The sequence below is a fragment of the Phacochoerus africanus genome, chromosome 11 (genome assembly GCF_016906955.1).
Source record: "Phacochoerus africanus isolate WHEZ1 chromosome 11, ROS_Pafr_v1, whole genome shotgun sequence".
Lineage (NCBI taxonomy): Eukaryota > Metazoa > Chordata > Mammalia > Artiodactyla > Suidae > Phacochoerus > Phacochoerus africanus.
Genome location: NC_062554.1, coordinates 19,510,176 through 19,654,354, shown reverse-complemented (window position 1 = coordinate 19,654,354; position 144,179 = coordinate 19,510,176). Strand labels below are relative to the sequence as shown.

The window sequence follows — 144,179 nt, the reverse complement described above, 5'->3', positions numbered from 1 at the left end:
TCATCTCTGAGTCATTCTTACTGAAAACAGTTTCAAAGAGCCTGCAGAATTGCTGTATATTTAGCATAGAACAACTTGGAGAATTGCCCATTCAGTATTTACTTTTATATAAAGTTTCAAGCAAAGCTCTCTGCTCCATGGGGACTGTTAAGATAGTTCATGGAGCTTCTTAAAGACATCTTCTGTCTCAAGGAGTTTGGTGCTTAGCTGGTTAGACTGACTTGCCTGCATTTCAATAAATCTGTTGATCAGCTGCCAGGGCATCTCTCTGTCTATAACATATTACAGAATTTCTTTACCCCTTTAAAGTAGAGAGAGTGTGCATGAAGAATCATAGAAACTTAAGGGCTGAAATTATAACATCCAAAATGTAGAAAGTTAGAGTAGAAGGATCCACAGTTTGTTGGGAGGGGCTTCAGTGGCTGCCTGAGTAGGGTATAACAGGGGGCGGGGGGGGGGGAGTCTATTAGACAGGATCCTGAGTTCTCCTCATTCCAGCTTCAACCATTCCAACTAAGAGCAAACCTGTCCATTTCACATGCTAATCTTCTGAATATTTTTATCTAACAACTTTTTCTGCTGCTAATTTTGACCTATCAATCTAGTCTAACTCATTATTTATAATAAAGAGGCTCAAGAGGGTAAGGGGTTTGCTTTTGAGAGAGGTCATTGAAAGATCTATACTGGCTCTTAGTTTTGGAAAATAAATGTCACAAGTAGATCTGAAGCTATAGGTAGAAAAGACTTTAATCTTTATAGAGTACAAAGCATTCATATACTCACATCATTGGATCTTCACAACAGATTTGTGAACAAGCAGTGCACTTATTACCAACCTCTTTTACGAATGAGAACTGATACTGGGCAAGGTCAAGTGGCATTCCCAAGGCCAGTAAGTGTAGGAGCCTGGCCTGGGGCTCAAGTCTTTTGACCTTGAACCCAGTGCTCTTTGCATTACACCATGTAGCAGACTGGAGAAAGACACATGACAAATAAGTGTGTCAACATATCTTAGAGACATGAGTCGGTAGTGGATAGAGGACTCACATACAATCTGGTGCCTGGGGATATTATGATTTAGCAATTGTGTGCATTTCCACAAAGTCCTCGTAAGCTGCCATTGCTCATTCTGAATCATACACATTGTTACCATGGGAGGGAACATCTGAACATACTTTTCCATGTGCTATTTTAACAAAATACATTCGCTAATTATAAAGACAAAATTATCTTATTAGAGCATAAAGAAGCTTACCTTTTGGTTTTGTCAGACTTTTGCTCCTGCTGGTTAAAAAATCTTTTGGTATCCCTTATTAGAATTTTCTTAGCCAAAATGTTTAATGTGCACTTCAGTAGGTTTTCTTCTGTGTTAAAAACCTACTTTTTAATTTCATATTCTTTTCTGCTCCCATCCTCTACTCTTTTCTACTCCCTAATAATTATTCGCTATTGAAAATGTAAAATATCTTTTCAAAGATAAAAAGCAAACTTAAAAGAAATGATTTTATAACCTTATGACATAGGGCTCAATATATAATAATAGCTTCAAAGACTTTAGAGATTAGATTATAAAAATGAGAGAACATTTGAAAAGAAAAACTAGGCTTTTGGCAGAAATGGCTCTGTGGTTCTTTTCAGTGTTATGTATAAATGAAATTAAAGTTTGAGGTCAAAAGTCACATTGGCTGGCTTACCTATCTCAGTATTCTAGGAAAAGTTCCAAAGCCTTTAAAGGTGTAAACTTAATGACCTGTGTAAAGAGCAGGGAAATCATTTAAGCTAATTTCATAGAACAAAACCCAGAATATTTAATTAGGTCATCTTGGGAGACTATAAACACATTATTTGAGAAATTGCTACTATATTCATAAGTTAGGGTTTATCTTCCCGAAATTTCATCTTCTTGAAGTTGTTTGGGTGTCTTTCGCTTCTATGGGCCAAATGGAAATAAGAAGATCATTTGGGGTGGGGAGTAGAAACAGCAGATGATCATGGAGAAAAGGTCAAACCCTTCTCTTTGCTTTGCCCAAGAGGGAAAAATACATGAGGACTTCAGTAATAGATCCTTCTGTGTCATATATCCTTCTGAATTTTAGGACTAGGTACAAGTGAGAAAGATGGAAAGCAGCAACTAATAGTATCTTGCATGGGATATAAATTCATTTCTTTCTTACACAAATGAAGTCTGGGAGTAAACAGCCCAAGGTTGGTAAGGCAGATCTGTGATCAGCCAAGACACAGATTCTTTTTACTCTCTTGCTCTGCCACCCTCAGCATGTGGCTTCTACCTGAAGTTCCAGAATTGGTGCCATCAAAATTTATTTTCAGTCCAAATGAGGGAGATAGAGATGAAGAAGGCGGCATGATTTTCCTTTAAGGAGATTCCCCGGAAATTCTAAAGGACAATTTTCCTAGCATCTCACTGATTAGAATTTAGTTAAATGGACACACTGCAACGGGAGCTTTTTTTTTTTTTTTTTTTTTTCTCCCTTTGAGTGGCTAAAAACCTAGCTTAAATAAAGTTTCCTTCACCAGGGAAGGATAAAAGAGCAGATATTTGGGATTATGTCTGACACAAGTCTTCTTTTTCCACCCCCATTTTGGTTAGCCAATCACTTGGGCTTACACTTTATGAATTTATGTGAAATCCCCTTATTTTCCTAGTCTAGGCTAACGTGTAAATAAATAGTGCTGGTCCAGTAGAAGAGAGGCAAACTTGAAAGTTTCATTTTTTTCCTCCTACAACTTGCTAGGAAATGCATCTTAAGATGTTGTTTAGTACTAGATGCAAATTGCTCCTTGTAGAACTCCGGACGAACTGAAACTCAGAATCGAACGCTGTGGAATCATCACTGTGTCCCTAAATATACAAACCTAAATTTAAATGTTATTTAAAATGGCAGATGGGCAAATAACCACAGTCCAAGCTGGCGTGACCCTGTGTGTACCATGAGATTTTTCTGAGAAAAATAGAGCCATATGCAGTTAGAATCTAAATAAGGAAAACATCTCCAAACATCCTGCAGTTTGTTTTCTAGCAAGGATCATGGGAATAATAGTGGAAGCCAGAAAGAATTTGGATTTTCCCAGTTTTCATTTCAAAAAGATTCATGGCAGAGTCAAGGCCTATACACCCTGGGTTAAAAATGTCAAAATAAAAACTAAGAGTGTAGAGATGACTGAACTTAAAAAATCATTATTCAATCATATACAATTTTGTTACCTGAAGCAGAAATAGCATTGCAGTTATCTTAGTGAATCTATTTTAGACTATCAATTCACAAAATATTACATTTGTCAATTTTCCTAACCTGTTTTTGTCTCCAGAATAATCATCATTTGTTTGTCAAATATATATATATATATATACACAATATGTTAGTTTCTGGTATACAGCAAAGTGATTCAGGTATATATATTCCACACACACACACATATATACACACACATATATATTCTTTTCCATTATAGGTTATTACAAGATATTGAATATAGTTCCTTGTGCTATGTCATAGGACATTGTTGTTTATTTTACATATAGTAGTTTGTATCTGCTAATCCCAAACTTCTAATTTATCCCTCCCCTACTCTTTCCCTTTTGGTAACCATAAGTTTGTTTTCTAAGTCTGTGAGTCTGTTTTTGAGTTTTTTAAGTAAGTTTATTTGCATCATCTTCTAGATCCACATACAAGTGCTATCATATGATACTTGTCTTTCTCTAGTTTGACAAGCATATGTGTTCCAGGCATTGTGCTAAGAGCTGAATAAAACAATCTGTGCCCTCAGGGAGCTCAAAGTTTGGTAATGACAAATTACTCATCATTTTCATCCTTAGAAATAATAGTACCATTGTAGTCTGTGAACTTGGAACTCAGGAATAAGAGACATGGTTGATGCATCAGGAACAAAGTGAAAAGAGCACAGACTTAGGAGTCAGAAAACGCCTATCTGAAGCTCATCCCAGTAACTAGTTACCTGTCCCTTGAGCAGATTAGTTAACTATTCTTAATTTCAGTTTCTCCCACTGGAAATTGAGAATAATGCTTACATCTCAAGATTATCTAAGGATTAAATGATATAATGTAAATTCTGTGATTGGCATATAGATGGCACTAAAAAATTGGTTATTATTATATTAATTATTGTGTTATTTCCAAGAGTGAAATGATTCTACACAATATATAGAATAATTATATATATTGAATAATAAATGATGTCATATATTTACTAATATGTCAATCATTGTATACTATTATATTAATATATATGTAGAACTTGCTATAATCCTACACTGTTCTCAACACTTTACTCAGTGAGACGAGTGTTTTTAAGTATTGCAACCATCCTTCAACGTAGTTATTGTTATCATCATCCCCATTTTACATGTGAGGATACTGAGGCGTAAAAAGTTTAAGTAACTTACTCAGGGTTACACGACTAGTAGCAAAGCTGAAATGTGAACCTGTCCTATGTCTCCAGAGTGTGTGCTCTCACTATCATACTATATCACTACAAATAACTTAATTCTTTAACCCATGAATCATATATGGAACTAGAATGAACTTTCTTTCCGTGATCGACTTTGGTGCAATGGTGCTACCAACCCTGCTCCCTGGGCAAGGTGGCCCGGTCTTAAGCTTTGTATTTTAGGAGGCCCCACTTATCATAAACACACACATACAGTATTTATTAAATAGCACATGAGGACCTCTGGCACTTGAGCCCTGTGCTCAGTGTTGGCACAGTGTGTCCTTAAACATCCACTTTTATGTTGACAGTATTCAGACTCCAGGGAAATGCTTCTTTATGTCCCTTGGCCTCTGTCCTTGAATGAAAAGCCAACTTAATCTAAATACCATGAAGTCCTGTGGATTGTATTGCCTCCAAACTTGGAGATGAACACCCACAATTTGGGCATTTCAGTAGCAGGACATCTAGGGAGGAGAAAAGACTAACTTTTCAGATACTTCTCAGCGTAAACAAAAGAAATTCTTGCATAGCGCAGCATGACTTTCTAGTGCACCAAGTGTTCGTTTTCTTGCTTTTCCTCACATTTTAATTTGTTTCCAGACACTCTTTTGAATTAGTATATTATTTGCAATAATCAAACATGATGGTGGAGGGACATTTTGCAACATAAAACAACTCATAGTACTCTTAACATGGGTATACATGTAGGCAGACATAAATGCAATGACGCATGGTATCAGTTCCTCAGGTTGCCACTGGATGGTCAATATGAGAATCAAGAATACTTTTATTTATTTTTTAGTTATGTATTTTTAGGGCTGCACCCATGGCATATGGAAGTTCCCAGGCGAGGGGTTGAATTGGAGCTGCAACTGCTGGCCTACATCACAGCCACAGCATGGCCAGATTCTAGCTGTGTCTGCAAGCTACGCCACAGCTCGTGGTGACACAGGATCCATAACCCACTGAGCAAGGCCAGGGATCAAACCCACATCCTCATGGATACTAGTCAGGTTCATTACCACTGTGCTACCAGGGGAGCTCCGAGAATACTTTTATTTTTACTAAAATATTTATATAATGCAAACAATTTCAATTTTTTTCTATAATTTTGATTTAAAATTTTGTTATTTAATAATTAAGCTTTAACTTTTTCCTTTTCAATTTTAAGAGAGATAATTTTGAATTCTCTAGAAAAATCATTTTTAAACGTATAAAATATTGTAGGGCATTCCCTTTATGGCTTAGTGGGTTATGAACCCAACCAGTATCCATGAAGATGTGGGTTCAATTCCTGGCCTTGCTCAGTGGGTTAAGCTGTGGTGTAGGTCACAGACAAGGCTAGGATCCTGTATTGCTGTGGCTGTGATTTGACCCCTAGCCTAGGAAATTCCATATGCTGCAGGTGTGGCCTAAAAAGCAAAAATATACATACATACATATATGTATATATATAATATTGTAATTATTTCCAGTTTTCTTGAGATGTAATTTGCATATAACATTGTATAAGTTTAAGTGTACAACACAGGGATTTGATACACAACCACTCCTGAACTGGTTCCCAGACTCCCTTGGATACCAAAATCCAGGGATACTCAAGTCCCTTACATAAAATGGCATAGTATTTGCAAATAACCTACAAACCTTCTCCATATATTTTAAATCATCTGTAGATTACATATAGTACCTAATACAATGTAAATGCTTTGTAAATAGTTGCTGGTGTAGAGCAAATTCAAGTTTTTCTGTTTGAAATGTTCTGGAATTTTTTCCCTGTGAAATTTTTTTTTTTTTTTTTTTGGTCTTATGTTTTTTTAGGCCTGCACCTGTGGCATATGGAGGTTCCCAGAGATGTAGCTGCCAGCTACAGCCACAGCCACAGTCACGAGGGATCCAAGCCATGTCTGCGACCTACACTACAGATCGCTGCAATGCCTGATCCTTAACGCACTGAGCAAGGCCAGAGATCGAACCTGCATCCTCATGGATACTAGTTGGGTTCGTTAACCACTGAGCAATGATGGGAACTCCTTCCCTGCGAGTATTTTTGATCAATGATACAGAGGGCCAACTGTATGTATATATTGCAAAATGATCACTGCAATAAGTTCAGTTAACATCCATTATCTCACAGTTACAGATTTTTTCCCACTTGTGATCAAAACTTTTAAGATCTACTTTCTTAGCAACTTTCAAATATGTAAGACAGTATTTTTGACTATCGTTGTTAGTCAGTACATTATATCCCCAGAATTTATTTATCTTATGACTAGAATTTTGGAGTTCCCGTCATGGCTCAGTGGTTAACGAACCTGACTAGTATCCATGGAGACATGGGTTCGATCTCTGGCCCTGCTCAGTGGGTTAAGGATCCAGCACTGCCATGAGCTGTGGTGTAGGTTGCAGACACAGCTCAGATCCAGTGTTGCTGTGGCTGTGGTGTAGGCTGGTAGCTACAGCTCCGATTCGACTCCCACCCTGGGAACTTTCATATGCCGAGGGTGTGGCCCTAAAAAGACAAAAAAATAATAATAATAATAATAATTTTGCACCTTCATCCAAAAGTAATTGTAATTTTTCAGTTGTTTATATTTATGTTTTTGATGGAAAGTATATTCAAAATTTGGACAGTTTAAATAAATACAATTATATTTTTGTTTTTTAAACTTTTAAAGTATTAAGAACAAGTACAAATTAAGGCCAGAATAGACATAGAAAATATAAAAGTGAAATTTAGAAAAGAAAAAAGAAAAGTTGTCAAGGTAGAAATATAGGATGTTCTTCTCTAAAAATTTGAGAACTTGATGTGCAACTTTTAAATATGTAGCTATGTGGGCTCTATGTACTGTCTTATGCCCCCTCCACTTAGGTTACAGGTGCACCTTTCAGGCAGAGCCCTTACTCAGCAAACTCTTTTTGGCCTAACTGGGATTTTGGCCTTTCTAAAATAATATAATTAAATCGGTAGCCTCACAAATAGACAAGAGTCACAAATTAAGAAACTGGGAAAGCAAATTAACAACCCCAAAAATGTAGCACATTTCTGAAATGCAAAGAACTTGAAGAGGATTGCAGAAGGGATTTAGGCATTTTAAGTACTATACAGTTTTCTTGAGGAAAATAGTCCATGTGAAAAATCTCCGTACTATGTTCTGAAATCAGGAATGATTTCTGAGACAAAATAATCTTCAAGGAGGAAAAAGCACAATAAGTGGGTTTTTCTTGAAGAAGTGTTCAAGAGTAATTAATTTTGACCAATCAGTAAATGTGTAATGATGCTCATGTAATGTGCCCCAACATGGTTGGCCAACACTGAGGATTTACAATGTAATTGAAGAGGTAAATAATGCATACTTTAAAAATGTATGCTTAGAGAACAGACACTAAGAATTTTGAACTGTGAGGTCCAAACAAGTGTTAAGGTGGATCAAAGTAAGGAAAAATTGGTGTGATCTTGAATCATCCAGCAGGGAGGGCTTCATAGAGGGGCGCTAGAATGAAATCGATAATATAATCCCTGGAATGGACTTAGAGTCTTGTAGGTCCAGGAGAATTACATGAGCTGTAAACAGTATTTTAAAACAAAATGCTGTCCCTTTGTCTCCTTCCTCTCCCATAATAGTGCTGTAAAAATTCCTAGAGTTACCTAGTTTTATTTTATTTTTTAATTTTTAATTTATATATTTTATTTTTTATCAATGAGGGAACTGTGGGGGGTGTGTGTGTGTGCGTGACTGTGTGTGTGTGTGTGTGAATGCCATTAATAGCACCCTTTTCCCCTACCTGACTTTGGAATCAGCTGAGAGGCAGATATAGGAGTCAGATAACTGAAGATTAAAATAGCAGCTTTATTAATGGTAAAAAGCTAAACTGGAAGATATGGCATTGATATGTGGCTGCATTTCATCCCCAAACTGGGTAGATTTACTCATCTAAACATGGGTCCACTGAGACCCCAGGCCTCTCTAAGCAGGTCCAGTCCCCTTACCATTTAGCAGAGAACAGACCAGAAACAGGGTGTCTGCAGGCAGGCAGATCTAACCAGGCAAAGGCTACGCACAGGGCTAGAGATAGAGTGGGGTGAACAGGCACCTGGAGTGCAAAATTCAAAAAGGCCCTCACTCATAGGCTCATGAACATGTCTGTCTCCTGGCTCTCAGAGTGAGGGTCTTCTTTAATTTTGTGCCCCAGATGCCTCCCCGGCCTTACACTGTCCTGGCTCTGGCCAGCATGTCCATTTCTTTTTTCTTCAACTCACCAATCAAATACATCCTTCCTCTTGCTCTAGGGAGAATGAGTATGGAGGAAAAGAGAGGCCAGGGGTGTTACTCTAGTGAATATCTCAGCACATGGGGAAAGCAGTTTCCCCTAAAAGAGGTCATAGAAGTAAAGCATTTTGCAAGGCCGTATCATTAGTGGCAGCTGGAACCCAGGATTCCTGATTCCTGTTCATTAAAAAAAAAAAAAAAAAAAAAGAAGATATGATGCAATTAAAACCATTCACTCAAGCACTCACTTAACCAGGTCTTCTATTATTACTATTGTTATTATTTTATTATTATTATTTTGCCTTCATGACTCTCTTAGGTGACTTAAGAAAGTTATATATTAAATTATATCTAAACTCACATAGCATGTGGTAGTTTGAATGGTGCACCCCCCCCAAAGATATGTCCACGTTCTCTGACATGTGAATGTGAGCTTATTTGAAAAAAAGGTATTTGCAGATGTAATTATATTAAGGATCCAGACATGAGATCATCCTTGATTGTCTGGACAGGCTCTAAATCCAGGTGTCCTTGTAAGAGACACACAGAGGGAAGACACATGAAGACGAGGAGAAGGCCATGTGAAAATGGAGGCAGAGAACGAAGTTCTCCCACTTCAAGCCAAGGAACACATGGAGGCAGGCAAGGATTCTCCCCTAGAGGCTTAGGAGGGAGGGCAGCCCTGCCAACGCCTTGGTTTTGGACTTCTGGGCTCCAGAACTGTGAGAGAATAAAATTCCATTGTTTTAAGCCACCCAATTGTGGTAATTGATTACAGCAACCTTAGGAAACTAATACATAAGATATATATGTACAAATTTTAAAAGGTCCAAATTAAGTATCATTATCCCCAAACATAGCAGCTTAAAACGACGTCTCCCAGTTTCTGTGGATCAGGGATTTAGGAACAGCTTGGCTGGGTCGTTTTGGCTCAGGGTCTCCCCTGGGGTTGCAATCAAGATGTCGGTCAGGGCTTCTGAAGACTTGGCCATGGTGCCAGAGGATCTGCTTCCAAGATGGCCCACTCATGAGGCTGGCAAGTTAATGCAGGCTGGTGGCAGAAGGCCTGAATTCTTCGCCACATGGACCTCTCCATTGGGCTGAGTGTTCGCATCTCATGGTGGCTGACTTCTGCCAGAGTGAGTGAGCCAAAAGACAGCAGAGTGGGGGCTGCACTAGTTTTCACGATCAAGCCTGAGAAGGCACACACCATCATTTCCTCGATGTTCTGTTGGTTACGCAGACCATTCCTGTTCATTGTAAGCGGGGACCATACAAGGGGACGAACACCAGAGGTGAGGATCACTGAAGTCCATCCTGGAGGCAGGCTGACAAAATCCCAGATTTCTCCAGGAGTTTAGGGAACCAGAGTAGTTCCTTCACAGTCACTCAAACCACCTATACTTGAAAACATAATGCAAAGCTATATAAAATACTCTTTGGAGTGATGAACTTGAGTTACTACGCGTTACTCAAATATTCAGTTCAGTTTACTTTCATATATTGAATATTTCATATTTAATCACCATATGAAATGTGTAATTTTTGTGGGTAAAATAATTATGCAATATCAGCAATTTCATGTGTTCAAACCTATAAAGGTGAGATTATGAGCTCAGACACCTTAGGTCCATTTCTAAGCAGTTGTAAATATAAACACACTTTTCTTTCCAACCATTATTTAACCATAAGTTTGAATGCACTAGAATAAACTATTTTTCAAGCACTCTGGTTATATGAAATGTTACCATGGTCTCCATCAAGTTTTTGCTACATGAGCCAATGGGTCTGTGAGGGCTGTCAGTGTGACTTTGCGAAAAGTAATTTAAAATCCTGGGACCAATTTTCCTCGTCCATAAATGAAGGAATTTGACTAGATGACATCTAGACAGACTTTCTAAGCAGACATTTTCTTTTTTTTTGTCTTTTTTTTGTGTGTGTTATTTCTTGGGCCGCTCCTGCAGCATATGGAGATTCCCAGGCTAGGGGTCTAATCAGAGCCGTAGCCACCAGCCTTCACCAGAGCCACAGCAACGCGGGATCCGAGCCGCATCTGCAACCTACACCACAGCTCACGGCAACGCCGGATCCTTAACCCACTGAGCAAGGGCAGGGACCGAACCCACAACCTCATGGTTCCTAGTCGGATTCGTTAACCACTGCGCCACGACGGGAACTCCTAAGCAGACATTTTTAACAAGTCTTTATATGTTGGGTATGAGATACTACTAGTTCCTTTCTTAAACTCATGGCAAGAAAAACTGCATGTTTAATAGCGTTGTAGGAAAGTCTTTAACTAAATGTGTTTATTCATTAACATATAGCATTTTGGGGGGTCACACCCATGGCACATAAAAATTCCTGTGTCAGGGATGAAACCTGAGCTATGGTAGTAAGAACGCAGAGTCCTTATCCTCTAGGCCACCAGAGAACTCCAATATATAGAATTAATAGTTAAACTCAAGGTACTGGTAATTTTTAATAGCCCAGAGAGTCTTCCTTCCTCTTTTGTTCTCTAGAAAGCATAGACTGACCTTCAGTAAATCAATTTTCTTAATTTGACTTGCTATATTTGACAACATTTTTTGGGTTCACATATTTTTTTCTTGTGCCAAGTACTGCATTTTTCATTTCCCACAAAATCAGGACAAACTGTACATCCCCTGCTGTGTCCAGGGCAGATCTGGCTAAATGTCAACTATGTTAATTGGTATAGAGAAAACAGCAGCCCTATTTTTATCTGATTAAAAATCCCCACAAACATTCTCCTCTAAAGTAAAGCTATGTCAGTACAAAGTGATTTAATTACAATATAAAGTTTGGCAGCTGTATCCCTCCTGTCTTCATTTTAGTGTAGCATGCAAAAATGCTGCTGCTATTTCCTGGAATCTTTCAGTATCTAAAATTTTAATCCAGCTTTTGGAGGTTTAGAACTTGGTATGCAAAACTTTCTGTGGACTACCATTTGGAATAAAATATCTTTGCTTTAGAGTGATATTTTTAAACCAAAGATTTGCAGACCAATCCATAGATCCCAATTTAAAAGTAGTTTAAAATATTTTATTATACTTAAAAAAAACTCCATGTTAAAAATTGCCCCAGGATGAGAAGATTATGTAATATAATTGCTTTAGTTAATTGGGGTGTGGGAGGTGTGGGTGTAAAAGAATAAAAGGTAATGAACTTTGATAAATTTATATGAGCAATAACAAGGTACCAGAGAAAACTTAATATTATCAGAGAGTGGCTGTATCTTTAGTGCTCCTTCAAAATTGTATGTGGCCTCTTTAATGTTGGAATTCCCCAGGACTCTGTCTCAGTCCTGGGAGTTCACTTCCAGATTAGCTACATGTACGCCATGATTTCACCAACTACTTGTACACCTATATTGTTTGGGTCTGTATCTCCAGCTTACTGAAAGCTACATTAATATCCTTAGTGTTTTTTGGGTGTCTCATGAGCACCTCAAAATACACTCTTCTGGTCTCAAATATAAGGAGCTTAGAAGTCACCATTCTGTCATAACAAGCAAAAAGCTGAACAAATTGAAAAGTCAACTTTTCGTATATCTGTCAGAGAAGTGAGGGGGTTCCCTGAAGTCCTAGCAATTAAGGACTCAGTGTTGTCATTCCTGTGGCTCAGGTTTGATCCCTGACCCGGGAACTTCCAAATGCTGTGGGCTCATTAAACAAACAAACAAACAAACAAACAAACAAACAAATAAATAAATAAGTGGTGAGGTCACAGAGAAAACTGTCCTCAGAGTTGGAGAGGTGCACACATGAATCACAATTTGCTAGAGCGGAAACCACAAGGAGAAACTTCCGCAGGAACCAGTACCAGGGTTGGGAAACCTAAACTATAATGGACAGACTACTGGAGGTTCAGTGTGACCAAGTCTGAGAGCTAAAAACTCCAGGGGAACTTGGGCATAGGGTGCCCCCCACCTTTGTGCGTTTTACTTCTAGGAGCTTCTCCAGGCCCACAAAGTGAATAACATGGAAAATTCTCCTGCTGTTTCCAGCAAGGGAAGAGGAAAGGACCATTTTGAAATACTCTAGTGCATTCTGTTTTTAATAAAATCTACCTTCAGGAGAAACTATTTAACCAGAGTCTAACCTGCTGGAGTTTTATCAGAGCACAACCTTCCTGGGGGAGGGAAATGCGCAACTCCAACCCCCTTGGTCCATCAAGTGCCACCCAAGGTGGGGGTAAAACTGAGAAGCACTGGTAGGTAAAGTTCACAATCCATGGGCACCGGCTTTCTAAGAAATGGAGACCTAAACATAGGATTATAGAATGCCTTTCCTCCTCCAGTACTTTACCAGCATACCACAAATGGTCTAGTCACTGCAGTTTCTTTCATCCAGTACCTCATATTTGAATTTCAACCAAATATTACAAAGGAATATGAAAAGATATAAACAGAGTTCGAAAAGACTAGAACAAACATTGGACTAGAGTCAGATATGGCAGGGATTTTGGAATTATCAGACCAGACTATTTAAACAACTGTGATTAAAATGTTGAGGGAAAAAGTAGACGACATGCAAGAACAGATGGATAATATAAGCAGAGAGATGGAAATTTTAAGAAAGAATTAAAAAGAAATGCTAGAGATTGAAAACAATGTGATAGAACTGAAGAATGCCTTTGATGGGCTCATCATTAAACTGGAAATGGCTGAGGAAATTCCATGACTGGACTCTGAGCTTGAGGATATATAATAGAAACTTCCAAAACTAAAAAGCAAAGAAAAAAAGACTGAAAGAACAAAACAAAATATCCAACAATTATGAGACAACTACAAAAGGTGTAATGTACATGTAATGGGAATTCAGAAGGAAAAGAAAGAGAGGAAGGAACAGAAACATTATCTGAAGCAATAATGACTGAGAATTTCTCCAAATGAATGTTAGACACCAAGCTACAGATCCAGGAAGCTCAGAAAACACCAAGCAGGATATATGCCAAATAAAAAAACAACAGAACAAAGCAAAAAAAAAATGACATCATGGCATATCATATTCAAACTTCAGAAAAATCAAGGATAGAAAAAAAATTGTGAAGGAAGCCAGAGGGAAAAAACCTTACATAGAGAGAAGCAAAGAAAATAATACTTTGGTAAGAGTTTTTATCATAAATGGATGTTGGATTTTGTCAAATGCTTTTTCTGCATCTATTGAGATGATCGTGTGGTCTTGACTTTTTTTTTGTTAATGTGGTGTATGACATTGATTGATTTGCATATGTTGAACCATCTTGTGAACTTAGGATGATTCCCACTTGGTTGTGATGTATAATCTTTTTTACACATTGTTGTATTTGGTCAGCTTAACTTTGGTTGAGAATTTTTGCATCTATATTCATCAAAAATATTGGCTTATAATTTTCTTCTTTGGTAGTATCTTTGTCTGGTTTTGGTATTAGGGGTGATGGTGACTTCATAGAATGTCTTTGGGATTATTCCTTCTCCTTCAACCTTTTGTAAAAGTTTAAGAAGGATGGGTATAATTTCTTTATATGTTTGGTAGAATTCACCTGCAAAGCCATCTGGTCCTGGACTTTTGTTTTTAGGGAATATTTTTATTACATATTCAATTTCATTTCTAGTGATCAGTCTGTACAATTGATCTATTTCTTCTTGCTTCAGTTTTGGTGGGCTGTAAGTGTCTAGAAAGTTGTCCATTTCATATAGGCTGTCAAATTTGTTGGCATATAATTGTCCATAGTATTCTCTTATGGTTTTTGTATTTCTGCAGAATCCACTGAGACTTCTCCTTTGTCATTTCTTATTTTATCTGGGTTCTTTCTTTCCTCTTCTTGGTGAGTCTGGCCAGAGGTTCATCAACTGTATTTACCCTTTCAAAGAACCAGCTCTTGGTTTTATTGATTTTTTTTTCCCATCGTTTTTTGAATCTCTATTTTATTGACTTCCTCTCTGATCTTTATGATTTCCTTCCTTCTGCTGAGTCTAGGTTTTGTTTGTTCTTCTTTTTCTAATTCTTTTAAGTGGTAGGTTAACTTGTTGACTTGAGATTTTTCTTCTTTTTCTGAGGAAATCTTGTATTGCTATGAACTTCCCTCTAAGAACTGCTTTTGCAGCATCCTATAGATTTTGAATGGTTGTGTTTTCATTATCATTTGCCTCAAGGTATTTTTTAAATTTCTGTTTTGATTTCCTCATTGACCCATTGGTTTTTTAGTAGCATGTTGTTTAGTCTCCATGTAGTCAATTTTTTCTCATTTCTTTTCCTGTGGTTGATTACTAGTTTCATGCCATTGTGGTCAGAGAAGACACTTGAAATAATTTTTTTACTCTTAAATTTGTTGAGGTTAGTTTTGTGCCCTAGTATGTATGTAGTCAATCCTTGAGAATGTTCCATGTGCACTTGAAAAGAATATTCTGCTTTTTGAATGGGAGAAAATCATTTCAAATGATGCAACTGACAAGGACTTACTCTCTAAAATACGCAAACAACTTATACAACTCAACAGCAAAAAAACCAACAACCCAATGGAACAATGGGCAAAAGACCTGAATAGACATTTCTCCAAAGAAGATATTCAGATGGCCAACAAGCACATGAAAAAATGCTCAGCACCACTGATTGTTAGAGAAATGCAAATCAAAACTACCATGAGGTACGACCTCACACCTGTCAGAATGGCCATCATTAACAAGTCCACAAATAACAATGCTGGAGAAGGTGTGGAGAAAAGGGTACCCTCCTTCACTGTTGGTGGGAATGTAAATTGGTACAACCACTATGGAAAACAGTATGGAGGTACCTCAGAAATCTATACATATGATCCAGCTATCCCACTCTTGGGCGTATATCCAGACAAAACTTTCCTGAAAAAAGACACATACACCTGCATGCTCATTGCAGCACTATTCACAATAGCCAAGACATGGAAACAACCCAAATGTTCATTGACAGATGACTGGATTAAGAAGATGTGGTATACATACACAATGGAATACCACTCAGCCATAAAAAAGAACAAAATAACGCCATTTGCAGCAACATGGATGGAACTGGAGACTCTCATACTGAGTGAAGTTAAGTCAGAAAGAGAAAGACAAATGCCATATGCTATCTCTTATATCTGGAATCTAATATACGGCACAAATGAGCCTATCTACAGAAAAGAAACAAACTCATAGACTTGTGGTTTCCAAGGGGGAGGGGGAGGGAGTGGGATGGACTGGGAGTTTGGGGTTAGTAAATAATAAACTATTGCATTTGAAGTGGATAAGCAATGAGATCCTGTTGTATAGCACAGGGAGCTATATCTAGTCACTTATGGAGCATGATAAAGTGAAAAAAGGAATGTATACATGTATCTGTGGCTGTGTCACCTTGCTATACAATAGAAACTTGACAGAACACTGTAAACCAGCTATAATGGAAAAAATAAAAATCATTATTAAAAAAACAAATTAAAGGAAAAAAGAAACAATTATATAAGGAAGATCCAAATAAATTGCATCACATGCTTTCATTGTTCAGTTTTCAAAATCTAAGAATATGGCTTTGAAATGCCTTGCAAACACTAATAATTTTTGTCTTAGTGTCTGTCTGCATTGTAGTTAGCAGATATATGATCTTCAGAGTCTTAAATGCTTCTGCACAGCCACTGCTACACTAGATGATTTACAAAGGATTGTTCAACAAAAAGAACAAGACAGTCTGATACTTATAGAGGTTGATATGACTGCCATGAAAAACTCGTTCCGTAATTGCAACTTGTTAAATAACAACGCAGATCTGGATTCATCATGTCCCCAGAAAAAGAAGTGTCTTTCTTCCACCTTAGGCTAATGAGTGACCAAAAGAAGAGGGGCTCAGAAATGAAGCAAAAACTGTAGTGATTTGCAAAATGAACTGAAGCAAAAATTGAAATGTCTACTATACCATTCCATGATACATAACAAAAACTATTTAAACTCTTATTGTTTTAACAATAGCTTGTTTAGGCCCATTGTTATAAGACCACAAATAAACAGATTTAATTGTAACTGCACAGATTCATAGGTTCTAGTAATTCACTTAGTATATAGATTCTAGCCAATCCCTGCCCATGCTGCTAATATCCACCACAAGGGCACTCTATGATTAATACCAATCCCCTTCCAGATCCTACAGATATCTTTCCCTTACTACCCCCTTTTGAGGCATTTTTGAGACTCTTACTGTGAGGTTTCCCCTTATCAACAACTTTAACAAATCCAGATTTTTATGAAGACCAGTTTTTCTCATGATTTTTGCATGCAATGTGTTAGACTAAAACATACCACCTCCCACTGCAAAGATGTCCATGTCCTAATTTCCAGAAGCTGTGAATTTATTATCTTACAGGGTAAAAAGGATGTAGCAGATGTGATTAAGTTAAGAAGGGGGATGGAGTTCCCATCGTGGTGCAGTGGAAATGAATCCAACTAGGAACCATAAGGTTGTGGGTTTGATCCCTGGCCTTGCTCAATGGGTTAAGGATCCGGCATTGCCATGAGCTATGGTGTTATGTTGCAGCCATGGCTTGGATCTGGTGTTGCTATGGCTCTGGCATAGGCCGGCAGCTATAGCTCCGATTCGACCCCCTAGCTGGGGGGGTCGAATATGCCACAGGTGCAGCCCTAAAAAGACAAAAAAATAAAGGGGGGGGGAGATTATTCTGGATTATCTGCATGGGCACAAGGTAATCACAGAGTCCTTATAAGAGAAAACAGGAGGTCAGTGGGAAAAGAAGACTGTGACAGTAGAAACATTTTGGAGTGATGTGACACAAGCCAAGGAATGCCAGCCACTTCTAGAAGCTGGAAGAAACAAGGAATGGGTTCTCTCTGGAACATCTATAAGAACCAGTCCTATTGACACACTGAAGTAAATTCTGGAGGTTACAGGTCTAAATAAGACAGAAGAATAAATAAGGTCTAAAATAAGACAACAGAATAAATTTCTTTTGTGTAAGTCACTGAGTTTGTGGTAATTTTGTTAAAGGAACCATAGGAAACTAATACAGAGCTGTGGCAGGAATTTGGATTTTATTCTAAGTGAGATGAAAAGTCATCAGATGTTTTAAACAAAGGAAATAACATGATTAGATAGACAGATAGACAGACAGAGATAATGTACATTCTCGCTTTGTAGAGAACAGTATTTAGAGCAAGATCGGAAACAGCAATGCAAGATCCGAGCCGCATCTGAGAACACCACCACAGTTCAACAGCAATGCCAGATCCTTAACCCACTGAGCAAGGCCAGGAATTGAACCCACATTGTCATGGATACAAGTCAAATTCGTTTCTGTTGCACCACAAAGGGAACTCCTGTTTGTTTGTTTCTTTGTTTGTTTGTTTTAAAATCTTTTACTAGATGGGAGTTTCCACTGTGGCTCAGTGGGTTAAGAATCCAACTAGAACCCATGAGGGTGCGGGTTCAATCAGTGAGTTAAGGCTGCAGCTCTGATTCGACCCCTAGTCTGGGAACTTCCATATGCCATGGGTGCAGCCCTAAAAAGACAAAACAAAAAAAAGTCCTTCAACAGAGTTTGTGGTTTTCCTCATTAGACATTATAAATATTTTGTTAGATTTTCTTTGTTAAAAATCTAGCACTTTTCTGAGTGCTAATATAAATGACAATGTGCTTTTAATTTCAAATTCTACTTGTTCATTGCTGGAATATAGGAAAGTAGCTGACTTTTGTTTATTGATCTTGTATTTTCAGGTGTACTATAATCACTTCTTAGGTCCAGGAGGTTTTTGTCTTTTGTTGATTCTTTCAGATTTTTTCTACACAGACAATTGTGTGATCCAAACAAATACAGTTTTATTTCTTCCTTCCCAATCTGTATATCTTTTATTTCCTTTTCTTATCTTCTTCACTACCTAAGCTTTTTTTTCTCTCTCTGCATTTTAACTGTCTTGCTCCACTTTCTTCTTGCTCACATGGTTTCTGAGAAGTCAGATGTAATTATCTTTTTTTCCCATTTTATTTTTTTAAGATTTTTATTTCTTCTATTATAGTTGATTTACAATGTTCTGTCAATTTCTGCTATACAGCAAAGGGACCCAGTCATATCTATACACACACACACACACATTCTTTTTCTCACATTATCCTCCATCATGTTCCATCACAAGTGACTAGATATAGCTCCCTGTGCTATACAACAGGATCTCATTGCTTATCCACTTCAAATGCAATAGTTTATTATTTACTAACCCCAAACTCCCAGTCCATCCCACTCCCTCCCCCTCCCCCTTGGAAACCACAAGTCTATGAGTTTGTTTCTTTTCTGTAGATAGGCTCATTTGTGCCGTATATTAGATTCCAGATATAAGAGATAGCATATGGCATTTGTCTTTCTCTTTCTGACTTAACTTCACTCAGTATGAGAGTCTCCAGTTCCATCCATGTTGCTGCAAATGGCGTTATTTTGTTCTTTTTTATGGCTGAGTGGTATTCCATTGTGTATGTATACCACATCTTCTTAATCCAGTCATCTGTCAATGAACATTTGGGTTGTTTCCATGTCTTGGCTATTGTGAATAGTGCTGCAATGAGCATGCAGGTGTATGTGTCTTTTTTCAGGAAAGTTTTGTCTGGATATACGCCCAAGAGTGGGATAGCTGGATCATATGGTAGTTCTATGTATAGATTTCTGAGGTACCTCCATACTGTTTTCCATAGTGGTTGTACCAATTTACATTCCCACCAACAGTGAAGGAGGGTACCCTTTTCTCCACACCTTCTCCAGCATTGTTATTTGTGGACTTGTTAATGATGGCCATTCTGACAGGTGTGAGGTCGTACCTCATGGTAGTTTTGATTTGCATTTCTCTAACAATCAGTGGTGCTGAGCATTTTTTCATGTGCTTGTTGGCCATCTGAATATCTTCTTTGGAGAAATGTCTATTCAGGTCTTTTGCCCATTGTTCCATTGGGTTGTTGGTTTTTTTGCTGTTGAGTTGTATAAGTTGCGTATTTTAGAGAGTAAGTCCTTGTCAGTTGCATCATTTGAAACGATTTTCTCCCATTCTGTAAATTGTCTTTTTTTTTTTTTTTTTTATGGTTTCCTTTAATGTGCAAAAGCTTGTCAGTTTGATTAGGTCCCATTGGTTTATTTTTGCTTTTATTTCTGTTGCCTTGGGAGACTGACCTGAGAAAACATTTGTAAGGTTGCTATCGGAGAATGTTTTGCCTATGCTCTCTTCCAGGAGTTTGATGGTGTCTTGTCTTATGTTTAAGTCTTTAAGCCATTTTGAGTTTATTTTCATGCATAGTGTGAGAGTGTGTTCCAGTTTCATTGATTTACATGCAGCTGTCCAGTTTTCCCAACACCACTTGCTGAAAAGACTGTCTTTTTCCCATTTTATGTTCTTGTCTCCTTTGTCAAAGATTAATTGACCATAGGTGTCTGGGTTTATTTCTGGGTCCTCCATTCTGTTCCATTGGTCTCTATGTCTGTTTTGGTACCAGTATCACACTGTCTTGATTACTGTGTTTCTGTAATATTTCCTGAAGTCTGGGAGAGTTATTATGCCTCCTGCTTGGCTTTTTCCCCCCTCAGGATTGCTTTGGCAATTCTGGGTCTTCTGTAGTTTCATATAAGTTTCTGGATTGTTTATTCTAGTTCTGTGAAAGATGTCGTGGGTAATTTGATAGGGATTGCATTGAATCTGTAGATTACTTTGTACCCAAGTATGGCCATTTTTACAATATTAATTTTGCCAACCCAGAAACATGGAATATCTTTCCATTACTTTGAATCCTCTTTAATTTCCTTGATTAATGTTTCGTAGTTCTCATCATATGTCTTTCACCTCCTTGATCAGGTTTATTCCCAGGTACTTGATATTTTTGGGGTATAATTTTAAAAGGTATTCTATTTTTGTATTCCTTTTCTTTCATTGTTAGTATACAGAAATGTGACTGATTTCTGAATGTTAATCTTACATCCTGCTACTTTGCTGTATTTTTTTTTATCCATTCAAGTAGTTTTTGGGTCGAGTCCTTAGGGTTTTCTATATATAGTATCATGTCATCTGCATACAGTGACAGTTTTACCTCTTCTCTTCCAATTTGGATACCTTTTATTTCTTTTGTTTGTTTGATTGCTGTGGCTAGGACTTCCAATACTATATTAAATAATAGTGGTGAGAGTAGGCATCCTTGCCTTGTTCCAGATTTTAGTGGGAAGGCTTTCAGCTTTTCTCCATTGAGTATTATATTTGCTGTGGGTTTGTCATAAATGGTTTTTATTATGTTAAGGTATGTTCCCTATACCCACTTTGGTAAGAGTTTTTATCATGAATGGATGTTAGACGTTGTCAAATGCTTTTTCTGCATCAATTGAGATTATCATGTGCTTTTTGACTTTTCTTTTGTGAATGTGGTGTATGATGTTGATTGATTTGTGTATGTTGAACCATCCTTGTGAACCTGGGATGAATCCCACTTGGTTGTGGTGTATGATCTTTTTTTATATGTTGTTGGATTTGGTTGGCTAAAATTCTGTTGAGAATTTTTGTGTTTTCCTTTAATTTGTGTAGAGTTTATTCAACCTTACCACTGTATGAAAAATACAGGTCTTGGGAATACCATGAGTAAAAGACATGGGTGCTTATTAACTGTCTAGGACTTTAATCCAGAAGAGGGGGAAGAAAAGAGCTGAGGAGATAAAGATACAAAGGGGATAAGGGCACATAGAAGAACATGGTACCCAATGAGGTATTGTTCCAGTTGTTTTGGTTAGAAACCGCCTACTTCATGCACTCATCAGGTTGTTCCAAGGATCTAGGGTAAGCTTTCTCTTTTCATGGGACATTTTCCTCTAGATATTATCTAGACTCCTGTACATGCCTTATAAAGTCCTTCATAATGTGGTCATATCTCTGAGGTCATTTCCTAAGTCTTTTCCTCTCTTCAGTCTTTCTTTGGCAGCCACACTGTCTTACTGTTCCACAAACAAGTTACTCTTGTTCCTGTCTGAGAGCTGTTGTACTCATTTTTCCCTTTATGCAAAATGATCTCCTCAGTATTTGCACTGCTGACTCCCACAATTCACTTTAGTCATCTGTCACCATCTTAGAAAGGCTCCCCTTATTATCTAATTTAAAGTCCTCCCGCCTTGTCATTCTCAATTCTTTCACCCTGTTTACTTTTTTCTTCATTGCACTCTTCACTCTCTGTGTCTGTTTCATATTTATTGGTGTGTTATATGCTCTGCTTGTATATACACACCATTCAAGAATGCGGAAAACGTTTTTATTTTGTTCACTGATGGATTTACAGGACCTCGAACACTCTTCAGCCTATATAGGTGCTCATACATAACAGTGTATATAAAAATCTCACATACACTATGTTTCAGCCACATATAACTGCAGTCCCCCAATGGCTTCTCCTTTTGCATACGTGGATTTCCTCTACCTGCAATAACTTCTCCTGGATTCCTTCAAGAGTCCTAATCATCTTTTAAGACTCAGTTTATGTGTCCCTGGCCCTGATAAACCTTCACTGATCCCTTCAGGAAGAACTAGGTGTCATCTTCCTTTTTCTTACAGTACTCTAGGCACACCTCTATCATATTACTTAATACAGTTGACCCTTGAGCAGGGAAGGAGCTCCCCCTACACCCATTGCCAGGTCAAAAATCCATGTATACCTTTACAGTCAGACCTTAGCATCTTTGGATTGAAGCAACCAGGAATCATGTAGCACTGTAGGACATATTCATTGAAAAAAATCCATGTATAAGTGGACCCGTGCAGTGGAAACTCTATCATTCAAGGGTCAGTTGTACATTGCGTTACTATTTTGTCTAATCTATGTCTGTATGCTGAGACTCCAGCAGAGTGCTTTGCCCATAGTAAATTCTAAGTAAATGTTTGCTGAATGATTTTATTCACTGAGTGACTACTGTGTGTCAAGCATTGTACTAGCTGTTTATGTACATTATTTTAATCCTGGCAAGAAATCTGTAAGATATGTGCTATTATCCCTGTTTTATATATGAGGGAACTGAATAACTTGGCCAGAGTTTTGAACCTAAGTATGTCTGAATACTGATCTGGTATTTCTTCCATTACCTCAAATGAATTAATAAATCTCCTTCATTTGTCTGATACTTACTGGTCAAAATGTGATATCCCAATTTATCATTAACATTAAAACTCTTTTAGTTTAGTGCATTTTTACTTGATTCAGCCTCTTTTTTTTGTTTGTTTATTTGTCTGTTTGCCTTTTTAGGGCCATACCTGTGGCATATGGAGGTTCCCAGGCTAGGGGTTGAATAGGAGCTATAGCCGCCAACTTACAACACAGCCACAGCAATGCCAGATCCAAGATGTATCTTTGACCTACACCACAGCTCATGTCAATGCTGGATTCCCAACCTACTTGGTGAGGCCAGGGATCAAACCCAGATCCTCATGGATACTAGTTGGGTTCATTACCACTGAGCCACAACAGGAACTCCAATTCAGCCTCTGTCAATTCCAGAGAAGAATGGACCCCAGGTATCTTAACAGCTCAGGTATCCTATTTTTATTCTGCTTCATAATTAGAGTTTTTGATGACAATTCAGGGTCAAGGTTTGTTTACTCTTTCAAGAGAAGGACTGTATTTAACAGCTGGTCTACATGTCATCTTTCAACAGGTGTAAAAGGCCCAAAAACACTGTATGTCATAATGAAATTGTAAAATTAATATACTTGAAAGAAAGGAAGATGTGGCAAGAATGAGTTAAAGAGAGTAAGAGAGCCTCATGTATGTGAGAGAACATGATGGTTGCCCTAATTACTGCTTTTTTCCACATGCTGCGTGAAGTAGTGTCTATTAAAGGCCACATGGAATTTTATGACGTTTTTAGAGGTGTATGAAATAGTATCATAAGAAACTTAAGCAGTGAGTGCCCACGCTCTGAAGTCAGACAGACCTGAGATCTAACCCTGGCTTCCCCCACAACAGCAGAGCAAATTTAAGCAAGTTACTCAACCTTCTCTAAGCCTCAATTTCTTCATCAGTAAAACAGAGAGAAGAGTATTAGAAAGGGTAGCTAATTACTACCATAAGACATGGCATCAAAATTTTAGAGGAATGATTTAAAAAAAAACAAGAACCATCCAACACAGGTGTTCCTGGTCATGCAGTTCTCCGGAGCAGGATTCCTCCAAGGATTAACTTTGGGCTCTAGGCTTCTTCCACTTTGTGGTTTTGACTTGTAGATACTTTGAAATCTTCATTCATCTGGTAGGTAGAGGAAAAAAAGAGAGTGTGGATCATGTGTAGGTGGTTTCAGAGGTTTGTGGGCCAAAGCTTGAATGGCTTTCATCATTTCTGTCTACATTCTGTAGGGTAGAGATCAACCACATGACCCCAACTTATTACAGAGGAGGCTGGGAAACACAGCGTGTGCTCAGGAGAAAAGGAGACAGACTTTGGGGAATGCAAAACTGTCTCTGCCCCTTTAGGTCATCAGGTTGTTTTAAGGTTTAACTGAGATAATTCATGTTATGTGCTTAGCACAGGATAAGTAATCAATAATCAATAGTAATTACATGTGATTGTGTTGAGAGCCTGAATAAAGGTCCCACAGTTGGAAGTGGAGTCCTTGTCTGGAGGATCTAGCAAAAGAAATCAGCTACATTTGAAAAAGTTCCTTACCTTTTTGTAAGGTGATAGAAGATTATGATCTTTAATTGATTTGGCAGCATCAGGAAGCATAAACATAGAAAAGTCAGGGATGAAGGGGTGGCCAAAATGTTCATGTCATCTCAGCTGAACGAATGTCAAAAGATTATAACCTAGATAACCCTAATGTCCAAGAAGAGTGGGAACAGGGAACTAACAGTCCCTTTGGACTTGGGAATGGGCTTAAGTCAAACAATAAAAGGTAAAAATTCTGGTCAATCCTCTCCGCCATATTCGTTTCCTCCCTCACTTTCTTACTTGAAAGTTACAGACACCATAAAGATTCTTTAGGTGCACCCTATTTTTTCCTCCCCATTTATTCTTCTCCTCTGTTGCCATTTAAAATAGCATTAAGAGCTGTGAGAAGAGACCATGTGAGTCTCACACATTGTTAAATCTTAGCTTCAAGCAATGTCTAGCATAGAGTATGCAGGAAAGAAGTATTTGTTGAATGAATTTAATCTGTATGGTAGTTGCCTCAGATCTTGGCTAAAGGGTCCAGATAAAGTAATGGAAAAATAATGAGTTTTTAAATCTTGCTTCTACCACTTGAGTATCTGTGGGATTCTGGGACTTCTAAGATTTAATTTTTTTAAGCAATAGAAAACAGTATATGAGCATTTAACCTCTAAGACCTTTTCCCCTTGTATTAAGTCACGTCATATTTTTTTAGAGTAATGAGAATTAAATGAAAAAATTTATGTAGTGATCCTAGCACACAAAAGGCATTCAAAAACTGTTGCTCCCTCTCCTGTACCTCACACCTCTCTACAATATACTTTTTATTTTGCAAAGCCTAGGAAATATCATGTACTATTCAAGTTTTTCCTTCTCTTTTTGCTTCTGTTCATTTGTAACTAAAGCACATAGGCTTTCAAGTTGGTGATCAAAGTTGAGCTGATTAGTTCTCAAAGGACTCACGGATTCATTGTTAGAACAGTATTTAGCACTTAGAACAATGCCTGACACACACTAGGCATTCGATATCTATTTTTTGAAAGGGTGAATGAATTAATGAAGTACTGAAATAAGGATGATGCTCCATATGGCTAATGATGGGATGGACATAATTATGTTTATCTGCAGACCATTATCCATAACCATGGCCCATAATCTGCCCATGCTCTAAGTGTGAAAAAAATGGGCAGGTTTTGTTAAATGAGAGGTTTGGAGTGGTGTTTCCAAATGGGTGACTTTGGAGTGTTTTCATTCATTCATTCAACTAGCATTTGTGTGTCTACTATGCATCAGCCACAATACTAGCAAGAAGATATTTCCATCAGCACCCATCCCTGCTAGTGCAATTAAATAATTAAAATAATTAGATAGAAGAAGGATGTATAAGATACTACATGAGTAACAAACGGAAACTGCTAACTGCATGACACATTTAAGTATGGCCAGTAGTGTGATACTGGCTGTAGTGCATGTGGGGGACTGGGTAGAGATGAGGCTCAATGAGCAGCAGTTAAGTGAGGGCTACTGATCATAAAGGGCCTGTATGCCAGGCTAGAGTCCTGAATTTCATCCTCTAGACTAGAGATAAGGGTGCTACAAAAGGGTTTTAATGAGAAGAAAAGATGATCATATTTTAGGTTCAGAAAGATCTGCAGTGGAGGATTGAGGTATGAGAGACAGAGATATCAGGTAAGTAGTTATTAGAATAGTCTACACTGGAAAGAGAGTGTAAAGGCTGGACTAAGGCAAGAAAGGTTGATGTTAGAGAGAAGACGGGTTGGAGGGATATTAGGCTGGATGAGAAATAAGAAGGAGAGCTAAGAATGAGTCACAGTTTTCTGACTTGGACTTCTAGGCAGGTAATGAAGACATTATGGAACAAGGAATAAAGAAGTTCAGTATGGATTCAGGATGTAAAACAGGCAAGGAGAAGAGAAGTTTAGTTTTGGCCATAGTTTAAGGCATCTGTGGGATTTCAGGGGAAGATATTTCTTGAATACACCAAGTAAAGTAGAACACAAAGAAAACTTAAGCATATAAAATAGGGTAAGTCAGTAATTTCTATCCTTAGAACACTTCCCCATCATCTAAATTTCTTCATGCCTTTTAGTTCACAATTATACATAAACCTCTATAATGATCACTAATTGTTGACATATTTAGATACTTCTAAAATATACCCTTGAAAAAAGTAGTGATATTTCCAATAGAAGCTAGTTTATTAATAAGGTGAACATGTCCACAGTTATTTGAATAAAGGTGGTTTGTAAGAACCCCTTTGGCAAAAGTAACAGTGAAATACTTTCCTAGAAATTCATTCGCAGTAGTGCAAAAAATACAAGTTGCGTGGTGCGTGTTTAGGAATAACTTTTACATTTTCCCTAAGGATGAAATATGTAGCTAGTGATGATAGCTAGATGCCATGGTCCTGGGGACCTTAGAGAGGTTTAGCAGTGAAGCTCAGGCCAACCTGTAACTTACTAAGTGGAACTCATAGAAGCACAGCAAGTATGGCTGACAAGATGTCTTGAGAATTGGATAATTCCACTGCCCAATAGACAAAGGGCAGCAAACTGGGCACCAAACCACAGATGGATTGCAGATGCACTGAAGGAAGTCATTACAGTTTTCAGAAATTTGGGGCTGGCTTGACAAAGATGAAGCCTGCTGGTTTAAGCACTTTATGTCCTTGGCAAAAACATGTTGCTGCAGAATTTCATCAGCCATAAGTGAAAAAAAAAAGGGGGGTAAAGGGAATGGGAGGAGACCACAAAATTCACGATGCTACATAAAATGTTAACTATCTATTAGCTTTGCATCTTTTGAGAGTCACCAGATTGAAGCACAATGTTTTGGACTGGCTGGCAGATGGTGTACACAGACTTTCTGAGTATGTTAGCATTTCATTCAAAACTAGCAAGATTACATAGGACTATTACGGTAATTTAATATTCATGGAGACTTAAAAATTTATCCTTAAACTTGTGTTGAAAGTGGGGCCCTAATAACATTTAAAAAGACTTTGTTAATAGATCTGGATCTTCTTGAACAGAGCCACAGGATATAATGATTCCTCTAAAATGCCCACAGGACAGGGTCAGTGTCTTCTTTCACTGGATATCTGGTTTACACAGAGAAAAGAGGCCAAAGAGAACAAAGACCAAACCAGGGGAGATGGCAGGTAGTGATGTCTGGGTTCTCTGAAAGGGACTTCTCCATTTACCACCCTCTCGCTTCCTTCTATGGTCTGAACCTTTAATCACCACAGCAGTCAGCCTTGTAGGGTCAAGCTAATCTTTGTTGACATCATCCTACTACTTCCCTTTTCAAATTCCAGTGAAGCTATGTGTTTCCTGTCCTATTTGACACCCTAGAGGAACAATACTGGCTCACTGGTATCCAAATTTAGACTGGCAGTTTTCAGAGAAGGGATAAACAAATACAGGTGACAGTGTCAAACCTCTCAAGAAAAGGGAAAAAGCCCAACCCTTCTGGGGGTAAATAAGCAGGGACAGCTTCGATATCCACAGCAGGGAGAGGCCTGGTGGCAGGTTCTGAGAGTGGGCCAGCGGAGACCTTCTCCTTCAAGCCTGGAGGCTGGCTTTGGGGGCATCCCTAAACACATTCTGGATCCCGCTAGGAACGCCCGGGGAGCTCTGACACCCCCTTCCTCAGCGGGAGCTGCGAAGTCAGCTGCATCTCCTCTTTGTCAAGACGTTGGTTCCAACCGCAGAGACTAGGATACCCTTGGGATGGGAGAGGGAAGAAGCCATACGTGCCTCCCCAGCGCGCCGGACTCGCCGCCCCTCCCCCGCGTCGCCCCGCCCCCCTCTGTGACCCCCGCGAGACCGGCCTCGGGCGACCTGTTGGCAGGGAACGTCACGTGACGCGGCGGGCCGCCGCACTCCGCCCGGGAGGGCCTCCTGTTGCGCCCGCCGGGCGGGTTCCATCACGTAACGCGCGGGCGCCGCCCCGCTCTTCCCTCGCCGAGCGAGGGAGGGCGGGCGTCGAAGAGGAAAGAGAAGGGAAAAGGGGCGGGAGAAGGAGAAGGCGGGGCGGCGCCCGAGTCACGTGACCCGGGCAGCCCGGAAAGCTCCGAGGAGGAGCCTGGCGCCGCCATTTTCCTGCAGCTGCCTGTCCCTCTTGCCCTGCCCGGCTCCAGCTGACCAGGGAAGGGGTGGGCTGAGCTGAGGCGGGGGCAGGGGAGTGCCCGAAACCGTGCCTGACCCCGCGGGTGACAAGAGCCGGTTCTTGCCTGGCTGGGTGGCAGCAAGCGGCCCTGAGCCCCGCCCCAGGCCGGCAGGCGGAGAAGGAGCCGGTGGGGGTAGGGGGTGCGGTGGGGGGGGTGGGGGTCCTCCGGCGCTTGGGGGTCCCAGTCCCCGCCGGCTGCCGAGCGGGAGGGGTGGCGGAGGAGCCGCAGAGATGTCCGGCCAGAGCTTGACGGACCGAATCACCGCTGCCCAGCACAGTGTCACCGGCTCTGCCGTATCCAAGACAGTATGCAAGGCCACGACCCACGAGATCATGGGGCCCAAGAAAAAGCACCTGGACTGTGAGTGAAGCCGACCACGGCCCCTCGCGACCCGCGTCTGTCTTTCTTCTCATCTTTTTTCTTCTTCAGCTGCCTCTCACCTCCCTGCGTCTCATCCGGCTCGGCGGGTCCTGTGCGCGTCCGAGCTGTGTTCTTTTTGCTTCCATCACACCTGCCTTCACGGCTTCCGTTCCCTGTCTAAGAATCCCTGACAAGCCCCTCCCCTCCGGGTTCCTCGGGGACCCTCGCTTCCCTGCCCGGTGCGCCGCGATACCCTCTCACAACCGACCAACTTGCCTCTCTCCCTCTGGCTCCCCACCTCCCGGCCTCTATCTCTCTCCTGCAGCCTTCTGCTCTTTCATCCCACCCGTCCGGTGCTGCCTAGCCGCCCTCTCCCGTGCGTCTCCCCGCTTGCTCTCCGTCTCACCGCCCTATTGTTTCCCTACGAGCCGCCTTCGGGTTTCCGTGAACGCCGGGTTCGGTGGACCCGGATCCCAGTTTCTCTGCCACTCTGAGGGCTGCCTCCTTTGAAGCGATTCCCACTATCCGCCTCTGTCCCTGTCCCTCCCGGGTTTCTCATCCACCTTTCCTCCCCCCCCCCCCTTGGGTTACCTTTCTTTGCCTCTGTAGCTTCCGTTAGGTTCCGTCGTCCCATTTGAAATATCATGGTCAATGCCCGACTTTTATCCCAGAGCACTTTTCTTCAAGGGGGGGTGTATGTAAAGGGATTCCTTTGGGGTAGGAAAAGCTTTGTGGAACGTTGGCATTTTTAAGTCACCTCTAGTGGAATTTAATCTTTGTGTTTTCCATGCTTTTGACTAGGATAAGTTGTGTCAGGCAACTCCCTCGCCCCCTTTCTTTCTAATGGGTATATGGAAAAGGGTTTGCTGATTTTTGCTGTCATCTCCTAGAGCTGTTAAACCTGACGGTTTGAATGTAGAAACTTGAGCGGAAGAGTAGGCTATTGGAATTTATAATAGTCTACTATTTTAATAATCTGACCTACAGATAACGTACATCTTTTTAAAAACTGGTAAAAAGATACTTGGTGAGGCTTGAGTTTGGACTCCGTTTTAATTTATGCTGGTTATCTTTTGGAGGACTAGCTTTTCTTACACGGCATGGTATTACACCATTCACTAACTTGTATATATCATTACTAGAGCTAACTCCTCCCAACTTTTTCCAAACCTGGAAGCCACCTGTAATATCCTCCTTTTTAATAACACTCCTTTACCTCAAGGTACAAAGATCAGTGATTACTCAGGCTTTGACTTAGTGGAGTTTTGATCTGAAACTTTTCAAGGAAACATAGAGAAAAAGGCATAATAATAAGTTCTTTTTTAAAAAATGGCTGTTGGACACGTCCTTTCATTCTACATGAACGTTACTTTGCTTTACTATTTGAAGCAAGAGTGAGCATGTTCTGAAAGGGAATTCACTGATGAGAGAGTCCTGTTTTGATTTCTTGTTTGGACTTTGGCAGTAAGGTTTGCGCTTAAAAAAAAAATGTACAAAATGTGAATTCTTCCAAGATACTTTGCTCGTGAAGTACTGTTAGAACAAGTTATTGGTACAGACAAACCCATTATTCATTGTGACTTGTTCCTTCCTTGTGGAAAAGTTTAAAAAAAATCATTACTATTTGGTTCTTCTCTCTGATATGTGGATGAGGCAGGCTGCTTGTTAACCATCAATCCTTGATTGTTTTAGATAATTCAGTGACACTTTTATAAATAGAAAATTCTTTAAAATGCATTGTAAAGCCTGAAGTGCTTTTTGGATTATCTGATATTTGGAGTAAACATTTCTGTTTACTTCTCTTCAAATGACTGCTTGGCTTTCTCTACCCAATCTGTGGTTTGCCCTAACACTGTTAATTCTTTTGTTAGTTGGGTTTTTGTTTGTTTGTTTATTCCTGGTGCTGAGGGGTGGGTGACAAAACCTACTTATGACTGTTATCCTCTTCTCTCACTTCAGAATGATAAATTATAACGATAGATTTTGCTTTTAAAAGTCCTTTACGAAGTTTTTGTTTTATTTCAAATGTTGCAGTTCTTTTAACACGTTGTGGAAAAAAGGCTGGGTAAATTTAGCAAAGTGGTACTTCCTCGTGGTTCTATAAATGTTAGTCTTTTCTCTTGTGGAAGCTACTGCAGATAACAACTGGGATTAGGTTTGGTATGGATAATCTCACATTTGTGGTGCTTTTTCTCTGCCACTCTTGTGTTTATAAATTTCCACTTCTTTAGAACTTGAATGTTCCTGGTAACATTTGATTTTTTTTTTTTAATCCGTATAAATAAGGAGCAACTACTCTATTTCTTTTAAATGAGGTTTTTTAAATACAGTAATACTATTTTCCCTATATTGTTGTTTAAAACACCTTTGGCACCAGTTCCAGTGATGAAATAAATTTAAGTAGGGTCTTATCAGTGCGTTGTTTTCCTAAACACCTTCTTCCCCTGTACACTTTAGCATTATTTGAGAAAATTGAAAAGGCTTTCATAAACAGTTCTGACTCCTAAAACTATGAAGTTTTAGGCCTTCAATGTAGAGATAACTTTTCCTCTGCTGGGAGAGTTTTTCCTTCTAGTGAAGGATTAGTTCTGTTTCACCATTTAATGTCCTGAAAAACTTTCCTAATTGGTTGAGACTAATGAAAATGATTTCATTTTTTAAATGTTAGTAGTTAAAGAAAATATGCTTAGGACTGTGTTTTCCTATAAGCCTTTACAGTGTAGAGGTGGTTTCTGTGTACTTTGCCAAGGTCTTTCCATTTTAGGAAATGATTATTGTAATCCATGAATTATGATTTAATTCATTGTATATTTGTTTAATAATGAGCTTTTGCTTTGCTTATGGGGTCAGTAGGTAATAATGTTAACTAGTGTCCCTAGAGTGAAATGAGTTGTCAAACCTGAAATTTATTTTTAAAAATAAACATGATTTACATAGAATTCCAGGACTATGATGGCCTCAAGATAGAAGAATAGTCAAGATACAAGATAGAAGAATTGTATTTGACAGACTTTAGTTTGCTCTGCACTTATTAACCATTATCTAACTTAGTCCTTTATAGCTATGGGAAAGATGAGTAATATGCATGGAAAGTAGTCTTTAACTCTTTGTATTAAATAGGGTGTAGAATGGTGCTTAAAACATTAATGATTGAAGTATAGATAGAGCAGAGTTTTAAAATTTATAAATACTTTTTTTTTTTAATGGCCCCAGCCACCGCTATGGCAGTTCCCCAGGCCAGTGATAGAATCCTAGGCAATGCCAGATCCACACCAGATCCTTTGCAGGGTTGGGAATCCAACCCACCCCTCTCCAGCAACCCAAGCTGCTGCAGTCTGGATTCTTAACCTGCTATGCCCAGCAGGAACTCCCTAAAGTTTATAAACTCTTAATTTAAGAATGTTTTGATCTGATTTTGCAATTTTTACTATTTTTCTTTTTTTCTATATTAGCTTAATATGCTGTCCTTGGGCATTTATATTTTGAACTGTTTCACTGACAGTATGTTGTGGGAACCTGCTGAGCCACAATGGAAACTCCAGCTTCACTGTAATGTAATACTATTTTAATGGCTCTAATACTTTCACTTTTTTATCTGTATTTTTCCTGGTTAATTTCTAGGGACACTTTTTCCAGCTACCATCTGCCTCACGTTCTTTACAACAAAATCAAGATCATGTTCTTTTTTTAATTTTATTTTTATTTTACTTACTTTTTCTAAAATTTTTAAATGATTTTTATTTTTTCCATTATGGTTGGTTTACAGTGTTCTTTCAATTTCTACTGTACAGCAAAGCGACCCAATCAGTCACTCACACACACACGTTTTTTTTCTCACATTACCCTCCATCATGTTCCATCATAAATGACTAGATATAGTTCCATGTGCAGGATCTCGTTGCTTATCCATTCCAAATGCAGTAGTTTGCATCTATTAACCCCAGACTCCCAATCCATCCCACTCCCTCCCTCTCAGCAACCACAAGTCTGTTCTCCAGGTCCAAAGAGTCCATGAGTGTTTCCACAGGTTCACTTGTGCCATATATTAGATTCCAAGATTGTGTTCTTATTAAGCATCCCTTATATCTCCAAGGTAGATACAGTGTGGGTATTTGTATGTTATGTACCAGATCTAGACACTACCTTATTTTAATTGTGGAAACCTAAGTTTCTTGTAAGAATTTGCGAATGTTTTGAATAGGTAGAAGGTGGAATTTGTATGGGCTAGTGGCATATATAATCATTGAAAGTACATATAAAATATTGAAATATACCTGAAGTAATTATCTTTTTAAGCACATTACTGATTTTTAATGTCTTAGTTAATGATATCCAGTGAGTGTTTGGTTTACATATTGTCAGGGAAGTGTCTGGAATCTGATTTGCAAGAAGGTGCATGTGAGGATGATAGTAAGTGGAAAATCTGCCCCTTGTTTAGAAGCAAGGTAACTGGGGCTTTCCAAATGAATCTTGTTTTTAAAGAGACAGTTATTTCGTAGTTATGTATGGGCTTACTGTTCTTTCCCATTAGAATTAACTGTATGATTTGTATTTTTATTTTCATTATTTGACCGTTCTGTTCCATACTACTTTAATAGTTCTGAAATTTAAAAAGTGGTAATAGTGAGATTTGACTGCTTTTGTCAAATGCTGGAGGTATATAGTAGAACTCCACAAATGCAAGTTTTTTCCTCTTTTATATGTTTAGTTATATTTCTGAATAGTATGTATTTAAAAGAGAAACTCTAAAGAGGATTTGACATATAGCCATTTTGGTAGCTGCCTTATTCGTAATTAGCAAATTAATTCTGAAATATTTTTGTAAAGTAATTAGGTGTCACTGGTGGACTTGTTATGTTAAGAAATACCATTTAGACTTCAGTCATCTATTTTTGTAGCAATGCTTATGTTTATATATTTTATATATCTGAATAATTTTTAGAGATGTTTTAGAATTTCAACTGAAAAGTAAGAAGTGAAACTTCATTGTGAAGTGACTTGCTTTTTTTTCTCATTTGATTTGCAAGGCATGTGCATGAAATTCTTGATTAGATGTTTTAAAATACAGTGTATAAAATAATTCATTTTAATTAATCATCAGGATTACTTTAATTTAAATAAAATTGTTTACTTTGATTTCATTTAGAATATTTAATGTGAAGGTTCACCGTAATGACTCGAAAGTCTCTTCTGTTCTATTTTCTTCAGTTTCAAAGTGCTTGGTTCCATGATTTCGCCCTTAAAGTCAAAGAAGAAAAATAAACTGAAAAGCTTCTTGGCGAGAGGTTAGAGCCCTACCAAGAAGAAGTGGGGTTAGATTTTCAAAGTAAAGGCTTAATATTTGCTCTTCCTGTTCTTTTGGTGGCTGAAGTGGCATTTCCGTTACTTTGTGTTCTGTCTCAGTGTGTTCCCAGTTAAATAGCTTTATATATTTCTCTAGAGAATAGAAATTGTTGGATTTGACCTTTGGAATTTTGTGTATTTATTGTGTATATATGGTTCTTTTCATGGAGAATGGTTCGTAGGCAGTTAAAATTTACTAATGATATTCCTTTAAAAGGGAATTTTGATGAACCTAACTAAACCTTTGTATTAAAAATTATATTCAGAATTGTAATTTGCCAGGTTATCAGAATATTAAGGATTTCTCAAGTTATGTTACAATAGTGGCAATACTCACAGCTAGGCTTGTTCTTATGCCTAGATTGTGTTTGTATTTATTTAACAAATATTTGTTTGTGCTTGCTTTGTGCTGGACACTCATATTACTAAACCCTTTACATCTATTAACTTGCTTATTCCTTTCAACAACTTTGTGAGAGAGATTTTGCTCTTATCACCATTTTACTAAAGAAGACAGTAAGACACTGAGAAATTTCGTAATTTTCCCAAAATTACCTAGCCAGGAAGAGGAGAAACTGGCATTTGAACCCAGGCAGTCTAACATTAGGTCTGTGCTTTCATCTCAGTGTGACTTTTTATATAATACTTTATATTCCAGGGAATGAATAAACCATATTTATTTATTCATGGCAGTGTTTCTTAAAGTGTGGTCCTAAGACTCCTAGAAGTCTCCAAGACACTTTTGGCATATTTGTGAGGTCAAAACTAATGTTAACGCATTACTTACCTTTTCCATTTTCATTCTTCCACAATTGTATAGTGGAGTTTTTCAGAGGCTATGTGAAAATGTAACACATTGAATGTAGTAGCAGATAAGAGAATCCACCTGTTTTCTATTAAGCCAGATAGTAAAGAGCAATCTTTACTCCTTTAGAATAGTATCTCTGTTCTAAATTCTGGTTTTGGAAAATACAGGTTTTTTTTTTTTAATGAAAAATGCTAACATACAGTTTTATTACTTTAAAATGAATTAATGTTTAAAAATGTCTCAGTTTTAATTTCAAACGCAGTAAATATCAATAGTGGAAAAACCACATAAACAAAAGCTCTTTGGGTGCCCTCAGTTTTTCAGATTGTAAAAGTTCTGAGAATTAAGAAATACAGTTCTAAGGAGGAGTGTATATTAAGAGGGGGGAAAAGGATACTCAGAAGTTAAACTTAAGTAGTCCCTTAAATTCTCGAGAGTAATTTTGCATTTGATATAATGGGTAATAGTGACCCAATCATTGTAGGAGTTTGAGCAAGAGATGTGACATAATCCTTTGATTATATCATACTGTTGAGTAGGTTGGAAAGAATGCTCTGTGAGTTGGAAAGGAGACCACTGAGGGGCAAAAGGGTCTCTAACAGTAATAATCTAAATTTTCCTGAAAGGCCTTGATGAAGTCCATCATTGATAGACTCTTGATCTTGATCTATTTTTTTTTTCACTATTTCTCCTCACTTAAAAAAAAATGTGTGTATATATATATATATATATGTATGTATACATATATGTATAAATTTCTTTTGAGCCAGGCAGACTAGCAGTTGTGCCAAAATAAGTTCTTGACCCCAAACTCTTAGCTAGTCTTTGCAAATACTAGTCCTTGGACAGAAAATATCTTCATTTCTTTGCCAGTACAGATCCATACTTCCTTTAAACCTTCTGTAAACTTCTTTCATAAAGATGTTACAGAATAACCCTCCTCCCCCGTTCTGTCATTCCAACATTATTACAACCATTTAAAGTTTATGGGGTTTTTTCGGTTAAACTGTAGTGAGTATCATGCTTTTATATGTATTTTGGGTTCATGTGTGTTTTCTCTGTAGAATAGGAGCTGTTTTTTTTCTGTTCTGTATCTCTAGTCAGTGATCCTTTGGTTCGCAGTTAAATTTTGAACAATTGCACGTTATCTCTCCTCACAGCTCAAACTATTCCGTGATTGAGCAAGGTATGAATGTAGCGTAGAGATTTATTCCAGTAGGCATTTTGCTAATGTTTTTATGGCCATTATCTTAGTTGTAGTGAATGGTAATCTCCTGGTTACAAAATTATATGTAAAGTCAGTCAGTAGTATTGATTTTAAAAAAACCATTGTAGGAGTTCCCGTCGTGGCGCAGTGGTTAACGAATCCGACTAGGAACCATGAGGTTGCGGGTTCGGTCCCTGGCCTTGCTCAGTGGGTTAAGGATCCGGCGTTGCCGTGAGCTGTGGTGTAGGTTGCAGACGCGGCTCGGATCCCGCGTTGCTGCTGTGGCTCTGGCGTAGTCCGGTGGCTACAGCTCCAATTCAACCTCTAGCCTGGGAACCTCCATATGCCGCGGGAGCGGCCCAAGAAATAGCAACAACAACAACAACAAAAAAGACAAAAAGACAAAAAATAAATAAATAAAATAAAAATAAAAAAACCATTGTAGCAAATTGTTAATGTGTTTCATGGAGCCTGTGAGGCATTGAAGTTTAGTTTTGTTTAAATACTATATGGTTTTTCCAGTTATTGTCATAGCAAAGAAGAGTTTTTTGGCTACAGCTACTCAGTTTGAAAACTGTAATAAAACTCATGTTTTTGAGGATATATTCTTGAAGGTAGGGATTAATTTTAAGAATTAAACAGGGGACCAGAATTAGACTTGAAATGATTATCAGAGCTGCTTCCTTGTACAACTCCAGGAAGTGCTGATCACATTATAATCTATATGTAGAGTGCTTCCAGTATATAACTGTATGGGAGCCACACTTTAGATATAAGGAAGGCTAAAAAGTACACTTAAAATGCAAAACAAACGACTGTTAGAATGAAGCCTTATGAGGTATGAGGCAGGGGTTGGAGTGATGATAGTGATGGCCATGATGATAAGACCACTAAATCTAGATCATCAGTTGATTCCAGGGGCTGGTGCGAATTGCTGAGAGTTTTCTCTGAATGCTTGGAATTCCAGCAGTGATTTCTGAAGTGAAATAAAAAAACTTAGTTGAAAAGTTGTATAACTACTAAGTCAGAAACTTAGTAGTTGAAAGCTTGCTATGGGCGCCTGATTTTACTCAAGGGACACTTTTTCCAAGTAGTGGTTGAGAAAGCTAGATAGGCTCTCCAAACTTCTTCCCTCACTAAAGGTTGCAGGTGTACTTTACAAGCGACTTCATAGGATATGTATACTCAATTGCTGTATTTTAATGTACTTGTTTCTGCCTCATGATTGTAAGATCTGAGAACAAGGGTCATAGTGTGTGTGTGTATATGTGTATGTTAAAACTTTTATGTGCTGGTAATAGTGTTAGTTATCTTGTGGACGCTTGAGAAATACAAATGTAAACATTTTAAATACATCTAATATGCAAAAGTCTTATTTTAATTCATATATGTACCAAAAAGTAAATAGGGTAGTATTCACATTGGAAAGGAGTTGTGGACCTTTTTGGTGTATTTGAAACAGTTGTGTGCAGAAATTTGATTTCTACATGGTATTGACTGATTTGAAATGTTGTCATCTAACCAATCCAAAGCTAATGTGAAAAGAGCATTGTGAAGTAAATGGATTTTTTTTTGTATGTGTATAATCTTTAAATTGAGATGTAGTTCGCATAACAAATATATTCACAATGTTGTGTGTCTCTGTCGTCATCATTTTACATGCCCAGTGGCAATGTATAAAGGTTTTAGTTTCTCTACATTCTTGCCAACACTTGTTTTATTTTTTCAAGGTTTTAAAAATTTTACTTAAAAGAAACTTTTCTTTAAATTGTAGCCATCCTAGTTAAAGTGGTATATCATGATTTTGGTTTGCATATTTCCCTGATGACTCATGGTGTTGAGCATCTTTTTAACAATGTTGAGCTTATTGACCATTTGTATATCTTTGAAAAAAAATGCCTGTACAGATCCTTTGCCCATTTTATACACACACACACACACACACACACACACACGATACATATATTTCTTATACATATATTTTTGTTATTTTTCACGGTTTTAAAAATTTATATATAAAAATTTATCGTGTGTGTGTGTGTGTGTAAAGGCTGCCCTGAGGCACGTGGAAGTTCCTGCGCTGGGGATCCAGCTGTAGTCACAATCTATGCAGTAGCTGTGGCAAAGCTCATCCTTAACCCACTGTGCTGGGCCGGAATCAAATCTGCGTTCCAGCGCTCCATATAGGCTGGTGATCCCGTTGTGCCACAGTGGGGACTCTGCCTTTGCCCATTTAGATCCTTATATGATTTGCAGATATTTTTTCCCATCCTTTGTCTTATCTTTCCACTTTTTTGATAGTGCCCCCTCCTCTTTTTTAAAACAACTTGTAGTTGATTTACAGTGTTAGTTTCAGGTATACAACATAGTGATTCATAGTTTTTTAATAGATGATAGTGTCCTTTGATGCAGTTTTTAATTTTGAAGTTCAGTATTTCTGCGTTTTCTTTGATCATTCATGCTTTTGGTATATCTTAAGAAATCATTGGCTAATCCAAGGTTACACAGATTTACAACCTCAGCTACTCCTAAAAGTTTTAAAGTTTTTACCTCTTTTAGGTTTGACCAGTTTTGAGTTAATTTTTATATATAGTGTGTGGAGGCCAGGTGATATTAAGGAAAATTAAGGATATTTGAGTTTTCCCCCTTCTTTTGAGGTTGATATGGTCTGACTCTACTACCTCTGTGTACTAGGGAAACAGAAATTAGTGAGGGAGAAGCAATTTTCTTTGATGGCGTTCTCCAGTGCTGGTGTAGTTCATTGACTATAGAAAATATGAGTCAAACATTCTTTCAGCTGGAAGAACCACTTAATCTAATCTAACACAAATTTTTATTTTAGGTTCCCAGGATAGAGTAAATATGTGAAGAGGTAATACATAGTTGCATGGGTATCAATACACAGTTATTTTGTTGACACGGAATGGTGTGTATGTTTCCATAGTATCTTTTACTTCCCCATAATGACACTTCATGTGGTGTAATTCTTTGTAGCTTTATAATTGTGTGTTTATAGAACTTTACTGTGTCTCCTTTACTGTGCTGAGTAGATCATATAGCAAGGATGTAATAAACAGATGCTGAAAGAATGAAGGAGGTATGAAGTTTTCGTGGGGGTTTCTAATGTGTTATTAAACAGTATTTTAGGATTTTTTCCATAAAGGAAGAGGAAGATTACTCTAAGGGTAGTAGTCTTTGCTATAAGTTGTAGCTGTTTATTTAAACTTTTTTTCTGTTTCCATATAGTAAATTTTTAATCTTTACTTGTTGAAAATGTAATTATGGACATTGAGAAATTTTTTTTTTTTTTGTCTTTTCTAGGGCCGCTCCCACGGCATGTGGAGATTCCCAGGCTAGGGGTCTAATCGGAGCTGTAGCCACTGGCCTATGCCACAGCCACAGCAACGCGGGATCTGAGCCGCATCTGCAACCTACGCCACAGCTCATGGCAGCGCCAGATCCTTAACCCACTGAGCAAGGCCAGGGATCGAACCTGCAACCTCATGGTTCCTAGTCAGATTCGTTAACCACTGCACCATGAGGGGAACTCCGAGAAATAAATTTTTAAAGTTAGATTATGTAAACTAGAGAAGCTTGACACACTAGAATATTATTTATTCCAGGGTCTACCTAATACTGATATATTTCACTTCAGACAAATATTTCTTCTGCTTTCCTTCTTTTTTTCCCCCTAGTATTATTGTAAATATTATTTGCTGATGTATGATTGTTGTAAGTGAATTCCAGGAAGTCCTTGGAGGCTTTGTGTTATTTGTGATAACAGAAGACCTGACAGCAGAATGATAGCTTATTTGCTAAATGTTTGTATATTTTGTTATAAGGTGTTAACAAAACATGTAAAGTGCAAAGAAAGTTAGAAATGAAGTATACACGGAGTTCCCGTCGTGGCGCAGTGGTTAACGAATCCGACTAGGAACCATGAGGTTGCGGGTTCGGTCCCTGCCCTTGCTCAGTGGGTTGAGGATCCGGTGTTGCCATGAGCTGTGGTGTAGGCTGCAGACACGGCTCGGATCCAGCGTTGCTGTGGCTCTGGCATAGGCCAGTGGCTACAGCTCCGATTCAACCCCTAGCCTGGGAACCTCCATATGCCGCGGGAGTGGCCCAAAGAAATAGCAAAAGGACAAAAAAAAAAAAAAGAAATGAAGTATACGACTTTAATAGGCTATAAGGAATGAACTGGATGTTGGCCGTGGTTGGCTTCTTCCTACTGCCTACTTCAGCTGTGCCCTTTCTTTCCTCATTTTAGGACTCTGGTGAATTGCCTATGGAAATCCAAGTTAATTTTCTCTTGAAAGTGAAATGTAGAAAAATCTTAATTTATTTGTGTACCTAAAGACCCAAGAGCTTATTATTTTGTGTGACTTTATTTTTCTTGGGTAGGCCTGAGTGGAAAAAAGATAATTATAAGATCAAATCTTTTAAAAATTTTCTTTTATTTTAGTAAAATTATCTAGGAGGCTGTTCGCTCTGTGAGCGAGAGTATGGGGTGAAAGTTCTGAGATTGAGTTCTCTTAACATTTGAGCAGTGCTGGCAAAAACTCTGGTTAGAAGCAGTAAGTGGGTGCTAAGGAAAAGTGACTGAGGTCTAGAAAAGAATGTAAAATGAATGACACTTGATCCTTACCCAAGAAAGGAACATGAGATCCAATGTTTAAAATGTGTAAACAGGGGTTGCCCTTGTGGTACAGTGGAAATGATTCCAGCTGGTGTCCATGAGGATGCATGTTAGATCCCTGGCTTCAATCAGTGGGTTGGGGATCTGGTGTTGCTGTTAGCTGTTCGTGTAGGTTGCAGATGCGGCTCGGATCCTGTGTGGTTGTAGCTGTGGCGTAGGCCAGCACCTGCAGCTCTGATTTGACCTCTAGCCTGGGAACTTCCATATGCCATGAGTGTGGCCCTAAAAAAACCCAATAAAATAAAAATGTGTAAACAAATAATTATTATTTAATACATTGAGATAAATGCATAATTTTTTTGTATAAAGTATCAAAGTAGGGGCTGGAGTGATTAATTTTGAAGGAGTTAGTGACAGCTTCATAGAGGAGGTGACAGGAATTTTAAGGATGATTAGTGATTTGCCAGATGGACAAAGGGATTCCTCCTAAAAAGATTAGCACATGCAGTAACATAGAGGCAAGAAAGAACATTCCAGTGTGTTTGGGGAAAACTGGTCTCTTCAGCCCTCTTTCCTAAATATTCATTTTAGAATCCCCTTTCCTCCTGTTTGTTAGCTGCTTTTCCTAGCTTTAGATGCCAGTGCTATGTAACTGGAGAAGTACTCTTTGCTTTTTCCTGGTAATTTGTGGTAGGGCTATTGGAAGGGATAGGAAGGAAGGAATGTACAGTCCTGTTGCCATTTGTGTAGGTGGCTAAATGAGCATTGCACCTGAGGTCAGACCTCTAAATAATGTAATACGTGGTGGTTTGGGTCTTTAAATAAATTAAATCATGTACACTGATCTCATGGCTTTTGTGGGCTTGTTTGCAAGTGGAGTTTTTTGTTTGTTTTTGTTGTTTTATTTTTAGTTTCAAAGTTAGGAATGTTCTTCAACTGTCTTTATCATCCAATGATGGTCATTATACATAGGAAAAATTTGTTAGGGACATGTTTGATTATATGGTTTAATAATTGTTATCAGTTGATCTTCAAAGGGTATGTTAATTTCTTGTATCCTTGTTTCTTGTTTTTAAAGCCTGATTTAGTCTAGTGGAAATTAGTATGCTCGTTAGCAAATGCATATTGAATATCTGCTATATATCCAACTTACTGTGTTGTGATTACTGAGAAATCTAAAAGTAAAATTGCTGATCATGTCCTCAGTCTAGTAAGGAAGATGAAGTACAAATACTTGTATTATCAGGCAATGTATGATAAGCTTAGATCAAATGTCATTGAAAATTAAAGGGAGAGATAACTGCTTTTGATAAGGGGGAGAAATGGACCTTAAATTAGCAGCAGTAAGCATTTCAGATGGAGGAAAGAGCGTGAACAAACATTTGTCAGTAGGAAAACTGCAACTGTGTTTGGGGAACAAAAGGAATCTGTTCCTTTTGGATGGAACAGTAGATGGTAAATGGGACAGTTTGAGGCCAGAAGAAAAACAGGTTAGATGAAAGGAGAAAAATAGTTGGATCAGTTGTCTGAGGCAAGATCGTGGAGGGATTATGGATTTTAATCATATGATCTTTAGATAGATGTCATCTCCTAGTAGCTGTCGGTAAAGTTGGACCATAGTTAGAGCTGATTTTCAAAGTTGTGCTATATTTTCTGTTGCCAGTGATAGGGAAGGCAAGAAATTTTGTTGATCTGGAAGTGGAGAATGAGATTTTTACCCCTCTAGCTTTTTATATTTACTTGATTATTATAGACTGCATCAATAGTAGCAATATTTAAGGTTTTGGGGATTTGAAAGTCTGTAGCTTCCACAGGAATAAATTATTTTAAAAGTCTTCTAAACAATATATTCCTAATTTTGATCTGAAGATAGAGATTTTATAAAAGTTTAGGGGAACTTTTCAGTCTTCAGTGTTAGACAAAATCTGATCAAATCAATTTAGTTTAAGACATAACCTGCATAATGGGGATAATAGCTAAGATTTAAAGAATCCTTTCTGGAAGCTCCCTGGTGGCTCAGCAGGTTAAGGATCTGGCATTCCCTCTGCTGTAGCTTTGGTTACAGCTGTAGCCTTGGTTTGACCCCTGGCCTGGAAACTTTCACATGCTGTGGGCATGGCCAAAAAATAAAAATAAAAAGAATCCTTTCTGTCTTAAGCACTTGACATGCATTAACACAGTTAATCTTTATAAAAAAACCTACTGAGGAGTTCCCAGTTGTGGCTCAGTGGTTTATGAACTCAGCTAGTATCCATGAGGATGTGGGTTCAATCCCTGGCCTCACTCAGTGGGTTAAGGATTTGGCATTGTCATGAGCTGTGGTGTAGGTTGCAGACTTGGCTCGGATGTGGTGTTGCTGTGGCTGTGGCATAAGCTAGCCCTTAGCCAGGGAACGTCCATATGCCATAGGTGTAGCCCAAAAAAGCAAAATAAATGAAAATTTTAAAAAACCTATTGAATAGATAGAAGAAAATTCGCATTTTTGGCCATTTTCTCCGAAAACAAAATCACAGGAAACAATGCTGCCCCTCCTTCCCCATGACAGATATGCAAATTAGAATTGTTTTTCAAATAAAGATGAAGCATTGGTAGGTGAGCTCTATTGTACAGATACATAAACTGAAACATTACTAATAAAAGGAAACAGTAAATTTGATACTAAAATGACAAAAACCTGAGTGGAAGTCAGGCAATCTGGGGAATCTCTTAGCTCACAGAGAACTTTTGGGGAATGGGCTATAGTTAGGAGAAAGCCTTTCTTTGAGAAATATAATTTCTATAAATATGTATGATTACATTTAGAAATGGCATCTTTTACTACTACTTATACTTTCAAGAGGAATTAGCCCTGAACTGAAATGTGGTGTGCTGGCCCCAGCTCCATATTACCTTAGGAAAATCTCTTACTTAGATTGCTTATTTTCTAAAGTACCTCCCTGTCCTGCTATTCTGTGATGCTATATCTGTGCTCCTGTAGCTTTTTTTGTTCTTGTCTTGATGTTTTGGAAACTAAGATTAAGGACAATTTCTCTATGAGCTTTTGCTTTATTCTCCTTTTTTTTTTTTGGGGGGGGGGTCTTTTTAAGGCCGCACCTGCAACACATGGAAGTGGGCTAGGGGTCTGATCTAAGCTGCAGCTGTGGGTCTATGCCCCAGCAACACCAGATCCAAGCCACATCCATGACCTATTCTGCACCTTGCGGCAGTGCTGCATCCTTAACCCCACTGAGGAGGCCAGGGATCAAGCCTGCATCCTCATGGATACTGGTTGGATTCTTAACCCATTGAGTCACAATGGGAACTCCTGCTTTATTCTCCATTAATTAATTAATTCTCCACTGTCATCTTTATGTGAAAAACAGTTTTAATTTGCATATCTGTCATTGGGAAGGAGGGGCAGCATTGTTTCCTGTGATTTTGTTTTCGGAGAAAATGGCCAAAAATGTGAGTTTTCTTCTATCTTTATTAAGAATATGTAAATTATGTACAATATTAAAATACTTGATAATGAAAGACTTCCTGTTAGCCTTTCCAACAATGTTTCAGATGCTTGCTTTTTTGAATTTTTCCCTTCAGTCAGCGAGATTGACCACAGGATATTTATCTTCCTTTCAAGTTTGTCCCCTTTGGGCATATATGTTTGGGTTGGGTACCCTTTTTGGTGAAGGAGCGTAGGACCCTTCTGCCCCCTTTCCCTTACCCATTTGGTCAGATGAGCCATACCTGGCAAGCCATTGGTAGCACTTGTAATCAGATTGCTCTTCTATTCCTCTGCAGAGGCCTTTTCTTTTTTCTGTTTTCTTTTTTTAAATTCTTGTAGCATCTTGAACATGTTTATTTTTCCTGAAAACAGAGATTCTGCTTTATTCATCTCTCTTGATATCCCCAATACTCAGAATATAATGCCTGGTGCGTAATAGTATCTTAGTAAATACTTGATAAATCTTTGATGAAGATAATGGACTTAATATACTGGGGTAGTGAATGAATATTTAGTCAGTGCCTTTTTGTTTTATTTTTAAATGTGAAATTCTTGGACAGAATTAATATTTATTGCAAATATTCAGATATAATCTTGGTCTTTAGCTAGTTGGTTCAGCTGATAAGTTCAGTGTTCATCCTAGGATTATGAATTTGATACCTGATAAAGGGTGATGGTGGTTAACTCTTGCCGCAAACTTAATTATACACTAGCTAATGGTGTTGCTTCTCTTGGCTGTTGGTTATAATGGGAGATCAGTTGGGTGTATATAATGGAGCATTACTAATCCATCACCATGTGTTAATTTGCACAGTAATTTAAAATTATTTGGTTAAATGATGAGTTTGTGAATTAATGCCTGAAACCTTATTTTTATCCCTTATTTTAATTTCACAGGACCATAGAAATATAAGCATTATCATTCATTATTTTTGTTACAAATATTCTTAATTTTTTTGTTGGTGGCTTATAGTTCTTGAAATGTTTGTATACTGTGGATAAATATTGTGGATAGGAGTTGCATATATTTACTTATTAGTGCCAGAACATGTAATAGGCATCAGTTTTTCTGACTATAATTGCTTTTAATGTTTGGCCTGTAACCTTTTGTGTACTTAGCACACCAATTAAGGGAAGCGGGGCAAAAAAGTTTGCTTTTCCATGCAGGTATGTGTACTTGTAGGTAGTTTTGAGTTAAGTAACTTGTCTAATACATTGTGAGCTATCTTTCTCTTTGGTCACCTTGTATATGATACACAATTATACCTAGGAAACTTGTTTTTTATATTTGTTGGTACCTTTTTTAACTACTAAGTTTGTCTGTTTTCAGAGAGCATTTTAGGAAAGAGATGGGCAAGATTTTAGAAATGTGTACACTTATTAGGTGAATAGAGAGAAAGCATTTCACTAACTGCACTTCCTAGCTGTATTTTTCAGGTGAGATGTTCAGGGGATATTGGTCTAGTTTTGATTTATCAGGCCGTTGTGAAGATTGATTGGTAAATACAAAATTGGATAGATTGCTCTACAGTGAATTTGTTTTTAGAACCACATATACAAGAGGGTTATAAGATCACTGCATTTGATCTTCTGGTATGAAAAAATCAAGGAAAGATTTGTTTGTTTTTTACATTATCACCTTCTGTTTTCAGATCTTGAAGAAATAACCACATCCATATTCCCATTTGTACATTTCTTTTTAGAGGTAAAACCAGCTGTTTAATGATGGAAGAATTAAGGTTTAGCAGGTAGTATTTCCTCTTTGATTTTTCTTTTCTCAGTATTAACTTTTGTAACTTTTCTTCACAGAGTTATGTAATTATATATTGTCAGGTTTGGAATTCGTGTTTGGTATCAATTCAGTGTGAGATTTTAGATTGGGTACAGTTTAAACACTTTTATTTTTGTTCTTCATATTCTTGCAAAATATTACTTTGATTTGGTGACCTAGAGTGGACCAAGATGTTATTTTCCAGGTGATTTCTGTAGCACATCCTAGAAACACTGCATAAACACAGCTCAGTGGCAATAAACTATATAACCATAGGTACTGAATTAAAAATTAGTTTTAGAAAAAAAAGATTACAGAGTTGCAACTGTCAGTTAAGTTAGAAATCTATTTATAAAGTAGCTCAGGAGACTGAGACACTCCTTGACTAACTACAAGGAAAAAACTGTTTCTTCCTCTTAGGAGATGGAAACCTTTTTTGCTTTTTAGGGCAGCACCCACCCACAGCATAGGGAAGTTCCCATGCTAGGGGTCAAATCTAATCTACAGCTGCTGGCCTACACCACAGCCACAGCAACACTAGATCTGAGCTGTATCTGCAACCTATACCACAACTAGCGGCAACACCAGGCCCTTGACGTGCTGAATGAGGCCAGGGATTGAACCTGAGTTTGATACTAGTCAGGTTTGTTTTCGCTGAGCCACAGCCAGAACTCCAGAAACGTTTTTTTTTTAAGAGAGAAGCTTAAGCTGTTTCCTAATCTTTGGTTTGTAGACTTAATCTAGAAGTGCTTTTTCTTTGACTTTTTTTTTCATCAGAGTTAGGTTTTCCTAACTTAGCCAGAGACCAACCAAGAAGATATTGTAGCTTTTAAGCTTCCCCTTTCCCCTTTTTTAAACATAGTTTACTTCTCCTATTATTTAGAATTGGGAATGATCACATCTCCAGGGCAGATGACTATAAAACTGCTTTATGTGTTCTTCTCATGTAAAATCATGTAGGCCCTACTTCACTTGAAATCTGATGAATTGACTTAGTGTGTTTTGTAACATTCTTGACTTTTTAAACCTTTGCTTATAAGTTAAGGCTTGCAGTTTCGGAGGTGCTTGGAGATGGGGATGCCAGAACTCTTGAAACATGTTCCTTGTGAACTTGGGTTGAATAATATGATGCCTTCTTTATATCCTGTCAACTTGAGTTCCTTGTGGTCAGGATGAAAATGAGGATGCCATTAAGTAGAATATGCCATACCAGACAAGAGGTGGTTACTGTCTGAACTAGAAATTAGACTTGTAAGGGTAAAAGAAATGCGTGAATTTTAGAATAATTAGAAAAGGTGATGCTAATGAAATGAGAGAATGAAAAGAGTGGAATGAAAAGAGAGAATTAAGAGAAAACATGTGAATGTCTTCATCCATCCATTCCTCTAGTGGAAAGATTATTGTTGTAAAGAATCTTAATTCCAGCTCAGCTACGAGTTTGCTTTACTTCAGGTAGGCATGTATTTAAATCTTTATAGTGGAACAAACAGATCATCGCTTGCCTTGTCACAAGGCTGTTGTAATAACTAAAGACTAAGGAAATAAAAGAAATTTGTTAAAAAATAGGAAGAAATCACGCATGTAAGAATTTTGCCACTCTTAAGATCAGGTGCAAGCAACTGTGGTTAACACTTCCCAGTGGAAGAAGTTGGGCTTTATAAACATTCTGATGAAGAGTTTGCAAACATCATTGAGTTTGAGGTGGCTTCATAGTAAAAAGTGATGGAGTAGTAGTCTACTAAAATGAGGGAAAACTCACCAATAAAATATGATAAAATAAAATATACATTTTAGTAGTAGTCTACTAAAATGAGGGAAAACTCACCAATAAAATATAAAAAACTCACCAATAAAAAACTAACAATATCTAATATTTAATGGTGCTTTAAAGCTTATAAAGTACTCTATATTGTCTTATGATGTATTGGGAAAATTAATTTCTACTGTTCCTATTTTTAAAATGAAGAAATTAAAATCATAATTGTAAATAGTGAATCTGGAATTTGATTCTAGAGCCTTTGCTCATTCTTATATCACTTCATCCTGTGTACAGTCCTAGCACATGGCAATGATTGTGGCCATGAATGGGAAGTATTGGAAGGAGAGCCTAGAGCAGAATTTTAGTGATGGTGGAGTTAGCATCCTTACCATTACTGTTGGAAGCAGATTGGAAATGAGTGGCACTTAGGATGAACTATCAAATACGTGTGAGTCAGAGAGAACTCTAATAGTGAGTAGTCAACTTTAAAGGAATAGAAATAACTAAAAACATACCACTTCTTCCTATCTGCCAATCCCAGTCATTCTCAAAGTTATCCAGTATAGTAGTGAAAAGGAAAGCTACTTAATGTTCTCCAGTATTTGTCAAGTTTAGGCAAAGATCATACCCTAAAAGGAGTAGTATTCAAAGTAGTAGTGTTTTAGTTGGTTACCTTTGTCACAGTAGCAAAAGGGAAATTGGCAAAAAGATTGGTACTGTAAAATGAAGAAAGGTGTTTAATATTATTGAAGCGTGATTTACATGGAATCTTTAAGTTAAAAAAAGTTAACATCTTCACTTCAATTTTGGCAGCTTTTATAAGCAGATTTTTATCTCAGAAGATATTATACCTTTTAAGAAAATCATTTGTCAAAGAGGTGAAATTTTAAGGATTTTTTAATGCTGAGAAATAGGCAAACATGGGTTATAGTGAATTTTATAATAACAGTTATATCGTTATGAAATGTGTGACTAGAGATTTTTTTTCTATTGCTAAAATACTTCTAGTGATTTTTTTTTTTTTTGTAGAAACCTAAAGGCTTAGGTTTAAACTTACTAGGAAAAATATTTTAGCTTTATTTTAAGTTGATTTGTTAATGTATTGCTCACATTTTCCACTTAAAAAGTATTATTTTAAAACTTAAAGCTATGTAAGTGGGTTATTATTTGCTGCTTCCTATTTTTCACTATTTATAGCAGTTTGAAAAAACAGATTTTTTCAGAAATGGCTTTCACTTGTTACCCATGGGCTTAGAGGGGTCTGCTTGCCAAAGATGTGGCACCTCATGAACTGTAGTAGATGGCTGGTGCCATTTTGACTCACTGAAGGTGAACATGTTGCTTTGATTTAATTGTGAAGTATGTGAATGAGTTAACTATGTACATAAAACTAGAGGCTTTGCAGAAACACCAAGAGAAGATTGCTCTTCAGCATGACTGGTTTGGTGAGGGTGATGAAGCAGACATTTGATATAGGATGAATGGTATTCCTCCAGTCTTACTGACTTTGTGGAAAATGGTAATTGATTATGGTGGTCAGTTCCATAGGCCTCCAGGCCCCTGGTGACATACTACCTAATTGTTACTGTAATTTTCAAGTCTCTTTATCCCAGACTCCTGATTATCATGTATAATTAGCAACCTCCCTCAGGCATATGCCCCATCCTTCATAAGCTCTAAGAAGTCCTTAGCACTTCGCACTGTCTGACGTGTATTTGTTCATTTGTTTATTGATTGTCTCTTCTACTAGTATATAAGCTTCATGATAGCAGGAAGTTTATCCAGTATTGTATATTTCTAGCTCTTAAGACTATTTGGCATGGTACATATGCAATGTGTATTGTAGAATAAATGAGATTTCTGTTTGTCCGTACTTAGGTTTGTAAAGTTGTGAGAAGATGAAATCTAAAGATTCTATTGTTCTGATTGCACTGGGGACATGAAACTTGTGTTTTCTGGGTGAGGTAGATTCTGGCACAGAGGTTCTGCAGTTCATTATTATCTCTGTCTAGGCAGATTTAAATTTTTAAAAGAAGCCATGAAAATTCTTTTGGATTTCTACTTTTTAGATGTGGGCTTGGCTGTTACTGAATAACATTAACCTCGCTTTGGGGAGGACTTTTTACCTTCTTTTCTCTTCTCCCCTCTCATCTTAGAGTGGAGAAATGGACTTTTGTTTCACCTATAAAATCTACACATGCTTATACCATCATATCAACACATGTACGAGGAAGGCGCCCTGCCACACATTCTGGAAGATAAAAGGAAACAAAAGATTCCTGAATTTATTTTAGCAAGTAAAGAATGAGTCTTGATCACTTAAAAAATGGTGGGCCAGTCAAGTTACAATTAAGATTATATTCTCATTTTTTTAAAGCATGGGATATTTTGGACATAGAGGTGAAAATTTCTAGTATTTCCAACTTCCCAGAGAAGAAATTTGAGAATCACTTGCTGGGGTGAGAGCACAAAATAGAAAGGAAGCATATCTGTATAGGAGGGCTCGGAAAGAACCAGAATATAGTTCTCATAGAAAGAAGAATGCAACTACACCAGGAATAGATGGTGGTAGTGTATTAATTCCTTAGCCACATGTAGACTTTTATTAGGTCACTTATAACTAGGGTGAGATAATTTATATTCCAAACTGGGTCACTTTTGAGAGTGAAAGTGTGTGCTACCTAAATGAGACACTGGGACAACAGGTGTAAACGAGAACTGTTCCACTAAAAACCGGGACACTTCATTACCCCCCTGCTAATAATATACTTTTCTCCAGACTTAGTCCCAGTTCTTGAACCTCTCCACAGGACTTTTTCTCCTTTAAAGAACTCTGATGTACATTTGCAGTCTTTCAAGCTTTGGTTCCTTTTTCCGGGTCTTGGTGAATGAAAGAATTCTTTTCCATATTTTCTGCAACCTGGACTGTTCTGGTTACAGCATTGGTGGAGGTGAGTGAACTCTTAATATATTGTTTGATGACCTTTATTTTGCTTAGGAAATCAGGTGTGTTTCTGATCTGATGTTATATTGTTTTTGATACTCTCGGTTATATCTCCTTAACTGGGCTGACGAACTGTTATTAAGTTCTTAGATTGTATTACCAAAAAAAAAAAAAAAGAATTTGTAATTTTGGCATTTACTCTTAAATTGCTTAATACATACTTCATGTCTTTTCTTTCCTACAGGTGAGATTGTAATTCTGAAACTGCTCAAAATGGAAGAACACCTTGTGCTCATGTGGAGTTTTTCTTTTAATGTTGGAACACTGTAATGCTTTTATTTTGTTTTCCTGTTCAGTTTAAATAAATGTTAAAATTCTTATATTAAGTGATGTGTCTTTGTTCTACTAAGTAACTTTTTATTATCATCTTCCATTACCTGGTAAATTAAACATTAACACAAATAATAATTACCTTTGAGGTAGTGTTTACCAAAATATGATTCTCCTCACCCCTAAGATCCTTACTCGGAATCTTGGTTGGGCCTAAAGTGTCTAGGTTTGGAAATCACTGGGAATCCTAAACAATCTCAAAATTAAGGAGTTTGTTTTATAGCTAAGCTTGAACCCATGTGTTCTTTCCAGAGCCCTGTTGTTTTTCTGTACAGTCTGCCATCTAGTGGTAGGAATGCAGACTACACCACGACATTAAGGAGAGAGCTCTGGGTTTTCCTGGCTAAAACATTTTGATAATGGGAGGGGAAAATGACCCTTTCACTTGAAGAAAGGTGGTGGCGGTGAATTCTGAGAGTATTCCAGGAGTATATGTTTTTCTAAGGAGTGCTTTCATGACTTAAATTTTCCTTGCTCTTGTAAGATTTTTATGTTTATGACAGATTTGTTGGTAAAGAGGCAAATGCATAAATAATAACAGATTATAAGAGACAATAGGTTGAGCTGATTTGAAAAAGATACTTTGCGTGATTAAAATTTTAGAGCAACGATATGTTGGTTCCATTAACTAAAACAGTTTATTTTTGCACTTTTTATTTATTGTTTTATCAGTTTAAATTAAATTTAATCTTTCTTCCCCCCAATACAATTTTTTTTCTTCTGTACAGCATGGTGACCCAGTTATACATTGTATTTTTGCACATTATCATGCTCCATCATAAATGACTAGACATAGTTCCCAGTGCTACACAGCAGGATCTCATTGCTAATTCATTCCAAAGGCAATAGTTTGTATCTATTAACCCCAAGCTCCCCAACCACCCCACTCCCTCCCCCTTCCCCCTGGCAACCACAAGTTTATTCTGCAAGTCCATGATTTTCTTTTCTGTGGAAAGGTTCACTTGTGCCGTATATTAGATTCCAGATATAAGTGATATCATATGGTATTTGTCTTTCTCTTTCTGACTTACTTCACTCAGGATGAGAGTCTCTAGTTCCATCCATGTTACTGCAAATGGCATTATTTTGTTCTTTTTTATGGCTGAGTGGTATTCCATTGTGTATATATACCACATCTTCCTAATCCAGTCATCTGTCGATGGACATTTGGGTTGTTTCCATGTCTTGGCTATTGTGAATAGAGCTGCAATGAACATGTGGGTGCATGTGTGTTTTTCAAGGAAAGTTTTTCTGGACATATGCCCAAGAGTGGGATAGCTGGGTCGTATGGTAGTTCTATGTATAGATTTCTAAGGTATCTCCATACTGATCTCCATAGCGGTTGTACCAATTTACATTCCCACCAACAGTGCAGGAGAGTTCCCTTTTCTCCACAACCCCTCCAGCATTTGTTATTTGTGGACTTATTGATGATGGCTATTCTGACTGGCATGAGTTGGTACCTCATGGTAGTTTTGATTTGCATTTCTCTAACAATCAGTGGTGCTGAGCATTTTTTCTTGTGCTTGTTGACCATCTGTATATCTTCCTTGGAAAAATGTCTATTCAGGTCTTCTGCCCATTTTTCAATTGGGTTGTTGGCTTTTTTGTTGTAGAGTTGTATAAGTTGCTTGTATATTCTAGAGATTAAGCCCTTGTCAGTTGTGTCATTTGAAACTATTTTCTCCCATTCCGTAAGTTGTCTTTTTGTTTTCTTTTTGGTTTCCTGTGCTGTGCAAAAGCTTGTCAGTTTGATTAGGTCCCATTGGTTTATTTTTGCTCTTATTTCTGTTGCTTTGGGAGACTGACCTGAGAAAATATTCATAAGCTTATGTCAGAGAATGTTTTGCTTATGTTCTCTTCCAGGATTTTGATGGTGTCTTGTCTTATATTTAAGTCTTTAAGCCATTTTGAGTTTATTTTCGTGAATGGTGTGACATTTTGCACTTCTTAAAATTAAAGTATGGACAACTCAGCAAACTTGGCTGGTGTTCCTCAGTGACATAAGAACTAAATTTCAGCCAAATATTAATGTAGAGTACTTTAGAGATGACTTTGTTTACCTAGCTCCATCCAAATTCTTTCTTAGATATTCCCTTTTAGGTTCTGCTGCTTTCCTTTGTCACAGATATGGAGGTCAGTCCTTTCTCTTCTGTTGGTTTTTAAAATGTTCTGAAGACACCCAACAGCTCCTAAATATCTTTTATTTGTTTTATTACTTTTCCTTAAGAAATTAACCCTAACCCTTGGAGTTCCAGTCATGGCACAGTGGTTAATGAATCCGACTAGGAACCATGAGGTTGTGGGTTCGGTCCCTGCCCTTGCTCAGTGGGTTAAGGATCCGGCGTTGCCGTGAGCTGTGGTGTAGGTTGCAGACGCGGCTCGGATCCCGTGTTGCTATGGCTCTGGTGTAGGCCGGTGACTATAGCTCCAATTCAACCTCTAGCCTGGGAACCTCCATATGCCACAGGAGCGGCCCTAGAAAAGGCAAAAAGACCAAAAAAAAAAAAAAAGAAATTAACCCTAACCCTAAACCCTAATCCTAATCAGTGTAATTAGCACTGATGGAGGTGTTTTCAGGTTAATATATCTTCTTAAAAAAAAACTTTGTTTAAAATAAACAGAGCCAGATAATGAGGGAATTTGTAAAGGTTTATAAGCAGCTTTTCTGTCGAATAGTTTTTATGAGGGGGAAAAAAACTCTCCTTTTACATGGTGATTTAAAAAATAGTTAAAATGGAAGAAGAACTTACTACTCAATAACCCAATGTAACTGTACTGTACTATTCTACTGTTAATATAACTATACTCAAATGTTATCAGATTTTAGCGCTCTCTACGTTTTTTAGTTTTCGCATGTGTGAATCCTTATTAGTTCATTGATTTTGCAGAAAAGTAGTGACAGAAATAGCATATCTAGTTGTGCTAACAGGTTGATTTTTACTGCAGTTGCAAATTTTTTTTTTCTTAATGAGAGCTTGCCTTGCTTCTTTTGTGGATTCTGGAGATTGCTCAAGACTCACCTTGCATGGTGAGAGATTAAACTTGTGTTCAGGAGTTCCCGTCGTGGCGCAGTGGTTAACGAATCCGACTAGGAATGATGAGGTTGTGGGTTCTATCCCTGGCCTTGTTCAGTGGGTTAAGGATCCGGCGTTGCCGTGAGCTGTGGTGTAGGTCGCAGACGCAGCTCGGATCCTGCGTTGCTGTGGCTCTGGTGGCTACAGCTCCGATTGGACCCCTAGCCTGGGAACTTCCATATGCCGCGAGAGCGGCCCACGAAATAGCAAAAAGACAAAAAAAAAAAAAAAAACTTGTGTTCAAAATATTGTCTTGGCTCTGTAACAGTGGCTGCCAAATGTTACACCATGCAAATCTTATGCTTTTTTACCTCTTCCTCACATCCTTGAGGAAGTAAAGGGGCTTGTCTTTGCTGTCCTTTCTGCCACTGATTGCTCCGGAGGGTCTGGAGTGAATTATAGTAAAGGATTGGTGTTTGCTATGTAACATGAGAAGTCCTTACTGAAATTCGTAAAATTATGGACATAACAGTGATATAGTTCCCTTACGTATTGGTTTAAGTATGTATTTGTATATAACTTAGTTGCTGAGTAGTTTTGTAAGTGTTGAATTCTTTTTATGTCACTGTATATTTGGACAAATACAGTATACATCTGTGACTTTATCAAAATGAAATCTTATTCTGTTGTGTTCCTTTTTTTTTTTTTTTTTTGTCTTATTGCCTTTTCTTGAGCCTCTCCTGCAGCATATGGAGGGTCCCAGGCTAGGGGTCAAATTGGAGCTGTAGCCACCGGCTTACGCCACAGCCACAGCAACTTGGGATCTGAGCTGCATCTGCAACCCACACCACAGCTCATGGCAACGCCAGATCTTTAACCCACTGAGCAAGGGCAGGGATCGAACCCGCAACCTCATAGTTCCTAGTTGGATTCCTTAACTACTGCGCCACGACGAGAACTCCTTCTGTTGTGTTCTTTAATGTGGTTTTGATATGATATACCATGAGCGTTTTCCCCTCTCAACTTTTTTGCCGTGTATTTATTGGCCTTATGGTGTTTTATTGTCAGACTAATTAATGAACTATTCCTCCATTATTGGATGCATCCACTTACATTGTGACTTATATACCTTATAGCTTCATAGTTCATCTATCAAAGCCATTTGGATATCTTTGTCATTTCAGTATTTTGAATGCCCCTTTCTCTCATCTTAAATTAATTCAATATTTGTTACTGAGCATTCTGTATTATATGAGTCTTCCCCTAGTTTTAATTTTAACATCCAGTTAGAATGTTGGTTAGGAGTTCCCATTGTGGATTAGTGGGTTTAGAATCTGACTAGGGAGTTCCTGTTGTGGCTCAGTGGTTAACGAATCTGACTAGCATCCATGAGGACGTGGGTTCAATCCCTGGTTTCCCTCAGTGACTTAAGGATCTGGCATTGTTGTGACCTGTGATGTAGGTCACAGATGCGGCTCAGATCCCGAATTGCTACGGCTGTGGTGTAGGCCAGCAGCTACAGTCCAATTGGACCCCTTGCCTGGGAACCTCCATATGCTGCAGGTGCGGTCCTACAAAGACAACAGCAACAACAAAAAGAACCTGACTAGTATACTAGTATCCATGAGGATGATCTCTGGCCTTGCTCACTGGGTTAAGGATCCAGTGTTGCCGCAAGCTGTGGAGTAGGTCATAGATGCGGCTGGGATCCAAGGTTGCTGTGGTTATGGTGTAGGCAGGCAGCTGCAGCTCCAGTTTGACCCTGGACCCAGGAATTTCCATATGCCACAGGTGCTGTCCTCAAAAAAAAAAAAAATGTTAGTTAGATTTATTTCTTAAGATATTAATCAGTCTGTAAAAATTATATTTTTGAGTTAATTTTAGTGGAAATTAGGTGAAAGTATAACATATTTCTCACAGAGGACCCCACACACTTTAAAGATAAAATTGTGACAGTTACATCTTAATTTGGACCATACTTTGTGACACTTTACACAAAAAACTGAATGGACTAAAATAAAAAACAGTTAATTCTTCTTTCTTGGACATCTTTCAGCTAAAGTCTGATATCAACTTGCCTTTTTCTAAGTACTTTCAGTTTTTTGCTAAGTGAAAAAAATTATGCTGATAATTCATAGCAAAAGTTCAGAAACTATTTTCTTATCCTCTAGTTACTATTTCTTGGTGAATACTTATACTTTTTATTTGTACTCCTACCCAGGAAAAATTTCAAAGATCTGGTCGGTGAAGCAACATTTGATGAACCACTTAATTTGCCTTCCAAATTGAGTGCATCTTCAGTTTTCTAGATGATTGAAGAAATCAGTCTTATGTTACTAAAATTGTTTCTTAAGGCATTGGGAATATCTTTCAAAGTGATTCTTTTGAAAGAGGTGTGACTACATGATTATTATATGTGTGTGTGTGTATATTTTTTTTAAAGACTATTTTTAGGCAAGCTCATTTTTTAGAAAATTTTCTTGGGAGTCAGCATACTTTTGATATAGCAAAGTAGGTGCCTGTTTGGATGGGAATTTGAGGGCTCTACATTGTGCTAGAGGTGCCTGCCACTGGCAGAGTTGCCTGACTTAACTCTGCAAGCACACACCAAGGCACGCAAATTTCTGAAATGGGTGAACTCTCTGGGGAGAGCTATACAGGTTTGTGGCCTGCTTTAGGAATATGACTGTAAGATTAATGAAACCATTTGATAGTGTTATTTCTAAATTTTTTTGTACTTTGCTGAACAGTCTCCCCTGAGTACAAAAATACTTTTTTGCATTTCACTCCTTTTCTGGTTTTTTTAAAGTTAGAAATGTAGGACTTAACTTGGCTAGTTGGATATTTCGAAGCACCCTTATCTTTCACGAAAATTTAATTCTCTTAGCAAATTTGTTACTTGGTAGTGAACTCCTCTGACCTTACCTGTGAGCAAGCACTTTATATGTATTAATAAAATTAAAATTTACTTTATCTGCCCTAGATCTTGTTTGTTGGAGAGGCATATTAAATATCGAATAATAAAAGAGCATTTTGTTTGTATAGTAGGAATTGGTTCCTTCTATCTCTGTATGGAAAAATGCTCTTCATTTCCATAGTAGGCCTTGTTCTTCCTGCCCTTAAATACTTGAAATCCTCATGAATTCTCACCTATATCTAAAGCAGAGAATCTGTATGCCATATAGTAGTTATTTTTTTGAATGTCAGATTTAGGATTTATTTTTTCTTTTTTTTTTGTCTTTTTGTCTTTTTGCCTTTTCTAGGGCCGCTCCCACGGCATATGGAGGTTCCCAGGCTAGGGGTCTAATCAGAGCTGTAGCCACCGGCTTACGCCACAGCCACAGCGACGCTGTATCTGAGCTGAGTCTGCAACCTACACCACAGCTCACGGCAACGCTGGGTCCTTAACCCACTGAGTGAGGCCAGGGATCAAACCCACAACCTCACGGTTCCTAGTCGGATTTGTTAACCACTGCGCCATGACAGGAACTCCTAGGATTTCTTAATAATATCATATTACAAGTTTTTTTGGTTTTTATATTCTTAAAGTAAATAATAACAAAGTCAAATATAAAATGTGTTTCTACTTCGGAAGCCTTTTGATTGGTAAAGGAAGTTTAATGCCAAGCACCAAGTTTGTGCTTTTTGAGAAATGAGATCTGGATTGAGAATGAGAAAAGCAGTAGCTATCAAGATTCCCATATTATGCTCAACTTGTTTGAAATGATTCTCTTTTGGTTAGAGGTGGGGAAAATATTTTCCTTCCTGAGTTTTTGGAGCTCAGACTTAGAAGCACTTTCAAGTTATTGCTGTTAAGTAGAAACATTGTTCAGAGAAGAATCACAGGTGGAGAAAATGACTGGTTGAGTTCAAATACTAGGGGGAAGAGTGTTCTGCAGAGTTTGTTACTGTGCAGTATTTTTTTTCTCCCAATAATGTTTGCATATCTTTGGTTTTTGCATTTGATCCACTCTGAACTCATGCATGTACTCTGTCTCATTTTTCCTGTTATATGTGAAGTGTTATATTTTGGCTTCTGGAGTTTTCCTTTAGTTTTTATGTGGTCATTTCTAAAGCATACTGTATAGTTTTCATACCATTATTTGTTAGATCCTCTTTAACTTGAAATTTGAAAGTATTCACATTTGTAATAGGCTCAGCTTTGTTTTTTCAGCCTTTTGGGAATAGCAGGTTGAGCAAAGAGTTGTAGATTTTTGGTTTAGTCTTTGTATTAAATAATGCCATTTTGAATGTTTTTTAAAAGTCCGGCTAGGACTATCCATATACATACTAAAATGAACATATTTATTGAAAAACTACGAGTGACCATTATATGTGTTAAACTATTCTAGGCCTTTGGGGATATAGCAGAGAACTTAGTAGAGCCCTGCCTACATTACTTTAATTAAGAGACAAAGACATTAATTAAAGTAAGTTAGGTGATGATAAGTGCTTGAGAGAGAAATAAAGCAGAATAAGGGGGTATAGTGAGGGTTTGGAGGTAAAAGAGTGCAAGCCCTTATTATTTTTAATATTGAGAGCTGTTCATCTGATAGGGTGTCATTTGAGCAAAGATCTATAGGAGTAAAGTTGGGGAGTAAGAGAAACGTGGGTTTCTGGGAGAAGACTGTTCTGGGCGGAAGGAACAGACACCCTGAGCACCTGAGGTGAGGGTACTTGATTGATGGGAGGCATTGCAAAGGAGACATCAGTGTAACTGAAGCAAAGTGTCCAGAGAAGAGAACTGATCACAAAGAGAATATAGTGTAGGTAGAATGAATATATACACACACACACACACACACACACAGAATATAAAATACTGTAGTTGTTGGCTTCATTTGAAATCAGGTTCTGTCTGACTGATCTAGCAGTTTACTTACCTCCCTGTGAAATTACTCACAAAAATGTTTGTGGTTCCTTTTAAGATCTCTCAATCTAGTAGAAGAGAATGATGTGGAAGTCAATAGTGAAAGTATGGGATCATGTGACAGCTTTAGTGACTGTGTGGCAGGTACTTTAGTCTGTGGAGGAAATGATTTCACAAAGGAGAAGACGTCATTCATTTTGAAGAAAAAGCAAGAATGGAAGGTTGTGGGTGTGAGGCAACAAGGTACCTTACAGAAAACTGGAAAATGGTTCCATATTGGAAGCCAAAATTCAAGGAGGATATTGACAAAGAGGAAATGTATGCCAGTCCTGTAAGCAGTGGGGACATCATTGATGTTAGTCAGTGACAGTCAGTGTTGTGTTATAGGTCATTCTTTGTCCAGTTTAGAGAATGTTTGGGAGTGTGGGGTGGGTGAAACCCCAAAGTAGATATCCTTAGAAGTGAAGAGGACAGTCAGTCCAGCATTTTCTCAGTGGGGTCAGTTTTAGGTGGGGCAGGTTTTTTGGGGGGCAGGGGGCATACCTGAAGCATATGGAAGTTCCCAGGCTAGGGACTAAATTGGAGCTGTAGCTGCTGGCCTATACCACATCCACAGCAATGTAGGATCTGAGCCATATCTGTGACCTACACCACAGCTCACAGCAACGCCAGATCCTTAACCCACTGAGCAAGGCCAGGGATTGAACCCGCATCCTCATGGATACTAGTTGGGTTCATTATCACCAAGCCACAGTGGAAACTTGGAGCAGTTTTTAATTGTGCAGTATTAATTGTGCATTGCCTGACAATCTCCCTTGTCCATGATGTTAGATGCCAAAAAACCCTGCAGAGAGCATGATAATCTTTCTCCCCAATTTCTGCATGCTCCCCGAAATGGTAACTTCTAGTTATGGAAAAACAGGATTTGAACTCTGGCTTTGGGTAGTGATAGTGGGATGGAGAGGGAAAGGATGGATTGCTAGAACTTTAAGAGACTTGGTTACTGATTGGCTCTAGGGAGTGTTTATGGACAAAGGCATTCAGATAGGAACACCCTTGGGCGGTACTGTGACAATTTTTTGATAGGTTCAATTTTGAAGACTAAAAAAAATAAAATGACTGTCAGTGTCATTGTGAGAAAGTAACTAAGTATTGAATAGCTTAAGATAGGATAGTTTCTGGAAGGATTTAGAAAATATAGATAAATTGATAGAAAAAAAAAGCTAGAGATATAACTTATAATTAAATTCAGAACTTGACCAGTATGCTTGAAGTTTGAAAGGATTCAGAATGAGCAAGACATAGGCAGGCCTTGAACCCAGTACATTATGTTTTGAGAGAGACAGCAAACTTTAGCTTTGGGAATACGGCAAGCACAGTATATTCATTGCCGTAAGACAGGTATAGAGTGCTATTTAAGAAGGCAGAAATGAAATTCTAAAATAACCTCAAGTAAAATATCAGAGGCTGAATGGTACAAACCGAGTTGAATGTACTATTTAATTTTTGTTGTAAGTAGTCTGAATTGTGAAAGCCTTTCATTCTGTGGGCACTCTGACTGTTTGGTGCTTTGTTCCTCAAGCCTTGTTTGCTAGGGTGACTGCTTATCTGAAATGCATTTGCTTATCAAATATTACTTTGTATAATAATTGGACCTGTTAGAACAAACATTTTTGAAGGCTTATAGGCATGGTCATAGTTACATTTATGTTTCTTGCTAGCAGTCACAGCCAAGTTAGGTCACTTGAATTCATATTTCATCATTAGGTATTGAGGATTAAAAGTGGAGAAACTGCTAATGAGGCAGAAATAATTTTTTCCTTTTATGGTAGTTATAACTGAGGGATTTATATATTTTTGTTTCATGCATATTTTAAAACAACTCATTTCTTGGTCTTCCTCTTCATTCTCTAAATTGAACCATATTTTGTATTTTCTTCATTGAATTTGCCGCTTATATCTCTGAAGCAGATTGGAGGTGAGCCTGAGTCATATTAAGAATTCATTTTCGGAGTTCCTGTCGTGGCTCAGTGGTTGACGAATCCAACTAGGAACCATGAGGTTGCAAGTTCGATCCCTGGCCTTGCTCAGTGGGTTAAGGCTCCGATGTTGCCATGAGCTGTGGTGTAGGTCACAGACGTGGCTTGGATCCCCTGTTGCTATGTCTGTGGAGTAGGCCAGCGACTTCAGCTCCAGTTAGACCCCTAGCCTGGGAACCTCCATATGCCATGGATGCGGCCCCAGAAAAGACGAAAAAAAAAAGAAAAAGGAATTCGTTTTCAGTTTTGGTGCTGAAACAATTGTATATTAGACTCTTTATGGTAATGCTTTACACTTATTTGTATTTTGAAATATAAAATTAGAACCTTGTCTGCCCCAGAAAAGACAAAAAAAAAAGAAAAAGGAATTCGTTTTCAGTTTTGGTGCTGAAACAATTGTATATTAGACTCTTTATGGTAATGCTTTACACTTATTTGTATTTTGAAATATAAAATTAGAACCTTGTCTGCCCCAGAAAAGACAAAAAAAAAAGAAAAAGGAATTCGTTTTCAGTTTTGGTGCTGAAACAATTGTATATTAGACTCTTTATGGTAATGCTTTACACTTATTTGTATTTTGAAATATAAAATTAGAACCTACAGTGTTTTAACTGTTTTCCGAATAATAATTGAGTATGGTTCTTGGGTCATTTTTTATTTGGAAATTTATTGCACTGTGAAACTTTTAGTTTATTTTCAGCTTTATTTGTCAATGTAAGGTAGTTGATATTAAGTGAAAAATGAGCTAAGTCAACAGAACTGAAGGGAGAAAAGAATGGGAATTTTATATAAACAGAATCTTCCCACTCACAGATCACATACCTGCTGTATCTTTCTATTAATGCAAACACAGCTTTCTGGGGAGGATATTAGTAAGGGTGTTTGATACTCAGCTCGTTCATGCTTCCATTTATAGGAATTTTTAAGGTTTTTTTTTTAATGTGGTGCAAATTATTAGTGTTGTAACTCTGAAGGTTTATGAGTAGTGAGAGAACTGAAAATTCCTCAAGGCTTTGAAACAGTTCCTTTTGAAATAAGTAAAAATACTCAGAAGGTGAAGGGAGTTTGATTTACTTTGGTATTATTGATCAATTATGTGATATTAATCAATGCCCTCTTTACTTCTCAGGTAGAAGTACTATTTCAGTTGTTCTCCTGAGAGATTTTTTTAACAACTTCTCCAAACTATCTATTGTTGTTCCACTCTGTTAGATCTTTACCCCAATAGGATGTAGATCTTACATTAACAGTAAATGAAAGCCAGAGTAAATTAATCTTCTTTTTTTTTTAATATATTGCAGACTTAATTCAGTGCACAAATGAGATGAATGTGAATATCCCGCAGTTGGCAGACAGTTTATTTGAAAGGACTACTAACAGTAGTTGGGTGGTGGTCTTCAAATCTCTCATTACAACTCATCATTTGATGGTGTATGGAAATGAGGTAAGCAGTATATTTGGTTAACAGGTGTGCTTGTATGTTGACTGATTATTCAGCTTCTCCCTCTGACACTTCAGGAATGGCTATAGCAACTGAAAAATACAGGTAAAAAGGAAAGGTACTTATGCAGAAATATAATTGTGGACCCACTACACCTTGAGGAGAGATGGCCTCTAAGTCAGAAAGCAGAAAGTGAGTGAGAGCGTAGAGGACTTCAGTAATGGGATTAAGAAGCAAAGAGTAATGCCTAGAGATGGATTCTTTAAGTAGCACTTGTTTTTGCAGGCCTTTGTGTACAGATTGTCTGTATTCATTTTTTTAAATAGCCCAGTAAGATTTCATTCTGATCTCATATAGTTGTCCGTAGAAGCTTTGCCTAGTTCAGGGCTGTGATATTAACACTAAGATGGCATTTTGCTGAGAGTGACTGTTAGAAGAATGCCTTCTTCAGCAGAGAGTTGTGTTGAGAGTCTTTGTTGCCCTAAAGGGTAGCAAATAAGATGTATAAGCTTGTACAATTTAATGTTTGGCAAGTATCATCTTATTTTCTGTAATAGCCTAACAACTAATTTTTGAGTTCTGTTTTTGCCTTTTTGCCTTTTCTAGGGCCGATCCCGAGACATGGAAGTTCCCAGGCTAGGGGTCCAATTGGAGCTGTAGCCGCTGGCCTACGCCAGAGCCACAGCAATGTGGGATCCGAGCTGCCTCTGCGACCTACACCACAGATCATGGCAACACTTGATCCTTAACCCACTGAGCAAGGCCAGGGATCGAACCCGAAACCTCATGGTTCCTAGTTGGATTCGTTAACCACTGAGCCACGACAGGAACTCCTAATTTTTTATTTATTTATTTATTTTTTTGTCTTTTATCTTTTTTGTTGTTGTTGTTGCTATTTCTTGGGCCGCTCCGCGGCATATGGAGGTTCCCAGGCTAGGGGTTGAATCAGAGCTGTAGCCACCGGCCTACGCCAGAGCCACAGCAACGCGGGATCCGAGCCGCGTCTGCAACCTACACCACAGCTCACGGCAACGCCGGATCCTTAACCCACTGAGCAAGGGCAGGGACCGAACCCGCAACCTCATGGTTCCTAGTCGGATTCGTTAGCCACTGAGCCACGACGGGAACTCCTAATTTTTTAGTTTTTAAGTGATTTTCCCAGCCAAGTATACTGACTTGTAAAATTGTATCAAAAGGAAAATTTTAAATTGGCTTAAAAGAAAATTTGAGTGGAATTAGGTAAATCTAATACCTTGGAATGTGCCTTAGAAAAACGTAAACCACTGGTTGCTGGGAGATAGCTCCCATGGAGATGGGGAGGAACTTTATTCATTGGTGTCGAACTGGGGAGCATAATGACTTTTTGACATCCATTATTTTACACATTACTTTGGATTTTTCAGTCATGAGACTGCTGTCAGCTTCGACAGATACCAAATAGAGCATCATTCAAGCTCAGAATTGGAGCAGAAATTTGCCCACAACTCTTACATTGCAACAATTTGTTGCATGTTTTGGTATTCCCTTCTGGTCTTGTCCAAAAGTGTTTTTTTGTAGCTATAATCATAATTTAGATAAAATATTATATTTAACTTTTCTTATATATCACATCTTAATAAGCATCTCCATGTTCTGTGTTCTTTGTATTTATCATCTTTTATGTTCCACAATTTTCTTTACTCTTCCCTTTGCTGGAAATTTAGTTTTCTGGTTAGTTACTCATTGTTACAGCATTACATTGAATGATTTTATTTGTAATTTTTAAGTTTTAAAAATCATCCAGAAGTGTTACCTAAATATGATTACTTAGGTAACACACCATGACCATTTTTAGGACATATGTTTTCAGTTGCTTTCTAATTCATTATAAGCAGTGTACAGAGTCAACAGAAAAATTTGGTTATACTAGCTTCAAACATTTTGATCTTAACTAGGATAATAGTTTCTGTTTTTATCAGGAATATATTTACCTAAGATCATGATCATTTATTCAGAGGCATTTCAGGCTTACATGTATTTCTTAGATTTTTTTTTTAATATGTAGTTTATTCTTTAAAAAGAAAAAGCAACAAGTATAACCAGATATGCTGGATAAAGATGAAAATTATCAGTAGTGGCTAAGGCAATAGTACCAGAAGCAAAACCCTTATAAAGACAAACAGAAAGTTGACTGCCATCACAGTTGCCTGACAGGAAGAGAAAGGTAGTGTTTCAATGTGGTTTTTAGATTAAACTCTTCTTTTTTTTTTTTTTTGCTTTTTATGGCTGTACCTGTGGCATATATGGAAGTTCCCAGGCTGGGGGTCGAATCAGAGCTACAGCTGCCAGCCTACACCACAGCCATAGCAACACAGGATCTGAGCCATGTCTGTGACCTGCACCAATAGCTCGGGGCAATGCTGGATCCTTAACTCCTTGAGCGAGGGAGGCCAGGGATCAAACCCACGGATCAAACCCACATCCTCATGTATCCTAGTTGGGTTTACCACTGAGCCACGACGGGAACTCCTAGATTAAACTCTTCTTTCCCTTCAGCTAAGACAAATCTTATGCTCTGCTCATTTTTTTTTTGTGCTGGTTTGTACAGTCTTCAGGTTTTTGCATTGGCAATTGTTATTAGTTTGTGAGAGAGCATGCATAGGATTTCAGTAACCTATGTTGATGGAAATTCCATGAAACAGTGGTTCTCAAATAGGGCAAGGGGAGGAGGTGATTTCCACCCCCAGGGGACTTGTCACAACTGGAGGGGATGCTACTGGCATGTAGTAGGTAGAGGCTACTGGCATGCTCAATATCTTATTATGCATAGGCAGGCCCCCACAGAAAAAGAATTATCAAAACTTATGAAAATCATAGAGTATAATACTGTCTTAGGATATTTTAACACCTTTTTCAAACAGGTTGTTTTAGGATAAATGATGAAACATGGGTCATAAATTTACATATTGCTTTTCAAAATTCTGGTTAGTTTGGCATGATCTCAGATGAGCAGCAAGATTGAGTCAGGGAAGTGATAGTGTACATAAAATTGGTAGTAACCCTCTGCATACATTTACAAAAAAAGGTCATCCTTTTAAAGGAAATTGAAAGGAGTTGGTTTAGCTGTTTTAGAGGTTGTATGCAAAGGGAAGTTAAAGTAGAGTTTTTATGGTAAGCCATTTGAGGACTGTTTTGACAGTATTTTGAGATGATGAACATAGGCTGGCCCAACAGTTCAACCTTAAGTATCTTGAGAAACTCTTGTATTCTTGCAGTAGAGAACAATACAGAGATGTCAGTGAAATATTATTAATAACAGTGAAATTGGAAATAACTTAAATATCCATAAAGAAATGGATATATAATGATAGGGTAGTTTATTGAAATACTAGAACATTGTTTAAAATGAATGAACTAGATGTACATATATTAAATGGATAATTCTTGGGAAGAAGTTGTTAAAAAGCACATTGGAAAGAATAAGTATGGTATGATACTTCTGTAAATTTAAAGTAGAAAATAATTATGTACAGTTTAAAATAATGAAAATGTGTGTGGGAGTGATATAAACCTACTTCAGAAAAGTAATGCCTCTAAAGAGGGAGGGAAGGAAGGCAATGAGATTGAAGGCATGTGTCTGTAATTAGATTCTGTAAGGGGATCTAAAATGACTATGGTAATGTGTTTAATCTGGACAGTGAGTAAGAGGATGTCTGTAATACTGTACTCTTGTATGATTACAGATAGATATGTATCTTAAAGTCATAAAAATTCGGATCACCAGGTATCTGTTTAATATAAAGGTGCCACCTGAATATGATTGGCTATAGCTGTAATATGCTCTAGTAAAGCCAGATTTATTGGTTCTAGTTTGTTTAAAAGTACCTTTTTCTTTTTCTTTTAACTTTTACACCATAGCTGTGGGCATTAGACTTTAATAAATTCCTGCATGCTAGTGGAAAAACATGTTATTACATTTTTGGGTTTGATAACAGGAAAGCTAAAGGTGACAGATTTAAACTATAAGATTAATGGAGTATGTTAACCATCACTTTCTCCCCTGATTTTTAAATAAGATTTTCTTAGATGCCAGTACTTAAATTTGACTTAAATTATTTGTTTTCTTTCCCCCTCAGCGTTTTATTCAGTATTTGGCTTCAAGAAACACATTGTTTAACTTAAGCAATTTTTTGGATAAAAGTGGATTGCAAGGTAAAGACAACTTATTCATTGTAGAGAATTGAGAGTGACCCATTTGGGGATTACTGCAGAGTTGAATCCGTCCTTTAGAACGTGTTATGGAGGAATATCATGCTTTAGTGATGGTTGTAGGGAAGGAAAAACTGTCTTTAAATGTGATTAAGATTGACTTCACTGCTTGACACGTAAAACTCTTTGACAGACAGTTTAGGGTAGTGGTTTGAAAAGATGGATTCTGGAACTGGAGTGCCTGGGTTTGAATCCTGTCTCTACCACTTACCAGCAGCATAAACTTGAGCAAGTCACGTTACCTCTCTGCATCTGTAAAATAAGAAATAATGATAGCACTCACACCATAGAATTGTTATGAAACTTAACCTGCTTAATAAATATGAAGTGTTTATTAGACTGATGCTTGGCACATAGGAAACACTATGTAGGTATCTGCTTTCATTGTTACTGTTATTATTTTATGCTTTATTCCAAGAAATGTATTTGGGCATATCATACGTTATAGTAGTAAAGGTAGGTATAATATGTTACTCAGATGAATTGCTCTTTGATACTCACTTGTTATTTTATTTGTTTTACTTTTAATTAACTTGAAATCACTACAATCTGCTATTGTACCTGTCCATGTGTATTGTCTTAATGAGATCTGTTATACTTATGTCTAAAACTAGACCAGGAGCATTATAGAGTGTTAACTCTAGGAAGAGCCTCATAAAGGATATGCCAAAGGACTTGGGAATATTCAGCAATAAGGTTCAGTCTGGGAAGTATCTTTAGAGAAGGTGAGATTTGTGCAGTGCTCTGAAATATGGATGGAGACATGAGTTGGCTTAAGCAAAGGTACATAGATGTACATAGACGCACAAGAACATGGAGTACGTTCAGGGAGAGTTACAGAGCAAGTGAGTGTGAATAGAATGCAGAGTGATGATTGGAGAACATGTAGTTGCAGATAGCCCTCAAGAAATTTTCGGAGCCAAAATCATGCACAGAAGATTTTGATAAGAGTTAGGATTTTTATAGTGCAGTGAGAAACCATCAGTTTTTTGAGTTGAGGGGAGAGGAGGAGTGTGTGTGTGTATTATAAAGAAAGCACCGTAGCTGAGTACAGATTGCATTAGAGTGAATAAAGCTCTTAAGACCTCGAGACTGCTCTGGTCATCATTTTGGCTCTCTAGTAGAGGGTTAATGAGGGCCTGAATTGAGGCTTTTGTGGAGATAAAATCTTTGGAATTTAGTGGCTAGCTATGTTTGTGTTTAGGAACTGTCCATTTCAATACTTATTTACTTTTGGCAGATGGAAATATTAATTGGAATGAATTGAATACCCAGTCTTCCAGAGATTTTGGAAAGTCAGTAATCTATGCTTTGGACCAAGTGTTATAAGATTGATTTTATGTTAATGTGAGATGTAATGCTCTAAATAGTTTAGAATTTTCAAATAAAATCTTTAATAGAAGCTGGATATATATAACAGGTGAAACTGGAGCTGCTCTGTTTTCCAGGACCTGGAAAAAACTCTGCCTGCTCATCTTTTTATTTCTGCTTTCCCCCTTATTCAGTTAATTTGAACTTTAAGAGTGTATGGAAAATACTATTCAAGCCACTACTCTAGAGCAGAATATATGCTTATGTCCAAGTGGGTTTTTTTCTGTCTTACTAACTACTCATTTTCTACTTTCTTAAGATGAAAATTAAGTACTTCTAGGGGTTAGGTTTTAAGGCTTTCTTTTATGTAGAGAAACAATTTTTAGGCCTTTTATTTAAAGCATTTTCTAAAGAGATTATAAAAATAGGACTGAAATGATCATTAAAAGCATATAATTCAATGGTATTTTTGAAAAGTAATTTTGATTGCTAATGTATTTTGTTGGATGGAGTCTTGTGTGTTTTATTAAATACATACTGAGTGTTATACTAGGTATGTATAATATAAACAAGCTTCTGGTCTACTGAGATAGACATTGTGTACATCTAATAGCTTTGAGCTGTACTTGGAGTAAGATTAATATGGGAGCACGAAGAGATGAGGCAGAGTTTCAGAGATTGAGCCTTGATGGATAAGAGACATTTCCCTGTTAGGGAGGATGGAATAAAGAGGATTAGAGGGAACAATCTTATTAAAGAGAGCTGAAGAATGTGGTATGTAATACCTTATAAAATACACTAGTAGCTGTGAGAATATCTGAAGGCAGTAATTTTTTTTTTTTTTATTGTTCACTGATTTTTCTCCAGTGGCAAATTAGTAGCCACTGAAGAAATAATTTCTGAATAAATTAATTGGTGGTTATGTTAAATTCAGTCACTTTACTTTTGGGAGATTGTTTTGATACTGTCTTTAAAGTATTAGAGACCATCAATTGAAGTTAATATTAGATGACGATGAACTAAAACAGAGTAGACCTGCTTTGACAGGAGCAAAATATAGTAGACTTCCTTCAGCTGGGTAATAGCTAAAACACAAATTTTGTTTTGTTTTTTTTTTTTTTAAACAATATTAATTAGATTTTATGTTGCTGAAGTTTTCAAATCTTATGATTGGCGATAAAACAAAACATTAGGAAAGTTTTGTTGAAAACATTCATGTAATTATTTTTTATTATACCTTAACTTGCATATTGCCATTTCTTTCATTGTACTGTGCAGTAATTTTCTTCATTGCTTATAATGTTGGCCCACATAAATTATGGTTGTTCTAAATAATATGCAACTAAAGATTCTTAAGTATGAAGATTATTAAATCAATGATTTGAGGGTTGTAGTTCCATAGAATGTTAGGAGGTTATCAAGAAGTGTGAGAAAACGTTTTTTTGGAGTTCCCGTCATGACTCAGTGGTTAATGAATCCGACTAGGAACATGAGGTTGCGGGTTCGATCCCTGCCCTCGCTTGGTGGGTTAAGGATCCGGCGTTGCCATGAGCTGTGGTGTAGGTCGCAGACGTGGCTTAGATCCCATGTTGCTGTGGCTGTGGCGTAGGCCGGCAGCTACAGCTCCGATTAGACCGCTAGCCTGGGAACCTCCACATTCCACAGGTGCGGCCCTGGAAAAGACAGAAAGACCAAAAAAAAAAAAAAGAAGTGTGAGAAAACATATTTTTCTAATTCCTGATAAGTGAAAGAGGAATGTTGGTCAGAAGTAAAGTAGAATTATTATTTTAGTGAAATTCTAGGTGGTGGTGGGGTTTCTAAGCCACATGATACACTTAAAACATATTAGAGATTTCAGTGTCACTTAATTTACATCACTAAATTGAGGGTGGATGTCAAGACATTATGGCCAGTGGAAGAAATGAGTTGGCTTTCTAAGCAAATTGGCATTTTAATAATTTATGAAACCATTTTTTATTTCTTTTCTTATAGGATATGACATGTCTACATTTATTAGGCGGTATAGTAGGTATCTAAATGAAAAAGCAGTTTCATACAGACAAGTTGCATTTGATTTCACAAAAGTGAAAAGAGGGTAAGTTAAGCTTTCTTTGTCCCTTTTTTTGACATCTGATAGATTTGAATGTTTTAAAACATAAATTATAGGAATTACTGATTATGAATTATGGAATTTCAGGCCAATTTTAAAAGATGAACTTTAGTCTTCTTTGAAATATATCAGATACTTTTTGCACTAAGATTTTTAAAATTCTTTTAAGGTTCACAACAGCTTTATTGAGGTAGAATTCATACAACATAAAATTCACCTTTCTGAAGTGTACAATTAAATAGGATTTTAGTGTATTTACAAAGTGGTGCATTGTCACTGCTCTCTCATCCCAAATCATTTTATTGCTTCCCGTTTTCCTCTTCCTCTAAACCCTGACAACCACAAATCTACTTTCTATCTTTATGGATTTGCCTATTTTGAACATTTCATACAAATGAACTCATGCATTATGTGGCCTTTTGTGTCTGGCTTCTTTCATTTAGCATAAGGTATTCAAGTTGTAGCATCCTTATTGTAGCATGTTTCAATACTTCATTCCTTTTTATGGCTAAATAATATTGTCTTTTATAGTTTTATACTACATTTTCTTTACTCATCAGCTGGTAGACATTTGAATGGTTTCTAGTTTTTGGCTCTTAGGAATAATGCTGCTGTGAGCATTAGTGTATAAGTTTTTGTGGATTATATTTTCAGTTTTCTTGGGTACATACCTAGGACTAGAATTATTGGATCATATGGTAGCACTTATGTTTTGCTTTTTGAAGACTAGCCAGACGGTTTCTTTTTTTTTTTTTTTTAATCTATTTTTAAAAAGTTGGAGTGTAGTTAATTGACAGTGTTTTGTTTTAGGTGTATAGCAAAGTGATTCAGTTATATACTCTTGTGTGCATGCACATAGTTCCTTTTCAGATTCTTTTACAGTATAGGTTTTTACAAGATACTGAATATGGTTCCCTGTGTTTTACAGTAGGTCCTTGTTGATTATCTATCTTATATATAGTTTTATATATAGTAGTGTGTATATCATTAATCCCAAACTTGTAATTTAAGCCCCCCCCAACCTCATCCCCTTTGGTAACCATAAGTTCGTTTTCTGTCTGTGAGTCTATGTTTGTTTTGTAAATAAGTTAATTTACATCATTTTTAAAGACTCTACATAAAACTGATATCATATGATATTTGTCTTTCATTTACTTAACATGGTAATCTCTAGGTCCATTCATGTTGCTGCAAATTACATTATTTCATTCTTTTTTGTGGCTGAGTAATATTCCTTCATGTATACATTATCTTCTTTATCCATTCCCCTGTCAGCGGACATTTAGGTTGTTTCCATGTCTTAGCTTTTGTAAATAGTGCTGCTATGAACACTGGTGTATGTATCTTTTCTTTCCTTTTTTGTTTAGTTTGTTTTGTTTGCATTTTAGGGCTGTACCTGTGGCACATGGAAGTTCCCTGGGCTAGGGGGAATTGGAGCTGCAGCTGCTGACCTGTGCCACAGCAGTGTGGGATCCAGCCTGCATCTGCAGCCTACACCGCAGCTCATGGCAACACTGGATCCTTAACCCACTGAGTAAGGCCAGGGATCGAACCCACATCCTCATGGATACTAGTTGGGTTTGTACCCACTGAACCACAATGGGAACTCCCTATCTTTTTTTTTTTTTTTTTTAGGGCCACACCCGTGGCATATGGAAGTTCTCAGGCTAGGGATCAAATCAGAGCTACAGCTGCTGGCCTACACCACAGCCATAGCAACATGGGATCCAAGCTGTGTCTGCGACCTACACCACAGGTCACAGCAACATCAGATCCTTAACTCACCTAGCGAGGTCAGGGATCAAACACCGATCCTCATGGATACTAGTTGGGTTCCTTACCGCTCAGCCATGATGGGAATTCCTCTCTATCTTTTTGAGTTATAGTTTTTTTCCAGATGTATGTCCAGGAGTGGGATTGCTGGATCATAAGGTAACTCTTGTTTTTAGTATTTTTAAGGAACCTCCGTACTGTTCTCGTAGTGGCTACACCAATTTGCATTCCCACCGATAGTATAGGAGGGTTCCCTTTTCTGCGAGCCCTCTCCGGCATTTATTATTCGTAAACTCTTTAATGATGATCATTCTGACTGCTGTGAAGTGATTCCTTATTGTAGTTTTGATTTACATCTCTCTTATAATTAGTGATATTGAGGATCTTTTCATGTGCCTGTTTGCCATCTGTGTTTTTTGTCTTTTTTTTTTTTTTTTGAAAAATATCTATTTAGGTCTTCTCATTTTTTGATTGGGTTTATTTTTTTGATATTAAGCTGTATGAGCAGTTTGTATATTTTGGAAATTAATCTCTTTTTGGTAGCATCATTTGCAGATATTTTCTGCCAGTCCGTAGGTTGTCTTTTCATTTTGTTTATGGTTGCCTTTGCTGTACAAAAGCTTTTAAGTTTAATTAGGTTCCATTTGTTTGTTTATATTTTTAAATTTTCATTACTCTAGGAGGTGAATCTGAGAAGATATTGCTGTGGTTTATATCAGAGAGTGTTTGGCCTATGTTTTCCTCTAAGAGTTTTAATGTATCTGGTCTTATATTCAGGTCTTCAATCAATTTTGAGTTTATTTTTGTGTATGGTGTTAGAGAGTATTCTCATTTCATTCAAATTATTTAATAAGAGTTATAATAGCTATTCTTTCATCATCATGAAAATATCTGATTAGGCATTCATTTTATATTGGTTGATTGACTAGTTATTGAATAGTTATATTTATCCTCTTTGTCTTTTCCAAAATGCTATCCATGATTTGTTAATTGCCTTTCAATGTGCTTTGCTTACTCCTCGATTGGGTTTTTAAAATTCTTCTCTATTTTGTTAAGAGTTCATAGGCTGTTTAGTCAGATAAATCTAGGTTTGATTTATAGTTTCACTCCAGTTAGATGAGGGATTTTTCAGCCAGCTTGGTAACTTTTTAAAAATAATTTTATTTTGAAGTAATTTCACATCTTGAAATGTTGGGAGAATAATATAGATGACTCATACACTTTACTCAGATTCACCAAATTTAAACATCTTGTCACATTTGCATAGTTATTCTGTGTGTATGTGAGTTTGCACACTTTAAATCCATTTAAGAGCGGATTAGTTACCTCATGCCTTTTTTTCAGCTGTACCCTTAATACTTCAGTGTCTCTTCCCTTAGAACAAATATCTTTTATTACTTATCCATCAGATTGCCAACTTTTTCCACATTGTGTCATACAAACTGAGGTTATTTATATAGGACAGTGGGTTACATGGAGAAGACTGCTTGAGGCTGAAGGGTTAGGGATTAATGTCTTGGCATACGTATAACCCATATTTACCATAGTAGTATATTGTGGCACATTTGGGAAGCCTTGACTTAAGCACCAGGTTATTTCATCTGTCAGTATCTTTTCTTCTATAAAATGGTGATGTTTTTAGCACTTATTTATTAATAAAATTTTTGTGAGAATTAAATATGTTGTATATAATGCTTATGATTTATTAGTACATGGCAAACTAACATGAACTTTTGATGTATTAGAAAAATAAATTGTCACGGGTTAAAAATATTCCCCCTTTTTTAGCATTATTAAAACTTTAAAATATGTGATCAAAATTATTATTTTTATGGCGGTTGTCTTTTAAGCAAATTTAGAGTGGGTTTTTCTAACTCAAAATGGTCGATTAGCTATTCATGTTCCCATTGGATATTTTTATGGATTCCATATTTTATGTTTAAATTGTTGATTCATTTAGAATATATCTTGGTATGAAAAAAGTGAGGTGGAGACTGACTGTAATTTTTAATAGAAAACAGACATTCAATATCAAAATGAATTATTATCCAGTATGGTTAAATGACTTTTCACTTACATATACTTTTTTTTTTTTGTCTTTTTGCCTTTTATAGGGGCACTTGTGTGGCATATGGAGGTTCCCAGGCTAGGGGTCCAATTGGAGCTGTAGCCGCTGGCCTACGCCAGAGCCACAGCAATGCTGGATCCGAGCTGTGTCTGCAACCTACACCACAGCTCATGGCTGGATCCTCAACCCACTGAGCAAGGCCAGGGATTGAATCCTCAACCTCATGGTTCCTAGTCGGATTCATTAACCACTGCGCCACAACAGGAACTCCAAACATATGCTCACTTCTTTTATAAAGCCCTTTTGTATGTTGTTATGGCCAATTCTTAGCCATTCTTCAAGAATTCACTCAATCCTCATTTCTTTGAGGAATAAGGAAGTCTTATTTCTGTTAGATTTTATATGACATTGTCCCATCCATGAAGACAATATAGTCTTATACATATTCATATCTTTAGGACTTTCCACAGTGTCTAAATTAATAGATGTTTAATAGTTTTTGAAAAGATGTTTAGGTGAGTTTGTAAACAGAACATTAAATGGTTTTATGAAAAATGGAGCCAGTAAATTGCCTGTAGATTTGTCTTTTCATTTGCTTGTATTAAACATCGGCCCTTTCATTTTCTTTTTGTCAAACACTCCAGTTTTTTTTTTTTTTTGGTTTTTTTGCCATTTCTTGGGCCGCTCCCGCGGCATATGGAGGTTCCCAGGCTAGGGGTCTAATCGGAGCTGTAGCCTCCTGCCTACGCCAGAGCCACAGCAACACGGGATCCGAGCCACCTCTGCAACCTACACCACAGCTCACGGCAATGCCGGATCGTCAACCCACTGAGCAAGGGCAGGGACCGAACCCGCAACCTCATGGTTCCTAGTCAGATTTGTTAACCACTGCGCTACGACAGGAACTCCCACAGCATCTGCTTTAGAGAAGCAACAGAGGATGTAGAGCCAACAAAAGAAACTGAAAAGTGGTAGTAGGAAGAAAACAAGGGGTAAGGGATATAGGGGGAGCTACGAGAGTGGACTATTAGACAAATGAGGGAAACTTCTGAATGATGTTGATAGGTCTAGTGAGATAATGTTAACAAGTACCCAATAGAAAAGCATGGGGAAGTAGGAATGGGGCTTATACTGTAGTGAATGGAATAATGAATGAAAAGCAAGGTAGTGGCAACTCTTATTTTAAGAGTTATGCTTGTCTCTGCAGTAGAAGTGGTAGCCAAATGCAATTATGGGGTTAGTGCGTGCGTGCGTGTGTGTGTGTGTGTGTGTGTGTGTGTGTGTTTAAAATGTGATAATCTTGGCTTGCATGTTGATGGGAATGGTCTTGTATGAAGGAGATTAATGAGCTCCATTGTCCAGTGTAGTAACTACTTGGCATGTGTGGCTGTTTAACATGAAATAAAATCAAAACTGCCATTTCCTCAGTTGCATGAGCCACATTTCAGATACTCAGTAGCCACATGTGACTAGTAGCTGCCATATTGAATGGTGCCGGTGTAGAACATTTAGACCATTGCAAATAATTTTTTTGGACAGTGCTGTGTTAAAAGAAGACAGCCAAAGATTGTGACAGAGTGGGACCTGGAAGACCTGTGTGAGTGGTATTTACATTTGATAGAAAGAAATAGACTTCCTCCATTGTAATAGGAGCAGACCAGATAGATGTAGTTTTGGCAGCAAAATGATCTATCTCTTATTGTCATTTTCTATTTCTGAATGGAGTATTTGAGAGTTACAAGCTGAGCTAGAGCTTGTTGTTGGGTATGGGAGGCAGGGAAGGACAGGTGGGAGAAGGTGGTTTGAAAGTACTCAGAAGGAACTCACTGGACAGGCTAAGAGGATTGCTGGCAATGCTGAGGCCCCATTTGAGGTTGATGATCAAGAATTTGTAGTTTTACCAGTTTCTCAGTTTTCTTTACAGGCATTCAGCTGCATGTGTAGTGTATAGACATGGGCAAGGTAAAAGTGTGCTCACTTAGGATTAGGAGTTTGCCAGGTGACTGCAAAGGAATAAGAGGTGCAAAAGGGTATTTGCAGAGGAGTATAATAATGATCTGTGGAATCATAAGGTAGATGAAAGAAGGAAAAGTGAAAAGAGATCAAATGTGGATAGTGGTGGGGGGTAGATAGAGTGAAGTGTATGATCAAGTCAGATAGTTTTTGCCATGGGGGATACCAAGGCAGCTGGAAAGTTAAAAGGTTATTGTCGTAGGATGAGGTGTCTGAATTTTGTCTTTTTCTCCTGGTGCGGGGAGGGGCAAGGGGTGGGAATAATGTGCTTGGCAGGGACAGTAAGGTCAGGATCTGATTATGAAAATAGAAATTATGGTTAAGGGACTTTAAGATCAAGATGTTGGATTTGTTGTGCATATAAGATGATGATGTTAACCAAGAAAAACTGAGCCAGTGTTCAAGCCTTCTGTGATGGAGGGGAAGTGATAAGGTCAAAAAGTTACTTCAGCAAGAAGAGGGAGGGAGAACTAAAAGGATACTCACAGTGACTAATAAAATGGGAGTGTGATGTGTGTGAGAATAAAGAAAAGGTTGCAAAGAGGGAGTGTTGTCCTTATCCCAAACTCCAGCAGCTGCTACCAGTCAGTATAGTTTAGTACTTGAGAGCATATAGGTGCCAGTGGGTTAACATATCTTATTTGGGAGAGTTGTTGGGCTAAAGCTGGTCAATAATTGCCTGCTTAAGGCAGTTCCGTGTTTATTCTTTTAACTCATGTTTTGTCCCTCAAAGCACTGTTTTTGCTTTTCATCGCTTAATTATTTTTCTGGTATCGGGGTTGTGGTTGAAGGGGTAACTTAGAGCAGCCTTTTTAAAGTATGGGTTGTTTGTAAATTAGGGTAAGCCTATACGCTTCTTGAAAGGGCCTTTTTACTCTGAAGAAAGCTTATGGAGAGCACTGATTTGTAGACTCATACACCTGGGTTTACATCCTGACCCTAATATCAGTTAGTTTTCTGACTTTAGTTTTATAATCTCACTGAACCTAAAATTTTTCGTCATAAAAAATAGGATAAGACTGTAGGATTTTTGTGAGGATTTGAAAAACATACATCAGGTACTTAATATGGAGCCTGATATATGACAAAGATTTAGTGTTTGTTGTGTGCCTGAACCCCCATACCTCTTTATCTAGTGTTTTCGGTATCAGTTTTGTAAAATTCTAGTTTGGTACTGCTAATATTTGTCTATATTTAGAAATATGTAAAGAAATATGTAAAGAAATATGTAAAGACATTTTTGGGGAAATATTTAGCAGAATATTTTATTAAAAACCATTCCTCTTAAGTATCACTTATTTTAATGGCCAGATAAGAATGACTTGGTAACCTTGTCCTTTATTTTGTAGTAAAGCAATTTTATTTTGGTTTGAGCCATGAATAAAATACCTTAAATAAAATGGTGATTACCAAGACTTGAGTTCAGCTGCAGACCACATTGTGTCCTATTTAGTGATTTGAGGCAAATTATTTTTTAAAATTTGTCACTAAAAAAAAAGTCTGTCAATCTGTCCTTTACCCATGTGAGTGGAGTGAGGATCAGATGATTTTCTCATGTAAAAAGTATACTGTAAACCTGGCTGTATAATGTAAGTTTTTATTTTTATGTCTCATGTTCTACATCTTCTTAGTTTTAAATGAGCACCTTGATATTGGACATATGGTGTTTCTTGTTTTTGTGGAGGTTTTTTGGTATGATTTCTTCTTGAGGTTTTAGGTTCAATAATGACTTAACAACAGGTGATGTTTCAAACCAGCTTGTTCTCTGTTTAAATAGAGAACCAGATGGGAGTTAGAAATGTCAGTTTTATAACAAATTTAATTGTTTGCCTTTTTCTTTTTGATAAACAGGGCTGATGGAGTTATGAGAACAATGAACACAGAAAAACTCCTAAAAACTGTACCAATTATTCAAAATCAAATGGATGCCCTTCTTGATTTTAATGTAAGTTGGTTGCATGAGTGCTTTTGTAAATTTGAGATTTAAAAAATTATATCATTTTAATTGGTCAGAGTTTTTATTCCCAAATTATCATCGACTAATTTTTTTACACTAATATCCTGTTTGGCTAAGAATTTTCTGTAAATGTGTTCCCAAATCAGACTACTTTCCATCTTCATAATTGTTTTAGGTTTGCTCTGATTTCTTTGGTGCGACTTCTCTAGCACCCAAATTATAGTGTATACAACCTAAAGAAAGTGATGGAGAGTTGAAGGGAATGATGTGAAAATCTGCTTTCTTTTGATAATGGTTTTTAGATACAAAAGATGTATAAAAGATATTCCATATGACCAGCTTACTTAATATTTCACTTTTTGTCTGCTTTGTAGGACTTAAAGCATGACAGTTATTAAGAAATAAAGGGAAGTTCAAATACACTTGTAATAATATGTTGTGTAGCTATTGCCTGAAGACATTGTGTTCCTTGAAATTTTTGTTATTAGCTTTGTCATTTATTTATAATAGGTTAGGTGTTAGCATTTTCAAGTCTTTTCTTTTTTGGTGCATCTAGCTTAAGATATTTTATTTTAGAGCTTATAATAAGTGTAAGTGAATGAAACTATGACAGTTTTATGCTGCAAGTGATTTTCCTTTAATATGTGCTATAAATTGGTAGTCTTTTAAGCTTCTTGAGGGCAGGGAGCAGGTCTCCTTTTTCCTTGCTGTGTCCCTGTTGTCAGTAGTGTGTAACAAATTGTATTCAGTAAACATTCAATAAATGAATCCTATAGGTACTTTATATACTAGAACAGGTTCTCAAATTACAGCCTGCTACCTGTTTTTATGGTATGGCTTGTGAGCTAAGAATAATTTTTACATTTTTAAATAGTTGCAAATAGTAAAAAAAAAAAAAAAAGTATATATTTTAACAGTTGAAAATTATATGAAATTTATTTTTTCAGTGCCTGCAAACATAGTTTAAAACATAGTTAAAAACATAGCCAGGCTCCTTGGTTTACTTATTTTCTGTGGCTGCTTTTATAATGTAATGACAGAGTTGAGTAGTTGTGACAGACCATATGGGCTTTGAAGTCTAAAATACAGTCAGGCCCTTTACAAAAAAGCTTGCTGGCCTCTGGTCTAGAAGGCACAGGTGATTAGTGTAATTACTGAGATTTATTTTATAAATAACTCTTTTAGGAGAGAAAGAGTCCAACAGTGAATTTTTTTTCCACTTACTTGTAGGTACTTATATAAAATTATTTTCAGCGTCTGTTATACTTCATTGTATGTAACAATTTATCTGATCCTCCTGTTGACAAATATTTAGAATATTTTTGTTTTTTAATCCAGAAGATAAATGAGAAAGGGGGAAGGACACACTAAATACTCTCTGTGTTAGATAATATGTGTATCTATACATCTATAAACCTATTCAGTAGAGTTAATGTCTAGAAAAAGAATTTGGTGGTTCAAAGGACATAAACATTTACATTTTTAATAAGGGTACATTCCAAAAGGGGTTGAGCCATTCACTTGTAAATAGGTGCCTATTTTTCTTCATCCTTATTGGTACAAAATAATTAATACCTTGGTTTTGATTATCTTTTCGGTGGGGGTGGCACACCTGAAGCACATGGAGGTTCCTAAGTTAGAGGTTGAATTGGAGCTGCCGCTGCTGTCCTATACCACAGCCACAGCAATGCCAGATCCGAGCTGTGTCTGTGACCCATACCACAGCTCACAGCAATGCTGGATCCTTAACCCACTAAGTGGGGCCAGGAATCAAACCTACATCCTCATGGATACTAGTTGCATTCGTTACTGCTGAGCCACAACGGGAACTCCTGGTTTTGATTATCTTGGCACCTACTAGTCTGATGCTCAAGAAAGGACAGTTCAGAAATTTAATTTGATTATTTATTTTAATTGATCAGTGAAGTCGAACTTCTTTTCACATGTTATTAGCCATATGTGTTTTTTATTTTGTGAGTTACCTGTCATTTACTGTATTAATTAGAATTCGCTAAAATGAAAGTCACCTTTGTCAGATATCTTCAAATATTTACCACTGTCTTGCCTACTGTTCAGCTTTGTGCTTCTATTGCTCTATACCTAACAACAAGTTAATTATGTACTTAGATATCTAAAAAGGAACATAAGTTAATTTGGTTTTTCCCTTTGATTCATTCCTTGAGATAAAACTAAAGATATTTCTAGTACTCTTGGTAGATAAATAAGAGCAATATTTTTGTTAAAACATGATTCAGTATTAATAATAGATATTGATCATATATGTGTAAAGTACTCACCAGTCTCTTTACACTCAATGTATCATTGAATTCTCCCAGTCACTCTATCAGGTAGAAATACTATTTTAACTATTTTGAAGGTGTGTTTGTTTATAATAATGGGAAAAGCTTTATTATATTTATTAAATTTAATTGGGGTATAGTTGATGTACACTGTGTTAGTTTCAGGTGTACACAAAGTGAGTCGGTTATACATAGACATATATTCAGTCCTTCTCAGATTTTTTTCCCCATATAGGTTACTACAAAATATTGACTAGAATTCTCTGTACTATAAGTAAGTCCTTGTTAGTTGTCTGTTTTATATATAGTAGTGTACATATGTTAATCCCAAATTCTTAATTTATCCCTTCTCCCCACGTTTTCCCTTTGGTAACCATAAATTTGTTTTTGAGATCTGTGGCTCTGTCTATGTTTTGTAAATAAGTTCATTTGCATCTCTTTTTTTTGATTCCATATATTGGTGATCTCATATTTGTCTTTGTCTTTGACTTACTTAGTATGATAATCTCTGCATCCATGTTACTGTAAATGGCATTATTTCGTTCTTTTTTGTAGCTGAGTAATATTCCATTGTGTATACATGTAACACATCTTTATCCATCCCTCTCTTGATAGATAAAGCAACATTTAGGTTGCTTCCGTGTCTTGGCTATTGTAAATAGTGCTGCACTGAACATTGGGGTGTATATATGTTTTTGAATTAAGATTTTCTCTGGGTAGGTGCCCAGGAGTGGGATTGGATTGCTGGATCATATGGTAGTTCTACATTTAGTTTTTTAAGGAAACTCTGTACTGTTCTCCATAGTGATTGTACCAGTTTACATTCCCACCAACAATGTAAGAGGGTTCCCTTTTCTCCATGCCCTCTCTAGCATTTGTTTGTAGACCTTTTGATGATGTCCATTCTGACTGGTATGAAGTGATAGCTCATTGTAGTTTTGCTTTCTCTGATAATTAGTGATATTGAGCATCTTTTCATGTGTCTTTTGGCCATGTGTATGTCTTCTTTGGAGAAATACCTATTTAGATCCTGTGCACATTTTGATTAGGTTGTTTTGTTTTGGTTTTTAGTATTGAGCTGATGAGCCGTTTGTATATTTTTGAGATGTTGAGTTTGCAAAGTTTTTCTCCCATTCTGTATGTGTCTTCTCATTTTGTTTATGATTTCTTATGCAGTACAAAAACTTTTAAGTTTAACTTGGTCCTGTATGTTTATTTTTGGTTTTATTTTCATTATTTTAGAGGGTTGATCAAAAAAGATAACTGCTGTGATTTATGTCAGAGAGTATTCTGCCTGTGTTTTTCTTCTAAGAGTTTTAATATTATCTGGTCTTAGATTTACATCTTTTTCCCTCTTTTTTGGGCCGCACCCATGGTATATGGAAGTTCCCAGGTTAGGGGTCAAATTGGAGCTGTAGTTGCCAGTCTATACCACAGCCACAGGAATGTGGGATCCCAGCCGCGTCTGTGAACTACACCACAGCTTGTGGCAGTGCCAGATCCCAGACCCACTGAGCAAGGCCAGGGATCACACCTGCATCCTCATGGACACTAGTTGGGTTTGTTACTGCTGAGCCATGACAGGAACTCCCACATTTAGATCTTTAATCCACTTTGAATTGGTTTTTGTGTATGGTATTAGAGAGAGTATTCTAATTTCATTCTTTTACATGTAACCGTCCAGTTTCCCCAGCACCAGTTATTGAAGAGACTGTCTTTTCTCCATTGTATATTCTTACCTTTGCTTCCTTTGTCATAGTTTAGTTGACCATCAGTGCGTGGGTTTATCTCTGGGCTTTCCGTCATGTTCACTGATCTATATTTCTAGTTTTATGCTAGTAACATCCTGTTTAGATAACCGTGGCTTTGTTTGAAGCTGTAGTCTGAAGTTAGGGAGCATGATTCCGCCAGCTTTGTTTTTCTTTCTCAAGATTGCTTTGGCTATTTGGTGTCTTTTATATTTCCAAACAAATTTTAAAATTTTTTGTTTCTAGATTGTGTTGTGTTTGTAGATTGCCTTGGGGGTAGTATAGTCATTTTGATGATATTGATTCTTCCAGTCCAGCAACATGGTATATCTTCCATCTGTTTGTGTTGTTCTTCTCTTTCTCTCATCAGTGTCTTATGCTTTTCAGAATAAAGGTCTTTTGCCTCCTTAGAGAGGTTTATTCCTGAGTATTTTATTTTTTTGGTACGATGGTAAATAGGATTGTTTCCTTAATTTCTCTTTCTGATCTTTTGTTGTTAGTGTGTAGGAATGCAAGAGATTTCTGTATTAATTTTGTATCCTGCCACTTTGTCAAATTCATTTCTGAGCTCTAGCAGTTTACTGGTAGCATCTTTAGGATTTTCTATATTTAGTGTCATGTCATCTGTAAACAGTTAGTTTTACTTTAAAGAAATGCTTTTTTTTTTTATATATATATATTTTTACCTAGCTTAACTCAGTGCTTTGGTGACTCTAGTACCCCTTTAATAAATACTTTCTTATTTAAAAATATTCAGTAAATTCTTTATGACTCAAAAGTGACCTTCTACCTAGAAATGGACTTTATTTTGCAATTAGAAACATTAATGCTGAAGTGAACTTGAAAGACTTTTGAGATGTAGCTTAAGAATTTCAAGAGTTAAAGGATACTTTTTTTTCAGTGACTTATTTCTGAACTAAATTGTTGTAGGATTTGTATTTGTGACTTTGATTTATATTTGTGACTTTTAAGTAAATCTGAAGTCTTCGATCAAGATTTTTGAGGAGTTCCCATTGTGGCTCAGCAGTAATGAACCTGACTAGTATCCATGAGGATGTGCATTTGATCCCTGGCCTTGCTCAGTGGATTAAGGATCTGTCGTTGCCATGAGCTATGGTGTAGGTTGCAGTTGCGGCTCAGATCCCATGTTGCTGTGGCTGTGGTATATAGGCCAGAAGCTGCAGTGCTGATTTGACCCCTAGCCTAGGAAGTTCCATATGCCACAGGTGTGGCCCTAAAAAAAAGAAAAAAAGAAAAGATTTTTGTGCCATTTGGCTGTAACTCCAGTTGCTAGAGAGTAATGTCTTTAATGACTTTTTCTCTGATACCTAAATATTTGAATTCATTGCATTTTTTAACTCAGTGAATTTTATTACATTTATAGTTGTACAACCATGAATTCATTGTATTTTAATTTGAAGGAAGTCATTGTCATTTTAAAACAAAAGATTAGCTAATATTTCTATTTTTTCTTCAGGTTAATAGCAATGAACTTACAAATGGTGTTATAAATGCTGCCTTCATGCTCCTGTTCAAAGATGCCATTAGACTGTTTGCAGCATACAATGAAGGAATTATTAACCTGTTGGGTAAATATTTCTATAGTTTAGTAACATTCTTATCTTGTGTCATATGGGTAAATAATATTGTCTTAGTTGTTATTTAAAGCTGCCTAAAAATTCATTGAGCTATATTCATTTATTCTAACACTTTGGAGAAAAGAATTTTATATCTGATTGCACAAGTTAAATGAGTAAATACTTACATAGCTAGAATGTTCAGCTAGATAAAATTTGTATTTTTTAAAATATGTATTTTTTTTTCTATCAGTTTTACTGTTTCTGGAAGTCCAGTAATTTCTTTAAAATTAAGTTGGACTTTGCTGTCCCAGGAAAATCTTATTTCCTCACAATTTATTCCAAAATGGACTTTAACTGTAAAGTTGGTATTTTTTCCTAAACTTAATTTTAAAATTGGTAATTATTAAATAGTGTTTTGAAGGATGCTTTTTAATATTGAAGCACTTTAGGAATATGTGATGCTTTATTATGTATTTGGTATATTTAGAGCACAGTTATTTTGCCTAGAAGTGCTAATTTTTTTTCAGTGGGATTTAGATAGAATAGACAAGTAACAGTCTGCAAAGAGTGCTGAAGCATCAAGTGTCACATGTCAGATGTGTTTACTTCAGTGTGCTTGTTCTCCCTTCCCAGTACTTTTTCTTGTTTTAGAATTTACTTAAATTTGTTTTTCATAGGCTGGGGTAACATAAACTTATTGAGGGATTTTTTTTTTTAATCCAGCGAAAATGTTATCTAAAAATTTTCTGAAAGCATTCTTGTGAAATTATAAAATATTTCCACATTAAGATAAAATAATTACAGGTTGTTATTTTAAGTGGAAGAAGAATATGTGTGTCATCACATATCACAACTATTTTTTCCATTTTATTATAGTTGATTTGCAGTGTTCTGTCGATTTCTTCTATGCAGCAGCAGAGTGATCCAGTCAAACATATATATACGTTCTTTTTCTCATATTTTCTTCCATCATGTTCTATAACACGTGATTGGATATAGTTCCCTATGCCATACAGCTGGACCTCATTGGCTATCCATTCTAAATCTAATAGTTTGCAACCACTAACCCCGAACTCCCAGTCCATCCATGCCTTCCCCCCACCCCATCCCTTGGCAACCACAAGTCTCTTCTCCATGTCTGTGAGTCTGTTTCTATTCTGTAGATAGGTTCATCTGTGCCATGTTTCAGATTCCACATATAAGTGATATCATACAGTATTTGTCTTTCTAACTTCACTTAGTATGATAATCACTGCTTTTGTGGCATCCATAGATTTTGAATGGTTGTGTCTTCATTATCATTTGTCTTGAAGTATTTTTTAATTTCGTTTTTGATTTCCTCATTGACCCATTGGTTTTTTTAGTAGTGTGTTGTTTATTCTCCATGTAGTCAGTTTTTCTCATTTCTTTTCCTGTGTTTGATTTCTAGTTTCATACCCTTGTGGTCAGAGAAGATACTTGAAATAATTTCTGTACTCTTAAATTTGTTGAGGTTAGTTTTGTGCCCCAGTATGTGGTCAGTCCCTGAGAATGTTCCATGTGCACTTGAAAAGAATGTATATTCTGATTTTTTTTTTTTTTGGATGTAATGTCCTGAAGATGTCAATTAAGTCTAACTTTTCTCTTGTGTCATTTAGGATATCTGTGGCCTTGTTGATTTTCTATCTAGAGGATCTGTCCATTGATGTGAGCGGGGTGTTAAAAGCTCCTACTATTATTGTATTCCCATCAAATTCTCCATTTATGTCCGTTAGTATTTGTTGTATGCATCTGGGTGCTCCTATATTAAGGGCATACATATATATTGATTGACAAGTGTAATCTCCTCTTCTTGAGTATCATTAAATAGTGTTCTTCTTTGTCTTTCTTTGTGGTCTTTGTTTTAAAGTCTGTTTTGTCTGATATGAGTATTGTGAGTCCAGCTTGCTGTCATTTCCATTCATGTGAAGTATCTTTTTCTCTCCTCTCACTTTCTGTTTATGTATGTCCTTTGCCCTAAGGTGAGTCTCTTATAGTCAGCATATTGTAGGCTCTTGTTTTGTTTTGTTTTAAATCTATTCTGCCATTCTCTGTCTTTTGATTGGAGCATTCAGTTCTTTGACATTTGGATAATTATTGATAGATATGTATTTATTGCCATTTTAAACCTTGTTTTCCAGTTGATTCTATGTTTCTCTTTTGTTCCTTTCTTTGGTCGGATGATTTCCTGTTTATTTTATGCTTGTGTCCTCATTTTAGTTCTTGTGAATGTATTTTTTTGTTTTTATTTGTGGTTGCCTGTTTTTCAGGTATATTAACCCCTTCCTGTATCTGCTTGCTTTTGCCTGATAGTCACATAGGCCCAAATACATTCTTAAAAAAAAGAATCTAGATTTTTCTTCCTTTCCTTACTCACATTTTATGATTTTGATGTCCTTTTTTATATTTCATGTTTATCCTTTTGCTGTTCCTTGCGTTTATCGTCACTTTTTCAAGTAGGTTTTTTTTCTTTTATTTATTTATTTATTAAATTTTTTTTATTACTCAATGAATTTATCACTTCTGTAGTTGTATAATGATTTTCACAATCCAGTTTCATAGGCTTTCCATCCCACAACCCAAGCACATCCCCCCACCCCCCAAACTGTCTCCTCCGGAGACCATAAGTTTTTCAAAGTCTGTGAGTCAGTATCTGTTCTGCAAAGAAGTTCAGTCTGTCCTTTTTACAGGTTCCACATATCAGTGAAAGCATTTGATGTTGGTGTCTCATTGTTCTTTTAGATTTTTATACTCGCTTAAATTCCAATTGTGATTTCCTCTATCCTGTATCTTCTTACTTCTTTCCTATTTAGTGAAGACCTTTAAGTATTTCTTTTAGAATGGGTTTAATATTGCTGTATTCTTTTAGTTTTTGTTTGTTTGAGAAGTTCTTTATTTCTCCTTCTGTTTTAAATGATCTTGCTAGGTAGATCATTTAAAAGATCTTTGCTGCAAGTTTTTACCTTTTAGGAATATGAATACATCTTGCCATTCTCTTCGGGCCTGTAGTTTTTGGTTTGTTTTTTTTGTTGTTGTTTTGTTCTTGGTCTTTTTGGTCTTTTTGCCTTCTCTAGGGCCGCTTCCCACGGCATATGGAGGTTCCCAGGCTAGGGGTCTAGTCGGAGCTGTAGCTGCTGGCTTACGCCACAGCCACAGAAACGCGGGATCCGAGCCTCATCTGCGACCTACACCACAGCTCATGGCAACGCCGGATCCTTAACCCAATGAGCAAGGCCAGGGATCGAACCCGCAACCTCATGGTTCCTAGTCAGATTCGTTAACCACTGAGCCACAATGGGAACTCCGGGCCTGTAGTATTTCTGTAGAGAATTTTGATGTTAGCCTTTTGGGGTTCCCTTATAATTAACTCTCTGTTTTTCTCTTGCTGCCTTTAGAATCATCTCCTTATCTTTAACTTTTGCCATTTTTATTGTAATATATATTGGTGTATGTCTGGGTTCAACTTGTTTGGGATCCCCTTTGCTGCCTGTATCTTGATAACTGTTTCTTTTAGATTTGGAAAGTTTTCAGCCATAGTCCTTTAAATATATTTTCAATCCCTTTTCTTTTTCTTCTCCTTCTGGAATCTCTATGTAGATTAGCCAGCTTTATATTATCCCGTAGATCTCTTGTATTGCTTTCATTTTTTTTTTTTCCACTTGATTTTCTGTCTGCTGTCCTTATTGGGTGATTTCCATTACTCTATCTTCAAAGTCACTTATTTTTTCCTCTGCATTATTCATTCAGCCCTTAAGTGCCTTTAACTCAGCTTGTGTCTCGCAAATGAATTTTCTAATTTTTCTTGGCTCTTCCTTATAGTTTCTAGTTTCTTTCTGTTCATATCTGCTTTTAATTCCTTCAGTATTTTTCATTACCTCCATTTTACTTGGTGTCTGTTAGATTGCAGAGGTTTATTTCATTGTTTGCTCCTTCAGGGGAATTATCCTTTTCTTTTAACTGGGAATGGTTCCTGAACTTCTTCATTTTGCTTGTATTTTTCTTATTGTGCAAGTTTAGGAAAGACAACTATCTACTGTAGTCTTGGAAGGTGAGAGTGCCCTTGGGTAGCTTGTGAGGGCTTACAGTTTTGTTTGTATTGGTGTGAGGGCTGCTTTTGGTTTGGAAGCTTGCCATCTCTTTTTTTTTTTTGTCTTTTGTCTTTTTTTGTTGTTGTTGTTGTTGCTATTTCTTGGGCCGCTCCCGCAGCATATGGAGGTTCCCAGGCTAGGGGTTGAATCGGAGCTGTAGCCACCGGCCCACGCCAGAGCCACAGCAACGCGGGATCCGAGCTGCGTCTGCAGCCTACACCACAGCTCACGGCAACGCCGGATCGTTAACCCACTGAGCAAGGGCAGGGACCGAACCTGCAACCTCATGGTTCCTAGTCGGATTTGTTAACCACTGCGCCACGACGGGAACTCCGCCATCTCTTTCCTCAGTGTTTGCAGGCTATTATCCCCTTAATAGGGGATGTGCCAGTGTACAGCTTATGTGTGCTTCCGTGGATATGGGGGTAATGGGTGGAGCCTGTAGTGCCTTATTGATGGACCCTTGACCCTTGACAGAGGCAGAAACCTGCGGGAAGGTGGGGATGCAAGCTGCGCCTGGTTGCTGGGCCCTGGGCAGTGGCAGTGACCCTCAGGAAGGTAGAAGCAGCACCTAGAGCCTTTGTCAGGGGCAACAGCAGGACATGTGCTTTCCACATGAGTGAGGACAATGGGTGATACTTGGTTGTAATGCCCTCTTTGGTGGTGACCCCTGAGGTGACTGGGGCTGCTGGTGCTGCCTGTTCATGGGACTTCTAGTGGTTGAGTGCTGCACCCACCTCTGAGGTGGCTGTGGTGGTTTGTACCTGCTGCCCGTATCCCACCCAAGAGGCACCCCACTGCCAGAAAGCCTGTGTGTGGACAGATTAAGATGTTCCTATGGTGGTCCTGCCCCTCCTCCTTTTGCCCACCCAAACAGTAGCACCTTGCTTCTCCTGTGGGCCTGATCCTCCTCCCTGGCTCCCTCATCTGTGGTGCTCTGCTCCCCAGCCCCTACACACTGCTCCTCCCTCCCCTCAGGCTGTTTCCACACATCCAACCCTAGTCCTCCTAGAACTGAGCTCTCAGTGCCCAGCCCCACTTGAGGGTCTCAGGCTATATTGTCCTGGGTGGTGGTACCCATGGTCTCTGCAGCTCTCTCTCTGCTTTGCCCTCCTCAGTGCAGCTGATGCACCTTTCTCCAAGGCTTTGAGGTTCCCCTTCTGTACTGGCTGACCTGCCTGTCAGTTAGGTGGCCTCCCAGGGTGTGGATTTCTTTCCTCTTTTACAGCTCCCTCTCAGGACAGCTGGTCCTGTCCTGTTTCTTTTTTTGTCTCTTCTTTCTTTCTTTTTTTTTCCTTTTCTTCTACCCAGTTATGTGGAGAGTTTCTTCTCCTTTTTGGAAGTCTTAAGGTCTTTTGCCAGCATTGAGTAGATGTTTTGGGCTGATCGTTCTACGTGTGGATGGGTTTTTTTGTTGTTGGTGGTTTTTTTTTGATGTGTTTGTGGGAGAAAGTGAGCGTCACATCTTCCCCTCTTCCATCCTGATCCTGCCCTTCTGAAGGGTGTTTTAATCCATGGAGATAGAGAAATGGTTGGTTGGTTTGTTTTTCCACATGTGAAAAATGGAGAGTTTTCTTTCCTACAAAGCTTTAGAAGCATCGTCTGCCACCCTGTGATTGGTATAAATTAAGTTTTTGACTGCTTTTTATGTACTTATTTAAATTAGCTTTCCAAGTGACATTTGGACATGGAAAAGTTGCCGTCTTTTTTAACATATTATTAGTAGGAATATTGGGAAATAAACATTAGCAGTGTTTTTGGTGGAGTAAAATGTGATCCGTACTAGCATGCAGGTATGTATTTAGGGAATTGTGAGGCAAGAAATATTATGGAACAAACTAGTAATAGGAGTAAAGTCATAATTCCTCAGTTTTTAGTATAATAGCGTCTCTAATTTGCTTTAAATATCTAAGGTAATTCTGATTTTTTTTTTCTGTAGGGTGAATGTGTTCTCTAAGATATCTGTATAATCTCTTTGGAGCTATTACTTAATCTTTTTCATTTTGAGTTTTGAATTTTGATGTAAAGTATTTTTACATCTACTTTTGGCAGAAAAATATTTCGATATGAAAAAGAACCAATGCAAAGAAGGTCTTGACATCTATAAGAAATTCCTGACTAGGATGACAAGGATTTCAGAGTTTCTCAAAGTTGCAGAGGTAAACTGTCTTTACATCTCTTAACTTGCTTTTTTATCTTTAAATGTGAGTTTCAAAGAAGTCAGTTTTATATCTAAATGAGAGAAGTGTATTAAAGATAGTAAGGTATATACTCAATTATACGCTATGCTGTATTGAATTCTGTGCTATGGTATGAATATGATATATTAGTGAATAAAAAAGATTCTGTGTAATTTAGTATTAAATGGTGAAAGGTAATCTTTTTAAATTATTTATTTCTCTCTAAAAGTAGGTAAGTGGCAGTCATTTTTGTGATTGGAATTAGCCTTGTATTTTAGAAAATTTATTCTGTTAAATATGCTAGAGAATGTTCTATGTTAGTACAAGTCTCTTTCCTCTAGTGAGACTTATAATTGGAACCACATGTTCAAAATGTTTTGTTCTCTAGAGAAGTGAATTTAATGCATTTGTTATTTGTCATTTATTGTGAAAGCCATGAATGTAGGTTATAGGCTAATTTAATTTTGCAAATCTATTTAAAAAATAATTTTCTGAAATCTTTACAGAAAGTAGTTGTGGTAATGCTTGTGGGTATTGCTTGCATGGAGGCAGCACTTCAAGTGTTTTTGTTTTCCTATTCTCTACTCTCTAACCATTACCATCGGAGATGTCCTGCTAGTATAATTCTAGAAGATGATATTGATCAATAATATCAAAGTAGTTAATCTAAAACTAACAAGTTGATTATTCTAGCCCTATTACCATGGTGACTTTTTATTCTGTAGCAGATGAAATAGGATAGGACAGGATAATGATACTTTTGAAGAAAACAGTTTTATGTTGTTAATCAGGTGTCTTACGAAGTGTCCTGAAATTTAAAGTATCTCTCAAGGAGAAATCAGTGTTTTTTTTCTATTTCTCTAGGGTCAGATACATACTGAAACCACAAAAAGGTGGTGTTTATGCTGTAATTCTAGTAAATTATTTAAATAAATTTTAATTTCTTCACTTTTACATTTGGCTTCTTTTGTTCTTTGCGTTTGGTAGTTGTAGTTACTGACATAAGTTTTAAGCCCTTGTTTACTTCCAGATCTGCTGGTCTTACTCTGAGATGGAATAGACCATCTGCTCTGTATGATCTGGGAGAGAGGAATATACTCCTGCTCTAAAAATATTCTTTGATGAGCCTGTCTGTGGGCTAGCATTTTCACTATGAGACTTTAGTTCTTGGAGTAAAGGCATCAGTAACCTTCTCAGATATGATTGAAGACACTATATCTAAGTATCTTTTTTTGTTTTGTTTTGTTTTTTTACCAAATTTTCTACTGGTAACATTCTGGGACTGGCCCCTGAGAGGTTGAGAAGAAGAAGAGAGAATGATTAGAAAATGAAATATAGTCATATAATTTTTTAATTGGGGTGTTAGAATAAATGGGAATGATGTTTATCTTTTTTGCTGGAAATTACTTAGTATCTAAACATCATGAAAGTGTGTTAGAATTGTTTTGTGGGGACACTTATATCCTGGGTAAATATCACTTGGTGTTTGTGTAAAACCTGGCTTACTTGAGTGAACATAGGTTTTAAAAATTCTTGACTGTGGTGATTGCCAGGGAAAGCATACTTTATGGAGACAGAAAAGTCATTGTTACCAGATTTGTTCCTTAACTTCTTTTTATGCCTCAGGGGACTCGTTCATGGTCAGGCTTTCTCATTCTTGTTGTAGTGTTTTTTTGTTATAGAAGCGATGGATTTTTCAAATTGTGGTAAGGTAGCTTATATAGGTACTTAGGAGATATGGAAATGGTTCTTTAATAGCTTTATTGAATTTCCAACTTTAAATCCTCTCCTGTTAGAACTTTTAGAGCCATGAGTTAACATCTAAGTCCTTGGAAATGTTGAATGATATCTGTGGGGATTAAATATTCTTCTAATTTTAGGGAATTTTACCTAAAATATTGTTCATGGTACTACATAAAAATGCTGTTTTCTAAACTTTATTTATAAAACATCCTTTTTATAATTTTATCGATTAAATATCATGCTGCTTTTTCTTACAGCAAGTTGGAATTGACAGAGGTGATATACCAGATCTTTCACAGGTAAGTAGTATTATATCAATCACTTTCTTCTGTGTATTGCTAGGTGTGAAGAGTACAAAGATAAATAATATGCAGCCTCAGCTGTCAAGGAGATTGGTTTAATTTTTCTTAACATATTTTTAACATTTTGGTATGTTGCTGATGATGTTTCTAACATTATGACCATATAAAATCTATATTGGTAGAGCTGGCCACTACTCTTCCATTTCTTTAGTTTACTCCCTTCAATCTCTCTTTGTTTCTCATCATCATTTGGGGGGGGGGGAAAGAACTGAACTTAATGGTATTTAAAAAACCTAATTTTCACTTTACTATTGGTATATAAGTACACAGAGTTTATTTTTCCTATTTTATTTATTTATTTATTTATTCATTTATTTTTGTCTTTTTGCTGTTTCTTGGGCCGCTCCCGCGGCACATGGAGGTTCCCAGGCTAGGGGTCAAATCGGAGCCGTAGCCACTGGCCTACACCAGAGCCACAGCAACGCGGGATCCGAGCCTCGTCTGCAACCTACACCACAGCTCACGGCAACGCCGGATCGTTAACCCACTGAGCAAGGGCAGGGACTGAACCCGCAACCTCATGGTTCCTAGTCGGATTCGTTAACCACTGCGCCACGACGGGAACTCCCTATTTTTCCTATTTTAAACTTTCCACTTTGGCTATTTGATTCAGGCAACTATATTAAATAGGAGTAAACCTCAAAACATGATACTAGACTAAGAGAACAGGCTTTGTCTTGTCTGTCTTTTAAGTTTGAGTCCTGTTTGTGCCACTAGCTGGCCCTGTGATTTGGAGACTCTGTGCTTCACTTCTTTCATCATCTTTAAAATGGAGATGTTATAAATACCTGCCCCTTAGAGTAGTTGGGAGGATTAAATGAGTTAATACTTAAAAAATTTAGAACATTAAGCACTTAATCTTAGCTATGATAATATTATTTTTGTCATTATCTTCAAAAAATAAAGAAACTTTAAACCTGCAGTTTGTTTCTGGCCTTCTTTGTTTTTTTGTTTATTGAGTATTAAGAATGAATGTACCTGGAATAAACTCTCCCTAGTTGACATCTTTTTTTACCTCATTTTCAGTTGTCCTGGGATGTCTTTTAAATACTTTCTTGTTAATGGTTCTAATTGTGTTTCTCTGTACTCACTTGTTCTGATTGATCCCTTTGATCTCCAGGCTATGAATATGCACTAAATCTGATTATTGGTTATACATAAATAAAAAATACTTGCATGTGCCCACATGAGGTAATTGACCTCATTAAGATTGATTACATTATTGTGGGCTAAATATGAGAAGAGTCAGTATTTGAACAATATGTAGTATAAATTGATCTGTCAGTTTTAGATTCCCCATTACCCCGTTTTTCATGTCAGGTTCACCTACCTATCTTTTGTTTTAAAAGCATCCGCCTCATCCAGATTATCATCTTATTGCTGTACTTTAATACTCATGTTATTGTAATTGAATAGAGTTGGCCAGCCTCTGATTCCTCTGACCCTCTTCATTGATGATCTCTGAGTGATTCAAAAAATTTTCAAGTGAATTAGAATAAAGTTTTTTACACTTTAGGGAAGATGATAGTTATAAACGAGAATGGAAATTTAAGATTATTCATCCTTTTTTGTTTGTTATAAATTGCTGTTTTTAGAATGTGAAGCATCACGTTTCCTTCAGTTTTTGTAATGTAGCACTTTTAAAGAATAACCATATGTACTTAGAAGGGATTTGGAAACTGGTTTATTCATTATCCTAATGAGTGATTTAATATTTGTAAGCACAGCTTAAACCCTTCAGGAAAAGAAAAATAAACTACAGTTTAAATAATGACAGTTTTGGAGTTACTGTCGTGGCACAGCAAAAACGAATCCGACTAGGAACCATGAGGTTGGGGGTTCAATCCCTAGTCTCACTCAGTGGGTTAAGGATCTGATGTTGCTGTGGCTGTGGTGTAGGCCAGCGGCTACAGCTCCAATTCGACCCCTAGCCTGGGAACCTCCATATTCCGTGGTGTGGCCCTAAAAAGACAAAAGCCAAAAAGAAAAAAGAATCTAGCATTGCCATAGCTGAGGTATAGGTCGCAGTGGTGGCTCAGATTCATTCTCTGGCCCATGGGTGTGGTCAAAAAAGAAAATAATAATAATAAATAATAATAATAAGTAACCACAGTTTTGATTTAGGATGCTGTAGCATATTAGTTAATATCTAGGCTTTCAGATCAGATGTACTTTAGATACTTTGTTGGCTCCTACTATGTATCAGATAGGCGATCTGGGCTAAGTTAGTTAACTTTCACTATCTTGGGTTATTTGTAAAATGGATAGGGTGGTAGTATCATTTTCATAGCATCTTTGATTTCGTACATGGTAGCTTGCACAGCGCCTGTTGCGTTGTAAGAGCTTTTAAAATGTTAACTGCTGTCATTAGCATTCTCCTTGTTGTCTTTGACAGTAGCTCTTGGGTTAGTGGTTGGCCTACTGATTTAGCAAACATTTTGTTGGGTTTTAGGAATTGCACATGTGTTCTCAGATCAACTTAGGAAGAGAGTGTTACAATCTACTATTTTTGGTTTTAATTGGTTTTCTACTATGTCTGTTTTGTGTTTAGGTCTTGGCGTATAAATAGAGGAAGTACAGGATGAAAGAAGTTATTCGGGTCATAATTAGCAGAGAAATTAGCTAATATTGTCTCTTCCAATTGTTTCTGGATCCCTGTAAAGTAATTAGTTGTTCATATTAAGTTGAGATTTGACACATAGCCTGAGAGTTTAAAGCTAGTCTTTTTAAAAAAATAAGGTAAATAGCTCTTTGAATGAGGTTTGATAACTATAAACATTTGTGTAATCAACACACAAAGATGGAAGAGACAAATCGATTCCATCACCCCAATCCTCCTGTCCCCCTCTGGTCACTCCCTGGTCCTCTCTACACAAATTACTGTTTTGAATTCTCAAAGAGTAATTTTTATCAGATTTTGAATTTACTGTAAGTGGAATCGTACAAGTATTTCTTTTTTTCTGCTTATCATAGTTTTGAGATATGTCTGTATTGTTGAATATACCGTTAATTAATTATTTTAAATTGCTGAATGGGAGTCCATCATGTGAATTTACCACGATTTTTTAAATCCATTTTCCAAATTGTGGGATTTTGGATTGTTTACAGTTTTTAAACTATTGTATATAAAGCTGCTTTAAACATTCTTGAACAAATCTTTTCTTGTGGAGATACCTTTTTCTCTCACTTAGGTAAATAGTTAGGGATGAAATTAGGTAATTAACCTTACTTTAAAAAAAAATCCATATCTTTCTTCAAAGTGAATGTACTCCCACTGGCACTGTTTATGATAGTTGCATTTGTTCTATATCTTCATCAACATTTGATGTTGCTAGTCTGTTTAACTTTAGCCATTTCTAGTGGGTAAGAAGTTGTACCTCATTGTGATTTTAATTTGTGTTTCCTTAATGTTAGTCTTCAGATTCATTTGTCAATAACTATTCAAAAATAATGTTTGGGAGTTCCCGTCATGGTGTAGCGGAAACGAATCCGACTAGGAGCCATGAAGTTGCGGGTTCGATCCCTGGCCTCGCTCAGTGGGTTAAGGATCCAACGTTGCCATGAGGTGTTGAGCTGTGGTGTATGTTGCAGACGTGGCTCAGATACTGCGTTGCTGTGGCTCTGGCATAGGCTGGCAGCTATAGCTCCGATTAGACCCCTAGCCTGGGAACCTCCATATGCTGTGGGTGTGGCCCTGAAAAGACAAAAGACAGGAAAAAAAAATGTTTGGACACTTCAGTTAATCAGTGGGTATTTATTAAGCACCAGGACCATGCTCAACAGAATGTCCAGCTTTTAGGAGTTCATTTCTATTTAAAATTTAATTAAGGAGTTTCCACTGTGGCTCAATGGATTAAGGACCTGATGTTATCTCTGTGAGGATGTGGGTTTGATGCCTGGCCTTGCTCAGTGGATTAAAGATCTGGTGTTGCATAGGACATAGATTTCTGCAGCATAGGACACAGATGTTCAGATCTGGTTTTGTTATAGCTGTGGCATAGACCAGCAGCTGCAGCTTGGAATCGACCCCCTAGCCCAGGAACTTCCATATGCTGTGGGTGCAGCCATAAAAAGAAAAAAAAATTTAATTAAGTAAAATATTTAAAAAATTAAATATAGTATCCTCTTAATATTTCATGTTCATGTTGTTTTTATATATTTGATTGTTTATTAATACTCCTTACTGTCATACAATAATAATGTCATTCTTAGGTGGCTAAAACTCCACAGTTAATTAGTTCATGAGAAATATATATTTTATTGCTTTCCTGTGTTAGACGATACCTGATTTATTTTGACAAATAGTCTGATTATCATGAAAGTCTTAAATTTTTACAATTTTAGGCCCCCAGCAGTCTTCTTGATGCTTTGGAACAACATTTAGCTTCCTTGGAAGGGAAGAAAATCAAAGATTCTACAGCTGCAAGCAGGTGTGTTTTTCTTTGTGGGGCAAAGAGCAGTAGTGGTGTTCCTGAGAAAGTACATGAATTTAGCTGAAGTTCCAAGTTATTTAACTTCTCTTTATCTTGATTTAACCATTTATAACTGAGTTTAAGAGTAGTATCAATCTCAGAGAGTTGCTGTCAAGGATTAATGTAAATTTGGGGGATGTGTCCTTATTTTCAGTAAATGTCAGCATCTGTTAAGATGATCTGCAGTGACTGTGGTTTAGAATGGTGTTCATAGTGTCTATATTTCTCTTAAAGATGAAATGCATAGATTCACATGGTGTTTTATAATTACAAAATGGTTTTTTACAAATTTGTCTAACCCTCACACTAGCCTTGTGAAATACAGAATAGTAATTCTGGGATTCAGGCCTGGGACATCTGATGTAAGTTTTCATCGTCTTTCTATAATGCCAGTTCATGGGGTTTATTGGTGACATATTTTAATCATTCTCTTAGACTTTCAGCTGATTTCCAAGGCTAAGACCAGTTAATCTAGCAAGTTAAAAAATGACATAGATCATTTCTTATTGACCTTGTGATGTAATTTTTGTGTTAGCTAGTAACTTGAGTAATTCTCATATTTTCTTACAAAGATTTCCTTTTAGCAGTATGAAGACAGAAATTTGTAGAAAATATAATGAGACCTTTCCTTCTTTTTGATTGTTGTTTCAGAATTTTTTTTAAGCAACAAAAATTAATTTGTGGAGGAAAATGTCATTACTGGATTTTAATACTTTTAAATTGTAGATTTTCTCTTTGAACTTTCTAGTAGGTTTTTAGAAGTATAAGCCAAAGTTATAAGGCCCAATTATTTGAGAAGTAATGTAAAATATAGCTAAGTAGATCAGGTACATCAACTTATCACGTGTTTTTATCATATGTGTTTTTGGGTTTCTTATGTTTCTTCACAACAGTGTTTCTCTTCCCTTTTCTGAGTTATATCTTTGTATTGGCTCATTTATAAAATTAATTTACATAAAACTTAGTTTTTCCACTTTTGTGCTTAGAGTAGAAATTAATCATCTTTGGTGTTTGATAAAAGGAAAATGAATAACAGTAGCTGAGAGTAGTTTCCGATTAGAATTCTTTACCACATGTGTTTATTTTACCTAGAATTAACATTTGGGAATTAAGTTTTGGGGTTTATGATATGATAAGATTTTGATGTAAGGGAAAGGAGGTGGCTTTCTATGAGTCAATCAGTAAAGGATGTTTGGAAAGGAAATTCTAGCTTGGCAAAGAGTAGCACATAGAAAAGAGGTACCAGATAGCCTGGTTTCTTGAATGAAACTGATCTTCCTTTGAAAGGACCTTTGGGTCCTCTGGGAATGACATCTTTTGGATGTTATTATAAGGGAAACATACCTATACCTACATTATTTATCACCGGTACTTATGTTTTAGTGTTCCTACAGTAGTACTGCTAAAATCCAGCCTACAAATTAGCAAAAGGTCATTTCTTATGAAAAACTCAATACTTTTTACCCATCAGGATTTTCTTAGAGGTATATGAACTCTTTTCTAATTGCATTGGTTGCCTTCATTGGGGCTTGGAAGAGGCAGTGTCTCTCACCTTTCTTGTGAATCCTTTCTAGAGTCTAACACTTATTTAAAAATAATAAACATGTCTAAATCAGCTAATTGCTAATAATCCTCTAGGTCAATGAGTAGACTATTTCCTCTGAAGTACTGGTTTTAACTCCGTAAGTTCAGTTCATAATTATAATGCCAATCCATGGTTAGGTTGGTTGACCATTTCATATCCAGGTTGTAATGTGAAACGTTTGGCAAAATACAGATTGTCTTTGTCTGATTATCCTAGGGCAACAACACTTTCCAACGCAGTCTCTTCCCTGGCAAGCACTGGCCTGTCTCTTACCAAAGTGGATGAAAGGGAAAAGCAGGCAGCATTAGAGGAAGAACAGGCTCGCTTAAAAGCTTTAAAGGTAGATATGTGTATTCTCTTTATTTGGGAAAACAAGTACAGGTATTTATAATGTACTTGAAACCGTTACACAGACTAATAATCTTTATATATTTATGCAAATGGGTAGAAATTCAGTAGTCTAATTTTTCATCCGGACATTGAATGACTGGTGTAACAGAGGATACCTTTCTACCATCAAAACAAAATTAGAAAATGCTTTTTTTCTGAGGCTGTACAAACAAACCTGATTTCTGGATTCCTCATGGTAGTTTCTTTTCTCAATAGGAACAGCGCCTAAAAGAACTTGCAAAGAAACCTCATACCTCTTTAACAACTGCAGCCTCTCCTGTGTCCACCTCTGCAGGGGGTATAATGACTGCGCCAGCCATTGATATATTTTCTACCCCTAGTTCTTCTAACAGGTAGGTGGAGTGGTTAAAGGTTACCATTGAATACTTAAGTTTAAAGGCTTCTAAAAGAAATTTTGCAGGACTTCTCAGGCTTAGTTTAATAACTTTGTAGTCATAAATTCGCACAAAGGAGGTAGTGATAAATGTTGGTAGTGGTATAATAGCTAAATATAAAGCAATACAGTTTTATATTCAAGAAATGAGAGATGACTAAGTGATACACATACCAATTGGAAGGTAGTGGGTTGTCTGGGCAAATGTTTCATTGTAAAAAAATTAATTAGGAGTTCCCATCGTGGCTCAGTGGAAATGAATGTGACTAGTAACCATGAGGATACAGGTTCAATCCCTGGCCTCTCTTAGTGGCTTGAGGATCTGGCATTGCCATGATCTGTGGTATAGGTTGCAGACGCAGCTCAGATCTGATGTTGCTGTGGTGTAGCCCAGTGGCTATAGCTCTGATTCGACCTAGCCTAGGAACTTCCATGTGCTGCAAGTACAGCCCTAAAAAAAAAAAAAAAAAAAAAATTAATTATAACTAAATGCATTTGTGAGGGGTCTAATGGTTCAAGTTCTTGTATATATATAACTCTTGGAAATGTATATATGACAGGTATTTCAGAATATCCTTTCACTGGATATTAAGTGTTTTTCATGTCTAGTCCCTGTGTTAAACTTAATTATTTGGATTGCAGTGAGAATAATTTAGTTGCCAGATTTCTGTGGTATTGAAGCTTACCAGACCAACTTCATTACTCTTGTTGCATAATTTAAGCTACTTAACAATAGAAATATGTTTCCAGGAAAATTAGAACAACTAGCTTTTTCTAAATCTCTCCTTTTACCTCAGAGTGGTTTAAAGTAGAAGTTTAGAAGTCAGATTTCTGGTTTGCGTCTTAGTTCATTTATTTCTTAATCTTTTTTTTAAAAAACCTCATTCCAAACAAGGTAATATGGTATAAGTCATTGGATCTCAGTCTTTAACAGTCATCAGGATCACCTGGAGGGCTTTTTAAAAACAGATTTCTGAGCCCCACCCTAGTGTTTTGGTTCAGTAGGTGTAGGGTGAGGACAAGAGTTTTCATTTTCACCAAGGTCACAGATCACTAGTATAGAATTTATTAACACAGTGCCTACTTAGTACATGGTCAGTGCTGCATAGAGAGTGATGGAATGTTTGCTTATTTTTCTTTTATTTTGTTGTTTTTGCTGTTCATTTTATTAACTCATCCTTAAAAAGTCTTCTCTTCCACCTCCTGACTCCTGTCACAGTTCCATGTAACTTTTACTGTCTCAGCTGTTACCTGCTCCTTAGTCTTAGTAGATCTTGAATTTAGTTGTTTTTCTTTCAGTTTTATCTTTTTGATTGTTTGTTTTGATTTTTGTATAATACCTTCCTTAATTCCCAGTGATATTGAACCCATTAAGTGGGGACCTTGGCAAGAAGTCTGTCTTATTTAGCACAGTGGGGGGATGAAGCTAAATGGAAGAGAATGTGGAGTATTTGAGAATGAAAAAAATTATTAGATAACTAATATTTCTATTTCAATTAAAACACTCAGCATTCATCTTTTTAACAGTAATTGAGGATAAATCCTAACAGACTATTTCAAATGATCATTGCATATTCTGTACCTTTCCTCAAAGCACTAAATGCATATGTATTTTTATTCATCTATCTATAAAATCTAAGTTTTACATATAAAAGATATTCTTGCAGTTCTTGTCATGGCTCAGCAGTAATGAACCCAACTAGTATCCATGAGGACGAGGGTTCGATCCCTGGCTTTGCTCAGTGGATTAAGGATCCAGTGTTGCTATGAGCTGTGGTGTAGGTCGCAGACTCTGCTCGGATCCCACATTGCTGTGGCTGTGGTGTAGGCCAGCAGCTGCTGCTCCAGTTCGACCCCTAGCCCAGGAGTTTCTATATGCTTCTGGTGCATCCCTAAAAAAAAAAGATACTCTTTAAGATGTTTATTTTTGAGTAAGTGTAAGTTAATAATGATCTATGTTATGTTACACTTAATGTCTCAATTCATGGAAACTCTGGGATCTTTTTTCAGTTGTATTCCCTTATCACATAACAGTTTTGTGGTAAGTGTATTACGAAAGAGGAACCCCCTGGACTTGTGTAATGAGGTGACTCTTATAAGTTTATATTGTATATGCGTATGTACTTTTTTCCCTGTATTGTTGATTTGTTGTTTGGAATTTGAAGCATTAGAGGTAAGGTTAGCAGGCATTTTACTTTGTAGAAGAATTGGTATTGCAAATATAAAGTTCTTTGAAAGTTAAAAGTAAGAAAACAAACTTCTTTTAAAAAAAGTTAAATTGCCATGATGTTTTGTATTTTAAAATTATATTGTTTAGGTTCTTGTTCTTTTCAATAAAGAAACTAGTATTTTCCTGGGGCAGTCATTGATTCTTTCCCGAAGGGCTATTATTATTTGAATTCGGTGTAAACTTAAGATACAGTACTTGAATAATTTTCTAGGCCTCCTTAGAAATAGATTGTTACATGAGGGGTATGTAACTGTTAGCATGCTGAAACTATTCTTCCTTTTGATATTTATATTAATGAGGCTTTTTCCTCACCTTTTTAATTTTTCATTTACTGGGGGCAGGGGGAGAGGGGAATGGCTAATGTAACAAAATTTACCTAGTTAATAAACTGTCTTTTCAAAATATCTTCCTAGCACATCAAAGCTACCAAATGATCTGCTTGATTTGCAGCAGCCAACTTTTCACCCATCTGTACTTCCTATGTCAAGTGCTTCTCAGGTAGCAAGTACATGGGGAGGTAAGCATTAATGAATCTGTTTTGTGTGTTGTACAGGCATCTCCCTTTCCCATCCTATGGTGTGTTAGTTGTTTGTGTAGTTTTCAGTTACACCTGATACCTGAGAACTTGAAAAATAGTAAAACAGTGAAATCATTCTGTTCCTTGAAGACATTTTTGTTTTTAATTGCAATTTTGGAGTATTTTTTCAATTAAATCACGTAATGAGGTTTAATGGAGATTGAGGAAGGACCAAATGTATGTTTAAATGTGAAATCATTCTTTCAGTGTTGAATTTTTATTTCATTATCAGAAAATGCATATGGTTATTTTACTTTTGGTATAGAAAAATTACTTGCGTGGGGAAACTCTAAAATTCTAATAAAATTCACATAGTATTACCAGGCAGTGCACTACCTTCTGTGCAGGAATGTCATATCAAACTTTATGCCATATGTATTTAAAATGGTTGATTTAATTCAGACCTATAGAATTTTGGCATTCAAAGAATTTTCCCCTAGTACTAACTAGAAAGTTTGCTGTCCTTGAGTAGTTCTTTGATCTTAAGGTGCATATCATGATCACTCCTGCCATTTTTGACAGAGTGAGCCTAGTCCATATCAATTTTTAAGCATTTTTGCTTAGACATTTGGTATGTTTTCAAATCATTTACTTTGTTTGGTTTTTGGCACTTGTGTTGTATTGATGTGAGTATTGTTTTATAGACGTGTAAAAATTATCTGGGAGGGAAAGGAGATATTCTGTGAAAGGATGCTGTCTAGAGAACTATTAGAGAAGGGCAAGCTCAAGCTACCTTAAAACTCATGTTGGCTCACATGTAAAATCTGAATTGATTGGCTTACCTCTCAGATTATTTACTCTGTTAGTTTGTATGGTACATTAGACTTGTTCGTCTTTATTTTAATTATTTGAGTTTAATAATGTAGTACATATTTGGTACTATTCTAGCAGGGAACAATACTTTTGTTATTCTTTCCAAATCTCTTAGGCTTTACCACTCATAGCTAGGCCTTCAGAGCTATTTCTAGTTTTATGGTGTGTTAGACTTGTTCATCTTTATCTTAATGATTTGAGTTTAATAACTTTTTTAGTAGTTATCTCTTAAGACAGTCAATGTTAAGGGAGGAGGTTTAAAATATTTTGTTGCGTGATATACCCCCTTTGCCTAGGAGAACATGTCTTGATATAAACAGGTACTTTGTAAATGTTGAATGCGTGGACATTTTCTTTTTGAGGGGACTGGTTATTTCTGGTTCAAGACAGGTCAGGGAAAAGGAATAGTGAAACACTAAAATACTAAATTTTTGAACTAATTTTGTGAGCCATAACTTGATGTAAAAACTAATTGATTTTGAAAGCTAGTTTAATTTAGCTAGGTCTTAAGATCTGGGAGGAATTTCTAAAAATAATAAGCTACTTTCAAGTCAGTAAATATTTTAGAATTATTTATATGAATGATCTGTAGACAGCAAGTTAAGGTTAAGAAAGGAGTTTTTCTTATTATCCTAATGATAATTACAGTTTTAGGATCTGCAGAAACTTGAATGCTTATCCCATGCTTGTTGTGAATTGCTTTAGAAAAGGTCATTAGAAATAACATGACCATTTAAACAGTTTTAACTTACCTTTTAAAAAAAGAAAACAAACTGGTTTTCTAAAATTAAGTCTGAAAAGTTGTATTTCTAAATAGAGGAAAAATTTTACGGAAAACTTAATGAGGTCTAATATAACATTTCATAGATACTGAACTGTGAAATTGTTTTATGTGGCTACTGTGTATAATTAATTCTAATAATTACAAGGTAAAGTTTCTGCTTGGGATTCTTGAACTCATATATAAGGGTAGATCATTATTGTGAGAGAAAATTGTAAGTAATTTCAGCCTATAAAAATTGTTCTATATTTTGTTAGAAAAAATAATTCCATAGCAGTCTATGTGTGAATACAATGTTGGAGTACATTTAATCGTGTTTTCTTTTGTAGGTTATTTTGGTTTATGTAGTATTTTCATCAAAATTTCCTCCATATTTTTATCATTAGGCTTGTGTACAAGTGACACTGTTAAAAGTGTTTTAAAAAGTATCATCAAGTATGTTGGGAACAGAGGCAGTAGCAGTGGACATTCAGATTAAAATTTTTTACTTTATTTTTAAAATTAAAGTTACTAAGATAAGTAAATCTTTCATATAAACCTTTAATTATAACAATAAATTCTTAACGATCTTTTATTTATTGATTTCTTTTTTGTCTTTTGTCTTTTTAGGGCCGCACCAGCGGCATATGGAAGTTCCCAGGCTAAGGGTTGAATTGGAGCTATAGCTGTTGGCCTATGGCAGAGCAACGCCAGATCTGAGCCGAGTCTGTAACCTACACCACGGCTCATGGCAATGCTGGATCCTTAAACCATTGAGCGAGGCCAGGAATCAAACCCGAAACCTCATGGTTCCTAATCGGATTCATTTCTGCTGCGCCACAATGGGAAATCCCGAGTAAATTATTAATGATTTTTTAAAATTAACCATTTACCTGAACATTTGAAATATGTAATATTTTACATCATGCTTTAATAGCATGTGACAAAGGTATGATTTTTGATAATTCTAAAATCTTATCCTGTGCTTTTCTTGTTCTCGTTTGCTAAAAGTGGATGTTAACGACAGACTTGGTGTTTAATATAATTCTTATCATAAGCACCATTGAAATGATGTGTATTCCCAGTCACAGATAGATCAGTGATACAGAGTTATGGGGAGTTTATGTGAGAGGCATTTAAGATTTCTACCTAAAAATGAACACTGAAAAGAGAGAACACGAACTCTCCTGTTTGTCTCGTTGCATTATTAGTGAGTCTTTTATTTTTCAAGAAAATGTCTGGAGTCTAAACAAGCACTTGGTGTTGAATACTATTATCTGAGATTTCAGTTTTCATCACCTTGAAAACTTTGAGTTACAGCAGATCTAGAAATATACAATATTATCAGCTTAGTACACTGTTGTATATTTTAAGCAAAATTTAATTCAGGCAAAAAAGAATTATCCATTCTGAAGTTTAATTTGTTTTACTCAGAGCTGACATGAAACACAACACCTCATGAAAATATTCAAGTGTTTTGTGTACAAATGTAGATATCAAATATTTAGGACCTCAAGACTGCAATATGATTGATACTATTTTAATTATTTTTCTATTACTCTAGCATTACAAAATTTAACTTTAAAATAAATAATGATAAAAATAATGGAAAAGTATTTATTAAAAGTATAAGAACTTAGAGTTGCCAGTCTGGTAAATAAAGTTTAAGTTGAAATAGCTGAAACACTATTACTATTTTTTTAATCTTTAATGACTTCGAATTAAGTATTTATGGTATAGTGGCTACAAGTAGATTAACATCATTTAGATTACCTGTAGTGTTTTGTCAAGATAGAAAAAGAGCTGGTTTTTTTCTTACAGTCTGATCTCAATACATACTTGTGTACATTTCTACATACTCTTCTTTAGGATGTTTCGTATCATAGGAAATGATTGATATTAAGTGCTTAGGTAAAAGGTATCAGTCAGTACAATAGTAGATTACTAGTAACTTTTCCTGAACAAGTCTTCTCTCATAAACCTAGTGGATATGTTATAGAAATGTATGTACTTTTTTTTGAATGACTTCTTTCATGGCTCCTTTTGCATGAAAAACTAGAGAGATGTTTTGTGTTACTTAACTTGTATGATGTACTTTAAAAACTCTGTGCCACTATCAGATATTAAAAAGTGCTATTTTCAGGAGCTCCCTGGTGGCTCAGCAGGTTAAAGATCTGGCATTGTCACTGATGTGCCTCAGGTTGTTACTGTGGCATGGGTTTGATCCCTGGCCCTCAAACTTAAAAGTACTGCAAAATACTGTTTTTAACCAAACTGTTAACTCTAAACTTAATGCAGCTCCTTTCTTAAGCAAGAAGGAATTAGAGTGGTCATCATTATATTTTGATTTTTGTACAAAAATGCATCATAATTTGACTGTTTTCTACTTTTCTGCATTATTTTTTTGATTCTTTTCCCCCATTGTTCCATTTATAGAGAAGTGGAGGGGTGGGAGAGATGTTATACATGATCATTTGAGTTTGAATAGCACATCAGTGAATTTTGATGTGTTTGTGAGGCTTTATTTTTAGGTGTGAATTCATATTCCATAGGAATGCTTAATTCCTAGAAAGGGTCTTATGTGCTACAAAATTTTTAAAGTTTATTATATTTAAGCCAATAACTTCAAGATTTTCTTGATATTTCCTTTTTAAAGCAGTTGCGAGATTTGTGGAACATTGCTTTGAGTTAGTGACTTTAAGGAAAGTGTGCCTATATTGTAACACAGAAGCTGATCCTTAGGCTATTGCTTCCTTATTGTTCTATCCTACAGTCAGAGTACAGTCAGAGAAACTGCAGTGCTTACTACTGTGTTCTTAAGTAAGAGTCACAAACTAGACTAGACAGGACCAGGGTGTTGGTTGGAAGTACAGGAGTGTCTTTGCGTTTTGTGTTATAAGAAAAAATTATGACACTATATTTTTGCTTCTTTTAAATTTTTCCTTTCCCCATTTACTTGAAGTACAATGAATGGCTTTCAATCATTAAAATGACTGTTAGCTTGAATTAGGTATAGGTACAATGAATATCTGATTCTAAAATAACTTTAGATGTAGGATTTGATAGTAGTACAAAATTTGGTACCATTCCAGTAGGGAACACTACTTTCGTTGTTCTTCCCAAATCTTTTAGACTTTAAAATGCATACCTAAGCCTTCACAGCTAATTCCAGTCTACCAAATGGCCAGTCTTTTGTCTCTGCTCTTAATTTTTCTAAAATTCCTTCCCCATCATTAGACCTGTTCTTCATCTTTATTATTTTGTTTCCAATATCTGAACCTATGTGAGTTAAATGTACCCCTACTTCCCTTTGATTTTTGATATATTACATATTCTACACACGTCAGTTATTTATATCAATTATATGAGTAAACATAACTATGTCAGCAAAGGCAATACATTCCCACCTTGGGCAGGGAACATGCTTCAAGGTAGATGGCTCTTTTATAGAAACATTTTTGTTATTATATATTCTGACTGTTGGCTTTCTGATGTTGTAGAGCAGATAGAGCCTTAGTATACTCTTATTGTTATGGACACATAAATGTTTTTTTTTGAGGATTTATTTTTAAATATATTAAATGCATTTCTTCCATCTTAATTAGATTTAATCATTTGCATTTAGATTAATAATAACATAGCTACTACTTTTCACTTTGCATCTTTGACTAATTACAATACTAATTAATTTACTTCCTTTCTTCATTTTGCTGTAATGCACTTGGACTGCACAGATCCTTTCTCTGCTACTGTAGATGCTGTTGATGATGCCATTCCAAGCTTAAATCCTTTCCTCACAAAAAGTAGTGGTGATGTTCACCTTCCCATTTCTTCAGATGTATCCACTTTTACTACTAGGACACCTACTCATGAAATGTTTGTTGGTAAAGTACCATTTAACCTTTCTTTCCAATTAATGTTTATACTGCCTAATTTTTTTTATGTTCCATTACTCTTAAAGCACTGCAATAATTACTTTGAATTTTAATAGCAAATTTTAAAATAAATAAATAGCAATAAAGTAGTAAGATTTTTATACCAGTATCCCTAATTTTATTTAATGTAGGTTTTTAGGAGAAAAATTGCCTTTGTGGCTGGACTTTTTAGAGCATTTTGTTCTCTATCATATTATAGCATCATAGGCTACATACTGTTTGTTATTAGTTCAGAGAGTTATTAGAGTTAATTGAAGAGTAACATCTCTTAAACTGATGTTTATGTGTGCTTATATTTTTTCTTCTGTGCTTGAGAGAGAGGGTAGTTATCACTCTTAGTAGCCTTCTTGGCCTTCCCCCTCCTCCTTTTTAATTACAAATAATAGTACAATTTTAGATCATCTAAAACTCAAGACATACCTGTCTTTGTTCATTCTTAAGGATCTCACTTCATTGTTAGCCTGGAGGTAAACGAAAAGTAGAAAATGAAAAGCAACTTGACTGAATAGCCTTAATTGCAATATAAAAATCTATAAAAGGCAAGAGTTTCATACCAAAGTTATACAAGAAAGAATAAGTTTTTACGTATATACTAAAATGAAATGTTTATGAAGCCTGCAAAAGCTACTAAATCCCCCTTAAAAGATGATGAAATTGCTGTATTTAACTCAAAAAAAAAAAAAAAACACAGCGTGTGACACAAATTTAAATCTTTGGTTAAAGCAGCATGCAGACATCATCTGTGTACCCTAACTGTATTATACTATTACATGTATCTGAGAGAGGAGCAGGAAGAGAGATGACTAGAAAGCAGTAGTTGAAAATAAGAGAAAGTTTCAAGCCAGGTGCTCTAGTTATATAACTAGTCTGATAGTTCCCAAGTGTAATCTTTGCAGTAATTCCTTTATTATATTGTAATACTTTTAAAATTATGTAAAAAGTAATTGAAACTAAATTTCACATTTAGAAATTTGTCAAATGGAGTAAGTACCTTTTCGCATGGTAATAAGGGGTAACGAGTTATTTTTAGAGTGTTATGTTGCAGTTTTTCACAGGTTTGTCTTCATACTTACTGGATATGAATAGTGCATATTTAGTAAATATGACTCATTTTAAGTCAGTTGCCTTAATTTGGGAATATAAAACAGGTATGTCTTTCTTTTGAGGCTATATGATATTTCCATTTTTTAGGTCAGAGCAATGCATGGGCTTCAGGCTGTCACATCTGTAGCCATTAAAAAGGAGCAGAATGGAGGGCAGTAACTTTAGTGGTAAAGGTTGTAGCTATTTCACATTGAAACAGAAACAGAGTAAAAATATTTAAAAGTCATTGTGAGAGAGCTAATTATTATTTTGAAAGCTCGTAATAAGAGGGATGTACTAGAATTGCCATATTCCTAAAGTTTCTTAAGTTTAAAGCCTGTGGAGTTGGGGCAAGGAAGAAGAGCAGAAAGCAAAGCAGATTAGTAAAGTTGATGGCTGTATACTCCAAAGTGAGTAGGTCCATTTGAAGATTTAAAATCAGAGGATTGGTGATTGAGAGTTTGCAAAAACCTCCAGAGAGTATTTGGTTCAGCTCTTAACTCTCATAATGGTTAAGAGGATATTATAACCATTTTTATGGATGCATTATCCGAGTCCCAGAAAAGTTAAATGCACCAAGGTAACCCAGCTAGTGGGAACAAAGCCTGAAGCAGGAGACCAGCAGCTTTGCCCTGCCGCGTTCCTTCCCTTATGGAAGTGCAGACTTTCATTTAAACTCTTACCTTTCTCTTTCTGAGGGTAAGTAATACAAATGAAAGTTGAAGTATACTTTTAAAAAAAGGCACATCTACCAAGTTTTGTCATTAGAGAAAAAAACTTAGCATTAAATACTTTTTTAAAAAGTAAAAATGAATGCAGAAGGAGAAATTAAAAACCACTGATGTTAACCATTAGGCATTAGTCTAGAAAAGGGGTCAGCAAACTTTTCCTTAAAATGTCAGATTGTAAATATTTTGGGCTAATGAACTGCATGATCTCTGTTGCAGCTACTCTGTTTTGACATTATAGGGTGAAAGCAGCCATAGACAAGATGTAAACACATGTGCTTGGCTGTGTTCCAATAAAACTTTATTTACAAAGAAAAGCAGCTGTAGCTTGTTGATGTCGGTCCTAGAAGAGGCTTTTTAAAAATAAGTTATCCAATGCAAGTTGAAAGTTCCCAAGAAATAGAATTGTGTAATAAAAATTCTGATAGTTTCTCACTTAGAGTAGCAAAAGCATGAAAGGATTACACAAGGTGTGCCATTCCTGGCACTTCATTGTCTAATTAGCCGCTAGCCACATGTCAGCCTATAAAATTTGATTAATTGAAATTAAATGTTAAATAAAATTAAAAATTTACTTTCTCAGTTGTACTAGCCACATTTCCATTGTTCAGTGGCACATGTGCCTAGTGGCTCCTGTGTTGTACCATTTGCACATATTGTGCAGATTCATAAAACATTTCTGTTACTAGAAAGCTCTTTTGGATAGTACTCCTCTAGAACAGTGGTCGGCAGACTTCATGTAAAGAGCCAGATGGTAAATACTTTAGGCTGCTACAGGCTGCATAAAATCTGAATCATCTTCTCTTTTTCATTTCTTTCATTATTTTTTAAACAACCCTTTCAAAATATAAAAACCATTTTTACCTCACATGGTCATATAAAAATGGGCCATAGGCTGTAGTTTGCCAGTCCCTGCTCTGTCGGATTAGGACAAGAGAAATCAGAGAATTAGGTATGTAGATACACTCTCCAACCCTTCCAGAGGAGGACCTGGGTCTAATGACGTGATACTTAGTGTACTAGGTAGCTTCTCCTCATTAAAGCTATAAGAACACTGAAATTTGAAAGTTAAGGGAGGGGTTGTCCCAGCAGTGCCATTTTTGTGACCTTGCCTAAGCCTGCTTCCTCATCTGCAAAAGAAGACATTAGAAGACAGGTTGGTATTGGCTAAAAAGCCAGCTGCTTCATATTTCTTTATCTAAAGAGATACAGTATTGGGTTTCTAAAAAATTTTATTGTGAATATTATATATATATATATATGCACTTAAAATATAGTACTTGTAATGGAACCTTAAGTGCTTTTTTTTTAGTAAATTATAATTTGAAAAACACCAAGGTCTTGGACTCCTCTTTTTTTTTGTTTTTGTTTTTTTGTTTGTTTGTTTTCGGTTTGTTTTTAATTACTCCATTCCACTCTTAACTATTCCTCCTCACTTTCTCAAATTTATTTTTTTTCTTTTTTTCCTATCCTTCCCCCTCTTCCCCCCCCCCCTTATATGCCTTGTCAGATTCTTTTTGTGGCACGCAAGCTTATCCTAATACTACTCTTATGTGCCATGAACCTTCTACTGTAGCTGGTTTATTTGGAGGTAGGTAATGATAATCTCTTAAGATTTATCAGTTTATTTATGCAAGAGGGATTTCCTTTTGTTCTTTTCCTTAAAATGAGTTGGTGGTAAGAAAAACAAATACTTCCTTTTGAAGAACAAGTAGTTTTTTGCCAAATTTTGCTTTCCTTGATTTAAGCACATGATGTTTTATGAATGGATGCCTGTCATCTTCCTACTTTAATTCATTTTCAAAATGTTTGAATTATCAGAAGAGTTTATAACATTTTAGTATAACAAGCTTATGGAATTTAAAGCTCTTTGTATATAGATCTTAGTGATAGAAGAGTAGGTAATTTTGATTTGAGCAGTTGTGGCACAGGTGTAAGGAGATTATACAGGAAAGAAGCATGCTTTTCCAGCACTGTGCAAAGGATAGAAATGGCAAGTAGTTTCCAGGAAGGCATAGCAAATCTGATGTGTGTCTTTCCAAGTACATTCTAGGGCCAGTGAAGTATCAATAAGATGTCAAAATCTAGCTGAATGTTTTGTGTATAGGAATTGTTACATTGGTTAAGTTGGCATTAAAAAGTAGGTTTGACACAACTGACAAAATAGGTTCTTGACTGTCAGTAGGAATTGGACATAGTTAAAAGTGTTTCAAAATGGAATAGTTGAAGACATTTGATGGGAAGAATATGTTTGGATTCCAGTGAGTCTGCATTTGAGTTCCAGTTACACCTCTTTACTTGTGTGACTTAAGTATTTAACCTAAGTTTATGAAAATTGGGATAATAATGTCTTAGAGGATTGTCATGCGGTTTACGTATATGCCTTTATAACATCTAGCACAATGCCTGACATAGAATTGTCGTTAAAATTACTTTTATTAAAAACTATCTTGTGTATGCAGATCATTTCAGACTTAGAATGTACTTCTTACCTAAATTATTTAATCATCATGTATAATATTAAACACTGATTGCTTTTGCATTACTTTTAGATTTTAAAAATTTCCAAAGGCTAATTTTTCTTTTTTGGCCCAACATTTCCTATTCCAAGCAAGAAGTTCATAAAACTTGAAGAGTCCTCATAAATAGATATAATTATTTTAGCTATAGTCATAAAAATTTATTTTTTCTACTTACTAGTTTATGTAAGATGAAAGACTCAGGACAAACCAAAAATCCCTAGTAGATTCTAAAATCAAATAAATTGGGGTTTAAGTCTTGATTCTGCCACTTACTAGTTATTTGACTTTGGATAAGTTATTTAATCTCCTAGTTTCCTCATCTGTGAAATGAGGATACTGATGACTATCTTATAGTGTTGTAAGTTTTAAATAATAGCTTGTTCATAAAGCTCTTACATAGTGTTTAATAAATAGCAGCAGTTATTTTCACAAAAAAAGTATGAGGTCTCTGTATTATAGAACTACCGCCAAAATCTATTATCAACCCAGCCAGTTTTTCTCACAGGTGTTTGGAATGCCTGTCTATCCCCAAAGCTAGTTCTTCTTGTACCTCTCTGTTAACTAATTATTGTCTTCCTGAGGTTCGCCCTGCATTGCATTGGTTTCTAAATATTACTCTATAAACTGGAGTGAGTAAGCAAAAGAGTTTTCACTTGGCCTGGGTGAATTTATCAAAGAGGTAGGCAATTCAGTGTAGTGATTATTTCATAAAATTAACCTTAACTTGTAAAGCCTATTTGTCTTTTTTTTTTTCTTTTTGATCTGTAAATCTTCTCTTTTGAAATGGTGGTTTAAGTTTTCTACCTTTGCTTTAACTAACTTCTACAAATAAAGGTTGACAGTCCAGTCAGCTATTCTAATTTATTGAAGATTTCTCTTTAACGTTTTCCCTTTGCTAGGTAGAAGCTTTTAAAATTTGAGGTACTAGTTCTGGGTTACTTTTTATCTTTTCAAACCTTTATATTTTTAGGCAGTAATATAATTTCACAGATTGATGCCCCTAGAGACCTCAGGAGATGGCTCCTCTCTTTACAGAAAGTAATGAAGTTGTTTTTGTATTATTATAAAGGATAGGCTCATCTCTGATGTCAGCCAAATTCTGGAAAGGATTTGGGACAAGATATCTGAGACAAGAAGGCAGGGGAAAACAGAAATTTTGTATACTGTCCTAGTTATAAATTACTATTTCCTGGAGTTCCCTGGTGGCCTGCTGGTCAAGTACTTGGCATTGTCACTACTGTAGCTCGGGTTACTGCTGTGGCTTGGGTTCGATCCCTGGCCCTGGAACTTCCAAATGCTGTGGGTGTTTCAAAAAAGACCCAACCAACCAACCAAACAAAAACCAAAGTAAATAAATAACAGTTCCCTGTGTTTTCTAAGGTTTAATGACATAACTAAGATACTGTTTCCAGGATGATTTAAAGAACAATATATACTTCTTAAACCGTGGTGATGTAACACGGGCATATAATTAAGCATGATAGATTTTTGTCTTTTTTGAGTAGATACATCTGTTCTTTTTATAAGGCGTTACGAGAAGAACCGGTAAGCCCATGGTATATTTCTTATACAGTTTGTACACTTTAAAGTGCTATTAAATTGATATATCTATAGAATTCTAGGACTCTTTTGATGGATGGTCAAATTTATATGCTGTTATTTCATATTTTGATAGTGTTTGTATTTTCATTGTATGACCAGTGTCATATAGTGTCAAGAGTTAAGAGTATTTTAAGGGCCAAGTAATTATGGAAGAGAATCAAACTTTACATTCTAAAATTTTGTGCCCTATGGAATATTCGTACTATGTTGTAAGATGCACTTTTTAAAGTAGTATCATCCAGCTTGTATGAGTCATTGCTTTCTGGCTTTTCTGCATTTGAGAAACTTCTTGGACTCTTCACAAAATCTTGTCCTACTTTTTACATTTTTCTTTAATATCAGTCTTTTAGTACAACGTCATTGTACTTCTTTATATCCTGGTGGTATACATTAAGAATTCAAAGTGAGATTCTTATGGGACTGAAAGTCCTTTAGTAGAAAGTTGGGAGAGGAAGAGAGAGCCTGTGTCTAATGGCTCAAAAGTTTTAACTTCTAATGATATAGTTGTTAATCTTCTAATAGAAGAGTTTTGTTTTTGTTTTTGTTTTTTTCTCAACATTCTGACTTTAAAGAATTTAGAGTTGGAAGAGAACTTAGAAACCATTTATTACAACCTTCCCCAAAGTACAAGAATTTCTTCATTGTAAACCTTGCTGGACTGTTCTTTACTTGGATTATATACAGTGATTGAAAGTTTCCCCAGTCAGGTAACAGCCCTAATAGTTTTAGATGATTTTAATTCTTCTTGTCACCCTCTAGAAATTCAGAACCTCACCTCACAAAAATAGAACATCACACACTTGAAAATCTTACATATTTGTTTCCTCAGCATAGTCTGGTTTCAGCAAGATGATCTGGGTGTCTGTTGGCCTAATGCCACTAGCATAGAACATGGACAGAAGAGAATACATTTTCTTACTTATGTTCTGGTATTTCTAAGTAATTAAGTGAATCAGCATGTTTGATTGTATATGTGTCAGCCCCATTTTTGAAAGTAAAGTTCAAGTTAGAAGGTGGTTGGAGTTGAAAATAGTTTTTTCTCTTACATTTGAAAACCGTCTGAACACCAGGGGGACATGAGGATTAATGGCTTGTAACTTTCAGAATCCTGTGACTTCTCAAATGAACTTAAACTATATAGCTTTTGATTAACCATTTAAGGAAGGAAAGGAGAATGGAAGGAAGGAGAGAGAAATATGGAAGGTGAGTAGGTAGAGGGAGAAAGACCCTTGGGATACTAAGTAGATTCATATTTTTTTAAGGTACCACAGAATACTTATTTTATTCCCAAATGATCCCTCAAATTAAATTTTGGCTTCGTGCAAAATCCTAGACTTTTAGATATGTTTGGTTTTTTTAAAAAGATCATTTGCATATAAAATTAAGGTAAAAATAAGCAAAGATTTTATTTCTATAATGAAACAAACTAGTAGTTCAGCTTCACTTTTTTGTTAGTTTTGTCAGTGGGTTGATTTTGCTTTGGAAAATGTAATCACCACAAAAAGATGTGGTGATGTTGGAAACATTTCGCTTGAAGGGTTGGCTTTGTTTTTTGTTGTGGGAATTTACTGCATTTTCCATTCTATTGTCATCATTATGAAAGAGCTATAAATGTAGAGTTATTAAAGAGTTGAACTTTTTCCATTTTGGTTTTTCTTAGGATTCACTCCTTCTCCAGTTGCACAACCACATCCTTCAGCTGGCCTTAATGTTGACTTTGAATCTGTTTTTGGGAATAAATCTACCAACGTTATTGTAGATTCTGGGGGTAAGAAAAAATTGCTTTATTAACATTACTGTAATGTTCAAATTTAGAATCTGCGTAAGGACACATAAGGTCCTTTTAACATGTGTAATAGATGAAATTGGGGTAGCTAAAGAAATGAGTTCTCCTCCCCAACCGCTAGATGAAAACCTCACATGACAGTTAGCCTTTACTCATTTGTTAGTGGCAGTTTTAAACCTTGGGAAGATTTTGTTTCTCCCGAAGCTATTAAATAAGAGAAAAAAGATTTTGCTCAGATTACACTGCTAAACTGCTAGTGACTGTGTAGAATGTTATGCCTTTTAGTCATTACAATTTTTTACTTTTGAGGTGAAACTAGCTTTTTTGAAAAGTGGAAAATTATGACCTGTGGTACATTGGCTTGTGATAGTCTGTGTAATAAACAGCTAGAATATATTAAATGTCAGAGCCATGGGTTCAAGGCCTTTTTAATGTTTTAATGATGATTGTTATTATAGTATGCTAGTTCCTTTGAAAAGAATTTTATAAATCTGTAGAGCCAGATTTCCACTTAATACCTTGGTTTTGTTTGTTTTCGTTTTGTTTTTTAAAGTTTTATTGAAGTGTAGTTGATTTACCATGTTGTGGCCCCTTAATGCCTTGTTGATTTGAAGTTTATAAAGAGTAAGGATTCAAAGTTGACCCTAAGTTAAGTTCTTAATCATAGGGTTGTAAGTGTAGTAATTAAATTCAAACCATTTAAAAAAATATATTAAAGTGTTCTTAATTTTGTAATATATAATTAATTATCATCCCAAAAGTAAGAAGCAAGCTGATGAAGAATGTATATGGAAGTTTGTTTTTTTTGTTTTTTGTTTTTTTGGGGGCTCTGCACTAGTAGGCTTATAATTATATTTTTTGATGCATTTGACTTTTTCTTCTTGAGTTTGTCTAGATGGGGAAAGGGATAAAGAAAATAGAAACTAAGTTGCATATTTTATATACCATCATTTTTTGGTGACTTTCTTTTTCAAATTCTCCAGTATTACTAAACTACGCTCTTGAGTCCTTTGGTGGTTTGGTTGATTAGACTTGTTTTATCTTCTACTCTTTGGTAGACAACCCTATTGGATTTTATTTTATTTTCTATTTTATTTTATTTTTAGGCAATGTCCTAGTTTACTAGATAGTTCTCTGACTTAAAATATACTTTGGCTATTTTTTTTTTCTTTTTGCCTTTTCTAGGGCCGCTTCCCACGGCACATGGAGCTTCCCAGGCTAGAGGTCTAATCGGAGCTATTAGCAGAGCTAATCCCAGAACGCGTCTTTGACCTACACCACAACTCACGGCAACGCCAGATCCTTAACCCACTGAGCAAGGCCAGGGATCGAACCCTCAACCTCATGATTCCTAGTCGGATTCGTTAACCACTGAGCCACGACAGGAACTCCAGGCTAGCTGTTTTTAGACAGAAAAAAAAAAATCTAATGATTTATTTTGTTTCTAATATACTGTTTATGTATACACCTTATTCACCACTTTGAACAGTATAAAAAGGTCTAATATTATTTCTGAAAAGGAACTTTTTTTCAAGTTTAAGTTAGAGATGTATTTTTTACCTCTATTGCTCCAGAAATAAGTGAGTCTTCAGGAAATTTTGTCAGCTGAAGGGAAAGATTAATTCATTCTCTTCTCTTTCACAACTTTGGGATAAGAATAGTTTACTCGAATGCTTCTTTCTTCATCCTCCTTAACCTTAATGTAATTTTGTAATGATATGAGACAAATGATTAATGCCAAAGCACATAGAACCTTCCCAATCAGTTTACTTTAAATGGTGAATTTCTCCTTTTTCCACTTAAGAACATTTATTAGTGCCCATTTTCTCTGAGGACTTTCCCAGTAAACAAACAAGGAGAAAAGGCAGAAACTTCCTTTAGAAAGCTGTAGCACCATAAAGTTCCTTATAAATCCTATTTCGTCTGTTTGTAACTTTAAGGCTTTGATGAACTAGGTGGACTTCTCAAACCAACAGTGGCCTCTCAGAACCAGAGTCTTCCTGTTGCCAAACTCCCACCTAACAAGTTAGTGTCTGATGACTTGGATTCATCCTTAGCCAACCTTGTGGGGAGTAAGTATTCTTTGGATTCTTTAATCTTCTTTAAAGTAAGTTGTTTTATAAAAATGAATCTAGTTTTTCAATACTTTCTTTTTCTCCTGTCCTAGATCTTGGCATTGGAAATGGAACCACTAAGAAGTGAGTGTTTTATTTGTGTTCTTTCCCCATGTGCCATTTAGAGGTTGATTTGACTTGCATCTTGAGAAACTATGTGTAGAGATGTCATCTACATCTTTCATGCTCATAGAAACTGTATAATTATAGACATTTAATATTCTCACTTATATTTATTTAAAGTGATGTAAATTGGAGTCAGCCAGGTGAAAAGAAGCTGACTGGAGGATCTAACTGGCAACCAAAGGTTGCCCCAACAACTGCCTGGAATGCTGCAACAATGGTGAGTTGGGAAGTTCATGATATATACTAACTAACACGAATAATTTAGGTAAATATGTACCATGAAAATGTTTTTAAAGTGAGTGCTTAGGCATAAGTGGAGATGTTGTTACCAAGTTTAAAATTATAAATAATTTATATTTCTTTGAAAGGAAGCTTGGTTGAGTATATTTACCAGGTGCATTTAGTAGCTAACATTTATTTAAAGGTTACTTTGTGCCAGGCATAATTCTAACAAATAATATGTAGTTTTGTTTTATATACTCCTCAAATTAACCTTTCATGGTAGTAACTGTTATTATCCTGATTTTACTGAGAGGAAATGGAAATGCAGGATTATTAAATAATAGACCCAGGTTATAGAGGTTTCAGGGCAGGGGGTTAGAACACAGGCAGCCTTACCTCAGCATATGCTCTTAATCGCTATTCTTTACTGCTGTTTTCAAGTCTGCTATTTCTTTATCTACAATATAAAATCTTTAGTTTTTTCTGACCTCAGTATTAATAAAGAAACACACTTGCTTAGCTTTTGTTAATATTGTCATAAAATTTTATAGTTGATTCTCCTTATTTGCTATAGTTATGTTTTTAAAGTCACCTTACACTGAACCATTGCTGGGTTCATCCACACACACATTATTTCCCCTAACAATGGCTCAGTGTTTACTAATTCAGTGTTCTGGTGACTAATTCATTGTTCTTAAGAACCTAACTGCAGCAGATAAGACAGATGAACTGTGTGTGTGCTGTATGTGTATGCATATACACACATCTCATGTAGATTATAATCTCAAATACTTAACTTAAAAAATCAACTATACTTCAATAAAACTTTAAAAACAAAACAGAACAAACAAAACCAAGGTATTCTTTCTCTACGAAAGAGAAAACAATGTTCTGAAGTGTTAAGTGACTTCCCTGAGGCCACCCCAGTAATAGGTGCCTGAGTTGAGATTCTAGCCCTATCCTTTTGGCTTTAGAGCCAGACTTTCTTGCAGTACACTGCACTGTTCCCTACTTTTTCCATCCTCTGGTCATCTGCATGTCAGAACTGAAACAAGGCAGAGCCCCACCTTGTTCCATCTCAGCTGGGAGCAACTACATGGGATGACAAATTTTTGTACCACTCTGCACACATCTGTGAATGACCTCAGGTACCACAAGTATTGATTTTGGGTTCACAAATAAATAAATTTTAATGAGTAGCAAATTTGCAATACAGAATCCATGAATAATGAAAATTAAATGTATATGATAATGAGTTTGCATCTAGTACTGAAGAAATTCTAATGGTTTTAGTTACTATAAGGTATGATTGTCCCAGAGTAGTTTTGTGACCCTATCCTTGGTCAGCTGCTGTTTTATGTTTTACCCTTTCAGTGAGTCTCCCTGGGTCAGAGAAAACCAATTCCTTCTCTTAGAAAAATTTGAAAGTGGCTTTCTTGCAACAGTGTGCTAACAAGTAGCAATTTGATTATACAAGGTGCATATCATACCTTTCCTGTTGTTGGAGACCCCATTATCCTTGTTGCAGCTACTTTTTGTTACTGTCTCTTCAAGAGCACTGTGCTGTTTTGCTCTTTTCCTTGGGTTAATTCTGTGTTAAAATGAACAGGGCTGAGCTAAAAATAGTGTGCTATTAAAATTTTCATGATATTGTCTAAAGAGATTTATTCATTTCAGTCTTCATTGATGGAAAGTAATGTTGAAATTTAGCCACCTTTTTAAGGCAGTCCCTTTTCTCTGGTCATGGTCATTACCATCCCAAGATGGTAAATGTTACGATAAAACCTCGTGATTAGTTTAGGTTTTTACACACACACACACACACACACACACACACACACACACACAATCAGGTCTGCAAATAGTGCACTCTTGGGGGAGTTTGATCAGCTGTCATTCCAGTTATAAGGATAAAGTTAGGTTGTAGTTTTTTTTTCCAAGTGCAAAACAAATTGAAATTGAAATCCATCTGTTCTGACTCTGAATCCAGTGTGTTCCCACTCTAACACATCTGTCTTTGAGTAGGGATGGTACGGGCTTAAGTTAGTAGATTTTATAGCCTCAGATATGAAGTATACATTGATAATATATGAGGAATGGTATAAATCCAAATGGTGATATGAAAATACAATGAAAAATTGTAATGAAGATGAAAATATCATGAATATTTTATTATATTAAATTAGTATTAATCTATATGAAATATTAGAAGTTTATGGCTAACACTTAAGATTGACTATTAAAATGTAATAGACACCTAACAGAATTTGTTGATGAGAATAATATCTGTGGTACTGGGTTGAATATGGTAATGTGTACCATCTCTTAAGGATTTTGTTAAATAATTTGTATGTATATATATTTTACAGAGGTTCTTTTTAATGACTAACATTAATGATGTGATTCACTACTTAGATAAACTGCTGCTTACGACATTTCTTTACATTTCTAACCTTTTTATTAATCTGTAAACACTGTCAAGGTTTTCAGATATTTTAAAAGTTTTAAACAAATTTATTGGTATTTTATTAAAACATATGATGTTATACTACCAACTCTTTGAATTACTCCTTGCTTTTTTCCTATCATAGACATTATGCAATGGAACCCTGTTTGACATGCGCTGAATTTTGCACTATTGATGCTAACTGATAGATTTTATGCTTTAATGACACTTGTAATCAATAAACTATGATATGTGTAAGGTGATGGTGCCAAAGACTAAATTTCCCTTGTCAACCTTGATAGTGTTTTAGTATAGATGTTCTTCCACTAGATACTGGAAATACAGGGGATTTTAGGTAGTTAATATATGTACATGTGAACTAAAATGCTCTCTATGTATTTTCTGTTGTGTAAGTACTTGTTCTAATCCAGTGTTATTGCATTATGTAATTGTTCTCCCTGGGAAAAGCAGAATGGCATGCATTTTCCACAATACGTAAGTGACCAAAAACTAGCCTTTTTTTGCAATAAATTGGCATGCTATTTAACCACTGCTGTAGCAGAACCTCATAACCTTCCAGCTATTACTTTTCACATTCGGATTTTCAATGTGCCAGAAATTCTTCCTAGCATCTACTGATTTCATGGGTGTTTGCAGAATTGATTCTGATGGTGGCATGGGAAATACAAAAATTTTTTCTTGCTTAATATTCTGCCATTTGCTGCCAGATGGCTGGGTGTCTGTGTCTGTATCTGTGCTGCCATTATGCACTTGATGACTTCTGAATGAAGGGAAATGTTGATTGTGGTAATGTTGAAAATAACAATTGCATGAAATCTTACAGGCTTCTGCTGTACTTGGCAGTTTGTCTACTGCTCTTGAAGCTCTTGGTTTTTAAGTAGGGAGAGACCAATAAGTCCTACATGCTCACCCAAATACTATACTTTTATTAACTATTCACTTTAGTTATGCTTCATTTAACTTCTCCATATGTATGTTCAAATTGTCATATAATTTTTTTTTTAACATTTTAGCAGTGTTATTGGTCTTTCACCTGTATTCAGCTTCAGTTTTTATTATAAGACACACAGGGAATGTTGTTAAGACAGCAAATATATCTAAAATGATTCTATGCTGAGATTGTTATTTCAAAGCATGAGTTAAAGTGGGAGGAGGAAGAGGGAACCTTAAACAGTGGTAGATGGCTCTTTAAGCATTAAAGTATAAATGGACTTAAAAATGTATTGCTCCTCCAAATTGGTGCTTTGCAGAAGACAGTTTAAATAATTTATGAGATAAATTAGAAGGGATGCTAATATATATACTCTATGTAAGAACTTGTGCTTCTCAGAAATAGTCACACTCCATTAGTGGTTTGAAATCTTTGGGGTTCTTTGAAAAGAGAGAATTAAACTAATTTTTTTGAAGATCAGATTGTTACTTGATTTGGGATCTTTCCTTCGCTCAGAAAATTAAGTACCTAGGAAAGCAGGCAGTAATATTACTTTTTCTGGGCAAACATTTTTTATGGTAGTGATAGACTTTAAATTTTAAAACTGAATATTTTTTTAAAATCTGAACATTTTTAAAGCTGTAAAAGCATGTTGAAATCTTAGATCACCATTTTGTCTAAGTTCAAATGGTATTTTTTTGCTTTCTAATAATTCTGCTTTTCTGCTAATTTCAAGACACTTTTTTTCATCGAGCTTTAATTGACACAGTTATTAATGATCACAAATTTAATCATAGCTGTCTTAGCAATTCTTTTTAGTGGAACTACAGCTATTAATTCCTTGAACTCTGTTAACATACATGAGTTACACTTCCTTGTTTATTTTTTCTTTCACCATGTCAGGCACCCCCTGTAATGGCCTATCCTGCTACTACACCAACAGGAATGATAGGATATGGAATTGTAAGTATTTTTCCCAACACAGCTCTTTGAAAATAGGTTGATTCACATTTAATTTGCATTTATTTTCAAACTTGGCTGAGAAAAGATTATAGTGTTACATATATCCTTAGTTCCTAACACAGAAACTTGTACTGTGTCATTGGTTTCATAAGCATTTCTAGAGTAGTCATTATACAAATTTATTAGTGCCCACTGTATTACTTGGTATATTTTCCCCCTCATAACTTTGCTAGGCATTTGTATACTTGATTATTAACTCATGTAAGCATTAATGTTAATAACTCCAAGTCTTTGTTGCTGTGACCTTACTTTGGTAACAGTGAGGTCTTAAAACCTTTATACTACTACAGGGGAAGGGAAGAATTAACATTTCTTGAATTGTGTAGGGAGTAAATTTAGTCTCATAAAAGCCAGAGAGAATTTTTCTGTGACATGACTGGTATGGCACAGAAACAGTTCTTTAACTTTTAAGCTGCCCACAGCCCACATTCTCCATTGCCTCTCCTCTCCCAACTCTCAGTATTCTGACTCACTTAGACAAGACATGAAGGTAGTGGCTTCTACCCACTACACATTTTGAGGGGCTGTTGCTGGTTGGAGGCAGCACTCCATTCTTTGGTATTGCTACTGTGGCTGCTTCTGCTACTTTTCTATTTACATCTTAATGCAAGTAGTGCTTTTCCTGCATGTAAAGAAGTTTCACAGCTTTTGGATTGGATTAGTAGTCATTATGTAATAAAGGAGTCTGTACAAAAGCTCATGAAGTGAATCTTTCACTATAAATAGGATTCTTTTTAAAAAGTTAAATAGAATTCATGGAAAGATAGGATTTTAGAATATTATATTTTAACCAAAATAGCATGGTGGTCTTGTGTGCTCTATTTTGTTACTTATTATTGTTAATTTTATACCATGTAACGGTAAGTTTTTAAAGAAAGATATGGTTGGTTGAGATTTATTTTCAATTATTCAAGAATGACAAACCTCTTTGTATGTAATTTCAGCTTCTTGGTTTTCTCTAAAAATGTCTGAAATAAAATGAAAGAACCACAGAAAGTAAACTTTTTAAAGAATCAACTGTTTTCATTTATGCTTACTTGCATAATGGCATAAGAACTTGATAAAGGCAGTTTACTTTGAAAGGTCTTAGCCATTTAATTTTTTTTTTTAAATGTTTGCACCCCTGGCATACAAAGTTCCTGGGCCAGCCACAGCTGCAGCAGCTATGGATCTTTTAACCCACTGCACCTGCACCTGGCTGTGGGTTGAACCTGCACCTCCTCAAGAGACCTGAGCTACTGTAGTTAGATCCTTAACCCACTGTAGCACAGAGGGAACTCCTAAGCCATTTATTTATTTACTTTTTTTTTTTTTTTTGTCTTTTTGCCTTGTCTAAGGCTGCTTCTGCAGCATATGGAAGTTCCCAGGCTAGGGGTCCAATCGGAGCTGTAGCTCCTGGCCTATGCTGGAGCCACAGCAACACGGGATCCGAGCTGCATCTGCAACCTACACCATAGCTCATGGCAATGCCGGATCCTTAACCCACTGAGCAAGGTCAGGGATCGAACCCGCAACCTCATGGTTCCTAGTTGGATTCGTTAACCACTGAGCCACGACGGGGACTCCTAAGCCATTTTATAGTTTCGAATTTCCCTGTGTCTAAAGCTGGCAGACTTGCCTGATTACTGTAGTAAGGTTTGAATTTTATATTTCATATAGAAAAAGTTAAGCTTTCTGTGAAACTTTTAAAAAAGAGCACATTAAAGACTTTCCATACAAAAAATACTCAAAAATTTGTATAGAAGTCATGTCTGCATTTATAGGAATTTTTCCTTTGAGTTAGTGCAGAAGTATTAGTACTGTTCATCTCTGTCATCCTTGTTTACATACTCATTATAAGAAAAATGTGAGTGAACATCCTTTAACTTGATATTTTTGTTTTTTTAGCCTCCTCAAATGGGAAGTGTACCTGTAATGACACAACCAACCTTAATATACAGCCAGCCTGTCATGAGACCACCAAACCCTTTTGGCCCTGTATCAGGAGCACAGGTACTAATTAACATGCTACATGTAATATTTTAATATCTTGATGTGGAAGGAATATAATACTAAACAGTCCTTTTATACAACTTTTGAAACAAGTTAATAGCATTTTTTCCCCTTCATAGTGAATGTTACTTGCTTTGCCAAGCTTACTCATCTAGGAGTTTTTAGAAATAGTGATTATTTGGAAGGAAAGGATAAGCAGATTACAAATTATTAAAGATGGAAAATTCTTGATAACTTATAGTTAGTGTGTCCAGAGGATTGTTTTTCTGAGGTTAAGGAGCCTTCTTTCTGTTTACGATTCCGATATACTCTCTTTTGTGGGGCTTAGAAACCTTCAACTCACTGCCTTGGCTTCAGTTGTGCTGTAATACAGGTGTTACTCTTGAGATGTTTGTGAAACTTGACAAGTCTTCAAAAGCTATGAATGCTGTATTTTCATTAGATAACTTCCTGCTACTAAAGATCATATTTAAAGACAAACCCCTCAAAAGGGCAAAAAAACTTGGAAGGCCATGTTGACCTAACTTTTTCACAGGGAAGACTTTCCTCTTCAAATGTTTCCAAGGCCTTCTTCGGTTCATAAAATTCACGCTAAATATTTTCTCTTTCTCTTTTTCATCTTATTATTGTTAGCATTAGGGAAATCTGGATATTTTAAAAAAGCTTCTCCCTGTGGTAAGGAAAGTAGAGAGAAAAGTGTCTTATTTACTTCTCTGGTGGCGCACCATGGGATGAGACCCTCATGAAGTGATGGGATGACATATCCTCTGTATCTGTGGCTCTGCTCATGTCATTTAAGAGTTGGAAAGAATGACATGCTTTTATTAAATTAAAGCCTCCTTTTCTTAAATTGTTTCCAATGGCAACTGCTTGGTTACTTTATGGTTTTAATGCCATTTAAAACCATGAAAACATTTGTGTGAGCATTTGGTAATGAACCTGTATTCCTTTTCCACTAGAACACATGTAGATTACACTTGCCAGTGCATAAAGTGTTACATTGCCAAAGTTAGTTTGTATTGATCCAGTTGAATTTAGTCTATATGTATCTCATAGACTGGTGAAGCTTAGGAGATCTTTAAATTTTTCAGCCTTTTTGAGTATTGAACTCATTTAATAAATTTCCATCTCGAGAAGTACCAGTTATGGAGTGGAGAGTGAATTTAGTTTTGATGAGAGGTAAAATCCATGTTCTTTGAAGGTCATGTGTTTCCCCACATGGTTCCCCTCCCCCCCCCCCACCCTTGTACATGTTAAAATGACCTTTTCTTCATGTTCCTTAATCAGTTAGATATTTACAGTGACCGTAGCTGGGAATCAAGGTAGTTGGTAGAGTTGTTAATTTAATTGTTTTTTTGTGTGTGTGTTTTTGTCTTTTTGCCATTTCTTGGGCCACTCCCTCGGCGTATGGAAGTTCCCAGGCTGGGGGTCGAATCGAAGCTGTAGCTGCCAGCCTACGCCAGAGCCACAGCAACGTGAGATCCAAGCCACGTCTGCAACCTATACCACAGCTCACGGCAATGCCAGATCCTTAACCTACTGAGCAAGGCCAGGGATTGAACCTGTAACCTCATGGTTTCTAGTCAAATTCATTAACCACTGAGCCACAACAGGAATTCCGAGTTGTTAATTTTTTATGCATTTGTTTTTATAAATTAAGAGTATGGATATTTATAGTTTCTTTCTCATCCATCCTTTTACCAGTAGTAGTTCTTTTCTTTCTTTCTTTCTTTCTTTCTTTTTTTTTTTTTTTTTTGCTTTTTTAGGGCTGCACCCTCAGCATATGGAAGTTCTCAGGCTAGGGGGTCCAGTCAGATCTACAGCTCCCGGCCTACACCACAGCCACAGCAATGCTGGATCCTTAACCCGCTGAACAAGGCTAGGGATCGAACCTGCATCCTCCTGGATACTAGTCAGGTTCGATACTGCTGAGCCACAATAGGAACTCCTACCAGTAGTAGTTCTGAATGCTGGCTTACCTTCCTAAGGAAACATTTAGATTTTGGTCATCTTTAAGATGATGATTTCCCTAACTATTGATGTACAAGTTTTCTTTAGTTTAATATGTCCTCCTGGTGTTCTTTAGCTTTTTCTTTGTTACGCATATACTTAACTAAAGATATATATCGTTTGGTTTTAACAATTAGTTTTTTTGCTGTAAGAGACTTAAGTGGTAGGAACTTAAATGTTTTTAGGGGGAAAAAAAGCTATATTTTAGAGCTATAACTTTACCAAGAACCACTGACTACAGAAGGTTTTTCCCTGATTATGTGGCTAAGTTTAGGTCTTGTCTCAGAAACGGTATATTGTTACCTTAAGCCTGGATGCTGCCTGACAGTTTCCAAGCACTTTCACATATCTTATCTCACCTTATTCTTGAAATATTCTTTAAGGTAGATGGACCTTCTACCAGCATCCTGTTTTATAAAGAAAGTTGAGACTTGGAGATGTTCTCAGCTAAATAAGTGGTGAAATGCAACTTAGCTTCAGAAATTCCTCATTCCTGGTCCTGTGCTCATTTGTGCCACAGTGCCTTTCTCCGGTGGGACTTAGCCTGTCCAGCCATAACAGTAGCACTGTCTTCCCTTTGCCAACAGTGAACACTCTAATTCCTTGGGTTTCCTCTTGGAGTATAGACCACATTTACATATTCAGGATATAACTACTATAGTTGTCAAGTACATTCTCTTCAGTTCTAGATAATACTTTTAACTTTGAAACACAAAGGTTTGTTTATTAAATATGGTTTTAAAAAAATCTACCTTAAAATTGCTGGCTCCCTGTCATCTGTTAACACAGGTTTTATATCCTACTTCTTTTAAAATCCATGTAATTTTCATTTCAAACACCAAAAAAATGCAAGAATTTCCATGTGCATGAAATCAAACAGTGGTAGAAATATCCTTTCTTTCTCTCCCTCTCTCTCTCTCTCTCTCTTTTTTTTTTTTTTGTGGGGCTGGGTGCCACACATGCGGCATACAGGGGTTTCCAGGGTAGAGGTCCAGTCAGAACTGTAGCCACCGGCCTACACCACAGCTCACGGCAACACCAGATCCTTAACCCACCGAGTGAGGCCAGGAGTCAAACCCACAACCTCATGATTCCCAGTCAGATTTGTTAACCGCTGTGCCATGACGGGAACTCCAAACTGCCCTTTTCTTTTTTTTTTTTTTTTTGTCTTTTGTCTTTTGTTGTTGTTGCTGTTATTGTTGTTGTTGTTGCTATTTCTTGGGCCGCTCCCTCGGCATATGGAGGTTCCCAGGCTAGGGGTTGAATCGGAGCTGTAGCCACCGGCCTACGCCAGAGCCACAGCAACTCGGGATCCGAGCCGTGTCTGCAACCTACACCACAGCTCACGGCAACGCCGGATCGTTAACCCACTGAGCAAGGGCAGGGACCGAACCCGCAACCTCATGGTTCCTAGTCGGATTCGTTAACCACTGCGCCACGACGGGAACTCCGAAACTGCCCTTTTCTGATTAACTTTATGACAGAAGAAAAGAAAGTGAGAACATAAAGGTAATAAGTTTCTAGTTGAAAAAAATCAAATTTGAAGTGAGTACTTAATTCTAAACATTATTCACTGATTGAGAAAAGCACTTGAAGGAAGCAAATTGATAAAAAAAGGAAAAGAAAATCAGCTGGCAATGAAGTGCCTCAAAGAGGCTTTCCTCTCCTACTTGAGTTATCTGAATCAGTTGAAAGTCAGAATCTTAAGTCATTTAATGTTACTCTTAATTCCTTTCCCCCCTTTGTTTTCCATATGTCCTGTCACCAAGTCCCACTAATTTTTCCTGTGCTATTATTAGATCCACCCTTCTTGCAGTCTATATTCTCCACCCAAGTTGGAACCTTTTTTTGCAAGGACCTCCCAAAATCTCCCTCTAAGAATAAGAATGAGTAAGCATAATATTCAGGTTCTTCAATGCCCTTGCCGTTACAATTCTCAATTGTGTCCATTATTCTGCTCTCTGTCTTTTCCAGAAGTCCTTTTTCTGTCATAAAGTGAATTTATTACTCTTTACTCATTTTTTTGTCATTTCTTGTCCCTTTTCAGTTCTTGAGATCTCAAGTTCTTTTCCTTATTCTGCATAATTTTTCTTTATAGAGTTTTTCCCTACCTGACATCTCTTGGTCCGTCAGTCTGTTCGTCCATCCATCCATCTATGCCATCTAGCAAGAGACACATTTACTAGGCTGTAACCTTCATAGAGGCTTGTATGTGGCTTGTTTACTTGTGTATTCATGGTTCCTAAAACAGTGCCTGGCTCTTAATAGTTTTTGAAAATTATTTCTCCAGTGAATTTGGTTGAAAACTTACTTTTTCAGTTGTGTAACTTTGTTTCCTACTGATTTCTCTTTTTACTTATAACCGTTGTAATAATTTATAGCAGTGTTCAAAATTGGTTTAATTTGTTGGCTAATGGTTACGGTAAGCTAAAATGTTAGACGACTGTCACCTGAGGAATGAAAACACCTTTAATATCATGATTGAATATTTTTAATAATATTAAAATTAAGCTAATTATCTTTGAAGTAGGAAAGCTTTTCCCATGCTTTGGTTTTTAATGCTTCTTAGTCCCTTGGATTAATTTTGACCATTTGTGGTGGTAACCAAAATAATTTTTCTTCATGAATTGCCTTTTAGTTCTCTCATTATTTAGCTCCTTTTTCAATTAGATTAAAAATTCCTTGAGGAAGAGACATCTGTTGGTACATTGTATAGTAAATGGTAGTTAAAATATAAAGTGAAATCCCAGAGTTCCCTTGTGGGATAATGGGTAAAAGACCTGGCGCTGTCACTACCGTAGCTTTGGTCTCTGCTGTGGAGCATGTTTGATCCCTGGCCTAGGAACTTCCACATGCTGCAGGTATGGCCAAAAAAAAAAAGTGAAATCTTATCAAAATAGAATTTTTAAATCAAATCCCAGTTCTAAGTTCATGTCAAATATCTTTTCCTGTTCCTTGAAGTGTTTCTTTTGGGAACCCTTACTTACCAAAGGCAAACTTGTAGCTACTGGTCTCTTGATTACTATTAAACCAAGGTGGTAGAGAGTACCTCAGTCCTCCCACATATTTATCATTTTACCATTAGTGATGTATTCCAGTTTTTTGTTTTTTGGCTTTTTTTTTTTTTTTTTGCCTCACCTGTGCCATGTGGAAGCTTTCAGACCATGAATTGAACCTGTGCCACAGCAGGAACCAGAGCCACAGCAGTGACAGTGCCCAATCCTTAACTCACTGGGCCACCAGGGAGCTCCAGTGACATATTCCAAACAATGTGTTGTGTGTTCTAAATTATATCTTGGTTGCTTTTAGTGCTGGGTTAGTGCCTGCTAGTGAGAAAATACCTAGTACCTTCCACATAGCAGTTAGCTTAGACTTTGTTTTGTTCTTTAGGAAATTGTCTTCAGTATAGCTTTAATTGAAGAGGCTACCTTGTAATGTTGAAATTAATGCCTTCTTATCCACCTATGTACTTACTATTCTGTTCCCATTTCTTGTGCTGGCTTGTTCTGTGTGTGTGTGTTTTTTAAGATACTTCCATATAACTATTAGATACTTAGAGATGGGGTGTTACGTTCTGTTTCATTCCTAAGATTATACCTTTTCTCTTGAGTATTCTCCATGAGTGCATCTTTTGACTACTTGGAGAATACTAGATCCTTATGGTTAATGCTTTCTTTTTTCTTCTGTGTTTCCTCACACTATATAATTCCTTGTTATTGGTTACTAGTGTGTTTGTTTATTAACTTGGAGAGAGTGGAGACTCTTAACTCCTTCTTTTACTTGTGCTTTATTTAAATCTTACTGGTACTTACCGGTATAAAAATTGAAATGTCCGTTTCTGGTCAATAGTTTGTTAACTCATTCTGCATTGCAGTGTGCAACTATTATGTTACTAAACATGAAGATGGCTTAGTTTTATTTTTCTTTTAAAAGTTACTCTGATGTGAAATAACATTCTTTGAATGATTGTTTATGAGGCAGTTTAGATGTTGAAGATCTTTGTGGAGGAGAGTTGTGTTTGTTATGTTATCATCACTTCCTTACTTGAGAAACTCAGACTGATCCCATATCAGTGTTTTCCCAAAAATGATATGAAAACTATAGAGTGTTACATTTGGGGATTGAATTTTAAAAATAAGCATATTAAAAGTTTTGTTGTTTGTCTTGGTTGGTATTGGAGTTTGGGAGGTTTCTTAAATGGAGGCTGTGGCTAAAGATACAAAATGGCTGTGTTTCTGTTTGTATCAGCCAACTTTAAATAAGCACGACATCAGTTAAGTGTCTGAAATGAAACAGTGGCTTGTTGTGAGTGCTTTTTACCCATCTAAATGGGGGCACTGTTGACTTTGGAATTGGAATAATTCAAATCTGACCAAAAAATGGCCTTTTTAATGACTTTCTTGTATGTAAGGACGACTGGCTCTCTGCTTTTTTTTTAGGCTTAGCTTTTTGTTGTTGTTGTTGTTTAAACTTTCTTGGTGTATTAACTGTGGGTGTTGGCAGTGCCTGTCTGTCACCTGATCTGCCCAGCTGGATTTCTGTAAAGGCCTTTTGCTTTGTCAGCAGTATGTTGTATTTCATTCATCCTTGCCTAGTAGATCCCATGAGGGGATTTAGTTTGGGAGATGGGATTTAGTATGTAGATGGGGATGGTTCTGTAATCCCCAGGGCATACCTGAATCAGTCAAAACAGGTTTGAGGAGTCCCATCTGCTGACTGTTATTGTTAATAAGACAACATGCAGAACCAGGCCTTTTCACTGGGTTTTTGCTGAGGACATTTTTTTTCTAGATGGTAGAAATCTAATTCTTGTTTTAAACAAAACTGTAACATATTTATAAAATCCTAGGGGACTGTGAAGTGTTACAAAATCTTCAGGTTGAGCATCAATGACTATACAGCAACTGTGTATATAGAAAGCACACAGGTGCACTGACTAACATTTACTAGAGAAACCTCTTTTAAAAGTTACTTCTCTGAAGCTTTTTTCTGAACATTAAATACAGCTATAAATTCTAGCTGAGTCGAGATTAATTGAGATAGCAGATTTTAGAGAGGAAGCAAAGCATCAGCCTCGGATTCAGCAGATCTGCTTTTGAGTCTGTTATTAGTTGCAAAGTGCTGCTGCTATAACAAAGAGTACTGCAGATTTGATGGCTTAAAACAATGGGAATTTAATCTCTCACAGTTCTGGAGGCTAGAAATCTGAAAACAAAGAATCAGCATGGCCATGCTCTTTCTGAATTCTCTAGAGGAGGATCCTTGCTTTTGATAGCCCACTCCTTCCTTGGCTTACAGCTGTAGCACTTCAATTTCTGCCTCTTTCACATGGCGTCCTCGTGTCTCTGTCTTCACATGGCATTTCCCTCTTCTAAAGACATCAGTCATTGGATTAGGGCCCACCCTAATGACCTCACTGTAACTTGGTTACAGCTGCAAAGACCTTACTTCCAAATAAGCTCACATTCATGAATACATTTATAGGGGTCAGGATTTCACTCTCCAGGACTGTATCAGCAGCATCTGTATTGGCTCAGCATTTGTGGAAGTGGTGTTACTCTAAAATACCAAGCTTTATTTTATAATAAAGTATTTGGTCCAATTTAATATAGTTTATAAGCCATCCAGTCGTTTTTGGGGGGAGGAGCAAACCTTTTGTTAAAATGTCTAGGTCTAAGGAACTCTCTCCTTAGACGTTTTTAGTGGAAACCCAATAGATCAGGAAAATGCAGGTAGCCTCATATGTGAAACATAGTTTGGAAATTTTTTTAAACCAAGCAAAAATGCCGTATTTTCAATCAATAACAAATAAGTGGTGCATTTAATTATTACTTTGTCTCCTTATGTACCAATTGACGTAACCCTTAGCTTTTCATTCTTTTTTGGTTTTTTAGGAATAAGGAGTTAAAATCTAGTATGAATCAGCAGGTGAACATTTAACTCAGATAAACTGAGCTGGTTTTCATGTTTCTCACCCATCAAATAGAACTTTAAATGAACTTCTCTTACCCTTGGGAACACTTCTGATATATGAAAATTTTATTTTTAGCTTAGGTCAGTTAATAATATTTCCTTCCATATAGAAAACCTTGTGATCTATTTCCCTTTCTCCAATTTGGTTTTCTTTAATTCTGTAACTTTAGGTCACCATAATTCTAAGGAGACGATTTCAGATGCCATTTTTGGATGACATCTAACTCCTATGTTAATAGTTTTAAGTTATTGTAGACTCTAGCAGTAGTCTAGGTTCAGAAAAGTTTAGAAACAACATACCTTCTAATTGAAATCCTCTTAGATCTGTCTAGTGCTCCTAAGATAGGATGAGTAGTGCTTTGAGGGTGACAGAAGAAATGTTGGCAAACTATGTATTGTTATTGATGGGCATTAGCCTAAGATGAGGTTATGTTGAGAGTAAACTCAAGAACAAGTTGTCAAAGGCGCTTGGCTCAACCTGTAGGACAGGCCCTCAGCCTTATAAAATAGAGAAGTATTTTAGGCATACTTCACAGAGACAGCTGAGAATAGTCTTATCTTTAGTATAAAATATTGGAATGCAACATTGTTTGTTTTGACCCCTAGGCAGCTGGTTCAGATGCAACTCAAGTGGCCTGGCCATGTGCTAAACATTATTTTAAAACAGCTTACCTTTCTGTGGCTTGTTTTTATAGCTGATGTCTCTGTAAAGTCGCATTAAATAGAGCTGTGTTTCTAAATATTTAAATTGTACCACAGTGTCAGGAAAATATTCTTTAAGCATATACTCTCAGTGTGTTTTTACTTATGTATTCCTGTAACAGTATGCTAGGAACATTAAAACAACATGTAGGAGTTCCCACTGTGACACAATGGGATTGGTGGTGTCTTGGAAGCGCTGAGATGCAGGTTCAATCCCCAGCCTGGGATAGCAGGTTAAGGATCTGGTGTTGCCATAGCCGTGGCTTAGGTCACAACTGCGGCTCAAATCAGATCCCTGCCCTGGGAACTCCATGTGCCGTGGGGGCAGCCAAAATAAAGAAAAAAACATGTAAGAAGAGAAATCCTAAAAGGGCAAAAATAGAGAAGTTTTAATATTTTCTTGTGATATCCAAGTTTGGTGACCATTTTTATACAGAGATTGTTTTATCACCAAAAACCATTTTAATTTAGCATGTTATAGAATTCTTATACTATGTGTAAGTCACTGCTAGTTTCTGAACAAGGGACAGGGAAAGTATGTTTCTTATATCTGAAGAGCCTAAAGGTGAGAATAATATGGAAGCACAAGTGACTGGTTGATGGTAAAGTAAGAACTCTTATAAGAGAAATACATAGTGTTGAGAACACAGTGGAAGAGCAACAGCAACAGAGATTCAGTGACATTTGAGCTGGTCCTGTCATATAAGAGTAGATGAACATTTGTTTATAGGTAGTAAGGAAAGTTGAACTAATATTTGAGTAACTAATATACACCAGGCAATGTGCTAGGTGCTTTTTGCGTATTTTAATCTTTAAGACAGCCATTAAGGAGGATATGGGTATTGGGTCTAGATACTGGCTTTTTTAGAAAAAAGCCAGAATCAGATTCATTTCCACCTTTCTCTCATCTCAGGCAAAAGAAGTTTGCCCATTTTTCTCTTAAGATGTTGGCTTTTTTTCTTCACCAGAGACAAAAAGAGTCTCTACAGCAGTTGCCATCCAGGCTTTTGGGTGAATGAAAAGTTCACATGTAAAGTTGAAATTCAAATGATATGGAAGAGTTGCTGCTGCTTTAAGAATTTTAAGCACAGTCAATATATCAGAAGTTTATCCTTAAATACTCAGTCCTTTATTCTCCCATAAACTTTCAGTTGCACTAGTCTTACTTTCTGGGACTGCTATTTTCTTGTTCTAACCTCAGGTTTTCTTTCTTTGGTATTAAACAAGAGTAGAGTGAAGGAGTAACCGTTTTTATTTTATGATCTTTAGTGTTTCAGAATTCTTTATTAAAAATTCCTCTATTCTCAGTATATTTGCCTTATTTTTAGAGTTAACTTGTGATTTCTGTACTCTTGTCTTTACTACACACAAACTATGGTCCCCCCCAAAAAATCTTTGCTCTGGAGATAAAAGCAAAGGTTTTTAGTAACATTAGAATTTTTTTTCATTTCAACATTTTTTTGGAAGGTTCATTAGAGGGGATGGAGGAATTTCATCTGAGAGTTACTATCATCAATTAGTTATAAATTTTAGTACTTTATTTATATGCACCCTTTCACTTCTCATTTTCCTTTAAAATAAGAAGGTAAGATTAAATATATTCATATTAGTGAGACTGACCACTTTAAGTGGCATATTCAGTTATGATAGAGGGTGATTTAATTTGAACAAACTGATAGTGTTACTAATTTTTTTAGCTCTATGGGAATTTTGGTATAGAGGATATTATTGAAAATAAATGAGTAAAAGGCTTTTTTGTTTTGTTTGGGGGGGTGTGTGATGGCATATTTGTAGGATTTGATCGGAATGGTTACAGTTTGTCTTATGCTGGCTTGTAAAATATGGTGGTTTTGCAATTAATGACAGTAATAGGATTTTTTTTTTTAATTCCTTACTCTCTGGTATTTAGCAGCACTACCTGTTCTTTAACCTACCCCCAAGAATGATAAGTAAAGGAAGGTTAACCTTGTAGTTTCATGTGACTTTCTCAGGCTCTTTAAATCCTGCTGCTTTTCACTCACCAAGATCCTGCAGCCCCTTTGTGCTCTTTTGTTCTTCCTTCTTTCCTTGAGTAACTGGGTTGTTGCAGTGTATTTCTTTTCCTACTCTTTCCACATTTATTTCTGAGCTGACTGCTTTCTCACCACTGCCTGCCGTGCCTGTGCTTTGGTACAGGTGCTTGGGAAGGGGTAGGACTGTAGAAGATAGTCGAGGGCTGCTGTATGGCTCAGTCCTTGGCACACTCTGCAGTCAGCCAGTCCGGTCTGGGCCCTGGTTTCATTTGCTTGAGATGGGTGTCAATGATATGAAAGTTACTGTAGGGATAGTAAGTCTTATTTTCTCATTTTTCATTTTTAATTTAACTATATATTTTTTATAGGTATAAGACATATGTAGGTATCAATTTAACAGAATAGTAGAAATATTAGTTAGAAACTAGCACGTTGCTCCCCAGGGAACATTGATCCTCTTGAACATTATTTTTAAGCTGCTAGGACTTCTCTCTAGCAGTATGCTTACATATGGAAAAGAATGGAATTCTAATGTTCCCTTTGACAGTATTCTTCAGGGGTATTTTCCTCTCCAAACTGCTGCCTTCATGAGAATTTGATTTAAGAAGATGTTTTAATATGGGACTCTCATAGGTGACTTATGATTTTGGGTGCTGACTCTGCATTAATCAGGGGGAAGCTTTGTTTGTTTTTGTTTTTTAACTTTAAGTGAAAAAGGAAACCAGTTGTGGAGAAAGACCTAGTTAATCTTAAACTTCTTCCAGCTCAGTGACTGATGATAATTTTACTTAAAACTATTTTGCTTCTGAGCGGTCATTCTTGTTTTGAAAGGTTAGGAGGAAATGTCTTTCCAGTTGAGTTGTACCTTCTTCTGTCTCCACGTGGATGATATTGAATTCCCAAAACCAGACTTGGTGCACTGTCCTCCCATCTGTAGCTTCTTGGGTTGTAATTCCATCAGCCTTCCCATTGTCTCTTATTTCTTATTTGTCACTTATTTCTTTTTTTTTTTTGTCTTTTCGCCATTTCTAGGGCCGCTCCCTCGGCATATGGAGGTTCCCAGGCTAGGGGTCGAATCGGAGCTGTATCCTCCAGCCTACGCCAGAGCCACAGCAACGCGGGATCCGAGCTGCGTCTGCAACCAACACCACAGCTCACGGCAACGCCGGATCGTTAACCCACTGAGCAAGGGCAGGGACTGAACCCGCAACCTCATGGTTCCTAGTCGGATTCGTTAACCACTGTGCCACGACGGGAACTCCCTGTCACTTATTTCTGAGAACAAGGTATGGATTAAGAAAATAGTTCAACTACTAATACAACTGAAGATGATTTCTAAACCTATAAATTAAACAGGAGTTCCGGTCATGGCTCAGTGGTTAATGAACCCGACTAGCATCCATGAAGACACGGGTTCGATCCCTGACTTCACTCAGTGGCTTAAGGATCTAGCGTTGCTGTGAGCTGTGGTGTAGGTTGCGAACACAGCTCAGATCCCATGTTGCTGTGGCTGTGGTGTGGGCTGGCAGCTACAGCTCCAAACCTCCATAATCCATGGGTATGGCCCTAAAAAGTTAAAATAAATAAACAAACCTATAAATTTAAAAAAATGCACTTACTAGTGATGCAGAATTTGCTGAAACCCATTGGTTATTCATTCTCTGTAGTGCTTTTCTTTCTTTTTTAAAAAAATTTTTTTTTGACCACTCTGTGGCACATGGAAGTTCCCAGACTAGGGATGCAACCTTCTCTTCAGCAACACCCTAAGCCACTACAGAGACAACTCTGTTCCTTAACCCACTGCACCATAGTGGGAACTCCCTCTGTAAGTGCTGTTCTTAAAAAAATAAAAAGGTAAAAATGAGATCACTTTGAACCAACAAAGGCGTATTTCGAGCTCTTGAAATCCTTTAGAGGCATTTGAATGTTGAGATAATGAATTGAAACTACTTCCACTAAGCCAACTTGTTTTAATGCTCAGCGGAACATCCCTATGCTTGTGTGCCTTTTGCAGCTTTATGCAGGAGGAGGGAAAAAAATTAAAAGTTTGTTCCAAACTAAAATGGCTCATATCTGGTTTAAAATGCTCTTATAAAAATAGGTTTAGTAAAGGAGATATATATATATGAAAATGAATATCTTGGTATTCAGGAACTGTCTTTCTTTGAGGGAATACTAAAGCTATGTTATTGAGTTCAGTAGTCTACTTGTCTTATTGTATATTCAAATTAAATGATAGGAGCACATTCCAAGAATCAAGCAAATGTATTCTAACAAGAAGCTGAACCAGAGATCTTAAGTATTCTTCATATATAGGACAGTATGTGGATAGTTAGACTATAAAACCTCTAAGCTCACTTATACCTCCCAGGGTCTAAGCATCAGCGACAGCATGTCCAGATAAACAGGCAGGAGACAACTCCATGTCAAAAATCTGTGAACACTGAGGACAGGACTTTCCACCTTGTATGAGGAAGGAAGGAAAGAACATTGCAACCAGATGTGTTGGGTCTAGACTGAGGTCAGATTTTACACACTGTTTGATAGCCTGCACACAGGAAGCCATCTTTCCTCGATTTAAACACACACACACAAAATTATACACTCCCTTCTTTCCCTCTCCCATACACACATACAATAAAAGTCTTGACCATGGGTCAGCTTATATCGACCTTTTTGGGTGAAAGACTATACTCCTTTGGAATTTCAGAAACAGTTTGTTTTCTGAAAAACACATGCCATTGATACCCTTTAACTTAACATGTGACAGAAACTTTTGTTTTAATAATTTCACTTTCTACAAAGGCTGCCGTTATATTTATTAAAGACGACAAAACAGAAACCACTTCTTCTTTCATTACATTTTCTGCTTTCATGTTCTGTCATTCTGAGATCTTTTTTTCTTTCCCTCTCTCTGTCTTCTTTTCCCCCAGCTGTCGGCAGCATCCAGCCCCTCCAGTCACAGTCCTCACAGAGCTTCAGGAAAGGACCCTTTTGCAGAGCTCTCTTTGGAGGATTTCTTATAAATCACTTTAGGTATTGCTGCTTGCTTCTTTAAAGGACCCTGCGGTCCCTCTCTTCCTCCTTCTTCTCTATTCTTTAGGTGAAGAATGAAAATAGATCAAGATAGTGCATAAGAACAAACAACTTTTGAAAAATGTCTTTAACATAACTAGAAGGTGTGAAATAAAGGGACCACCTCACATGTGTACATATAAGCACCCACTGCTCACCGCAGATGGGTGAGATCAGATATCACCCTTAAACACTGGGTGTTTTGTTCAGTCTTAAAGATTATAGAAAACAGTACAGTTTTACACATTGAATTCAAGCTTAATTAGGAGCATCCTTCATTTTAATGTCATGGCCAAGATTCCTTGTCAAGAATTCATTAAGGGTTATATTTTTATATATGCCTTTTTTAATTTTAAAATAGTAACATTTTCCCAAAAATAACTTCTCTTAAAAAATTAAGGGCAGGTGACTGCTTATGCCCTTTTTGGTAGAAGGACTCAGCTTGTGATTCACACTGCCTCAAGAAGACAGCCATTTGTTCTTGTTGATGCTCTAGCCCCCAGTGTAGGTAAACCTTCTGGATCTTTGAGAGTTTTTACTCTCCTGATCTGACAACAGTTTATTAGCACATCTATATCAATAACATCTTTGGATGAGCCATTTAAAGCATATCATGATTGAAGTGTCTTGAGTGAATAGTGACACCTCCTGAAAAGTATCTTTTGTAGATCTTTCAGATTTTGATTTATATTAGTAAAGAAATTATTTGGTAAGCATGATACTATTGTTCCCTTACTTACCTCTGATTTTATTATATTATTTGGAAATAATATTTCAGATTTTGCTTGTTGTTTAAATGAGATTTTTTTATGGAATATTTGTGTTCATGGAGAGATTTTTTTGAACTTGTCATGGAAAAATTGTTCATCTTTTTTCTTCCCTTACCCCTCAGTTTTTAGTAATTAGAAGATATTTTGAAGGCCCTATAATTAAAATTCAGCTTCAGTTATTGAGTTCTTGCTCATAATAGGCTGATAATACTGACTTTGTTTTATAATCAGGGTTTATGATAAGCATGCTATGTACACTTCTGGGCAAGTTGACTGGTAAAAGGCACAAAGCATTACTGTTTATGAGAGACATCCCACAATGAGCTGAATTAACTTAAACTCTTTTTTTTTTCCCCAGATACAGTTTATGTAACTAGATGGAAGAGAATGGAATTATTCCAAAAAGACAAGTGCTCAAGCAGCAAATACTTACTTCCAGCAAAATCCAAACTGCTGTCTCTTAAACTCTCTTCTTCCATTAGAATGCTACAGTAACCCAGTGAAGGCCCATGAAGGAAATTGGGACTAGTCTATAGGAGAACGTATGAATACAGTTTATAAAAGCCAAGAATTGCCATGTTTTCAGACTAAAAAATCCGTCTTTTTGGTGACTAACCCGTCAGTTCTTTCAACTCCTATTAATACCCATAATCAGTAACCTACCAAGAAAAGCCCTTATTTGGAAAGTGTGAAATTCGTATTTGGAAAAGCTGCCTGGAGAGAAGAGCTGTGTCCTTTACTGTAATGCAACAGGACTCTTTGGGGAGGATCAAATCATAATTCTTAATTAAGCAGTATCTTTCTTTTCTCCAGTCCTCACAGACACAGAAACAGTAACTAAAATTAACTTTTCTTTTTAAAAAATTATATATTCAGTTTGCAGTAGACATTCCTTAAGTATTTGTATTTATTTATGATTATCAATTTACTTAACATTAATATTGTATCAAACCTCCTTAAGAAAATGAGTATGGATGTACACAGTATGTTTGATTTTTATCCACAAGAATGAATCTGATTCAGAATGCTTTTCAGCTGACATACAGAGCACTAAATATTTTAAGGCAAGTCCATAGGTCTGAATCGCTTAAGAATTCTCAGTCTCTATGGGATTTAGGGAAGCATTATAAATGCATTAATCCTTATAGTCAATTCTGTGCCTAGGATTTTGCAAGGGAACAGTTCACTGACTAGGAAAAGCACTACATTTTAAATTCAGCATTAGTGCATTGGGAAGGAACTTTACTGCTTTGTGCTTGGCATGTCATTATTTTCCATTTGACATTAGGGCCTTTCCAAAATGAATGTGAGGAATTGCTTTCACTTCAAGACTTTCCTTCTTTTCAGTAAAACTCTAGGAGGTGTTATGGGGGGGAGGGAAGGGGACAAAATCCTTGAACCTTTTATTTGGCTCATGCCATGTTATGATCATGTACCTTTTAAATAAGGGGAAATAGTATCTTTAAAGTTAATGTCTAGCCAAGAGTTTAGTTAACGAAGAATTAAACTGCACTGTTGATCGGTGCTTTGTGTAAATACATCTTAATGTTTGGGTTGAGCGGGGCCTTAAGAAGGACAGTTCATTGTAGGAAAGCAATTCTGTACATGAGTTTAAGCATACTTGTTGCATTGTCTCTGCAGATTCTATTTTTGTTTACAATATTAAAATGTATGTTAGCAAAAATGGGTGGATTTTCAAATAAATGCAGCTTCCACAAAACTTTCGTTATGGTATTCTGGTCTGAGGTGCATTTTCTTTTTCTCTTTTCTCTTTATCATTGGTATTATTACTTTTTGCTAATAAAAGTATACCCAGGTGATTATATTTGATGATTTAATAAAATGTAAAATTTTTTTGTTTTGAACTTAATTTCCAAAAAGCTTTATCTTTGTATTTTTGTTAACCTTCTAGACTCTTATTGGTAAACTGAACTGCTTATTAAAATTGTTCATTTTGTCTTTGATCAGATGCCTTCAGTCACGTAAGTATAAGGGAGAAAATGCTTTTGAGTTTGACATATTGATGCATGTGATTATGTCTGCCAAAGAAACCTCTGAGTGTATTATGTTTCATATTGAATAATAAGTAGTATTCAGAGTACTTGATAGAGGGACTAAAAGCTTTGCATTGATAAATGTCTGCATACTGTTTGCCGTGGTTGGAAAAAATAGTCTTTAAGCAATATACTTTGTTAATTTTACCACTTTTTAAGTTTCACCAATATTAAACCAATTTCATATAAACTGGAAAATGTACTTTTGTAAGGTAACTTTCTTAACATCATCACTGATTTCGATTTGTCTCTCCTGGTGTTTGAGTGGATATTATATTTGAGGACTGTGGCTTGTTGCTTTTACACTACCTTATTTTGTTTTCTCACATATTCCAGTTTTTGAAGGTGCTTCATAAATATTTCCATCTTATTCAAACTTTTGGACTTGTTGGATTAGTATTATCTACATTTTACCCATTTTGCAGATTGGAATAAGGAACTTTCTGAGGTTGATAGGCTAACAGGCATTGGAGTCAGGTCTTTGATTTCATGCTCTCTATGACTTGCTGTTGTTTAGTCAGATGTATAAACTAAAAAGGGAATTATTTTCTTCTGTGGTCTGAACTCATGACCACTCCTTATTCTCAAATGGTCTTCTCCTTCTCTTCTCAGTACATTTCCCACCTATTCTGATGTCCAGATATCCTTGACAAGGAAAAACACAAAACATATGACTTCAATCAAAACATAACAAATGAGTTAAGTCAGCTGTTTAATACATAACTAAATCGGGTTATAAACCCTATATATATGCCCACACCATCTTTCTACCCAGCTAGCAAGTTGGTAGTGGCTGCAGAGAGAGATTAAGGTTGTTAGCAGAGGGCAGCTAATTCACCCCAAATCATTTTCAAATAAATAATTTTTTGCTTTTAACATATTATTTTCATAAAATCCACTTTTTAAGGTACTTTTTAGAACCAGTGACCATGAGAGTCCATATTTAGGCAGAAATGTTCTGTCAAAGTGGGAATCTTTTGCTTCTCCACAAGCCAGTAAAACTTGATCCCTGGAAGATAGGCCTTTATTGAATAAGATTCTCCTTGAACTAAAGTAATTTCAAGACTTTTTTCATTGTCATATTTCCAAATTCTGAGAATTCAGAGTACTGATGTAAGTGCTTATTTTTCAGCACTCCATGGAGAGAAACAGCGTCTCTCGACTGAGCGGGAGGGTGGCTCCTGTGTGTTAGCAGTAGTTGTGTTACAGTATATGGAGAGGCCACAGCATTCAGCCAGATGAACTTAGTTATACCCTCCAGGAAAGATGGCTCCACAGCTTCCATCAGTAGCCTTTGCTTGAAATTTCAGGTGATAGAAGTGTCTTTTGTTCTAATGGGGCAGCTCTTGTTAAGTTCCTAGATAGCTTCAGGAAGGGAGCTGGTCACCAGAAAGACTAAGGAAGATTAGATGCTTGGAATTTCAACCCCACCCTCATCTTCCAGGAAGGGGTAGGGGGCTAGAGACTGAGTTAATGATCAGTCATGCTCATGTGATGAAGCCTCCACTAAAATGCTGATAGGAGTTTGGAGAGCTTCCGGGTTGGTGAACCTATCTGTGTACCAGGAGGGTGATGCACCTCAACTGTGCAAGTGCAGAAGCTCCTCTACTCAGGACTCACTCTACCCTATGTTGCTGTTCATCTGAATCTTTTATCATATCCTGTATTATATAATAAACTGGTTAACATTTAAGTGTTTCCCTGAATTCTGTGAGCCATGCTAGCAGACTAGCAAAACCAAGGCAGGGAGCCCTGACTTAGAGCTGATCAGTCAGAAGTAGGAGTGACAAGCTGGGCTTACCCTCTCACATAGGGTGCAAGGAGGCAATCTTGTGGAACTTGAGCCCTTAGCCTCTGGGGTCTGTGCTAACTCTAGTTGGTATGAGAATTATAGAACACCTTGCCAGTGTGCTATGATTGGTGTGGAAAACCCACACATCTGTTGTCATGTTGTAAGTATGAGAGTAAAGGAGAAACATTCAAGTGTTTTTCTCATATGAATAATAAGCCTAACAACTGATTGAAGTGTTCATGTGTTAGAGATAGCATTTCAAATGGGTATATAAACCAGTTTTATCAGCATCGTATGTCCCTTTGGGCGGGAGAGGTAGAATTTCCTCCCACGTATACCAATGTAAATCCCAAATTAGTTATAAAGTATAAATATACCAAATTAAAAAGTTGAAGAAAATGCAGGTGACTATCTCAGATGAAAAGGGAAGGGATTTTATTTTTTTTAAAGTTTATCAAAGATGAAATACTGATGACTAATGAAAAAAGTTTTGTAGTACCTGAAAAATTCAAATGAAAACAAACAGTGCTTGCCAAGTGTAAGAATGTTCTGAGTGTTTTTGTATATATGGTTCATTTAATCAAGTCTGTGAAGGAGGCACATTTGTTTACTCTTTTATAGATAAGAGTACAAGTCTAGAGGGGATAAGTCATCTACCGTGTGATCTCCTTAACGAAGCAGTTGAGCTGCAGTCCTGAGCTCTTATGGTCTGGCTCTAGGTCCACCATAACCATGTGCTGTATACTGTTGTAGAAGATTCCATTTTGCATATCAAACAGTATTTGTATATATAACAGCAAAACCGAAGTGAGTATAAGCCAGTACAGCCTTTTTTTTTTTTTTTTTTAATTAGTGGTAGTTGTCAGTTGTCTTGTAAGTTGAGAGTTCTTACCTTTAACAACAGTTAATTACCCAGGCAAATAACCCGGGGATGGAGTTTTGGCTAGGGGACTTGAATTGTTGCATAGCACATAAATTTAAAAATAGGAATTGTCCATATCAGAAGCTAGCAGAAGCCACCCCCTGAAACCATCCCTGCTACACAAACAACCTGAGCCTTGTGGGTCAATTTATGTCAACAGATAGTAGGCAATTAGAGACTTAGTTCAGACCTTTACTGTTATCATTCCAGATTAGAGGCCAGTGAATTCTACCAGGCTCTGCCAATTCCCAGGCCAACTGAAGGTAAGAGATGTTTTCAACCCTCAGGGAAGGGTTGGTGTGCTGGTGATGAGCTGGAGGAAGGGAGGAGGCTCCAGTGAAGACAGGAGGAATCTTTGAAGTGCTTAGGAGAACAAGATACTTTACCAGTCACCCAGTAGAGAAGCTTTTCTGTTCATCAGCATGAGTTCTACTGTCATGAAATTTAAAAGGTAAGTAGAACTTCCCTGGAGCCTTCTCCTGTGTTATAGGAAACTAGAGGGACCCATAAGGGTCTGCTAGTGTCATACTCACCAAACAGCTTCTCAGGCATAGTTTCTTGATCACAAGCCTTAGCATATGTGTTTCACAAAGTGTCCACACTTTTGACACATTTCTCCCAAGGTAGCTTTTTGAGAAGGATAGGGTTATCCGTCATACTCTGAATTTATCTGCCTGGTTGGCTCCAGCCCCTCCTCTTCAATCAGTCTTGTACTTTAACTGCTGGAATCCTTCAGTGTGTCTGTGTGGCTCCATGCTTATCGAGGCCACAACAATTTCAACCTTTTTCATAACTCTGTAATTGACACTTCTGCTCAGGCGTTTTCACTGAATAAAATGTGAGTTCTCTGCACCTTTTCGTCTGAATCTTTAACCTATGTCAACTGTTCAAGTCCTTTCACTCCTAGGAGAGAAAACTAGCAACTGGTCGTTTTTAGGGGCATTATAAATTGGACAGCC

The 144,179-nt window shown here is 36.7% G+C and overlaps 1 protein-coding gene across 23 annotated transcripts; it reads left to right on the top strand.

Annotated features, from left to right (window-relative positions):
- Window positions 1–28,463: 28,463 nt before the first annotated feature.
- Window positions 28,464–140,172, top strand: PICALM (phosphatidylinositol binding clathrin assembly protein). Of its 23 annotated transcripts, none has more exons than XM_047752875.1 (23): window positions 28,465–28,953; window positions 62,520–62,662; window positions 66,775–66,850; window positions 70,211–70,313; window positions 78,034–78,127; window positions 83,665–83,776; window positions 89,926–90,032; window positions 92,054–92,095; window positions 96,503–96,588; window positions 98,432–98,555; window positions 98,822–98,958; window positions 101,643–101,746; window positions 107,135–107,263; window positions 110,636–110,716; window positions 114,910–115,017; window positions 116,976–117,107; window positions 117,203–117,233; window positions 117,393–117,492; window positions 120,415–120,438; window positions 121,799–121,858; window positions 123,806–123,910; window positions 137,541–137,643; window positions 138,811–140,172. In XM_047752875.1, the coding sequence occupies exons 1-22, from the start codon at window positions 28,824–28,826 to the stop codon at window positions 137,631–137,633; spliced, it is 2,121 nt and encodes a 706-aa protein (XP_047608831.1). In that variant the 5' UTR covers window positions 28,465–28,823; the 3' UTR covers window positions 137,634–137,643; window positions 138,811–140,172. The 23 variants fall into 23 exon arrangements, with proteins under 23 accessions (XP_047608832.1, XP_047608831.1, XP_047608830.1 ...); XM_047752874.1 differs by having other exon boundaries at window positions 107,114–107,263; window positions 116,991–117,107; XM_047752873.1 differs by having other exon boundaries at window positions 107,114–107,263.
- The last annotated feature ends 4,007 nt before the right edge of the window (window positions 140,173–144,179 follow it).

Coding starts and splice junctions, on each gene's coding strand:
- PICALM (XM_047752873.1), top strand. CDS start 28,824: ATGTCCGGCCAGAGCTTGACGGACCGAATCACCGCTGCCCAGCACAGT. Junction 110,717..114,909: donor TGTAGCTGGTTTATTTGGAG/GTAGGTAATGAT, acceptor GGTTTTTCTTAG/GATTCACTCCTTCTCCAGTT. Junction 121,859..123,805: donor GAATGATAGGATATGGAATT/GTAAGTATTTTT, acceptor TTGTTTTTTTAG/CCTCCTCAAATGGGAAGTGT.